Below are 123,279 nucleotides of genomic sequence, written 5' to 3'. Positions count from 1 at the left end.
TCCACTGTCTTCATGAAATGATACAAAAAAGGCTGCAAGGGTCACAGCACAGAGAAAGTAAATGCTTCAGCAGCCTCTTAGGGCATCTGCCTGAAACAGCAGAGACTTCTGGATTCCAGTCTTTGCTCCTTGTAGTGGGTTTTGTCACATGGTTTCCAAGTGTAAGGACATTTTTTGTAAAGCTGAGGTAACTAACTTCAGACTCAGTATTTTATTGCAGAGATTAGAATACCTGAAATTTTATTTTTACAGGGTCATACTCTTTTGAATCTAGGTTATAGCTTCTGGATCAGGGTTAAAAAAAAACACAAGTAATAAATTGCTTTTTCTGTGAATATTTGTATATACAAAATCATGTATTTTAAGAAAAAAATTTCAAGTGGGTACTAGTATTTTTATAGAATGCTACTAGCTAATTATAATGTTCATCTGTGGGAGGAATTGGTAAGTCAAACTAGTGGAGAAAATTAACATTACCCATTCAAGATTAAAGCACACCCTCGTATTAAATTGTATGTGTAAGAAAAAAAATGCAGTATATCCAAGGGCACTATCTTTTGACAGGTTCAGGGTGCCAAATGCTTTCATGGATTCTCAGATATAAGGAAGAATACTGTGCTTTCAGACCTCACACATATTAGAAAATATTCATATAAGTTTTGGCTTGATTTTAAGGGGAATTCAAACTTGGTATTCCTAAAAATTAGTTCCAGATCCATTTTTGAATAGTGAAATTTTGGTCTGATTCTTTTCCTTCTGCAAGTATTAATCTTGAGTTGTCTTCCTAGAATCTGTCTTGACTATATCCTCAGAGGGACAAGAGGGCAAGACACATCATTAGGTAATGGCCATGATATAACTCAGTGTTGCATGGTAGTAAAAAATTTCCGTATCATTTTTTCCCCCTTTACTTCAATGCATTTGTATGCTGACAGGAGAAGAAGAGATCAAATAACTACAGAAACCAGGCAGTGTGACTAAAATGCTGAAAGTCACTGTTCAGTAGTTTGGGTTTTTTTCCTTTCAGGCTGATAATGTTCTATGCCATACAAAGCAAGAATCTGCAGTGGACTGTATCCTCTTACTTACTGCTAAAATGTGCAAGGAGGGAAACTGCCACTGGGATCTTAAACACCAGCAGATTATCAGGGAGCAGCCTGCACTACAGGATATTCTGCCAGGAGCTAGGAGTTCATCACAGCTCAGGCAAAAGTTGATAGTATCACAAGGCTACCCAAAGCTGAGGTTTGCTAGTTCTCATTTTATCCCAGCTGGTCTGGGCATCTGTGGGCAGTTCCTAAGTATCCTCTGAATATTTACTTGCATTATTACAGTTTTCTCAACTTACAGAGGAGAACTAGAGCTGCTCTTAAACAAAGCCTTAATTTACACAACTTTTCACATAATTTAGTTGCAGCATATACATCTTCTGTGCTGCCAGGAATTTTGCAGATTTTTAATATGGTTTTATTAAGCCCAGTGACTGCTGCTTATCCAAGGGGTGCCTCTACAGCAGATGGCATGTGCCATTACCGTGCCATGCTTTCACCTGTGCTTGCATTTTCAGGTCTTTTATGCAGAATTCTGTGGCTGAAAAGTGAAGCTATATAAAGAGACGACTAAAGAAGAAAACAAGACTATTTTTTTGTCATGGCAAGATGCTCAAATTCAAAGCACTTACATATTTATGTTACAAAAAAAAAAAGATTATTATGACAAAATAGTTTGAATTACATCCACTGCAAAGAAAATTAGTTTCAAGTGCATTTATTTTGAAATAAACAGGAATATTATATGTATATATTCATATTTATATTAAATAATATTAATAAACATGAAGAAAAAATAGTCTTAAAAACTAATCTGACACTTTCACATTTTATTTTATAGTAAGTAACTATAGATAGGAAATATATAGAAAAATGTTAAAATTGCTTCAAGCCAGCCATAAAAGCAAAATGCACTATTGCCTAGGGCAGTGGAGCAGCAAAATGATGACGATACAGCTGCTTCCTTCAAGGGGAGGTCACTGTGAGTGGGCAGTCATGAATGAAAAGGAAGGATGGGAACCCCTTCAGTGACTCCCAGTGTTTTCTTTTTTCTTTGTCCTTCACCACTGAAGTAGCAAACTGGGTTTTGCATGTGCTGACAAGAAGCAGTGAGACAGTTTTGCATACTGAGACGATACATTGAATACAGCTGATTCCCTAAATGATCACAGAGGGACTGCAGCTTATCTGAGTTCTGCTGTGTCAATTCAAGAACCTTTATCTCAATTTATTTAATTTATTTCTTGCTGTCAATAGTTTAAGGACACCAAGGTGGAAATTTTGAATTTATTTATCATGAAATATTAACTGAAGTATCATCCTTTGATAGTTTTCTGAACTGGCCTGGGTTTTGGTATTTTTTTTTTTTTCAGAAAAAAGCCATACTTAGGACATATTTTTTTCTACAATTCACAGTGTGGAATTTCTTTAAAAAAGCTTCCTTTTAATTTTGTTTTGATTTTTCTACCAGAGATATGTCTTACTAGAAATTAAGCATTTCAAAACTTAGGTGCTCTGTTACACAGACACCATACATCTACTCACATGACATATAAGATGGTAATTGAGCAACATGTGCACTGAACAAAATTTTAAAAAGTTTTATTTCATCATTTGGAGTAGTGAGATGTTTAAAAGCATTATTTTAGTTCTGTTTTGATTGTCTGACTACCAAATATTTCTGCTTCTGATGACAATTTATTGACATTAGTTCAAGTGTGTGCCTATTCAGGTAGAATTATTTAATGGCACAGTCTTTTCCTAAACAGATACAGATTTATTCAATATCCAGTAAATCTTTTCAAGATTTAAGGGCGTAAAAAATATGTGTTCTTGTTAGTGTGGATTTAATTCCTGCTGCCTAACAATAATGTTAATAGGGAGTAAGGAAAAATGCTGCTGCTGGATAGCAAACAAGTAATATTAAAATAATATTACATAGTGTTGTTCTGTACTGTGCATGCATTCATGTTTTGTTTTGTTTTTTGTTTGACACAAACACAAGCTATTTATCTAGTTTTCAGATATGGCATTCCAGAGTAGCAAATTAGACAACTATAATTTCTACTCAGTGCCACTTCATATAAAAGTGCACTATTCACAAGAAACACATGAATTTGTACTCTACCAGAAACATACCAGTGTATGGCAATAAAATTTATAATAAATATTACAAAGTGTGTGCTACATGAATTTGAACATTTTGACTTTTCTTTGACACACTGCTTGTAAGACATCTTAAAATCTGTACTATTTTTAAAGGATAAATTCATAAACATTATAATAAGACTTGGAGAATCTGAACATTATAGTTCATACAGTACTTTTCCTAGGTAAATACCTATCGTTCACATTTTAATCGTAACAGCTTTACTCTTTGTAAAACAACAGCCTCTAAGAGTTTAATTTGTCCATTCAACTCATATGTAATTGTTATGCTACTTAATGTAGTCTCATTTTCAGTTTAGCACCAACTTTTAATAGTGCTCACCTGAAAGTGAATTCACAGTCTAAGCTGATGCAGGCAGTTTCTCTTCAATGCCAAACGTCTTCTTGACCAGGTGTAAGACTTATTTTTGTTTCCCTTTAAATGACAATTTATCTCAAAATAATAAAAATAATATTCAAAAGATGTTCTTACAAAAGAAGGCTTCTCCCACTCACATGGCATAGTTAGTTCATCAGTTAAATAAAATACATAATGAAAAGCAGTTGATGATCACTACACTAAGTGGAAAAGAAGTCCTGTGTTTTCTACTGCAGCTGGAAGATTCACCATTCACCTGGGTTAGTTTGTTCTTCATTAAGAATTCATGGGAATAAATAATTCTAGCCAGTGCAGATAATCCTGCTTTCTTCCTTTATCTCAGCATATCTTGTCTCCGAAATTGCTTCCATAGATCTCTGAGATGCTCACTGGTTACAGTCATCACACAAGAGTAATATTCCTTCCAACCATACTTCGGAGTCTCCTGTGAAAAGTGAAAAACATACAATTGGAAAAAAGATACCATTCACTAAATTCATTAATTCTACCTTAAATTTTATTCAGACTCATACATACTAGATAGATGTTTTAATATTAAAATAATGAGAGATTACATTTACTTCTATAAAATGAAAGTTATAAATCCATACATAGGTTAAGTATTCAAAAGGCATCCTCACCTCACAGCACACAATTAGCATTCAACAAATAGCCTATTTATATTAAAAGATGCAAGAAAATATTTCCTCTTTATTCAGGTATGTCCAGCTCCCTCTCTAGTTTTGTTCCTTGCTTCTTTGTATTGACACTGTACTAAAAACTTCACCTGTGACACCAAACAAAAAGCACAGAAAATTACTGATGTTCATTAAACTGAGGCACTAGCAAAAGCCAAACACCATATGGGCAGATGACATAAAAGCTTTTATATTTTAGATTAACTTAATCCTGAATTGTAGTTCTGCAACAAGAATAGTTATCCATTGAATGGAGAGAAAAACTGGCCAAGGGCTGGCCTGAGAGATTCACTGCTCTGTGCTCTATGCTCTCTGTAGTTATCACTGGATCTCATTATTTCTTCCACTGTTCCTAACTCCACAAGTCTATTTGCATAGTAAGTGTAAAAAATAAATGGAGAGATACTAAGAATTAGAACAACTGAGGAAACAAGCCACTTTCCTCCTAGTTTATATGCTGAGCATATGCCACATGGTGTGGAATATCCCTTGGGCCAGCTGGGGTCAGTTGTCCTGGCTGTGTCCCCTCCCAACTCCTTGTGCACACCCAGCCTCCTCACAGGTGGGGTGGGGTGAAGAGCTGAGAAGTCCTTGACTCTGTGTAAGCACTGCTCATAGGAACCAGGACATCAGTGTGTCATCAATAGTATTCTCATCCTATATTTAAAACACAGCACCATAGCAGATACTCGGAAGAAAATTAACTCACTCTTAGCTAAAACCAGGACACATGGTGAGACTGTCCAATACCTTGTTTTGGTTGAACTGAGTCAAGATGTTAAAGAAATTGCCACACTGCAGTACATTAAAATCCACCATTAGACACTGAAGCCTACATCTATTTATTCTTATCCCTCATCTTGTTTAATTAAAAAGCACAGAAGTTTATAAAGAAGTTGTAGATATTCAGAACACAATTTAATCCACAGTATTATACTATAAATGAAATATTGGACACCATACTTACATGAATGCAAAATTTAGCTGATATTTATAGTCAATCTCATGAAAAAATGTGTAACTTGCAAATTGCAGTGCATTGTTTAACAAAAGCATATTCAGTTTATTAACCTGTGCTTTAAGATATGAATTTATTTTTTTTATGAAACAAGTTCAGAGAAATATTCATGAAAGTGATTAAAAGAAATGCTGAAATACACTGACTGTTCATTTACTTATTTCTAATGTATGCACTGTTGTTGTATCTACTCTCAGTGTACCAAATCCACAGAAGGAACAGCTTGTCCACACGTTCTGCAATGCTTTAGGTTGCAACATTCTCCTCCCACAGTATCCATGTACGTTTTTAAGCTTCTTGTCAGGTTTAGGATCAAAAGCCCAAGTTCTGCAATTTCCAATTACTTTTGTAAGATGAGTCAGGAAGGTGTGCCTAATCACACACTTTTCACCTCTCTGCTTTAGAGAAGAGGTGACCAAAAGTCTCTTCAAACAGTAAGCAACAGCCTCTAGTTTGTTTTTTTTTTTAAGTTGTCTTTTACACTAGATTTATTCAATTGCTGTGTACTAGGAAAGTTTAGAAATAAAAAGCTTTAAAAATATTAGCTACATGGAAAATTTAATCTCACTTGACAGAATGAAGTGTTTACAGAAGACAGCAATTTATAGTTAAAATGGCTAGAAATGAGGTTCTGAATCTATGCTTCAGTTTTCCATGTCTTTTTCAAAATAAATTTCTTTCCTCACTCAGTCTCAAGGTACTATTTTCAGCTATTAACCATTACCTCCTAAAAGCTTTTAATCAGAAATTTTGAAAACCCACTATATTCAGAACATCTAGAAATCAATTATTTTAATTTAAAAAATCTTAAGACTCTCAGAAAATTACTAGTACATAGAAATTAATTTCTAGATTTACATTTGTGATGTAATAATTACTTTCATTATTTCAGTAGTCAATAAAATCACAGTTATGGTCTAAGTATCTATTACAGTTACTGAGCACATGAATAGTTTAGCAAACAGTACTTTAGATGGACTTGAATCCCTTCTTAAGTTGGTCTCTAGCATCCCTTTTTGGAAATTAACTTTGAAAGGGCTTTGTTAGAAATTTCCTAGATAATCCTTCCACAAGACATTGAAAACAGAGCTCTCCTCTGTGCTCTGTCAGGCAGTTCTCTACAAACATGTTTTTCAGTTCTCCCTGCAGTGTATGCAAAGGAGTACCTGCCAATGCCGAGTCAGGCTGTGTGCCCTGCAGGGACCACACACAGCTTGTACAGTTGCTGCCCAAGGAGAAATTTGCATTATTTATTATAAGGGTACAACATTCTTTACACTGTGGAGTAATGGCATTAGTGCATTTTAGAGATATGTGATGTAGAGCACAATGTGCTGTTTATTGCTTGTCAGAGTGCAGATTCACAGTAGGGTATCATCTATGGCAAGCATGCCAAGTACCTTAATCTCCTTCACCAGAGTTCTACATTTACCAGAGAAAAGCACAGTTTTTCAAAGCACAATGAACTGTACATTTATATTTGGAAAAAAAGTAAAATTAATAGTAGTTGTACTGCACCTAACTGTGGGATGTAGTTGCAGCTGATTTTTGTATGTTATGTATTTATGTGCTTCTTTGAACATCAGACTGAAATTTAATTACCTATTGAAATTGTTCAATTTCAAATCACCAATGATTCAATTTTTATTATCTTTTCAATTTATAAACTAAATGGAAAATAATGGTTTTTAGAATTATGCAAAATCGACTTTCACTCCACAATGTATGGCAAAGACAGAACTATTTCTATTCTACTCCACAGTACTTTTGCCAAATCCCTTCACATGCCTTGGCTAAAGTTTCCATTTCCATTAGTAGAAGTTTACAGCAAATCTGAAGAAATATTATGAGTTATGCAATGCTTTGTACAAAAAGGAACTTAATAGCTAACAGCTGGTAACATCACTGTAACACCTGGGCTTGATCTCAGAGGTCTTTTCAGACCTTAACAATTCTGTGATTCTGACTTGTGGTAAGAGACAAGAAGCAGTTGCTCAACTGGAGAGCAATAGCAAACTAACGTGTCAGCAGGGAAGAGAGAATTTTATATATACAAGGCTTACACTGTAGTCTTCAGTGCACAGGCAACAGATATTTTATACAGACCTACTACTGAAGCAGACTTGATTATAGTACATAAAAAATTTTTGTTACATCCAGGAGCTCCAGGTGGGAAGAAGGGCAGAGTAAATACCTAGCAGCCTCTACATTAACTCAGTGACGCTTGCCTGTAGCCAAGTCCATGCCCTGAAAACTAACCTGGTTTCTTCTGTCTCCAAATGGGTAGTGTAGATGTACTATAATTTTTTTGAGAATGACTTTATACAGAATGAATAACATCTCTGGAGATTTATAAAACCCTTACAAATCTCCATGGTACATTTTTTCCAGTTTACATCATCTCAGCATAAGAATTAATTTATTTAGTGCTTGAATTTAGATCTGACAAGATGTTGATATATGTATACTTGATACTTTTACCACAGTCTCACTTGCTGTCACCAAAATAATTTTATTAGGTTTGTTAATTAGATACTGGATTCCTTTGTGTCGCTGCATTTTCTTCCACTTGGTCACATATCCTTCACTGAAATTATTAGGGAAGCATCATGACTGTGGAACATTTTGGCAGTTTCCTGTAAGAGCTGTTCCACATCTTGAAAAGTTTACAGTTTAAATAATACTTAACATGAAACTACAATATGGGTTTTGACAGAAAGACAAAGTACTCCTAATAAGTATCTTTAAAAATACATGAGAAAAGAAGAAAGGAATCTTTGATCAAAAAGTCAAACGTTTCAAATGTACAAAGTTACATAAAATTAAACTAAAGCCATGACTTCCTCTCATGTGACTAGTGACTTGGATTACTGAAATATTAAAATTTAAAAAGTATAAACTACTTTATTAGTCATTTACACTTCCCATTAGTAATGTGGAGAAACCAGACGCTCTGTTAAGATCAAATTTCCTCTTCTGTCCCTCATATATTAGTACAATGCTTCAGTATTAGGGTATAGTATTGAACAAAAAGTCTCAGCTTAATATTGTGCCTCAGAATTAAAACCAGCAGGGGAATGACAGTCAAACCCTCCTGGCACAGGAGCACAAGATGTGCTGGACTCCTCACAGGGTCACTCAGAGCAGACCACTGGCCATGGGGCCTTGCTTGTCATGGTGTGCTCTTTGCTCCTCCCCTCTGTAAAAATAACATCTGGAAGCCAACAGCCTTCAGAGCAACTCCTGCAAAGTCTTTACACAGAAACAGGAAAAACCCTTAAATTGCAAAGGAACAAACTCTTCCTTTATGTAAGAGGAGAAATGTCTACTAACGCAGTTTGTCCCCTGTGTGACAAACAGTTTCACAACACAGCTACAGAATAGGCACACCTCAGTTTTACACTGAAATCCCCAGTACAATTGAACTGTACAAATGGATGTTCATGTAGTGGATATGTGTAAAGGGCCATGATGATTACGTGTGAACACAGTGCTGATTTTTCAAAATTGCTGGTACAGCATTAATTGAGGCAAAAATACATGATTGCTTTCAAGAATGTAGCAATATAAAGCAAAGTAGAAAGAAGTCACTAAAAGTCAGAAAAATCTGCCTCTACAATCTTCCTTGGTAAATACTTATTAGCTATAGGTACCTGAGAAATTACTTAAAAAGAGATAATGGGACAGACAGAGAACAGCAACAGAAACTATGAAAAAATACTTTTTCTAATTTCAAACACAATACAAAATCACAGCTGGCTCACAGAACAATGACAATGTGAGTCAGTCATTATCAACTACAGGATAAAATACTATTGCTTCAGTCAAAAACACAACGTGATGCCTTGAGCTACTACATTGCTTGCGGCCATATAACCTATTCCTGAGTTTTGGAACAGGAAACAAAGCAGTGACAGTTCAACATTCAGCCATTCCTGCAGGCATGCCAGCACACTCAGACTGGTGGCTAACACATACCGTCATTTATCTGCTATAGAGCTCCTTCCTCACGCAGGATTTGAAAGTAGTGTACCTCTGTATAGGTTTGTAGCCCTGTGGAGCAGAAGATGGAGAAGTGTGCAGATGCAGACAACGCATGAAGGCAGCCAGGGGTAAGCATAAGACAACGGTATCATGAAAATACAAAAAAATGGCTTTAATTGACAAATAGCTAGGAGATACAGTACAGTATGTGTTACGCAAAATGTTTAGCATTTAGTCATTAATCTCCAAATCTTCTGGTTTACAAATTAGAATTTGTAAAGGAAAGGGAATCTTCTTATATATTTTTAAATTTGAAAAAGAAAGGAAAATAATGATTTTAAGTAAACAGTAAACAAAAAAAAGCTTTTCATTTTTGACCATTTTTAATAAGTTTTTAGCAATACTCTGACTGACCACTTGATGGCAGCTTAACATATGAGTTGGCTTCAAACTACTAAAACAAAAACAAGGTTTCAGGTTGTGCTACAAAATTGCAGAAAAAGAGAAATTTCATTTGGTGAAGTCTTTAAGACATTTACTTTTACAAAATTGTACCTAAAATTTGTATTAAAATGAACATTTGTTGTGTTCCTATAAGAGGTAGTACCTGACTCTCCTGAAGTTTTTAAGTTCAAGGCTAAGCTTTTGAAGAGGACAAACCTTCTACATACTGACTGATGTTTCAGAACTGCATTTTCATTGGACTTGTGTGACTCTTTGCTCTTAAATAGGTTCACTTTAGTCTGATTATATAACCACAAAATGCCCTTTCCCAAAATACATGGTCCCAGTACCAAATCCTGTAATGGCCTCAAGATTCTGGGCAAACACAATTAGTGAAACAACTTTTAAAAAGGTAGAATTGCTAAGTACAGGACGTTAATTGTAAAATTGTACTTCAAATCACAGGCCTAACTGTTATTTTGGGATTTTTTTAGTGAGATAATCAGATACTACATTAATTGGAAGACATTAATTGTGGAATACTTGAAATTAAAATCAGGCATTTATAATTCATAAAGTGGTTCAGACTTCTCATGGCCAAGATTTCTATGTTGCTACAAAATACTGACTAAGCTGAAGCTGTTACGATCTTTTATCTGTATAATGATACTGACTGAATTTTCACATGGATTCAAAACACAGTTATTGATAAAGAAAAGGTTAGTCATTTGTTAGTTTTGATTTAGCATAAGATGACATTTAAGTCCTCCACATTGTAGGAGCAAGAGGGCAAAGTTTTACTTGTTTTGGACACATTAAATACTGTGCAACTTTTAACATACAAACAATAGGAAGAAATTAATAACACTTTCCACCAATTTATTCTGGGAAAAAGGTTCTAAAGCATTATCTACTTTTCATTCTAAACCAAGACTGCCGTGGGTGGGGGGTGTTTATTAAGGCAAAATTTTTGCAGTATTTTTTTATGAAGGCAAATTTTTGCAGAATTTTTACTGCTATCAACTCTTGGAAAAAATGGTTTGTTTGACACTTATGAAAACTTACTGGAAATTGTAATTTCTCAGTTTACTACTGTAATGTCTTGGAATACTACTGATTAGTGAAGAGAATGCATTTAACTGAATTACAGGGCCAAATCACAATTGTCTCCTAATTCAGGAGATCTCTAGTATTTAACTTAAATTAGAATTGTAATTTAGGAAAGACTGTGTCATTCTTCTGAATATTGACTATTCTTTATAGTTCTTTTACAGTCCACTGGAATATTTTATAGTGGTCAAGGGAAAAGCAAGATATATATGTAAGACTGAATAGCTGGATGATATAGATTCTTAAAATTATATGTGATTTCTGTCATGCATTTTGTGAAATAGGAACATGTAATAAATACAAGAATTACTTAGTAAGCAGACTTTTTGCTGGTTAAATTAACATACACTGCACATTTACAATTAGTAAACAATTAAAACATACAGCTGAACAGCTTGAAACGATTGTGAAGCAATCATCATTACCACACCATAATATAAGGAATTGAGGACCAACAAGGAAATTAAGTTTGTGACAAATACAGGGGTTGTTATCCACATTTTATGTTTGATCATAATATTACAGAAATAACAAGTAAACTATTAGACTCAACACCACAGAAAGTTCTAAAGTTACATTTAGAAAGCTAACTACAATTAACTAAAATTACAGAAATAACATATTGAAATGTGACTTTAGGAATCATAATACAGTTTATCTCTAAGCAATAAAGTAATAAGATTGTTAGTTAGAACACCATTTTACATTTAGTTAAAAACGTTAACACCTGTCATATGAAGAAAAAAAAAAGACTGCAAGTAATTTCCTGCCCTCTAGCTTATTATAATTGAGTATTAGATTAAGGGTTTAATTATTAAAATCAGCCGTGAACTAGAACACAGAATTGTTCAGCACCACTTCACTAATTTTTATTTGAAAATTAAAACTACCTTCTGCTGCAACTCTTTTGAACTGTCATTATGAGCACTTGGTATTATATATGATGTTTTAGAAGAGTTGACCTTTAACTTAACTTCTTGAGCTTGAAAAAGACAAATTCTCTTTTCTCTGCAAGCAATACAGAAATAATTGCTGCCGTTGTTAAAATTCTTAATGCTAACCTATTAATCACGCAATACAGAAGAAATGACAGTATACAGGGGATGTCTCATCTCCTATTTGGTTTGCACATTATAAAGGTACATCACGTCCTCTAAGTATTGCTTTCTAACAAAAAAAAAATGAAGAAGAATTTAACAAGGATTTTATCTTACAAATTGCTTCAGTATTTCTATAAATGTATGTCTTAAAGTGTAAGTCATAAACTGTATGTCTTTAAACATATGCACTGCTGGTTTGAAATCTACAGGTGCTACAGATGCTAAAGTAGTGGTAAGTAGCAAAGTCCACTAAGATAACTATAAAAATTAGAATCCTTACCCTAAACCCTCGATTGAGTCTGTCTTTCATAATGCCGATAAATTCTTTATAACTCAACTGGTCATCTCTGTCAACATCAAAAATCTTGAACACTGTGTTCACCAAATGTGGTGAGAGCTTCACACCTGTGGCTACATACACAGCACGCTTGAATTCATCTGCATAAGGAGAACACCAGGAAAAAATTTTAAAATGTGAATTTAAGGGTACTTTGTGAACAGCATATTATGAAATATAAGTAAACTTTTAATTCGAATTTTCACATTTACATACTCAAAAATATGACAAAGTGAAAATTAGGACTGCATTTCACAGTTCTAAACCAAGTAGGTCTTAACTGATATAAAATGACATATAATGAAATTCACAAAATTAATAAAATTATATATAATGGTGCCAATTATTTTACAAAAAAGGTAATAGTCCATATACTGTACTGTGTGCAGTAACAAAATTAGAAAATCATATAATTAAACCTGTTACATATATGGCATTTACTTATTTGACTCAAAACAGAACCCATGAAATAGAGCACAGAGAAAATGATACAATCCCTAGGTAAGGCCGCATGAGGCAGGACCATGCTGGTGTTACAGGGTCAGACCCAAGTAGAAGCTATTTGAGGAGAGCACACAAGTCTGACCACTTTGCATGTTGCTCACCTTGTGTTCCCCAGGCATCACAACTGTTCTATTAAGGATTTTAGTAGGTACATACTTGCCTGGTTCTTTAAGTACTCACTTACTGATTTGTTAAAAATCTGTCTGATCTCTCTTTGGACCTTCTGACATTGTTTTCTTCTACAGCCTTTGTAGAAGGCCAAGTTTCAGATGCTCACTATGTAAAGAAATGCTTTTGTTTACCTTAATCTGATCTCTCATTGGTGTCAAGTGCCTCTTAACTCTTGTATTGTAGGATTTGATGGACAACTATTCTGCATTCAGCTTGTTCACCACTTACATGACTTTGCATGATATCTCTTATGATATGACCAAGCCTTTTCCTCTCAAAGCTGGAGTCCTAGCATTTTTAGCCTTTTACTGGAAGCATTAAAACTACAAACTAGGAAATTAAAAAAAAAAAAAAAAAAAGTGAAAAAGTGCATTTCTGTCAACAGTTCTATATGGCTATCAATAGGTTTAAAAAAAATATAGATACTTACCTTGACCTATCGAACGACTTGCAAAATTATACATTTGCATTGCAATTGTAAAGTCTTCTAGATTGTTCAAGAATTGAAAAAATGATCTAAATTCTTCAAATGTGATACCCTAAAAACCAAGAGAACAATATGCACTGTAAGAATTTTCTGTAGTAATAACAACTGAATAAACAAACCTTGCAATTATATATGTGAATTTCATTAAAAAAAAAAAAAAGTATTTGTAGTAAAAGTCAATGAAGTAGAGAACGGGAGTTTCTTGAGGAATGCAGTATGTCTTTACTCTCTGCAACTGCAACACAACAGCAACTCTCACCAGAGCAGTTGAAAATACTGTTCCATTGCTGAGGGCAATTTTTAAGATTTCCAGGATTATTACAACAGGATAGTCAATACTGAGAATAAAAAGTTTAGGTTTGGATTATCATTGGAGTATGTTTACTACTGGAAACCTGAAAACCACTATTATATATATATGTGAATGTGCTCATATAAGTACATTGAATGGATTCATAAATAAATGTTATGATCTACCTTAAGCCTGTATTTGAGGATGAAAATTTTATATATCCAGATTTAGACACCTAAGTCTTTTCAGCTGAGGGTTTTCAAGTACTGCAGGGTTTGTCCAGCTTTATAAAAAACCAATTGCATTTTGACCAGACTTTAGACTATTTTCTGTGAAAGTTCCACTGAAAGTGTTCTTGTTAAAAGAGTTTATCTTCATTCCTTGTAATATTTGTTCTGCAGTTTTTTCATCTTAGTTAGAGATCCAAACATCTGATCAACTATCTCTAAATCAATTCTGAAAGCCTCTGAAAATGAGACTTTGAACTAAGCCAGGACCATTGCCTATATAAAATTCCCCCTGGTCTCAGCCATTCTGAATATGGAATGGCATTCTGCGTCAAACCTTGATCTCCCTGGACTCCTTTAACTATAATTCTTGGCTATTTTTTCATTTGCTTTTATTCTTTTATCCTATTTAAGTACTTGTCTCTGAAAATATACTTGAAGGCAATTAGTAAGACCTGTGAGCCTTTATGTTCAAACTAAAACATTGATCTATGTCTCTGCTCAAACATATACATAGTCTTTATAGTATGGTGGAAGACAGGAAACATGTAAATGTAGGTTTGTGCCAGAAGATGGCAGAAGTTGGATGCTAACCCATATGAAACAGCAAGGACTGTGGAAATATGGAGAGCAGCATAATATTGTTATAATAGAAGAATTTAATAGGTCTCCACACACTTGAGATGTAAACCCCTGCTCAAGTGATCCAACCTAACTACTAGCCAAGATTTATAAACTCTTTGGAGAGCTTAGCCCATCTCCATCAAGAATTGCTTTTCTCAACAAGCAGATCCTTCACAACTGGGAGGAAACCTTCATATACACAAGTAGAACTACCACCTTATTTAAATTTTATCTTAAAAACAGAATTTAACATTATCAATACTGTCTTTTTGTTTCATTGCATTTGAGACTATTTGCGTGTCCAAGTTCTAGTTCTCACACTGTGTTTAGACTGAAAACTCTATGGGACTGGAGTAACTCTGCCATGCATTTGTGAAATTCCTAGATCAGTGAAACTTCATTGCTTAGCCAGGAGCCTCAGGTACTATGGCAAAACAGCAATTGTAGAGAATATCCACCCAAGTCTTGAGTTGACATTTTTAGGTTCACAAATCCTTGATGTGCACTAATTTATCTGTAAAAATTCTGCATGCAAAAAATAAGTGTAAGAGGTCAGGCTACTCCAAAAATCTTGTTTGTGTGCGTGACTTTCGCTTTTTCTAATAAACTGCTCTTTCTCATACCTCAGGTTTTCTGGCTTTTACCCTTCCAATTCTCTCCCTCATCCTGCTGGTGGGGGAGTGAGCAAATGGCTGTGTGGGGCTTGGTCACTGGCTGGGATTAAACCATGACAAAAAAAAGGAAGCTAACTGTTTAACTTATATGGACAGATTATATTCTACTACAGCAAAGAAAACTCAGATTAATGTACCAATGCTGCTAAAAATGCACAGACTTTCTTCAGGAGCTGATATCTGTAGTAATTCATGATGCCAGCTTACATGAATCACTGCTTGGCATCTAGTTAGTAAAAGGAGGAAGACATCCTGTGAGCAGGCAGCACGCCAGCTGAACATTTTGACACGATTAAAATATGATAAAAGATTATCATACTGCTTTAGGGGCTTCTTCGTACAGAAGGATAACATTGCCAACTGTGAGAGAATGGGCATATTACTTTACAGACTCAACTAATTTTTCTTCTGAATGGAATCCTCTGGTTAGTATTAGTATTGCAGCACATCACTGTCATGAAATAAAGAGCAAATTTTATAATTTTCAAATTATAGTGTTATGACAAGAGCCAAAAAAGTGCTAACATTTGAACAACATATGAACAACACCTCCATGGCAGTAAGAGGCAAAGTCCTGTTTTTAAAAGCCTGTGGCCAGCATAAGAGATGTAGTGACAGAACATTTACCAAGCTAATGATACAAAGTTATGAAAAACAGCCATGTCTTGCTTCACTTAATGGAGATATAGCATATGACATACCTCAAATACCAAAATATTTGGCACCTGTCCAGTGCCAGGACATGGCCAGATCACAGCATAAAGGCAAATTTGTAACTGAGTGACAAAGCTTTCTACATAGAGGTTTTCCTTAACTGCTGGTCCCACCAGAGACCAAAAAGAGGAAACTACAGTGGAATACTTGCTTTGACATTGTAAGACTTAGATATGAACTTCAAAAACTACTACCTGTGTTCAAAAGAAAGTATCTGTGTATTTACTTAATTTCACCTTTGACATTCAAAGTATTTCTCTGTAACTACAACTGTCATTATTTTTCAGTTTCCCAAGTGATACTTAAGTTATTGATTCTACACAAGACCCAAAATGTCTGGTTTTTGGGTTTTCTTTTTAGATTTCCATCTGGAACCATGCAGTTATAGCAATTCTATTGCACTGTCTTGGCTCTGAATATTGAAAGCTGCAGCTACCTTTTACAGCAGTTTGATCTGAGTACCTCAGTGTCTAGACCAGGAACTTGGAAAGGGTGACTGAGCAGGAACTCTGACCCCAATCTTACCATGTCATCTGACAGCTAATCTGGTCAAAAGAGACAGCCCTGCTTTCCCAGCTATATTTAACACTCAGTGGCCCTAACTGTTGTACAACCACAGGAAGAATCAGATAATCCACGTATCTGAACAGAAAACTGCTGATTTTTGGGATGTGCTTCTATCAGGTCAGTTGACTGATCTTACTGTGAAGACTGAAATTAAAATGTCATTCCTCAAATAAAAACAAAACCTAAACAAACTGTTCAAACTGATTTATTACTTTTCTTTGTAAGCTCTGCTGTCAATGCTATTAAAAGATAAAGCTATTGAAAGAGTTAGATTTCTAGGACAGATTAATCTGATCTTCTGTAAACACAAACAGAAGAAGTATATCCAAAACATCTCTTGTTTGAAGGGCTACTTTTAACAGATAATCACTGATGCATAGTTGCTACTACATTTGTCTCAGATACACTTCTGACAAGGTATTTGTTGTTAAACAAATTAAGGACTATCTACCTCCTGACCTTTACTGTTTATATTATAATTTCTGTCTCTTCAGTCATTAAAAAACCCACATACCCAACAATAATTACAAGCAATCCACTAATAAGACTATAAAACAATGAGATAAAATGTAATGTTATTTCTGAGGAGATGCTACTCCAGTGGCAGTGGAAGGAAGGAAGAAGAGAAGGAGAGAAAGAAAGAGAGAAAGAGAGAGCGAGGGTTTTTTGATAATTCATTGCTAGAAAATTTTTAATGTCTTATGGTTTTTGCAATTTAACCTGTTCTATGTATCTGTTATGTTCTATCTAAACTTCAACAATTCTACTAGCCAAATCCTACAGAATATAATTCTAAGCTATTTACTCTTCTACATTTTATTCAGCAAGTAATCTGAAAAACCAGGCATGCAGTTTATGATCAAAATAAAATCCTGGTGCTAAGTAATTCAGTCCAACAAAGCTATGTTTTCATGTTAATGACACTGGGACTGCACACTGTGGTCCACTGCTAAGCAATTACCTTTTCTTCAGGAATACTGCCACGCAAGTTTTCCAGGTAACTTGATGTATTTTCCACATTTGTATACCTCAAGAGAATATGGGCAAAGTCTTCCTCACTGATGGTGTTCATCCCATTAGAGTAGGAAAGGAATTCTATCTCTAGAACCTCAGTTTGCAGGTTATCCATAAATCTAAAGCACAAAAAAATGTGAAGAAATTGTCATACTTTGTATTTCTACTGTTTGTGTCCTTAAATAAGGACAGGACTGGGGTATAACCTTTCCACTCCAAACTAACTAAAATTTGCAGCAACACTGGAAGAGGACTTTTTATTATTGGGCAACTTATTGTTTTATTTTGCTCTTTGTATATATAACACAGAAAGGGAACATAAACCATATAAACATACCTGCATAAGCTATGTGTATAGTAATGCAGTACACATTAATTAGAACAAGTATACAAATATTTTTTACAAGGAATTAATGAAGTTGAGACTCACCTATAAAAATCTTCAAAGTTCAGTTCAGCTTTTCCTTTCTTGCCAAAGAAGTGTACAAGCAGTGTAGTGTCTGATAGTGAACTTGTAATATCATCAGCACGCTTCAATATTAGAATAAAAAAAATTAAAGGCCATGATTGGATCAGATACAGAAGTATAATCTGAGAATGCCTATCATCATAATAGACTTTTCTATTAAAAGAGTTTGTATTTAATGTTTATAGTCTTTAAAAAGATTTTAATATTGCAATCCATTACATTAATTTTGCCATGCAATTTTCAAACAAAATAGCAGTAGCTGTTAATTGCATTTAGTAGAAAGTAGTTAAACTAACAGAATGATGTAATGGAAGCTGCAATGAAGGGGGAAAAGGTATGAAAAATAAAACCAGAAACTTGTGAGGAAAAAAAAATCTTGTCGGTTAAGGTAAAACATAAAATATAACTCCCTTTGTACACAATCTCGCTTCCCTTCTACTATGAAATGACAAAGAAATTAAAGTACATTAGTTCATATACTCTTATTCCATATTTCAAAAGTAAGTATGGGATTGTGTTCCAAAATCACATCAGTTAGATGCACTTTACATGATTCTTTTCTGTAAGTTGTAGACAGCTACATCTTAAATGTTATTGCCCAAATACATTTAAAACACCAGAATTATGAAATATTTTTAAATAATGAAGCAATATTTGGATTACTTCTCTTAAGACTGTTCCTGATGTACCGAGTTGTGGTCTCTGCGCAGGACTGGGATCTCTGAATATGTATTAATATCTTTTCCTTAATAAATAACAAAGGTTTTGAGGGCCAGAATTAGAAGAGAAAGCCAACTAATTTTGACCATTTGTAATAGCACAAGTTGTAAACAGGAATACAAACAGAAGCAACTATCATCTGTGTACAGTGATTGCATAATATTCCACTTTTTTTACTACATATTCATTGCCCTTAACTATTGTATATATGCATTGATTTTACTTCTTTGAAAAAGAAGCCCTTGATACACTGAAGAGCTAAAGAATAATTCAGTAATATAAGGTTCTTGAATAAGCCACAGTAGCCCAACATGGCACTGTCCTCCTGGAATTAACATGCTTTTGCCAAAATTAGAAATTTAAAAAGTAATGTATTTAGTCTCCTTACTGCACCTGCTTAGAATTACCTCCCGTCCAAGCTCTCATTTTTCTTATAAAGACAAGACTTTATGAAAAGCAAAGAGTAGGAGAGCAGTCTCTGCTCTTCCTAGGCAAGCTTTTAGGAAGTTTGTCTGATTCTAGTGTTACAGTACAAAACAAGGCATAGTACAGAAACCCAGCAAATATTTGGGAGATGTAACAGTATTAATTTAGCACTATAATGATACATTATGAACCTATGGAATCTACCATAGAAACAGAAAACTGTTTTTATAGCTCTATAAAGATCTACATGCATAAACCTGCAAGCCACACTCAAGAGTCCTTTAAGACTACTTCTTCATTGAACAGGCTATAAATTTATAATAGACAAAGAAACTCTAGGTGAAGAAACCAGGAAAAAATTTTGAACAATATGCAATAGTTCAACATCACGATAAACCATGTACCATATGAAAAAGCATTTCACATCTACATTCTCTAAAATACACTATATTATTTTCAAATTTACATACTGATTTGTAAAAAATCTAAAGTGTAATATTCATTAAGAGTATTTATGTATCAACAACAAGGAAAAATACAAGGCAGTTAACAACACAAATCCCTTCCTTTCAGCATCCAATCTAAAGAAATGAGAGAGACTTTTCTGTTCTTTAGTATAATCAGTTTAGGATTCTCAAGATTGCATTTCATGTACTCTAGCTTCCTCTTTATTCTCATATTCTTCTCCAGGGAGAAATAAGATGACATAGTATATACAGAGGTAGAGATATTTCATGCACTTCAATTAAGATAGCTCTGCTCTTCAAGTGAGCAAACTAATTCAGAAAAGTAATCACTATTTGTCTTTTAATATTGTTATCCTCCACTACAGGACACAATATACTGAAATGCAGATACCCTGATTTCTTATGTCTTTTAAGCAATTAAATCCCTAAGCACATTCAAACAATTTCCCTCAAGTACACCGAAAAGATATCAAATGTTAAATTACAGCCTTTCATCTTGAAAAAACATTTCAAAACCTTAGTCTTAGGTTGCATTCGCCCATATCTAAAGAACTATTTAAAAAAAAAAAAAACCTACAATCTGTAAGTCTTTTCACAATTCCCACTTGGTTGGCCTCACTATGAAAAAACCCCAAACAAAAACCTCACTGAAGAAACTCAACCTAATATGGTTCTCTGAAGAACTGCAGGCAACTGAAAACTATTCCTGTACTCCTTCTGCACTGATAGCATTAAATAAATTCTCTTTTATATGGCAAATGATAAAACCAGAAGCTTTAATCATTTAAATCTATTATTTATTTTTCATGATAAAATTTATTTTATTTTCAGTGCAAATTAAATTGCCTCACCTGTTTCCATGTATACAAATATGAGCCTCAATTTTGATAAAATATATTTTGTAGTCATTTAAATGAGAATAAAATCATTGTCATTTTTCTTTACCTTTACACTAACTGGTACACAAATGCAGGTAAAGAGACAGTCTGAAGACAAGTGTTTCAATCACTTGATTGACTTGCTGCATAATGGCAATATCTTCTTTTCTATTTTCTAACCTGAACCGCATAAAGTCTATTTATTTCATGTTCTGCAAAATTAGTTTCAAGTTCTTGATTAACAAGGGTTGACTAAAAGTAGGTAATGCTTATGAGCATTGATTCCACTTTTACCAACATATCCCAGTAATTAAGTATGTATATTATGATTTGATTTAATAAGAGCTTTCTTACCACAAGCTCTTGATTTTTCCAACAGTGATAAATAACCTACTGATTTCCAGTTTCACTTAGTAACTTAAGAATAAACCCCAAAACTGAATTTAGTGGCAACTGCCATATTCCAATAGGACAGTGAAATTGCTAAATTAGTAAGAACAGAAACAGTATTATACACTGTCCTAGAGAAAACTAGTTGTGATAAATAACTTTACCCTCCCTAAGAGACCTTTTGATTCCCATAGCAACAAACCTTATTTACTCTCCTTTTCAACTTACATACAGACTTCTCAAAAGCCTATGAAACAACACAGACCCCAGTGTCACCTTGCTTTATAATCACTTTCTTACTACAAATAGCTATAATATTATTCAGATGCAAGAGTACCTGGGAGAGATAAGAATATGGATGAAAGCCAGCTGGCCCAAACCAAGCAAGATAAAGATAATTACAGTGAGAAGTGGGAAATTGTCAGTGGAGAAAATGCAGAACATGAATTTTCTTCATAAAATGATTACAAGTGAGCAGACAGGCTTTTTACACACTTTACAGAGAATTTAAATCACTACTAAGTATAGTTGCTATTAAGCTTCAGTTTCAGTATAGTTACAGATACTACTCTGAGGCATCAGATACTCTCTCTCCAAATTAAACGTGTGTAGACATTACCAAATTTAAGTCCATCTATACTGGGAATTGAATTAATGCCCAATAATGGTACACTAGGATGACATTTCATTCAGAAAGCTCAATGCCCCAAGCGTCTTGAATAATCAGTGAAATTAGAAGCCTTCTCTCCCCTCTATGTCGCCTTATCTGTCTAGACAAGAGCACTGATATTCTGGATTTTAAAATTTGGTGGAATAAATTAGGATTAATAACTGAATTAACAATTCAGAAGCTCATCAATGTAGAAGCAAGGGAAGATAGGCTGGGTCTACTCCTTTATTGCAAGATTACTATGTACATGTTATTATTATGGATATTACTATAAATATTGTTGTAAAACTCTATTCTGTAACACCATATTTTGTTTTGTTGAAGGGCAAATGAACACAAGCCGAGAGAAATACAGAAAAGGCTTATTTGATACCTAGGAAATGTAGGTTCTACCTTAAAAGAAAAATCAAATACTTATTTTGTTTGTCCCATAATTAAAATCCAATTAAATTTAAACAGAGGGCTATGATTGCATTTATAAACACAACCATGAGTATGAAGATTAACACTAATGGAGAAAAAGCCCTATGAAAATTAATGAACAGCAGAGTGATATAAAGGGACTATGGGTAAATTTAGCCTGGAAATTAGAAATAAATCCATCAAAGTCCTCAGGTTATTCAATAGCTTCTGCAGAGGAACAGCAGGGACAAAACACTAATTACTTTTAATGTGAAGCACACATTGCTTCCAAACCAAGGAAAAAGACTGTTTTACTCTGGAGGTCAGTTTCAGTTTCTTCTTTTCTCATTATGATCCACTTAGGAAATATGGAACTCTGAGACCAGAGTCAGTGGGGAGTTGCTGTATGTTCTTAATGCCACTACCGGCAGAGCTATCACTCTCATTGTGTGGGGCACAGAAAAGCATAAATTATCTGGTTTTCTGACCCTCTGACATGATAAATATAAAGAAATATCTAACTCATTATCTAGAAGCAGATCATGAAACAAGAATTATTAGAATTTAAAGCATTATGGAAATTAATTTGACAGCTCAGAAGTATTTCTAGACCTCCACAATGATCGTGTAATATAAAAAAGATGGACCAATGTTTTGATTACCTTAAAACATTCCTGTTTTTCTCCAATAATTAAATAAATCTTTGCATTATACTTTTTGTGAAGATTGGCTCTGATAAAATACATAAAAAGCACATTAAGGATGTAATGATTAAAAGCTTAAAGGGCGACAACTTTCAATAAAGTTGTCATTTTATTAGACTACGTCTAAATGACAAAGGTTTCCTGAATTACTTCTCTAGTTGTGAACTGCCATGACTATTAGTGTTAGAAAATGCTTCTTATAGTGAGGACTGAAGAAGACTTCATCTTCCAACTCTTTCAAAAGGTAACTTTGCTTTTTCTTGGAAATGACAACCTTCAATTATCACATTGTATAGAACCAAACGCATTTGATCTGAGAACTTTGAGGTTTAAAACAAAAATGTAATTTAAAAAAAAGGAAAAGAAGAAACAAGGTGCATAATATAAGAAAGCAATCAGAACAGAATAAATAAAATAGCAGTCTGTTTATGGAGCAGAGACCAGAGAGGTTTTTTTATACCTCCGCAAGGTCTGAAAAGAGTGCTTGGCTTGTGCTACGTCTCAAAGTATCCCAATAGCTTCTGGGGACAAGGTCCTCTCCTTCTGTTTTAAGAACCTGCAGTTTCAAGAAGCACAATTGTTTGAAAAACAAAAAACAACAGAACAACCATTTATAAACTTTAAAATATTTTCTAACTGATCTTCAAAAGCAGAGCTTGGTTCTCTTGCTTCTAAACAGTGACATTTTAACCAGTTACATGACACTTTGTAAATGAAAAGAAAACCAGTCTATTACAGCTATTTGCTTAATGCTCTTGGCTGCACCAAAAGTATCACTGGACTCCATCTTCCCAAACGAAATAAATTCAGTGAAGCAGAAGTGAAAATATTTACTAAAACTACATATCAAAACAGCCATTTAAACTCAGCATTTTGTTAGTGTTTTTTTCTATCAATTCTGTTTCCCCAGAAAATATTAATTTACATACCTATGAAATTAATTTTTTCATTGGTAAAATAAAAAATATCACCATATAGCTAGTTATATAAAATAATGTAATCTAATATTTATGATGACATCATTGCATCAACAAAGAAAGGCAAAAAACAAACCTAGTAAGTTCAACTTCAATTGTAACATACTTATCAGGAAAACATCATCCACATCTGATGATCAAACTTACCTTGTCATGAGAATGAACACCACATTCTTTTATGCATACAATTCTATAATTATCTATTTTAAGTATTCACTGAATTTTTTCTCTTACTGGAGTTACTTTAGTACTTCTGGCTGTGCACATTTCATTTCCATTACATGCATCACATCACAGTTATCATGTTCTGGTTGGCATTTGGCCAGTGAAAGCACTCATGCAGTACATGCCAAAGCAGTCTTAGACACAAATGCAGTATGCACCAGAACATGACTTGAAAGAATTAACCTACACAAATTAAAATACTAAAATATTTAACGCATTTAAAACATCACCATGTGCTTTTTATGGCCTATGGACCTCAACGCATTCAAAAAAATTTGAATTGATTTGTCAGATGAAGTGAGGAGAAGGGCCTCAGGCATGAGACAGCGTGTTGGACTATCCCAGACATTTTAGGTTGTATCTCCTTGGAACCTGGGTATCTTCAACTCCTCGGGACATCAAGGGAAACAAAAGACTGCTACACTTCTTGTTTCAGTAGGAGAAATAGAAGCCCAAAATATTTGTTTTGGAGATGAGGGATTTACTGAGTTCCTATACACCTGGGTTTCCTTTGCATGGAGATCTCCATTCAGATAGTAGGAAGGCAAAAAATATGGCACACACCTGGGCATTATCTTGATAAAGTGCTTGGGCATGGCTGCGGTCCAGAAGGAGATGCTTTTACTGAAGCTGAAAATTACATAAGTAGAATACCTAACTAGCTCGGTTTCAGTTTGAAACAGGAGGAAGCATGGGAATATGCCAATCACTGTCCAGCAAGTTTTGCTACAGTAAAGCCTCATGTGAAATCTATTGAATCATAAGGCCTTGCATATTCTACTTCATTTTTCTCACATCACTGCAGTATGCACATCATGTCAACTGCACATTTTAATTCAACAGACTTCCTTCCTGCATATTGCTCCAATTGTAGGTGCCAACTTCACAAGAAATAAATCTGTGCGTGTGAATAATTATATAACAAAACAAATTTTTAAATTAGAATTTCACTAGTCATCTAATTCTCCTGGATCCAATCCTGTCACTTGGAATATCACAATAATGCCACAACAAGATGAATTCTTCTATTTAAACATAAAATCCATCTGTTTTTTAAAAACTGTTCTACTTCTGCCATTATTCAGAAATTAATCAGGTCATGATGAAAACATTAAAAACCTCAGATCTCTCTCTGCTTCTCTTTTTCAGCCCTCAAAAATTATTATAAAGAAGTTTACTGTCAAGTAAGTGATACAGGGAATAGTTTCTGTAAAACCCTTTCCTATTTCAGCAGTGAAAGTTCTTATATATTTATTCTGTAGGTGAAGCATAAAAATAGGAAAGCTCTCTTCAGATTTCTTTTTGGGGAGCAACAAAGAGGTGAAGGATTCAATTGACTAATTATTCACACTATACACAAGGAAAGAAAGAGATGGATCAAATGACTCATCATGCAGGATGACTTAATTTCATTCATTAATTAAAAATATGTCTACAGTTTATTGAAATGTATTTTGTACTTTCCCTTAAAAATACTGTTTCCTCCATGTCATATAAATAGAGAGCAACCTTTCCTCCTGAGAGGCTTGCATGTTCAGCATGCATGCAACAATCTTTTATGTAAGTCAAGATTCCTCACATTTTTACTGATTAGCAGAAATAATTTACTTGATGAAAAAGATAAATACAATAGATTTTCTCATAGCACATTATTTCATCTCACTGGTGAAGACTGCATCAATTGAAAATAGAGTACATACACTGTTAGTAGGAGTGTGATATCCATAAAGTTGAAGACGCTGACATACAGCGAAAATGGGCCAAGCCAAGTATCACATGTCAGAATGAAGACAAAAGAAGGGGGGAAAAAAGACAACAGAATAGGTTAAGACAAGCAAACCTTTATATATGTTATTATTTTTGTTTATTTGTTTTCAAAATGACAGTGAAGAAAAACATGGTTTATTTTCAGTCTTACTTTTCAAATTTTCAAAAGAGAAGTACAGATTTTTAGAGATTACCCTCAGGACTTACGTGCCATTTTGCAATCTTTATGTTCTCCAAAAGCACTTCCTTTATATATAAGTTTTCTTTGTTCAAAATAAACTGTCTCTGAGAGATTCAACAACTGACCTACAGTTTTGAAAAGCTGAGCAGGTTGGTCTATCTGGGTGGGAAGAAAAAGAATCCCTCTTTTTTTTTCTCAGGGAAAGATTAAAAAGTAGTAATTCTTGAAAATCATATTTCCTGTGGTTTCAGGGACAAGGAACTGAGACTGAGCATTGATGTTGGCAAAAGTATAATGGACACTAAGAAGCTCTGCTGATATGTCAAAATGTTTCTTATAATAAGGAATTTTTTCCATAAATATGCATATTGCAAATGAACGTAATTTTTTTTCTGCTCTCTGACTGGCAGAGATTTGTCCCTGATATTTACTTTTCCAACAGTAAAAAGAAGTACCTGTTACTGCTGCCATCCCTCAGACAAACTACCACAGACTCATTTATTTATGACTTACCTTTTCATTTATTTGCATGAAATGCAAATTTAACATTATGTGAGTACCCACAAAAATATTCCACAAAAATCTATTCAAATTAATATATTTTGCATTGGTTGTAAGCATTATTTAGTAAGAATTTAATTTTTAATATAAAATCTAAGTTCAGTTCTAACATTTCATAATCTATTTTAAAACTACTATGTGGATAACAAGCACCAGGATCAGTGGGTCTACAAGAACAGCTTCAGTTAGTTCTGAAAGCAAGTGTGTAACTTGGTCTTCCCACTGAGATCTCTCACTGTTATAGACAGTAACACTGGCTCATTACTATTCACTTTTCCCTAGATTTCTAAACTCCAAATGGAATCAATTCTACTGTCGTAACATCTACTACAGTATTTAAACACTACTTTTTCCTTCATATAAACCACTTACTCTTTTTTCCCAGTAACTGCAGTTTAGGCTAAATATTACTTTTTTTCTACATGTAAAGTTATGCCTATTCTTTTAACAATAAGAATTTAGCGTTTTAAAAAAAAGTGATCAGTGAAATATATACACACATAATTTTGTACTACATCAAAAAAAAAAAAACCCAAACAAACTACCAGATGCAACTTTTCTGATTTTACTTACCAGCATTGCACGTTTTTCTTCATCTCCTCTTTTTTCTCTCTTCTCATTTTTTTTCCTGAAGATCTCTTGGAGCTAAAAACCAAACCAATTTGTTCATATTTAGTGTTCATCCTGTTTTCACGTGCATAACAATATCCTTCATCATAAAGAACATTACAAACAGTATTAAAATGCAGTTTTTTACTGAAATATCAGAGTTTCAATGATGCTCTATTGCTCATACTCATGCATTCATATTCCTTCTATGACTTAAACCATCACACAGAAAAGGAAAAAGGAAATATTTTTTTCCACAAAGCAAGGGTAACAATTCTACTTGGGAGCACAATACTAAGAATGTCCTATTTAGCCAATCTGGCCAATATAAAAAGGGGAAGTTCCACCATTTTTCACCACCTCCAGGCACATCCTTTCGTGTCAGGTTCTAATTAGTATCTCTGTGGTTATGTAGTCAGCTGGATCAATCTTTTTTTCACATTAGTTTCCAACCTGATCAGTTCTTACTCCTGCTGGCACAAGGGAGGGGTAGAAACACCTGGTGGGAGTGAAACATTCCCCTTCAGCAGCAACAAACTACTACTCAAGAGTAATTTATCAAGTACCCTTTCTTTTTAAGTCTGTTCAAAGAATACCTTCAGGTCTTGTAAAATACCCCTTTCACAACTATCTCAACATGAAGAACTTTAAACATGACTTCTGAGAAAACCTCAAATACAAGATTTCAAACATACAGATTCTTAAGCATATTTATTTTTGTAAAGTCTTCAGAGCAAGACCTGGATTGTATTTATCTTTCTCTGCAAGTATCTGTTTATTTAGGTATCTTTATTTATAGTAATACCAATTAATGTTCCCAAACCATTAGAAAAAGGTCTCAGAGCGTTTAGCAATAGAAGAAAGTATTAACTATGATACCATCTAGGTCTCTACTGGACCTTCAACTTTAAAAAAAACTGCATGTGAAAATATTGTACTGTCTCATGTAGCATTTGTTATCCTCTAAGTGGGCTGGAAAAGGAATAAACCCTGATCTGAGAAACTTGTCCAACCTAGAATATGGTATTTTCAGAACCAAACACCCTGGCATACAGACACAATTGTGGCAGTCCTTTTAAAGCAGCAATTTTACCTACCAGAAGTCTGGTAAAACCTGATAATGTAATGGCATGTACACAGAGCTCCACAGGGATTGGAATGTGAAACATAAAGTGTGTGTGATACATTTTGCCAGGAAATTTTCCAAACTAAATTTCAGAATATCTTTACTTCAGAGAAGGGACATGACTAAGACAAAAGGAATCAGCAAGCTTTACTGCAGGGGTATGACAACACTTAAATGAAAGAATTCAATGCTTAGTAATTAAGTAGCAAACACTACATTTATAAACAAAACTAACTTATAAACAACATTTTATGAATTTCCAAAGTTGACTACTGAGTTCTGGAATTTCCTATAAGGCAAATACAGATCAGAATATTTTGTGTATCACAATACCTATTTTTGAGTATGGGATAAATTTACAGAGCTTGGTAAATTTTTTCAAATTTTTTTGCAAACCTACAGGCACAAGTTACTGTAACTTATGCCAACAAGGAAAGAGTCATGATAGGATAGAGCAATACACAGTTCACAACCCACAACAATGCAAAGAACAAAGTTAAATGAACAGAGAGAAATAGAAAGAAAATCCCTTGTGAAAAGTGAAGTGACAAGCCATCAAGCAGGAGAGAAGAGTGGCAGTAATTGAAAAACCAAAAAAGATCAGTAAAAAGCAAGGCATCCTTGGATGTATTTCCTCTGCCACAGAGGCAAAAGAAGTAGGATTCTGTTGCATGCATTATTAAAGCCCTTGCTAAACTTCTGGAAATGGATCTTTTGTTCAGAAAGAGTGCTATAGGATACCAGTGACTGAAAAAAAGTGAATGCAAAAAGGGTCTAGGAGTACTTTCATAGGAACATTGTTTGAAACAGGATAATGAGATTGACTGCTGAAGGCAGCAAAACCAAGATCTCCAATAACAAGGCAACACAATCCTTCTGTTCCCTGACCTCACCCCTATGACATAAGCAAAGAGGAAAGCAGAAACACCATAAAATTAGTTTACAAAAACAATACAGCTGTTAAATTAAGTATCTTTCAGCTCTTCACTACACAGTTTCCTCAAGAATCACATAACACGGGATCCCTAAAAAAAGCTCTTCAAAGTCTCTTTAATTGTAAAACTGAATAGCATTTACTACCAATTTTGCAATAGCTGCCTATAATTGATGGATAAATATTTTGCAAATGTTGGGGTAGTTCAAATGGCAACTTTTGAACAGTCTCATTCTTACAGGCATACAGGATATAATACATCATATTCAAGCAAGGTAAGTAAAGATGCCAAATATATGATCTGGGGCCAGTTCTATCATAGCTGCAGTATCACTGAATCAACTTCTATTTCATATATACTTTTATTACACAAAAATCTATCTACCTATCTATTTTAGTCTTTTTCACTTCAGATCTCACATTCTGACTTAAGGGTTCCAATTTAATTTTTGAAGGCTCACTGACACCTAATGAAGCAGAGTTGCACTTAAGTTTAATCTATATAAATTTGTTAAATACAACCATATGTAGGGGATAGTATATCTAATGTTTAAAAATTCTACTTTCTTTCTTTTATACACCAAGTCTGCTAACAGAAATAAAGAGAAACTTTAGTCAAGGATCATGATAGAGAACAAATACATAGCAGGATGTGAAGAGGACTATAAAAGCATAGTTAAAAAGAAAGATGTAATATCTATAGTTAAATATTGTCCTTGTTTCCCACTTTACATGCTTATTTTATTTCATTTTTAGCATCATTTTCTGAAAGACAAAGCCTCTTGCTTCAATTTCCTCCCTTTTAGCTGTTGTAACGGAAGCTCTTTCTTTTAGAACAAATTTGTCAGTCTATTCCACCACATTCAGTTTCGTTAAACCACGAAAGATGCTTGCTTTTTTTTTTCTTCCTCTATTTTTTCCTTTTGTTAATTAATCTAATGTTTGCTGGGTTGTTCCTCTAACTGGAAAAGATGCTTATTAAGAATTAGCATATATGAGGATGTGTAAATTTAATAACAGAATAAAAAAAAATGACCAGCATGCCACAATTTGCAAGTAGTGTCACCTTCCAAAATGAATTGGAATTCAAGAAGACACCTGTTCTGCTTAAGCCATGTCACCATAACAAGCCCCAGATCTCAGATCTCACCTCCCTGAAAAGGAGAATTGAGGGAAGTTCAGCACGTTAAGGAGAGTTTCTTCCATATTTCTATTTTCTTAAGGTTAGCATAGTTTATTTGAATCAATTAAGAAACCACACACACAGAAAACTAGGGTGTCTTTACATAAATTGGGCTCTGACACTTAAATACATTCCATGTGTCTCTTTCATTCTTTGTATTTTGCTCCATCTTTTTCAATAAGGCACTGGGCTTTTTCTCATGTGTACTCACTGTATTTCTTTTAAGCTCAACTACACAAAAATCTATGGAGAGAAAATTTAAGTCTTTTACACAAATATATTTTTCCAACATCTGATTCAAAGTATTGCATTAATCATCTGTACTTGTTCAGTAGAAAATTAAGGCTTTGTGTAGTCTTCAGAAAGTTTGTCTACACCACTAACCACAGAATTTTAAATGTTAATTTCTAAAGAAATGTCATAACCTATGTTCACCATAACTGAGTGCTTCAGTGTAATCCCAGACAGCTGCTGCCTATGGACACTAACAATTCAGAGATCTCTGGTTTATCATGCACTTTTTTTAGCATAAAGCCACACAGTTGTTGTAAACTCAGAAGCCCTAAATTTGAGTGGTCAACTTTTTGCATTTCCTTTTTTTTTTTAATAATAAATCCCTGGCATTTATTTAGAATGGCATTAATTCTTCCTCCCATTTCTTATGAAATCAGAAAATAAATTAAATGAACATAAATCAAAAATAAACCTCTTGTTAGTGCAAGATCATTCTCCTAAACTTGGTGCATCCTACTACCTGAAAACTTATGAAGTATTCAAATTTTAATTTATTATTGAATTGAATGTAGAAGATTTATCACTATAAAATGAATATATAGTGGATGATTTAGGATTTTCAAATATTTTCCCTCAAGCACCAAATTATTCTTCATTTTCAAATCTCCCCAACATGTGAATTTTTCTTTCAAAGTCTGAGCTTTCTAAAATTATTTAGATTTCTAACCTGAAAAAAAAATAAACTCTGCTTATATAATTAATAAGACGAATTTACAGAACTGCTTTTTCCAGTCATAAACAGAGTAAAGCTCTAATGTGAAAAATTCTGTCATTCAAATTAGTAATGCAACAAAACCTTGTTTTGCCAAGTTCTAGGTAGCCTGCCATCTGTCCCAAAGCACATGGAAATCATTCAGGTCAGAGTCAGTTTCACTTGTAGGAAAATTCTCCTTAAAAAGAACTCACAGAACCCCAGCTTAGCAAATTGATTCAGCCTATGGATTTATGGGGTAAACTCAATATATGTACAGTATATTTTATTTCATTACAAATCTTATCCAAAACAGATTATGTGACAGTGTCACATTATGTCAGTCAAAATTTTTGGGTCACTTGTGATTATCAGCAGAATGAATGGCAAAGTGAGGTGGTCTTCCAGCAAAAGATTCTTTTACAAGTCTTTTCATCATTAGAGCAATTAAGTAACTCTGCTAACCATTAAAATATTTCTATTACTTTAATAGCCTATCTGTAACTACACTAGCAATTAGAACATGCAGAATAAAAACTAGAGTTAAGGTTCAAAAATAATTACATACAAGACTCCTGTGCACTCTAAGAAGGAGCTTCTATTTTCAGTTTACATTATAATAACTCTTTATACTAAATCAGGGAAATAAACAACAGAATTCAGTGAAGAATAGCTAGCAATGTAGGTAATATTCTCATGACTGCTGACATCATCACATTAGTTTCAAGATTATATCAAAAACTGCAAATACACATACCACTAAGAATTCCTTTTTGTCCACCATTTCATTGCCATCAGTATCGAACATGTTGAAAGCAATTCGAAAACCTGCATGTGGCTCTGCCAAAAAAATACCAAACATTCAATTATTTATTTCCTTGGAAAGAAAGCAAGTATAAAAATCTAGGAAATTTATTTGGTGTCCCTTCATAAAAGCCAGAACTTCAACTGATTTAAATCAGGATGTTTGTGTACATACTAAATGCAACTCTGTAAAACAGAACATCTGTAATGTAACATCTATATACAATGTATACTGTTATAAAACAGTATAACCCATGTTATTCAAACGGAAGGCATGCTCACAAAAGTAGAAATAGAACATGAAATATTCAAAAAATAATATCTCATAAAAGATTGTTAGTTCATGGGTAGAGTCCATTTTATATTACAAACACAGATATGTAGAAAATAAATTTCCTATGAAAACACAGTGTTCTAAAAGACACTTTAAAAGATTTTGAAAAAAAGGTACTGGATGCAACTTCTGGTCAAAGTAAATGTTATGCTGAAAGTCACTCAACATTTTCTTGCTTACATGCTTAATGCTATTGAAATTTGAGATCACGCTAGAACTTTATTTCTGAAACATGGCAACTTTTAACGTAACTAAGTAAAGCCTTTAGGCAGCATTTTGGGGATACCCGCTTATTTGCAATATGAATGCAATTATAGTCAAAAGTTAATTCAGATAACAAATGATGGAAGAATCATTGATCCCATAGTGGAAGATACTAAGGGTTCAGGGTCAAGTTCCAGCTCTGATTCAAAAAAACCCTACTAATGAATCCAATAGAAATTATTTAATTACATGTATGTGAAAGACAAGTAAAATTCTTTGCTTCTTCCCAGAAAACACCTCTTAAAATATTAATAAAAGTCCGTATCAGGCTTAGTTTACTGTAAGTTTTACTCAAAGTATTTTACTTCAATTTTATGGGACATAAAAGAATGATTTTTCAATTTTGTTAGTGTTTCTGACATAAATACTTTATATTTTACCACTGACTCTTTGATTTTAACCATTATGCACTAATCCATGAAACAAACAGCAATAATGTGTATCTTTCTGTTCTCCCTGTATTTCTTCAGTGTCCCTTATGAACTTCAGCAAATTTAGCTACAATTTTTGTAGGAATTTCAAACAAGAAAATAAATTTAAGCTCTGAACTGGGGTTTAGCTGGAGCATATGGCACAGCTTTGTGAACAGCCACTAACAGGTGTTCTAGATAATAATGCATTTAATAAAAGCATAACACAAGATTCCAGAAGGGCAAAAGAGATTCAGAGGGACATAGAGATGTATGGTGTAGTTTCTCTACATGCAGGGATAGGAAGTGTAATTTAACACACAACAACACATTCAGAGCTTTGAAATTGTAAGGAATCTTTAAGACCTTTTTCTTCAAAAATACTTACTTGTTAAAATACATAAGAGGAATAAATATTCTGTGTAAGATATCACACCTGAAGACAAAAAAAAAATTATGCCATGTTAGTTTCTCCTTGTCTTCACATCCTAAACTTGAAAACACAAAATCTATATACAAGGAGAATTTTTGTACATATGCATATTCATACTTGTATGCACATAACTATTCGATCTGGTCAATAAGTTATTGGTCTACAATATTCATCTGTGGCTTGGGGCTTTTTGTTTGGGTTTGTTCTTTAGGGGAGGAGTGCATTAAACATGGCAAGTAAATCAACATTCAGTGGAGCACGGCTTATTGAACAGAATCTGGGTAGACTCTTAAAAACTAGTATAAATGATTTATTCAATTTTCTTTCCAAACACCCCACCATGATAGTACTCTTTAACAGTATGAAAACATTTACTTTGAGAGCATTAATAGTGCTTCCTCCCAGTACAGACCATTTGAATACAGTTCTTGACTTCATTAAGTGTTTTTTAAGTGCATGTGCTATATTAACTGAAAACTTATCTCATGGGTTTTTTTTTTTTTTTTTGCAAGATTACAAAAGGGAACCACACTGTGGAATGGCACTTCCTCTTCTCTTCAGAAATGATTAAGGCAAAATTTAAATTAGAGCTGAAGTCAATACCCAAATAGTATGTCTGGTAAGTTGTAAGTTCTAAGTTGTACTTGTGCCTTTCTAGGTCTGGAGTAAGGGGTAAAGAGACAACCTTGCAGAATGTCCAGAGCAGCAATGAAGAGAAGCATCTCATAGTTCAGTAAGAATGAAAAACAATGGCTTGCAGCTCTCCCAAAAGGCCTGAGAGCTCCAATGACCTTCGAGGCTGAACTAGGCAAACTTGTTCCCTATTTCTAGCAAATTGGTTTTGTCTGTCCTCCAAAATCAGACGTGTTAAGTCAGTCCACAATCATAGATTATTTCAAAAGAGTGAAAAAAGAAGTATTTAGATGCCTGAGAGTAAAGATGTCTATCAGCTAGGATTTTCAAAAGTTGCTGGCTGTCTCCTTGATTTCAATCCAAGGCAGGTGCAAAAGTTTTTCCAAAAACAGCCACATCTTTGGGTGTTTAAATATCTTTTAAAATCTGACCTAACTGAAAATGTGACAAACAAGGTAAGCAGTCATCTGAGTTTTTTTGCACTGAAAAACCTGTACAGTTAAAACTAAAAACAATGTATCATGAGGATTTTACTTCCATTATACTTCACATCCCATCTTTTGATCCAAGAGCAAAGTTAAGTCTTCAGAACCAGTATTTTATTTCTGCTAGTAGATCTAGTTAGGAAAGCTACTATGATTTTTTTAATACCTCTTACTCTTTTCCTCAATTTACACATTATTGAAGATTAGCAATGATTAAATACAGGCATTTAAGTAACACATGCTCTATGCTTTATCTTCTTGATTTTATACAGCAGCTTGCAGAAATTAAGTTTTCAAAGGCCTGCTTGAATCTGTTTGGACAAGCACCTATCAAGAAATCAGACACCTCAAAGGTTCTCATTCACTGATGGAAAACATTCTTTAATAGCCAGTCAATAAATGTAAAAATATTTTTTTGGTTTTTTGATGGCACCTTCTTTGTTGTAAAACAGGAAGAAAGTGCAATTGTCAAGTAGTCCATCACAGGTATGAAGAAAGCAATTGAAACGGCCTTGAAAGCCTTCTCTCCTTTTGTTTGTACTGGTATATTGTAGCTGCAGACAGATAGTTCTGGTTGATTGCTCTGAGTGTTACGGGAGAGAGGCTCTGAAGTGATGATTGAAAGGAAAGAAAAACTTACACTAGGATCAGAAAGAAAAGAAAAAGGGTACTCAAGGGTAAAACATAATAAAACCTTCAGGTCAGTGGGCATAAATCGGAATGCCTCAGCTGAATTACATAAATCCATGGCAAAATAAATGGACATGGGCTTTTGCTAATTGCTTTGTATATGCATGTTTAAGAAAAAAAAGACTAAGAAACAAAAAAATAAAGACTACATTATAATTAAGACCTGAATTCTCTTTCCATTTCTTTCACCAATTTACGCTGTCATAAGTCCCATAATATTTTCTTATATTTTTTTATAAAACTGGGCAATAGAAGGCACTTTTTCATAAAACATGCTGAAAAGATATCCAACTACTAAAGTCTAATACTAATTTTACTATCTTATTTTGACAGTTTGAGTCTTACCAATTCCATTAACTTCTATAGAACTCCACTGGCGGAAAACTGGAGTAAGATACTGTCGAATCAAGACTGTGCAAGTTGCAGACATTTTATTACAGACTTCATAAGCAACATCTAGATATATTTTTTAACTGATAATGTATTGATTTAATAGATTCTGAGACTGAATTTTTATGCAATTAATATTTCAAAAGTCAGCTGTATACTGCAATTAATATATTTATGCAATTAATATTTCAAAAGTCAACTATATAGAAAGCAGCCTAGAGCAAAGAAGGACACTGAAATACAATGCAAAGATGTACCAATTTCTGCCTCTCTGGAGTGTTGGCTGCAGACTCAGGAAAAAAAGTGTCTCCATGAACTAGAGAGCTTCCTTTGAGAGTATGTACACTACTTACTCCTTGAATAACTTTGAGCTGCATTTGAGTTATATTAATCAATTACATGCATTTGTTTGATTGGAATTCTGTTGCTGTCATGCTTATTTTAAACACGCATAAAGTGTCTTTCTTTTATAACAAGCACTTGTGTCTGCTTTTGAAAATATTTCAAACACACCACCACACCTTTGCCACTCTGAATATAAGCAAAGAAATATGTGGATTATTCATCATAAATAGCTTTTAAATGTCTGTAAAGCCATCATTGTTTTATTTCTCTATGTTTTTTTGTTGTGAAGTTATAGAGATTATTAAGAAAGGAAAAAATATAACAGAGGAAACCGGGAGTGACTCTTGGCTCTTCACTTACCAATAGCGTGAGTTTTAAAAGCTATCAAAGGCCTCATCTGCAGAGTTTAAAGAAATATATAACATTTCTGAAACTGTCTGTTTGTGTTGTGTACAAAATGCTTATTCAGCGATATAAGATACCACTACTGTCTTTAGAAATAATCACATTACTGAACCTATTGAAAAGAAGTAAAGAAATACTGTTTCTTTACTGGAATATTCTGTCTATAGTCCAGAGATCATTCATGGCAACAAACTGAACCTGAAATATTCAAACATCAGCTTAACCAACTCTGAGTCCCCAATCACTTAAAGAGTAGTTGGAAGATGGCATCATTAAAACACTGCAGAGATTACATGGAACTTTTCCATGCTGTAAAATGTAGAAAGCAACAGCAAGCACTTTTTTTATTTTTCAAAATGTGACTCAGATTTAAGTACATCATCACAAAAAAGTTAATAGAATGATAATTTGGTTCAGGAAAATAAATTCTCCTCAATTACCTTTCTCATTAAGATTACGGAAAAGTTTGGATGATCCTTTCCAAACTGGTGGTGTCTCCATAAGGATCTGATTCAGCTCCTAAAAAATAAGGTTTAAAAAAATTTAAAAGCATATATTTCAGTATTTAATGAAGTAGTCAATAGATAATGATTAAATTCTAGGATATCAATATAAAAGACAAGGAACCGCATGCATATCTACCAGTTAATTGAACTTCAGTTACCACAATGATTTTGGAAGTACTCAAGCACTCCATAAATTTTTGCACACGATTGTTGCAAGAATTACTCATCTGCATGAATACTAAGTGTTTGCTGAGCTGGAGAGAGACATGCAATGTATTTGTGGCTTAATAACTTACCGCTGCTCATATTGACTGAAGCCAAGGATAAGTCCCCCTGGATTTCAGTAAGGTTTTCATACAAAATCCGAGCAACTGTTATTTTAAAACATTCAACCTGAACTAAGGCAAACTTCACCCATGAATATGAATGTACTTTACTTAAAATACAGGGAAACAGACAGGGCCTTTTGCACTTATACCAATGAAAAAAGAAAAAAAAATAAGAGGCACTTAAACACCAGAAAAGGGAGAGAGTAGCATAAATATTTCAGGCACTTTTGCATACACCTATTACACTTAGACACTAAGAGCAGTCAGATATAGACTGAGGGAGAAACTGATAGATGCTTGAGAAAGTCAGTAAATTCAACAGAACAGGCACCACAGCTAAAGTATCTGAAATTCTGGATTCAGCTGAGTCTGAAGTGACAAAATTGAAGAAATTAAACTCTCCTGTGCTTCTACATTTACATCACAAATGAAATCAACTACCAAAATGTTTGGTTATAAGACCACACAGAAATTATTGCTCACCTGCTTTGAAAGGGATCGCCACTTTTTAGCATCTGCAAAAAAAGATGTTATGAATGCACAGAATTGTGCCAATGTGGTATCATAAAAATTGGATTACATCTATAATGTGTTTTCTAGACAAAGAATTATTTGCCTTACTTTATGAGTGTAATTGTTATGTTATTAAAAAACCCTTTAACTTAATACATACCTGAAGTCCTAACTTTAAAGATGTAGTTTTTAATCCAACTCTTCTTCAATGATGGAAAAGACCTTCAACCTCCAAAATACATCCTTAAAACATGTAACAGGAAGTAGAGGGTATTCATACTAACCCCTGGTATCAATATTCTGAAATGATTATTTAGTAGCAGTAGTATTAAAATGCAAATTGTAAGGAGACCTGGATTTCAACCAGGTCGGCCAGTCCTCATGGACTACTCATACTTTTTAAAGCAAATACAGAAAAAAAGCCCTTGAAACTACACTGAGTGCTAAGACACCCTTCATCCCTTCCTACTAACTCAGATTCCTTTTCTAGCCTCTGTCAGGCTCCAATCTTTGGTAGTTATAATTGGACAAGGGTTGTCCACAACCATTCAAGAATTCAAAACTTGAGGCTCATCACCACCTTCTCAACACAAATATCTGTACAGATTCAATATTACGATAAGGCATTGTGAATATTAGAATTCACAAAGGTCCAGAAAGTACCATTTTATCTCGTCAAATCCATAACAAATTTTTGGTGGGTAAAGGCTTCTTTTTATAGAGCAAAAGACGCGGTGTTATTAGAAATCCTTTTCTCATAATGAACTCCATGCTCCATTAAATAATTAAAACAATACACAAGCTACCCACTATGGTCTTCCATCAATTCATGGTTAGAAACTGACTGAAATTTTAATTTTACATCTTGGTAAAGGTTTACAACAAGACTGTTGACAAATCCCATTCTTAACTATGGTGAAGTTATATCATACAACATCATAACATGAGCTAACGTATTTTCATAAGCTTTTCAGTTTAATTTTTTTTTAAAAAGTCCCCTAAAACAATCTCATTTGCCATATAAATTGATGTATGTTTATGCCTACCATAAGCAATGTGGAGAATAAATGTATCTAATTTTCCAATCAGGTAGTTTCCCAGTCTCATATGTTATATACATATTTTTTTTCTAGACAAGTCAGTGAAGATTTATGTGTATATACATACACTTACAGCTTAGCATTAAGCTAAAATTACTACAGTTAGCACTAAGGGGAAAAAATATATTTCATTTTCTCTTAATTTGCTTTCTCAATATATAAACACATATTCAGATTAAAAAATGTATCAATAATGACTCTTTAAAATAATGTATGTTCCGAAATGAAAACCTGCACCATAAAGGCAGAAACAAGTTAAAGACAGCATACATTTTATATTTTTTGTAATAAATGCCTGGAGTAAAAATTTACATTTTATAAAAGAAAATACACTCTTACTATATTAGTTAGTGTTTAATCAAAAAAAGGAAGTGAACTCCCTCTTGACTTTTGTAGAGTTTACATGATTTCCAAAGTAAATCAATCACAATAGACACATTCACTCTATCACAAATATCATTCAGGCGGCCTAGTATTATTAGCTTTTCTATAAAGCAGACATAAAGAACTTCTATTATTATACTTCAAAGAGCATTTTTCCTTTTGGACAAAACTCAAGACCTTCCTAGTCTTTATTCATAAAAACCCCAGGTATATGTTCTTTTTTTATTGTGCAAAATATATGGTCTAGTATGTCAGCCTGAATGGACCCAATTATATACAACTTGCAAGTTATTTATAAAATTACCCCCCCCAAAAAAAAAAGTTTAGAATGCATTATTAGAAAAATTCCTTCCTTAAATGTACTACTTTCAACAGAGCAAGACAGAAAATTGACTTGCCCAAGAAAACAGTACAAAGGTTAAAATTACCATCGTCAGAGATGAGAAACTGGATGTGGTAGTCTGTGGGTTACCTATTTCAGCTATTACTTCCTATTTCTCAGCCTTCTGTCTCAATTTTCCAGACAATATGACCTGCACTAGAATGAGGTGATCCACTTCTACTTAGTTATAATCCTTTAAAATAGTTATGTCAGCCATGTAATCTGTGATACCAGGAAACCTAAAAGACACACAGGTTCATTTTGCTTTTGGTCTCAGAGGTAAACTGGATGAACAGAAAGGATTTGGTTAGAAACAAGGTTTGCTACACTGAATTCAGAAGGGTGCCTGACTGTTCAACTCCAGATCTCTTCCCCTTTTCCATGAGATAAACAGAATGTCCTTATGAGCTTCATGATTTTTGGTTTGGTTTTGTTTTTAAAATCTGAATAGTTGCTTTGTGAGAGGAGGAAGCAGAAAATTCATCAGCATGGAAAAGTTTTAATAGTAAACCATACATATAGCATGGTCTAGCCAATCAAACTGTCATAAAACAGAGTTAAACCAAAATGTTTTAATGATGTCCAGCACATACAGCACAAATGCTTCATGACCATATACAGTGAAATCCAACTCCATACTAACAAAAAAGGGAAGAATTGAAGGTCTGAGCAGAGGAAATAGATAAAAAGTGCTGATGTGTATTTGTATTAACTTGTATGATAAGCAATCTGCTTCCTCTCTTTTAACTGCAAAGCAAAAAAAATTGCTTTCTGGTAAGAGTTTCAAAGTTTTGCAAGTTTTCACCATCTAAGCTCTATCTTCTGTCTTCACTGTTACAATGAGATTATATCTTTATTCAAAAGTTATAGAAGTTTTGATCACTGATGTGCCATGACTGAATTCTTTCCTCTTGTTTCATTACTGTTAAGAGAACAAAGGGGAAAAAAATCCAACATGTGCACAGAATTTTAAGCTTCCTCTGACTGTTTTAGCAGTGCTTTTGACTGTTCTCTATACTAGCTTTGTGGTGTGAATAAAGGAAAACTTAAGCTGGGTGATTATACATGTCACACCTGAGCAAAGATATTCCCATTCTCCTGAAGCTCTCTGCTGCTACCAATGCACTGCAAGCCTGAGGGCCAGGAAATCAAACTAGAGCAGAAAGGGATCACCTTACTATTTAGTCACTCTTTGATACTTAAAACAAAGATTTTACAATAAATGACCTAAAGTTGATCATTAATTTTTCATTAATTAACAAATAGTACTAACATTGTCAATGTTTAAGTGTAGAAAGTTGATCCCCTGGGGGACTAAACATGTGTCTGACTCAAAGCATGTTATTTAGAAAGCCATGATATAGTTATATGTTATACCTTATCTTTAGTCTTTTAGAGAATGTGTATGTTGCCTGCTTACAGAGAAACTATACAAAAGAGGAAGCAAGAGTTGTACAGCAATACAGGCCCACTCGGAAAGAAACTGTGTCAATGCAAATGGCACAAATTAACTGGCCATCTTTCATGACTATTGAGCTGTTTGCAACCTTTAAGACAAGAATGTTTAACTAGCATACAGATGTTTACAATCTAGTAACAATCGGGATACTGTTTATATGTTTTTGGACACAATTAAAATTCTGAAGATTCAGTACCTTTTTACTACAATCAGAAACAGAAGTAGGAATCAAAAGCAAATGGGAAAATAACATGTTCCACGGATATTTCCCCTGCAGTTTTCGCATTACAAATCTCCTGCTTACGTTTGGGTTCATCACTTGTAACAGCCTGGATGAAGTCGTGTGGAGTCATGTATAGCTGTCCTTCAAATTCTAGACTGGCAAACATACGAAACCGTTGCTCCCGTGGAGTTGCATAAAGGTGCAAATCTTCGAGGTCTGATCTGTTTTCTGTAACCTTCAAAGACAGAAGGACACAGTTTCAATCTATGAACAAGGTTCTGATTTACAATTGCCACATTCACCATAAAGGAACTGTGACTATAAAAGTGGTAATTCATAAAGTCAAACACATCCAAGTATTTTTCTATAGTAAGAGCAGAAACTACAACTGGGATTTCACTGCTATAATTTTCAGTCTTCTACAACTTTAGCAAAAATCTTAAGTGTATTGAAATTGGTGATACTACCCAACCTCAGAAGAAAAAAATAAAATAAAGGGAATTTCAACTCCTGAATCATAGAAGAAGTGGAACTTTAACTCAAGGAAGTCATTGTAACTTCAGCAGTCAGACTTCAAACAACTCTGCCAAAACGATTTCAGTTTTCTGATCATTCCGGAAGAGAACAGAGTAATACGTTTCCTATATTGCTTCTTAATACAGAGTGCAGCTCTTGATAGTAATAGGTCTCCATAATATACTCCAGTGTAAAGCTACCGTATCTGGGGGAACTGAAGAAGACAAGAGCATAATTATAATTCCAGAGTTACAAAAGTATAATATAGCATTAAGTTCAAATATCAAGAGAGTTTATGTCAGGAGTTTCTGGTATATTTCCCATCCAGCTGATTTAAATGTAAAGTTGGTAGTACAAAACTGTAAATGTCCTAAATTCTCACTTCTTTCTGTGGCACTGCCAAACCTTTAACAGAAAATATGCCAATGTTATCTGAAAACTCTTTTTAGACCATAACGAGGCAAGCTCCTCTGTGGAATCATTATCTTGAAGAAAATGTAAGTATCAACATTTTTTTCAGAGATGAAGAAACTAAACCCAAACTGAGTCCTAGAAGGAAAAGTAATCATACAGGTAACTTAGCCCATTAAGTCAAAATAGGAATGCAGCATCTTATCAGTGAAATCTTACAACTTGCTCATTATTCCTGTCATTTAATACAGTATTCCTAAAATTCTCCATCTGTCTAACTAAGGAACACACAACTAATATTATGTTTTCTTTTAACAACTAAGAAAATAGACAAATGCATTTTATTTTTCAGAGAAGCATCTAAACCCAAACATAAGTTGTAAGATGTCTGCAGTGGCTGTCCACTAAGAGATAACGGTCCTCAAATCCAAACACAAATTGGTTTTCCAAAACGCTCCTAAGAATAGATTACAGATTTCAGCAATTAGAAGCAATGACACATTATACTGAGTAGTCAAAGATCTGGGCTCACTTTTGTTCAGTTTTTCAAACAACATCCTTAAAAAACAAAACACTGATGAGACTACTGCAGTCAAAATTTTGTGGCCTCAGTTGTAATTAGGAGATTAAATTAGATTTGTAGAAGAGAAACATCAAAAATTAATGCATCTAGAATAGGTCAAACACTTTCTATTTGGGAAAAAAAAGAAGATGTTTTATCGGGGAGTCTTTCTACTTAATATCTTATCTAGGACATTTTAGCCAGCCTTCTATAAGGACAAAAGACTATTGACTATGTATTTCTCTTTCTGGACTGTCTCTAGTTCTTTTGAAGTGTATTTCCATGTATTTCCATGTTTGTATGTGTGAAAATGTTTTGTTTCAACAGACAAACCTGTCATAGAAAGTAAGATTAAGAGAAAGGTCAAAACAATAATTTAATTTTTAGTAGACTGCTCTACAAATATTCTGCACTCCTGCCAGAGAAGCAACTCTAAACCAGGGCTTCATGTTTTTTATAATTTTCAAATGGTAACCAAATTAAATATAGGGAGGAAAAAAATAGTCAAATAGCCAGACCTACAAAGTAATCTTAAAATGGCAGAAAGAAGCTGAATTCTTTTCTAACATACCCATATGCAAGACAAAATATTTCTGTCCTATATCACTGTTTGAGTATTTTGGTCTTACTGATCCTTCAGCAGTCCAGTGGCATTCAACCTATGCCTTCATGTGGGAAGTACACAAGTCAGTTGCTTTGACAGAACTTGTAGTGACAGAACTGATTGTCCCTGTATTTGAAGTTTAATAATCTATCTTTTCTTTTGAAACGTATGTTATTTTATCACTATTAGAAACATGCTCATGAATACAGTCAGGTTGTAAACACAAGTAACAAAGCAATATTTCTGCAAAGTCAATTTTCAGAAAAGAAACAGCTTCAAGGCCATATTACACACACTGTATGTATAATAAATTGTATTCAGTCATAATCAATCATACACAATCATGGAAATCTCTAGATAATGTAACTCTCCAATATCATTTTAGTTTTGATCACTGTCAGTATTTAGAGAGCATGTTGAGATTATTTGCTCTCAAGAAATTCTCACTGTCTCAGGTACTACTGCTTAGTATTTTCCTTGAGACGCTCAGAAAAATATTTGCTAAATTCTCAGACACATATTTCAATATTATCTTAAGGACTCTATGCTACTACAAGTATAAAATAACATGCTGCAAACATGGAAATTTTAGAGACATGTTTAAAATTTATGCATGTCAGTACTCAGGTTTGCAAAGCTTTAATTTCTGCCTCATTTTTCAATCTAGTTTCCCTCTGACTATATAGCAATGCCAATATTCCATGGTAACCTGATATGAATACAGCCTCCTCCATAAAGAGGAGTACCTCCCTAAAGGCCCAATACCTTCATGACCTTGCTCTGGTGCTTTATGTTCACTTTTCAAAACATCATATTGGATAAGGGAACTGCTCTGACTGAGAACTTTTCTTTCAGTGGTGTTATTTTTAAGCCAGATAGATGCCTGGGTCTACCCCACAAAAACAGTTATTTGTTTCAAAACCTAGGCCACAGGAGCTTACAGGTTATGAAAAAAGAAAATACCACCTGTTCTAGCAACAAGCTCCACCTACTTCAAGTGAGTATTATTTTATTCCAAGGAGTAAAAACACCACTTTATTTTGAACTTGGTGGTTTGATCTGAAAGAATCAAAACAACTTCTTTAGGCTACTGATGCAACATGAATTTAAATAAACATAAATAAGGCTTAATACATATTGGATCACCGGTCCATACACTAAATGCCCAAATAAAAGCAAAGTCTGGCTACAGAGGACTCCAGGCACACAATCAGCAAACTGACAAATAGAAGTTTCTTTGGAAATAATATTATTTTTTATCCAATTTATTTTCAGAGCTTTATTGCTTCTATTATGCTTAATAATTTATGTATCATACAGAACATTTTCTCTTGTATAAAAGCCATAATTACTGGGAAGTGACAAATATTCTAATTAAAAACTAGGATGTTCTAAACCTCAATTTGCACTTCTTCAGGCATTCATTTAAGAAATTGATCTCAACACATAACAATGAAGCATCTTCTGTTTTCCCCAACATTTGCAAATGATAATGCAGTGAGCCAAGTATGAAAATCTTAGTGACACTACCAATTGCTCTTGATTCATTTATTTCACATTTATGCCCATCTTGGGCAATCTTACTGTACCAATGGACACAACAGGCCCATCTCCAGTGAAGAAAGGCTCAGAGAGCTGGAACTGTTCAGCCTGAAGGATTCTAGGGAGACTTTAGATCATCCTACCAGGACCTACAGGGGGTCTGCAAGAGAGTTGAAGAGGGACATCTTACATGGGCACGTGAAGATGGGACAAGAGAGAATGGCTTTAAACTGTCAGAGGGTAGAATAAGAGAAGATGCTAGGAAGGTATTCTTTACTGAGAAGAAAAGAACGGTGGTCAGACTCTGGCACAGGTTGCCCAGAGAAGCTGTGGATGCTCTGGAAGTGTTCCAGGCCAGGTTGAACAGGGCTCTGAGCAACCTGGTCAAGTGGAAGCCAGACAGTGGAAACTGTCCCTGACTCTGGCAGGGGGATTGGGAACTATATGATCTTTAAGGTCCCTTCCAAAACATTCTATGATTCTGTGAACAGGACACAAAAAGTAGATGTTGAATACCTCAGGGAATGTACAGTTGGTGAAGGAGTGAACAAGATTCTCTAGGTTTCCAATTTCTATTTGAAGTTTCAAGAGCTTATCCAGACTAAATCTCTCTGTGATTAGCAAGTATTTTCAAAAACTTTCATGAAAGCACATCTCTGACAAACAAGTGAAGGTAGATTTTTTTATGCTACATGTTTACTAATCCTCTTGGCAATCATGCCTACTAATTGCTATGATCTTGTATCATGTTACAATTCTCTGTATTTTAAAAAACAGACACGCCCAATTCCATCACACGGAAAGTCACAAATCTCCTAATAGCAGTTTTACCTTAATTTTAGCCATAGCTGCTTATCTCTGGTTTACATGCACATGTACACTGACCTGCTTTCTTATTAGAAATATAGGGGGGGAAAGTCCACAGCTAAAACCAATAATCTAGCTGGTAGACAAACCTTCCATCCTTTTAACTTCACAAATCAAGAAGGAAACAAAAAGAGGCAAGACTGAAGTTTATAAGAACTCACAAATGATATATTATCTTTTCCCTATTCTCAAAAAAATTTAAGTGTTAAGTTTAACTTATGGTTATCATCCTTCTGTCCTTCCTTCCTCAATCTCTGGTACCTTGTTGCTCCACACTTCATCCCATCCTCCTATGCCATACTCTTGCAGAAAGACTGCAGACAGAACACGGCACTTGTTTTGGGTGTTTAAATCAGCTGAAGAGAAAAAATTATTTTGGTCTATATTCCTGCTGATCCACAACATAGAATTGTGTATACACACCCCTAATTCTCCCATGGAGGATATTTCAAAGCCCTTTCTAAAATGGATTAAATAGATTCAACAATTATATACAAACCACACTTGGGCAAAGGAAACAGAGGGAAACATTTTTTTATTGAAACAAGGTAAGTAAAAATTAAATCGGAGACCAAATAGTAATTTGGCAGGGTACTTCTCTGAAGGGAGAGTATCATTCTTTGATTCAGTGTGCTGTCAATCTATGCTATAAACATATTACAAATAGCCCCAAATATCTGGGAAAGGCCTCAAAAGTTTCAAATTTATTATGCAAATGAAAATATGATGATAATGTTTTCTCACTAACATGTTTAAATTACTTAATATAATTACTAAAAACTCTTTTCTGCAAGTATTGTATTTGAAGAGGGCCACCTAATATTCTACTTGTAATAATATCACCACGTGTGTCACAAAGCAGCAGTCCTTTAGATGAAGATTTTTGACATTTTTAAGTCAATCAACTTTGAAAGCATTCCTTACAGAACCTCTTTGGAGTGACACTCCACAGTATTTTCTCCCTCTATTCACAGCAAAAACTTGTGTGAAGAAAATCTAGACTTCTTATCAAGCAAATTCAGCATTCAAAACCCATTTCCATTTTGGGTTCATCTTTCATGTGCTGTGTCTATCAATAGAGACAAGTCAAAATGCCCTGAAAATCTGGTGTTCTCACCAAAGGTCTCCATGCACTCCTTGAAGTTCCTTGAAGCACAGGCTAATCTCTATTTCTGGTCCCAGGTCCCATGTTCATTTTACTGGCTGTCTTACCTCAGAAACATTTATTTTCAGAATTTGGTACAACATGAATTAACCTGTATGGCCTTCCAGTGAAACCCATGCAATAACTTTACATTGTCATAACACAATGCAAGGCCTAACACAGGGCACAAGACCACAGTGACACTGAAATAGCTAAGATTTTGCAGTAGTTATGACACTGAACTATCTGAAAATATAAAAAAAATTGCAATAATATGGTTCAAATTCACTGGGAGTAAAGTGCAGAAGATAAAGCAGTACCTCATTACTCTTTTTATTAAAAAACACAAAAGAAATGTTCTTTGTCAAGTGTGAGTCCTATGTAACATTAGGTCAGTAATAAGTAAGTTTTATTCTGTGACAAAATATCTAGTTTCCTCATAGAGGTAAGCTTAAATGCCAGATACAGGATTTTTGGAAATTAAAAATCTGATGCCTACAAGCTCTGCAGAAGTAATCTACAAGAATCCATTTTTGAAACCCAGACTAATCCTCCAATTACCAGATTCTGAGAATATTCACAAAAAAAGAAAAATGTTTTACAGAGCAAATAGTTAAAAATATACATTCTGTGTGTGCATGTGAGGCAAAAAGCTCCAAAAGTATCACATAAAATCTCACAACTTTATTCCAAGTCAAATCAGTGTTCTCTTGCTTTTTCCAACTGACATAAAGGAGAGTCTATTTTAGCTAAAGAAGCCAATGTTTACTACTAAAGATACATTTTGCTTGCAGTCAAAAATATGTTTGCAACAGTAGTTTAATTTATTTCAAGTGAGTAGCTTTCTTTGAATTTTTGTTTGCAAAGTAATCTGTCTTCCATCAATGAGAATCTGTGCAAATTATTAAAATAAAAAGGTTTTCAAAGCAACGCTGTTCCTAACTTCCTTCATTTATATTTGACTTCAGGCTTGTTTAATATGCTCCCATGTAGATAAAAGTAGCACAATTCTGTTTTCATGCTGGGTGGCCAAAAGGTTAACTGTCAGGTTCCCAGTGTGGGAAAATCCCAACGCAGACAAAATTGTTTTGATGCTTACTGAAGTTGTATTTCTAGCAGACTACTTAGATGTAGTACAGCCAACAATTCTGTTAGTTGATCCCACTTCACTCAGATAAGGACATTATTATATTAAAGTATTTACAAGCATAGGAAGCTGGAATGTGTTTAAAATGCTGTAAAAAAGGGCCACATTCAGATATAACTCTATCACAGGAAATCCTTGGGACTGATATATCAATCCTGCTTGCATTAGTTTCACAGGGGATCCACTTCACCTACAGCAGTTCTTCAAGAAGCCTTAGTCAGTTTATGTATATTCAGCCCCATATGTTCATATGCTTCACTGCAGGCCACACCAAAACACATTAGTAGCTGGATCTGTCCATCCCAAACATGTACCATCCTTTTTCAACATCATGAGGAACACAGAAATAATGACAAAAGGTAAACCTTCCTTGTCCTTCAGCATGGCTCTCACTACAGCTGGCAAGCAGTATCCTTCTCAGGATTATGCTGGTAAGAAACTTCAGATGTGATCAGCCAAAGAGCAAACCATCTTCATAAGTTTGGCAATTGCCCTATGGCATGAAATGCACAATACTTATGAAGTAGCATTTGCTGCAAGTGGCTTTTAGAAAAGTGATGCTTACTCATCTTTTGGAACAGCATCCTCTGAGCAGGCAGGAGACCGTCCTCCCTAGGGGAGCTTCCCTTACTTTTTGGAGGTAAAGTCTTCTTCTTCATTTCACAGAGATGGAAATACATGATGTAATGACTTAGAAATGTGCTGCTATGAAAACATTTGGCCTTTGATTATTTTCACAAAGTGGGAGTTTGACAGTACTGCTGAGATACTAGGGAGAAACCCTTTGGAAACACCCAAGGTATATAGCTTTCTTCTTCTGGAAATCAATATGCATTCAAGAAATGTGAAGTACGCAGTCTGTGTACATCTCTCCCTGCCTCTCTTCAGATTCCTAAATAATCTCTGAAGGAAGTGATTCACAGACAATATCCCCAAAAACTAAATAGAAGCCTGGATTCACTACTTTTACATAATGACAACATGATTACATAGAAGTCTCTTAGGAGAACAAAGATGCATCATTGGTATTTCCAAGACAACTTTAGTAAGTTTTGTTAATGACACTGAACTTATGGAAGTAAGGAATTAGAAGACAAATATTAATTCCTCTGAGGAACTCTGTCACTCTGTCAAAGTAACAGTTCTTTCAAACAGATTCTTGCTCTACATAATCATGGCCTAAACTTTAAAGGACCTGTCTGCTAGCAGAGCTCTCCCAGTCTTCACCAAAACCTTCAGACACAAAACTAGCAGCTCTGAGTGCAGAATTTTACTTTGGTTCTGAAATGTTCTGTGGCAACACTCCTGGAATTAAAACTGCCAGTTTATTATAGTGTCCAAGATTTCACTCCAAGTAATCATATATAAAGCCCTCAGGTCCAGAGTTATTCTCAGAAAGCATCTGGGAAAAGGTAATCCTGTAGGGAGCTTAGCTTCATGCTGCTTCTGCAACAAATCTTACTTTCCACCAGAACACCTCAAGTGTTATGCTTGGTCAAGAAAATATACTTCTGCACTGATCCTATGATCTTTATCTGATCATATAGTTTGCCACAGCATAGACCCCATGCTGGTGACACGTTTAGAGCTTACTTGACTTTTGGCAAACAACATTTTCTTACTTATCTGTACATAAACTCACAAATCTGTTGCTCATCAGGTTTCATACTTCAACAATTTCACAGAGCGTGGAGACAGATATGTAGACCACTTTGACACATTTGACATTGCTTCTCTGTAAGTCTCAAGTACAATTTTTTTCCAGTTAGTCTCAAATGATGTGCCTCATTTCTGAACTGGTTAAAAACATCAACATCTGTGTAATCATCACTATTAGTCCTGGAATCTAAAACCCCTTTTAAAATTTCCTGGCTCTTAAATCCTGGAAGACAGTAGTAGAACAAAGCAACCAACTATCAAAATATATAACTTCATACACTTAAATATTCTGTCACTACTCACAAGCATTATTTCAACTCAGTGACAGAATCTGAAGTAAAGTCAGCTATAGGGATAGTAATTGGGACTAGCACAACTCTCAAAATACTTTCAGGGGTCATATGAACATTATGTGGAAGCAGGTGGCCTGCCAGAAAAGAAAGTTGTTCTTTGGGAGTCAAAACATAGACTAGGTTAATGTAGGGGTTTAGTGCACCACAACAGGTTAACCCCCTGTTGTTTAGTGTTTGGGAGTATCAGAAAACTATTCTGCTGTCCGGTGGAGCTGCCTGGATGAAACCACTTCACTTATTACACTTCAACAAAAACTCCTCTGAAGAAGTAAAAATGACATATGGGAGCTCAATACCAGGCATTGTACTGATTTTGCTAGGGATAGCTAAATAATAATTGGTTCCTTTACAGCAGTCAGTATGGTGCTATGTTTTGGATTTGTGACCAAAAGTGTTGATAACACAGAGATGTTTCAGCTGCTGCTGAGCAGTGCTGGCACAGTGTCATAGCTCATCCTGCTTCTCACACTGTCCCACCACTGAGCCCTCTGGAGGTGCACAAGAAGCTGGGAGGGGACACAGCTGGGACAGCTGACCCCAACTTGCCAAAGGGAGATTGCATAGCATAGAATAGTTGTGCTTGCTAATAAAAGCTTTGGGGAAGACAGAGGAAATGGACATGCACATTCAGTGTATTTGTCTTCCCAGGTCTCTGTTACATCTAATGGAACCCTGTTTGCCTGGGGATGGCTGAACACCTGCCTGCTCACAGGAAGCAGTGAATCAATTCCTTGTTTTGCTTTATTTGCATGGCTTGTTTTCCTTTGCTTCTGTGGCCTTTACTCTGCTTGTTAACCTATCTCTATCTCAACCCACAAGTCTTCTCACTTTTACACTTCCAAGTCTCTTTCCCATCCCACCGCTAAAAGATGAGGGAGTGGCTGTGTGCTACCGTGTGGTGCCTGCTGGCCAAGGTTAACCACAGTGCTAGAGGAGAGACGGCCCTAAATACCCTGGGTATCTGAATACTTCACACTGTGATAGTGTCTTCAGTTTATAACTATGTGTTAGCCTTTAAAAATGAAATTATCCATCACCAATTAATGTTTCAGAATGGAGTTTTTAAAAAAATTATCAGAAAATCTATGGGACGAGATAGATTTCCCCCCTAGAACATTTACAAAAATTTTAAGACTCTCTGTCTAGTCTATTTATACAAATCCATATATTACAGCTGTCTTAAAGGAAAGGATTTCAGGTCTTTTTTAGTGGTTATTCTGTCTCCCAGGGGTGATGCAAGAAACATACGGCGTAATTGCTTCTACCAGCTGCTGTAGTTCTCTATACCAAGACACTGACAGCAGAGACCCCACTTCCTGCTTACAGTCATCTAAGTAAATAGCATTTGGGAAAAGCATGCTGCTAGAGGAATGATTAAGGAAGAAATGTGCAAATGAAAATATTAAGATGAATTAGAAGAGTGTGGCTTGGATGGAGGGAAGAAAAAGAAAAGCTGATGCATGATTTGCTTTGGTGGAATGAAAGGCAGCCTAAGATTGGAAATTAAATGGGGAACTGGGGCAATTTTAAGAAACTAGAAAACCCCAGAAAGCAGTGCCAGACTTTATGCATCAGGAATAAAGAAACAACCAAAAGCAGCTGGAGAGGATTCCAAGATACTTGAGCCTCATCATTCTTTGTTGGTCAGTACCTGACAAAACTGTAAAAATATCCTAGCAAAACATGTATCACAGTTCCACCAAACTCATCTATATAGAAGCTGCAGGTTATCATTCTCCAATGATTACTCTAAACACACTCTGCAGTAGATCCAAGAGTTCCAATCCTAGAGCTTAATCCTAGTAAGACTGCCACCTTTATGACTTTTCATGACAGAATTTTCTACTTTCAAAGCTATCAGACTTTTAAAACTCTTACACACTATTAAAGTTGAAAACTCAGCACTCAAAATCAGGAATTTAAAAAGTTACTGCCCCTCAGGCAACACCAATTCAGCCTTCTAACAAAGGATGTTACAATACAATACCATTGCAGAATACCATGAATACCGTTCAATGCAATTTGAACACAATATTTGCATCCATTTTTCCATCTCTGGAGATGTTTCAGAAATCTGTCGTGAAAGAGTTAGTGCTCATCACAGATCTAGAGGGCAATTATAAATGAATAACAGATGGAGCTCATGGTCAAACTACTTGTGGTAGTTCCCTGTCTAGATTCACTTTCAAACTATGGTCTCTCCCCACAAGCCATTCTACAGAACAAGATTCAGTACTAAAAAAAGCACAGGAACCCACTACTTCAGCCCAGAAATTCCACAGCTATTTGATCCTCATTTTTAGGGGGCTTTAACTGAAAGGATATTTTTTCAGGAATCCTAAGTACATAGGCATGCAATTGGAAAACAATTAGATCAATTATTCAAAAATAAAAATCTGCAACATAAAAGTAATATTCTCAGATGTCAGTCTGAATTTAGACCACAAAATCTGAGTGGACATATTTCAAGTTAATCTTTCAAATTTTCTGCTATGCAAATAGAAAACCAAATTAATTAGAGCACTTTTCCATATAGGAGCAAGGTGCTTCAAGACAGTGTTTTGTCTTTAAAAAATAGGTATACATAGGTATTAAATTTTCTATTTTTTTTTAGTTTTACATTAATTAAAATATAAACATAGTTCTTAATTTTCAGCTTTAATGCTTTTCTAGTGATGTGTGTGAAAATTCATAATCATACATTCAAGTAAATCACTGACTTTCAAAGGTACAGCAGCAATATTTCCCTTTAACGAAAACTGACCATTAAGACTGGCTAAGTAAAAACAATGTAAAGTTCTTTCAAAACAAAACACTATGAAAAACTGAAACAGTTTGTCTTCAGTCCTCTGTGCCACAGTAACACATTCCAGACACAAGACCACGAATAATCAAAAATATCCAGATTCAACTTCCCTTCATAAGGGATGCCACCAACAGAATCTGCCTTTGAGCTAACAATGCAGGGCAAAAGGGTGAACAACACTTATACCTAGGCACAAGGCCTCCACTACCAAAATGTAGATCCTCTTCTCAAAGACAGTGTAAAATAAACTCGCTATTGAGAAAGCAGGCCATTTGCACCACTGACTTCCAGTCTTAGCAGATGCCACTGTGCCAAACCGCCTAAACACAGCTCTTGACATTTTCAAATGAAAAAACCAACCCTATGATTACCATACATTACATATGGTGCAGGAGTTCATCCTTATCACTCCTGCAGTGCAGGAGTTCATCCTTATCACAGGAAACTTCATTTTCCAGGTGAATGCCAACTGTTTCTTGTTACCCCTAGTTACTCAAGCGGTGTTTTCGCTGAATGAGTCGAACTGAACCGTTATTTGTCACAAGGCTGTCACTTCTTACGAAGTTCAGTGTAAACCTTTCACTCTACAGGAAATTTTATATCAGAAAAGTAACTGTCCTAAGTACAAATCGAAACTCAGGGTTTGCGCTGCCCGGAGCTGTTCCATTTGCAAAGCAGCGTTTTCTATTAAAAAAAGATTCGACTAGGACAGCACCACAGGCGAAACGCAGGGCTCACGCAGCGAGGCGCAGCCAAGGCGCGCCAGTGCCCGCGGCCGCGCTGCGGTGACAGCCCGTCTCTCCCGATGGATGACAGCTCCTGCTGGGGCCCTGCCTCGCCTCCCGGCCCGGGGCTGGCTCCACGCAGGGTCACCTCTGCGCCACAGCCCGATGAGCGCCCTCCCGGAGAGCCGCCCCCGGCAGAGCCGGCTCCCTGCGAAGGGGCGCGCACACACCTACCGTCACCGTCTCCTTGGCAGCGGCCGCCACGGGGATGGGGAGCAGCGCCCGGGCCCCGCCCGGCTCGGCGGCTGCCGGCTCCCGGGAGGGCTCCCGCCGCCGCTCGGACAGCCGGTACCCCGCGAACCCCGCGAGAGCCGCCCCCGCCGCCGCCCAGCCCAGCTCCCGCCGCCACCGCCGCGGCCCCGCCGCCCCGGCCCCGCCGCCGCCGCCCCACAGCCGCCGGGCTAGCGGAGCGCCGGGCGCGGGCCCCAGGCGGCGGCGCCAGCGCAGCAGGGAGCGCAGGGCGGCCATGGCCCCGCTCCGCCCCAGCGCCCGGCGCACCGAGCCCCCGGTGCCGGCAGAAGCCTCGCGAGAAGCGGGGAAGGGGGTGGGGAACCGAGCGGGCCCTGCAGTCCCCGCCCCGCCCCGCGCCGCCGCCGGGCCGCCCGCGGGCTCTGCTGCCCGCTCCCGGGTCCCGGCTCCCGGGACGGGCGGCGGCAGGCAGCGGGACGTGCCGTGACAGCGGCGGGGCGCGGCCAAGTTAGCGGAGATACGAGGTGGCCGGAGCAAACACGCGGATCCGGCACGGAGCTGGATCCGCGCAGTGCAAGCCAAAGTGGCGGGGCAGGGTGATGCGTGCGAACTGCGGGGAGCGGGGCAGAGCTGTGCGTGCGCGTTCTGCGCGCACAGTGGGTGCCGCGTGTGCTCAGCATCGTGCCCCAGAGCCTCACCGCGGTACTCCTCGGCCTTGCTCCCGGGGCAGTGTTCCGCGCGATGCCGCGATGTGTCCTTGCCATATCAACAGTCTCTCCTCTGATAAATATTCTTGGCGACAGGTAGCTTCCTTAGCATAACCAAGAACTAGTTAAAGACCAGTTGTGAAAGTTGAGCATGGTCTTTTGTCCCTGCTTGATATTGATAGGCAATAAATCTTGTCAGGCATTTCATGTTATGTTAGGGCATTCTTCCCTGGTACAGCCTGTATCACAACCTACATTAATTTGAAACTTTATGAACTGCACACAAACATTTCAAGACACAGCACACCTTTCGGCTTTTTTTTTTTTTTTTTCAATGGTACTGTCTCAGTATTTTTCTTCTTTACACAAGGACATTTTCCCCAAGTTTCAGCCACTTATCCTTTCCCCTCCCCCCTCCCCCCCCAAACATCTAATGACTTTTTATATTACTATGAACAAGATTTCACTAAATATACAAATGATAACTTGATACCTTTTAAGACACTCATGCATTTTCACTTACATTCAGTGGTTATGATATGTGTCAAGGAGTAAGTGTGGCCATGTTTGTCAACTGACAGTCTGTCAGATTATGCACCTGCAAGCATGGCCAAGGTTGAGTTACCTCAGAGCTAAGGCTAGAAAGGCAGGTATCTGGGCTGAATTATAGATTTACTGCATTTCTTTAAAAATTTTAGAATATGGTAAGCCAATTCATTCATCAAGTAATTCCCTTGACTTCATTATTTCATTATTCCCAACTGTCAAAAACTATTTTTGTTTTTTGTTTGTTTGTTTGTTTTTAATCTATTGCTTTTTTTTTATAAATACTTTATGTGTATGATTCCTAGGCAAAATCCTTGTCTGCAAGTCTGAGTTACATATCTGTACTAAATGACCAAAGGCCAATATGGAGACCAGCATCTAGGAGTCAAGGCAATAATAATTTCTGATGCTTAGCATGACTGAAACATGAGTACTTTTCTTGCAAGTACATGACTAAGCATCCAGTCTGGAAAATTTTGTAGAATGTGGCTCTTGGATCTTATCAGTTCTAGCTGCCTCATTAGGAGACATCATTCACCAATACAATTACCTTTTTCAAATAGTCCATCTTTTTGGTTTGACTGGAAACGAAGGTACTTTTGGTCATTGAGGTGTCCCAAAGTAAACCTGTCAAGAGCTCATCAGTCACCTGAGCTGTAGTCATGAACCATGAGTTATCTCCCTGTTCACACTGTTTCCCTGAAATTAGTTAGCCACATTTTACTGACTTTTCAATAACACCTTTAGGCTAAAATTTCTTTCACTTCAAAAATCCAATTAACATCTGCAACTACTTACACTCAGGTAATTTTAGGCAGAACTTCCCTGGTGAAGTGTTTGCTTAGGAACAAGAGCAAAATTTATTTGTGCAGCAAGTCTAAAAACACACACTATCTGAACAGCTTTTATGCAGAGATTCAGAAAGCATGTAATTTAAATAAATTAAGGTTGTTTTAATCCAATTATTCTCTTACAGGACTAATAAAAAAGCTGTCAAATGAGGCATTTAAATATTGATATATGGAAACAGTCTATTCTCACTGGATGTAGCCATGTAAATGTGTGCTCATTGCAATAACTTCTCTGTTCCATTCTGCATATATAGGGGTTATTCACGTGTGCCCACAAAAACATGGACAGTAAGATCATGAATCTTAAAAAGCTCTATGAATTTTTGTCTTCAATTAAAAAAGTAAAACAAAGCATGAAGGTGTAAGAACTTCCTTCTCATAGGGGAAAAAAAAAATCATTGTTGCTTTTTCCTCATCTGAGTTTTTAAATAGTTGAATATAAATATACATGTATGTATACGTGTATACATACCTGCAACTGTATCTGTTCAGAAGAGAAAGCTTTCAATGTTTTTAAAATCTGCATGTATTGCATTTTAAAGGTTTTACATCATCAGATTATGGCCTAATTTGCACATGGAGCCTTGGAAAGGTTCTGTTCTTTTCTTCCTAGTGAATTCTGCACAGGAATACACCTTTTTCACTCAGACTTGCAGTGCTTAGAAAGGCACTCCTTGTAACTTGTGCATGTTCTGCAAGTCTCTTCCTGAAAGCAGAGAACCATATTTTTGTGTCCAAATCTGGGAAGAATCTGAAACTGGTCATGATACATAGGTATCTCCAGCTGGACATATCCCTTCGTGTTCTACTCCAGGGTTTTTGTTCCACCAAATGTTTACTTTCTTATGTATTCATGAACCCTCCCTTTCCAATATTTTATTATATCATTAAAAATTTATAGCTGGCACAGAACTGTTGTGAGGGAGTTATAAAATTAACAAAGGTGCAATAAATTGTAGGACCTAAAGTTTTATAGCTAACAGGAGTTTTATAGATATGTAGATAGATCTGTCTCTCCATATATGTACAGACCATCTATGAAAAATTTCAGTCCATTACATTCTCCACTCCTTTGGTAGCCACTAGGTTTTGCTTATGACAACATGCTATTCTTAGGAAATATACAGAAATTGTATTGTCTGTAGAAGTTGTAACCACTTGCTATGGAAATAAAAACTTGACCACATATATATTTGTTCAATGACACTGAGAGTGTCGTCTCTAGGAAGTATACGTAGAGTCGATTAGATTGTACTGTATACTTTAAGTTGAATTATGTACTCTTGTAAAAAAACTCTTCAAAATTATTTAACTTCCCATGGTATAGTTTCAGAAGGTGCAAAAAAAAAAAATCTTTAGTGTTATCTTTTCCTGTCACATGGCTAGTGCAAACACACGCAAAAAAAATCTTATCTTTTTGTTTCTTTTCTGGTACTTTATAAAACAGCATAACCGGTTTAGTTCCCAGACATTAAAGACTCCACTCAGAAAAGATCGGTGTTATGTATTCCACTCTACTTTAAATGTTTCCATGATACAACAGGAAAGATTTAGCCATAAGGGTCTTTCAGTGTGTGATTGCTGAAGACTTTTTTTTTGTTCAAAATAAGCCCAACCCTTCTCTACTGGAGACAGTGATATTATCTGAACCGTGGATGCCTCTATTGTTTGTAGGACTCAAGGGTACTGCTTGGACCCAAGAACAGTATCTGTATGGGAGCATCTTTAGGCTTAGAATGATATACCTGTTCCATTTAACTGTACCATCCTGGTGCATGTCCTGCAACTTAACAGCTGTGATGAGCAGTTTGATCCTGACCTGCCAGTCATGTCAATAAAAATACTTGATGTTTGTTTCAAACGTTTTTGGTGTATTTGAGTAATCAGTGAACAGGCTATTTGAGAAATAGGTGCCATATAGATTATTCAACTTTGATCTATTTCTTTGATTTAGCACTACAATTAAGTAGATTTGCTTCAAAGAGAAAGCTTATTGGTTGATGTTTTACACTGATGTGATAATGTTTACACAGATGTGCTTTGAAATCTTGATTATGGTGGATTTTTGGGTCCCACCACATGACAGGCTCCTGTTATCTGAAACGTAAAATAATATAACATCTATCTGTGACTGCCTTCAGAACAGGTCTGCCTGTGCTCTCCTCTGAGGTGATTTATCTGATCATTGTATTTAGCATTAATTTTTTCAGTTTTAAATCCCTCCACAGTAAATCACTTGCTTTAAAGCAGCCTTTTTATAATTCAGGTGCACACAGGGGCAGTACTTAGGACTGCAGTGATGAAAAGGTGTCACATTACCTGCTTTAAAGCACCTGCCAATTAATTAGCCCTATACTCTCCATAGCAAATAAAGGTAAGCAGTCAAATCCATTTGATCTCTCAGAATTAGACTGTGACTGAAAAGACCATGAAGCAAGACGGGAGAACTAATCTCTCATGATTCTCTGCAACTTTTTTGTTTAAACGAAACCTTAAACCACCAAGTGATTCTCTTGAACTTTTGAAAGAATTAAGTATGAAAGATCTTTACATTTTATACTCTAATACCATGTTTTAACATTGGCAAAGAACTGCATATCTTAGATGCTGAGATAGGTCATGTCATTTAAGCCCTAAAATTCATTAGACTTTAGAGAAAAGGCAGGAAAGATGGCAAAAGTCAAACTCTTATATTTAATGTAGCGTTGTTTTACCATTGGTGAATAAGTTTTCCACCAAAATATTTTTTTTCCTTTGTGAACCATTCTACTCTGGGGATGAAAAAAAGTGTATATGCTCATCTGGAACAGGACAACCAAGTCCCAAACTGATTCAAAACATTGTAGAACTACAATAGGGATCTTTCAGTAGATAATATTGCTAATTTATGATGCTCACAGATCTTGGCTACAGGCCCAATGAAAAACCCCAAAGAAGATGGATTAGATGAGCCACTTCTCAATTTTTCTTCTTCTCTGCGAGTTTTTAAAATATTTATCCCAAACGATGGAGCTGCCCATTTATGTTTTGAAGACCTCCTGTCAATACCCAAATACTATAAATCAGTTTAGTGTCACATTAATGATAAATGAGAGGGAGAATTTGCAGAGGGGAAAGCACCTCCCTGACTATGCCAATTTCTTTAGAAATTCCCCTCCTTGTAGTTGAAGCGATAAAAGGGAAGCGTAATGCATGTACATTTTATTAGCGTTTTAGAAACAGGGAGTAAAACTGTCAGATCTCCGGATTTTTTTTCTTTCATGTGTGTCTGGGCAGGTCTAACCCTCAGGTAACGCCCTTTCTCCTTCTTCCCTCCTGCCTCTCCTTGCACCTGTCCACGTAATGCTCCGGCAGCTCCCACCCGTCCCCCGCTGCCCGCTCTGCTCCGCTCCCCTCCGCGCAGGGGCCGCGCCCGCGCCCCCGCCCCCGCCGCGCGTGTGCGCGCCCGGCTGCGCGCGGGGGGCGCGCCCGGAGCCCCCCCCCCGCCGTCACCGCAGATCAGAGGAAGGTGCGAGCAGAGGGGGAGCCGGTTTACAATTTCAAACGCGGCCTCCCCGCAGCGGCTTCATTAGCATATGTCAGGGGACCGCCGTATATATATACACACGCGCGGGGCTGATGAGCAGCACCCCGCCGCCTGGCTCACACCGGCTCGGATCAGCACGGCTCGCCTCCGTTCCGCTCCGCTCGGCCCTGCCGGCTCCCCATGCTTGGGGCTCCGCCGCGCACCCCCACATGCCCACCGGGAGAGGCCGGCAGCCGCTCTCCGCCGCCGCCGCGCCCTAGTCCGCTCGCCCCGCGCCCGCATGGCTCCGCTGGCCGAGGTGGGCGGCTTCCTGGGCGGCCTGGACGGCCTGGGGCAGCCGGTGGGTGCCCACTTCTTGCTGCCGCCCGCCGGGGAGCGCCCGGCGCTGCTCGGGGACCGCCGCGCCCCGGCCGAGCGGGGGGACCGCCGCGCCCCGGCTGCGGCAGCGGCGGCGGACCTGGCGCACTTGCAGGGCATCCTGCGGCGGCGGCAGCTGTACTGCCGCACCGGCTTCCACCTGCAGATCCTGCCCGACGGCAGCGTGCGTGGCACCCGTCAGGACCACAGCCTCTTCGGTAGGCGGCTGCGGCACGGCCCCGCGTGTGCGTGTGTGGGTGTGTGTGTAAGCGCCTCTGTGTGTACCTGGGCGGGAGCAGTCGCGCTCTTGGGAGGGAGATGTGATGCTGGTGATGCCGAGGCAGGTGGACGAGTCCTCACAACAGAAAGGCTTCACCCTCCGGCGTTTGGCCATGGGGTCTGCACCAGGGCAGGGTAGTGAGGGAGGGCTGTGCATCCTAGGTGAGTCAGGAGACAGGCATTGCTCAGCCTATGCTGGGGGTCTGTAAGCACAGGCACACGCCGGTAGGTTTAGTGGGAATGCTCAGGAGTCAGACTCATCCTTTTTGTATTCACTATTGGCATTGGAGCTTCTTGGGCCTCTGTAAAACAGTATAGGTCACAGACTTGGGCATGCTGATCTCTGGCTGTATTAGACTGCTTTGCTTCACAGAAGGACATAAAGTTGAAGCAGAAGAGCCTAAAATGCTTCTCTGATTAAGTGCTTAAAATGCTTCCTAGCCAGCTTTCTCTGTCAATAAACCCAAAGGAGGTGAAGACAACCTGTGATATGAGAGTAAATCCTAAATAGTAGTTGTAGAGGCTGGACATCTGAACAAGCCTGCTGTTGTCAACTACATGTGAGTTTTGGTGTGTATTGGTTTAGCAGTCGTAAAAAGGTGATTAAAGAGCTTCCTATCATCCTCCCCATAGTCAAAACAATCTGCTGGAATGGCTCTTAATTGCTTTTATAACACATGGATGTTTTAAGAAGTAGAAGAGCAGTAGTCAGGCAGTTCTTCTCAGAAGGAAGATTTCTTACAGCGTGTAAACATGAAATAAATGTTTGCTTTAAAGGGAAAACTCAAGTTAGCCATAGATCTAACATTTACTTGGCTTTTTAGAATTGTACTACCTTTATTATACCACTGCTCTTGGCAGGCTTTTCTGATGTGGTTTCTTTGTGGGTTGTATCACCTGCTTATTATGCTTTCGGAAAAGGGTGGCTTTGAAAATGATATCAGAAAGACAAAATGCCTCCAAACCTTTTATGGGACTCTGTACTTTTTGAACTGGAAAACTATGATGATTTATGTGTGATACAATTTTTAATGCTTACTCTTTGTAAAGGATTTATTTTCTTTGCTCTCTGTTAACTACGAAACTTAGATGTTCTTTGCATCTAAGAAACCTGACAAAGCTCAATTAAAATTGAAAACATTTAAAATCATTGGATAGTCCAGATAGTCCATCTGTCTGAGATTGAAAATTGTCCTGAAATCATAAATAATAAACAGACAAAAAGTCATAATCAGCTGCACTATTGAAAACTACTTAGCTTAGATTCAGGGACTTCTTAAACGTTTTGTGGTTTTGCTGCTGAACAGCAATATCTTAGATATGATTCTGGCACTTCTTTTTGAGACTTTGTTTACGTTGTTAACAACTTCCAAAAAGTCAGTTCACACATTCCCTTTCTTTCATGTTTTGGATGTGCTGTAATCTGTGCATATCAATTGGTTAAATATGTTGGCTTACCTTTGCCAAATTCAGGCTTCAAATAATACCTCATGTTTCAAATACTTTATTAATATATATTACATTTTTGGGCAAATGTAATATAAATAATGTTATAATCCAAACAGTAGCAAGAAAGCAGCATATTTTATGTACTTTAAAAGCCTGCACTAAAGACAGCAAATTGTGTCAAGAGGTGTGGGCCCATATGCTAGATAAGATGTCTGGCAAATACTTTTCTTTTTCTGTGGGTAGATTCTGTTATATAAAATTCCCATCTGTACTTTGATTTCCATTCAAATGACCTAATAATGGATGTGTTTTTTTAAGATAACTCTGTAGAAGTAGTAAAGTATATTTTCAGGTAATTCAAACCAATCTTCCAATATTTGAGTAGGCAGTTTAGCAAATAGTGTACAGTCATTAAAGACTCCAACAGCATGATAGTAATGGCTTTAGTCTCAGTGCTCAATAAAATCCTTTCATATTCAACATTTTGAAGAAGTTTCTTAAAAAATGGTGTAGGATTCATGTTCCTAGATGAGGTTTCTCAGACTGCTTTCCTGTGAATATTGTGTATATTTTCACATAGTATTTCAAATTTCAGAGAAACTAGGCCACATTTACTATAATAAGTGCATTTTCTACTTTTTTTCAACTGAGTTTTTGGATGCTATGTGTTTTATGGTTACAAAATTAATTAAAGCATTTTTTTTTCCAGGTATCCTTGAATTCATCAGTGTGGCAGTGGGACTGGTCAGTATTAGAGGTGTGGACAGTGGCCTTTACCTTGGAATGAATGAGAAGGGAGAACTCTATGGCTCTGTAAGTACCACTTTCATATCAGCTCATACATCTTTCGGTTTTTTGTTTGCTTCCTAACACAATGTAACCCCCTCAAGAAGTTAATCTCAGCTTTCAAAACACTAACATCTTTCCCTGTTGAAATGTGTAATGTGTTTTTGAAGTACACAGTGTAGCCTTAGATACTTCAACAAAATAGAATTGATTCTTACAAAGTTATGAGGGTACTAGCAATCCTACTCTTCTTTCACGTTTTCAAACATCCTCAGATAAAATATTCTGTTTCTCCACTTCTTTTGGTTGTGGTCAGTCCAGTTTAAAATGTGAGAAGTGATGCACACCACAAAGAAATATGTAAATACTTCCTGCTCTGTTGTGTTGCATCTGAGTCCCTCTACCAAATCTCATTTCTAGAACAGTAGATAGCCCAAGACAGAACTCTACATAATACAATTCCTGTCAGATGAATTTTAAATAAATCATAAATAATATTTTCTTACAGTAAATGTTAACTAATTAATTTTTTAATCCAAAATTGTAGGTGTACAGGTCCAAGTTTCCAAACTCATTGTCAGGTCTACATACTCTTCTTGGGTTTGGTTTGTTGACATTTAAATGAACAGTAAGGCTACACAAAGCCTAAAGCATTTTGTTTATTTTTATATCTTTTTTCATGTCTTCAAATATCTAGTAGCAGCTTAACTTATTTTTCTTTTCTCTTTCTTTCTGTAGGAGAAACTAACTTCTGAGTGCATCTTCAGGGAACAATTTGAGGAAAACTGGTACAACACTTACTCATCCAATATCTACAAACATGGGGATTCAGGGCGGAGGTACTTTGTAGCGCTTAATAAAGACGGTACTCCCAGAGATGGGGCAAGGTCCAAAAGACATCAGAAATTCACACATTTCTTGCCCCGGCCTGTGGATCCTGAAAGAGTTCCAGAACTGTACAAAGATGTGTTAGGATACAGCTGAGGAAAGAGGCAGCTTTGGCAAATGTGCAAACTGGAGCTGTTGCCCATGCTTTCATGGCAATGCCAGCATGAGGAACCTGCAGCGGTCTAGGATGGTGGATGTGAAGAACCCACTTGGTGAAAGGCAAGCCTCTGTTTTCTAACCACTGGATTTAGGAGACAAAGCCTTGAAGATGAGTGTGGACCAGCCTCCTCAAGACTTTCTGAAGGGTTTGGTAGCCAGTCACCAGGGGGAAGTGGGACTTCTTAAAACATTAACCAACTCCTGGCAATTCTGTCTGGATTACCTGTGGCCTGTAGATTAGCAAGGAAACATCTACATTATATGGATGAGATAATGCTGGAAGAAATAGAAAGAAATGGACTATAAAATTATAATAAATCCTGAGAACTGTGTGTGAAGTTTTACAGGCTCCACTTTAGTGATGGACGTTAGATGTCAATACATAGTAGTCAAAACTGGAACTTTTCTTCAGGATGGACCTATTTATACATCTCCAGATAGCATATATTTATTTTATATATTTATTTATTAAAGAGTTTATTTTTTACTGGGATATGAAGAGAATACAAGTTCCTAACCCCAATGAGAAATCATTTACAGTGCCAATATTTACTCTGAGTAGTGTCATGATACAGAAATGACATTACCTTGCAATGCATCCAAAACCTGAACATTCATGTTTCATTGTTTATCAGTTACAGATAAGTTTATATATTTTGTGCATACCATTGCCTTGTAACTGTCCTCATTTGGAAAAGAGTGTTTAATTTTTTTTACTTATGAGAGTGCCTTACAGATTGTATTAAATTCAAATGCACATTTAAAAAGGGAATTAAAAGTTACTTCACTTTCTTTGGTTTACTGTTATTTTTAAACTGCAAGTCTCTTAATACACCGTATACAACATTTCGCACCTGCAACAATTGTGAAGTGTGTATTGCAGTTACCTTGAAAGAAAAACTAATATTAAGTCTTGAAATCTTGGTTCAAATCACAACATGCTTGATGGCTTTTGCCCAAAGGATTCCTACTATCTTTACTAACACACAAGTAGCTATTCTCTGTAAAATGTTCATATAGTATTCTCATGTTTTTATTGTTTCTATCAATATGGTTAAGGGGAAACAAGTTCAGAGTGCTAATTTTCAGATACTGCTGTATGAAAAGCTTCTGAGTGAGGGTTGTTTCTCTACTGAGAACAGAGAAGCCTAAGAAGACAACTTTCTTACCTTAATTCCTCATCTAGGCAATATTTTCAGCTAAGATGTTCTGTGAAAGCTGTCAGAACAAAGATGAGCTGTGTCTCTGTGCTAGTTACAGCTATAAAACAGGCAGATCATACTAATGTAATTCAGAACTGTCAGTTACGAAGTACGAACTCATCTGAATATTAACTGATGGGGAAGTCTGCTCTGCAAGAATACAAAGGGTTAATGACAGATTTATGATTTAGACCTAAACCTGCTGAAGCTTGCTGTCACATGATTGCCACCTGCATGGACAAGGCTAGCCCAGGAAAACTGCAGTTCAGGAGAGGGCACCAGAGGTGGTCTCATGTTTCAGATGCCAATGCTCCCAGTGGGCTCCTGCTCAAGGTAACTCATTTGCATTCCATTTTATGCAATCATATATGGTTCAAGTACTGCACATGCATAATTTATATAAAATGAAGGTGTCAATAAAAAGCATTTTCCGGTATATAGCAGACTTGCTAGAACCTTCACTGTGCCAGAATTTCTTCCACTCTATAGTGAGAAGTGGATGAGCATAGGTTACTGATGGATTGTTGACAAGATCATTTTACTTTCTGCCAAATAGAAATGAAATGCAGATACACAAAAGCATGTTTCAGCACTTCGTGGCTAGCAGTGTGTAACTTACTGAGATAAAAGGTTTAATTTAAATTTTCTGAAAAATGGGAAGCAGAAATCTACAGTACACTGAAGACATCTTAGTAAAATAACATTGTAATGCGCTCCAGTTTACCATAAAATAATGATTTTGTGGGTGACATTGAGTCCCATTAGTAATAGATCAATAGCTGAAGACAAAAGTATATGCTTTAAATAGAAAAATTCTTCCTCTGCATCTTAAAAAGTAGTTTATTCCATATAAATTGTGTCAAAAAGAAGTAGCTGCTGCTTAGGATTTAATTCCCATGCATTTCTGGCAAACGCACTCAGTGTTTAAACCATAGCAGGAAGAATTCTCTCTCTTTGGATTACCAGTTCACTGTTCATCTTCCAAAGTATATTGAAGATGTCAAGGGCTGTAATCAACCTTGTTGTTATCACTGTGCATCTTTATTTCAAAGTTATGATACAGTCTGTAACAGTAATTGAGGATACCTCTAAATGGTAAATAATCATCTGAAACTTCTGGATCCAAACACGTACCCAACATCTAAGTGAAGAAAAAGAGTGAAATATGCTTGCCCCATTTCCATTTTAGATATATGCAAATAAACCTTGAACAAAATATAATGGAGCAGGTACAGTGGTGATGAATGACTGTACAAAACCTCCAGAGCACTGAAAAGCTGTCACAGCCTCTTTTTTAGTTCTGATGTATTGCCATTGAAGAAATACATCGAGGTTCCTTATTTCACTTTGCTTGCAGCATTTATTTGCTCTCTGTTACATCCTGTCCATTGTGATCTTCAGGTGCAGTTAATGTTTTCCTGGTTTGAGAATGGTGGATACAAAAGTAACACCTCAAAAGGGCAATTTTTTAATGTTTTGAAACTAATAGCTTTAATTGTCAGAGGTTGGGGTTTTTTTGTGTGTGATTTTCACTCCCACTTCAAAAAGCCCAGCAGCACACAGTTTGTTCTGTTTAACCAGTAGAATAAATGATCTAGTTTAACTCTCATTATATTTTAATAACTATATAAAACTGAAAGATGTGGGTTGCTCTGATACTATGAAGGGAGTACTCTGAAGGAGGTGACAATGTTCAAGGTTCAGAGGAAATTCTCTGAAGGCAGCGAAAATGCCACATCTTGAAATAAATTCCTGTGTAATTGACTGCCCTATTTTTGCCTTTCCTCATTTATTATTTTTTTTTCCCAGGGAAGAAGAATCATTCAAGACAGTTAATTCAGTTTGTGCAGCAGTTGCAGCTCCACTTTCTGCTTCCCTTGGATTCTCCTAAAATCTGTAAAATTTGACCTTTTGATATCAGAGCTGGCTTGAAATGGAGCGTTCCATGCCAGTTCTGTATTTTTTCATATATTTTGGGTTTTGCTGCTCTGTTTCCCAAGTTGTGTCAGAAATAACATACTGGTCATACAAAATATTTTCTGAAAGCCAGGAGGAACCTTGACTTCTGAGCGTATTTGAAGTGAAATTGTTACTTCTATTAATCTTTGTACACTTAATCAGAATTCAGAAAATAGAATTCCTAAGTCTTCTGGGGAAGTTTTACAGCCATAATATTTACCAGGTATAGGAGAATTCAAATTCCTCTGGAAATGGGTATTTTTTTAATAGACAAGCTGATATAACCAGAAAAGGGGACAGGTAGTCTATAAGGTACACAGTCCTTTCATTGGTCTGAGCCATTAGTGTTTGTGGGGAGCAGTTTGATCCTGTCCATATCTTCAAGTTGCTATCAAAAGCTTATTGATGTTATCTTTCATACTCAGGTGTGACAGCCAGCTTCACTGCTTCTATCTGTGAATTGAAATCCCTGGTATGGCTATGTATTGTAAATTACTCCAGTTCAGAAGGCTGAATGATTTCTTTATTATAACTATACTATAATACATTAATATACTGAAACTACATACCTACTTGTTCTAACTACCATATCTAACTCCCTCACAACTCGTGACCCTCTCGGGAGAGTCCATACACAGGTGGATCTGATTGGCTACCAGACTCAAACAATCCTCACCAGAATCCAATCAAGCAATCACCCCAGGTAAACAATTCTCCAAGCACATTCCACATGAGAAAAGCAAGGAACAGAAATAGAAATTGTTTTCTCTTTCTTTCCTTCCTCTGTGCTCTTCTATGAAAAATCCTGAAAGAGAGAAGAATGTGCCTGCCACAGCTATGCACACTGGTAGCACTTCAGGGTTTGGCAGAATTTACTTTCTGGCATGTGAGAGTCATTTAACAAGTACACTTTCATCATAGCTTTCATTTCCAGCTACCCTCATTTCTTGATGTGCTTTGTTTACTCTTTTTTCATAGGCATCTAATCTAGCTTCAGTAACCTTGTAAAGTTTATGTAAACATAGGCCTTTACCAGTACCTGTTAGAGCAGTGGGTGTAATTTAGTTATTTTCTGCTGCTATGTAATCTTAATAGTACCACTGTGCTACAGCTCTAGTTATACCATTTCAAATCAGGTTTACCATACTACTTTGTCTATACAGCAAAGAACTAAAGAGAGGTAATGCAATTTTATACACCATAAATGCATCTTTACTATTGCCTTAATGTACTGGAGCAAGTCTGTGTCAGATACTGAGAACATGGTGATAGGATGCTTAAGTTTTGCTCCTATTGCTCCATACTGCATGGGGATGCTATTGATAAGGAGACTTTTTGGAGATTTTTACTGCATTTTCTCCTTTCACTTTTAATGTGAAAAAACTTCACCACTGTTCCAATCTCTGCATTACTTGGTAGTATTTTTTAATAGTAGATCCATTTGAAGACTCAAATGTTATATGAAAATAACAACAGCTGCATGAGATAAGACACTACCACCTTGGGAGAGAATACTTCACTAGAAGGAGAGTAAGACAGGCATCCATTCTAGGAATTCTCCTCTATCAGTTCTTCTCTGGGCTATTTCCTTTTATGAGGAAGAAAAGAGAAACAAACATTTCACAATGTTGAAAAATATGGTGGTAGAATTCTTCACTTCCTGGACGATTGCATAAATGTACACTTTATCAGACATTTCTCTTAAAACACACTTTTCAGTAGTGTGTTCAGCAGCTGTGGTGGAATTGTCGCTGTTACTGTACCTAGTGTCAGTGCTTGTCTCAGTGCATGGCAATAAATATATTGCTAGAGAGGGAAAGAGAACATTCTGAAGTTGTCATATGCCATTAAATGATAATCTGGGAAGTTTGGTTTATGACATTAGTTTTAACTCAGTTTTTGATACAAAGCCTTGGATAAGTTTTGACAATCCTTTATGATTTCTTAACATTCAGAGATTCATGGGCAGAAAACCAGAAAGTTGTAAAAGTTCCTCAGGTTGGGCATACTTAACCATGACATCTTTATCAATAAGTTGTGCACAAATAGGAAGAAAAAAATATCCAAACAGGGAAGAGGTCAAACAGTTACTTCTATTGCCAGTTGGAGAGAGATTAAGTTTCAAACAGAAATTGTTTGGCAGCTTGCCAAAATAGCTGTTTAATCTGCAACCTGATCAGTCACTAGAATCATTCTGGAAGTGCAGGAAAAAGAGAAAACACTGAATTAAAACACTGGTGACAGTAGCTCTCTGTATTTTGAGCGTATCCAAAAATGCGGTTCTCTTAGTATAGCAAGTCTCTTGTAAAGGCAGTTTTTGGGGAAAGGAGTAAAAGTGTTAGAAAGGCAGTCTTTTGACAATGAGCTAAGTAAAACTCTTCCTGTGGTAAGGTCCTGGTTTATATATTTTGTCTAATTACAGAAGAATTGAATCATGTTTTATTTCACTTAAAAAAATCACAAACCATATATTACTTTCATGGGTATCTTCAAGTCAGGAGTGGTATCTGATTTACAAATAGAACCCATTTAAATCACTTTAGTTTAAAGTCACATTTGATGCCCAAATGAAAACTTTTAAATATCTATATCTATCTACTCTAGCTTATAGTTATGAACTTTTCAAATTAGTTTCAAGTGTTTCTGTTGTTCCTGACAGTGACAATCTCAGTGGCTGATAGAGTGGGTGACATGTTGTTTTCTTTATTGTTCCTGTAAGATCATCCATCCACCTCTAATTCCAGTGACTATAAAGTGCAATAGATATGAACATTGGTCTCAAGACAAGTAGGTTTGCCTTAGGGTGATTTCATCTGTAGGTGGCTGAGATATCAGAAGGTGGTGATAGGCAGCTATGCTTACATTGAGGAGTTTTTCACAGTTGACAACTATTGTGTTGAAGCTTCTGGATAAAAACATTAAGTGATATTAGCTACAAGTCATCAATGTTCTGCTAATGCTGGTTTTATGTTTTCTAGTTTGCTGAAGCCAGAAAATATAATTTCCTTTTCTAGTAGAGATATGGATGGAAGCTTAAATATGATGAAGGTGAAATGACGGGAGAATATTCTCAAGACTTTTTGCAAATTCTGAGATGAACTTCACAATTAGTAAGTCTCCCTTACTTCTCTGATCAGATGGATTGTCAAGTTTTGAATTCCAACAAAAACCTCTTTTTAGCTGGATAAAGACTATGTCTTCATCTTTTAGATTTGGCACTACTTAGGCCATCTATTCAAATTTGGGCCTACCTATTTAAGTATTTATATTTTAATTTCACACCTATCAAGTGACAGGATGTGAAAAAACTGTCAGTGACAAAATTGTATACTTTATCAAGAATTTTAACCTGTTCCGGAATGGGCCTATTAAAATGATCTATACCTTTGGTAACTTTTAACACAAAGATGAGTGCATGATTGTAACCTACTGTGTTCCAGCTTTTATTTGGAGCAGATTTTGATTTTTAAAATGTTAGATGGTAGCTTTCCTGTTCAGGAAAATCCTTATGGTTATACAAAGCTATGCTGTCCTTCTGGCCCTCCAGTCAAACTTTCACAACCGTAGTTCTTACCCACTGTGATTTAGTGTAGTGATCTGGATATCTGGGTTTTTGGTTATTGATCTCTTTACAGTTAATGCAAAGCAATACCTACTCTTGCTAGAATCTTATACCTCTTTGTACAAACTGTAGATTTTTGCTGTGAGAAGTTTGCTTTGTCTAAACTTTCCTCAGTGATCTAGAATCCAGTACTTAACAGTCACCAAATGATCAGCAAATGCTCTTAATTCTATACTATTATCTTTATGTATAAAGTAGAAACTGTGAGCACTGAGTTCTGTGTTCACTAGTCACTCACAATTTTTCTTTTAGGACACGGTGCCATGGATATCTTTTCCAAAATCATAAAGTCTCCTGAGGTGAGTGTTGAGCTTGTGAATGCTGAACACTGAAAGGTGCAGTATGAAGTTGTCTCATATGCTATGAAGTTCTCATCTGATAGACATTTCTCATGGCTGTATTCAAGTACCATTGCAAGCACCACATTACATTTGATTTATTATGGAAAATTGTTCTCAAGATACATTTGCATAGTGGTTGTGGTTTTGTGGCTTATAACCTCAGTTAACTTCTCCAGTTGACTGGAATGAGGAGGTCAATTCTTTTATCTAGGAATGTGTCTGCTAATCTTAACTATGTAAAGTGTTCTCCATTGTGTGATGGTGCTGGGCAAATAGCTACAATAAGGAATATGTAGATGTTAATGTAGTTTTTCTTCATGGCATATACACCTAGAAAACTCAAGTTATTTAATTCTAGGTTATTAGCAGTGTTTGCCTTAACCTGTTCTATTTGCTCTCACCTTTTTTAGGTCACTCTTTAGGATGCATTTCCTATCCCTGAGCATCTCTGAGAAAGATCTCTTTCAGCTCAGCAATGCATTTTCAAAGACTGTCTCAAGTGTGCAAAAATAAAGTGCATCTCACATCCCTGTATTTTGTATGTATTTTTGGTATTTTTTTCTTGCTACCTTGGGCTATTAGTGCATTCAGGATCAAACCCCAAACCTCTCTTGGCTGTGAAGGTAGTATCCCTTGCTATTTTTGCATATTTAGGCAGCCCCTTGACAGTGTTTCAAATGAAAAGTTGACAGATGATGAATGACACACAGCACTCTCATATGTTTTCATATTAAAAAAAAAGGTACTATTGTTTCAAAACAGCAAAATGCTTTTATCTCATGAAGAAACATCAATAGCTCTATGAAAGTTTCGGTTGCTTAAAAAGTTGGTGAGTGTGTCCAATGTTTTTGTATGATTCTTTTATGAAGCTGGCCAGTGATGATGAAATTAGCATGTTTTGATCTATATACAAGTTGTTCATAAAGAACTTGAAAGGAGTAGTTAGGAAAATCCAAGTGCTGAAACATTTAAGATATACTTTCTGGTCTCACTTTTGTGTGATTGTCAGCCAGGGACTATCATGATTAAGGTAGCTTGCCAATTGCCTGCCACAGATACAATATTTATTGCTGTAGTGGGGATTTCCTATCAGAGATCTGAAGACAGACTTTTATACATTGTTTCTCCTAGGTAACTTATTCAAATCAGCAGTAGAAATATGATAGTAAGATAAAAATAACCAAGAAAAATATAATTTTGGTCATTGGGCCCATTTGAACTTCATTTTTTTGGTCCAGGTTTTCCTTCATGTGACTGGAAAAAGGTGAAGGAAAAGATTTTTTTTTCATGCTATTAGAAAGTAGATATATACAGTTTTGTAGGAAATTGATCTCTTTTAAGTCTCTTGGAAATATATGGGAATACTCATCTAATCAAATCATAGTAGGCTAACATTTCTGCTTCTCTTTTCCTAAGACAGAAATAGTGTTTTAAAGCACTAAGAATTACAAGGTGAGGTTAACATATTGTGAACTATTTCCAGCCCCATGGCCCTGCTATTCACAGAAACTATGCTCTCCAAGCATTTGAATCCCTCCAAAAGTTAATCAGTTAGTCGTCAATTTTTATTCTGTATACATAACTGCCTGTTTGCCTTCATAGGCACATTCACCTCCATGAGCAAATCAGGTCTTCCTAATTATGCATCTTTACACTTTTTTAGAAACTATAGCCTTAATTCCTTGTTCAACCAGGACCTCCTGTTTCATGGGAGAGACCTGGACTCATCTGATGAAGGTTATGCTCCTGTTGCTTGTGTTGTTTAGTGTTTACTGTCAGAGGCAGCTCTGGATTTTGAATGGCTGTGCTCCTGCTTTTACATCTTCCTACTCCAAAGGAAGGCATCACCTTGCCTCCCAAGGCATGCCAAATCCCTCACCCAGGGTGGCTACCTTCACCTGCAGCACTAACACTGCTCCTGTGCAAAGAGGTGCAGCTGAGGCAGGTGCAGGAGCAGGGCAGGGACACGAAGAGTGCCTGAGCACAAGCTGTGTGCTGAGGGGTGAGGGCAGCAAAGCCATGCGTGCAGGGAGGGAGGCAAAGGCGGCCAGAGGGAAAACTGCTCTGCTAGTCTTTAGCCCTTGGTTATATAGCTGGGAAGCAGGATCAGAAACTGTCTGGTTTTAGACATCTGACACAGATCTCATTGGCTGTCTATCCTTAAAAGGCAGATGATTTTTTTCCTTTGAAGAGCATCCAGTAGTCTGTTCACTTTCCATATTCTCTGAGCTACAGCACCTGAGGCCTCTTTGTGGTGCAGGTTTCCATAGCGCTGTTTTTATTTGCCAGCTAAATAGTGAAAAAGGTGATTGGCAAACATAATAGTGTTTTCCTCACACTCTACAAACTATATGGGGAACAAGTATATTTGACAGGGAATGCTGATCAAACTATAATTTTATAGTAATGGGGTTCTTTTATCATCAATGTCTGATTATACAAAAACCTAAAGACTTTGGACTATATATTCACTTCTGGTCTGGCACATTCCCTCATAGATAAAACAAACCATCTATACTTTTTCATGTCTAAAGTTTACACTTAAATTTTCCTAAATCCCTTTGATGGTTCTGTAGCACATTAAAGTTTTTCTAATATGAAAAACAAAAGTTTCAATAAATTATTATTTTGAATAATTTTCAATAAATTTATTATTTTGAAGCATGAATTAGTAAACACAAATGAGAGAATATTGTGTTTCAAATCTGAGTTATTATCTGATTATGTCCAATGAGAAGACAAATTTTGCCAGAAGGTATTTTACTAGGAAGGCATGAAAGGACACACTGCAGAGCCATTAGCAAGAGTTACAGCTTCACTGGGAACTTTAGCTACCTCTGATGCATCATTGTAGACTCTCAAAACATGACCTGCAATGTCTTTTTCCTTTAATCATCATCATCCTGGCTTTCAGCTTTTTAAAGACCTCAGTTTAAAAGTATATTTCTGCTAGCCAGATTAAAGATATCATGGTAGAAAAAGTAGAGTTCCTAGCCATGTAGATCAGAAATACCAGGAAAAGAATGGAAAAAAATACTTTTTTCATATACTATAATTACTAAGATGACTATTTTCTTCCTTTACCTGTGTACTTTCTTTCTATTTTAGTGCACTTACATCATCTCATGACATTATGTATAGTATTACTGCTCTCAAAGGGCCAAAAACAGTGTCAATTTGCTGCTTTCTAATTTCCTGGAATTGAGTATCTTGCCAATAAAGTGAAGCAGAAAATCAAATTAAGAGAATCCTATATTTTAATGATGTTTGAAAAGAAAAATAGTGGGCAAAAAATCATGCCATTTTAAATAGAGAAAAGACCGAGAGGGCACAAAAAAGATACTTTGTGTCTCACAAAGGAAACACAAACTTGTGGCTAAATCTGTGATATCCTTATACTGGTGCACAACACTAGTAATTAAAAAAAAAAAGAAAACATGCTAATTTCACACAGGTGGGAAAAACCAATCAGCTCAGATAGGGTGCAAAAATAACAAGTAGCCTGAGGTAGGGCTTTGTAGCACATCTGCTGTAACTCTGTACTACTCAGAACTCCACCTTTCACAGAAATGCTTTCCCAGCCTTCAGGGTAAATGCCAGTAAAGGACATGGCATTTTGATAACCTGCCTTTCCAGAGGAATAAATGAAATTCTAAAGAACCAGAGATTCTTAAAATGCTTGTCTCATCAGCCATTATTTGAAAAATAGAAATCCCTTAAGGAATATTGTGAGACAAAAGCAGTCCACTTTAGCACACTGCCTGAGTGTTCTGTATGTGGAAAGACAGCACAACATTAAGGAGGGTGCTGTCCCTTATCAGGCACCTGCAGTGTTAGTCTTGTAACCTTGGAAAGTACAATCCTAAGGAATAGAATTCTCATCAGTAACCATGTTGGCATCATGTGTACTGCAAAGAGAGAAAGAGAGAGAGAAATAAACCACATTTTTAAACAGGGAATTATTTTTTCCCAGTTTAAGTGCTGCTACTATCAGAATAACTGATGATAAAGGAATGCTCAAGAAGAACTAGTGTAGTTCTTTACTATCATTTTCCTCCAGCAAGACTAAAAGCCTATTGACAGAAAGTGTAAAAGTATGGATCAGCATGGATGGAATGACTAAAATGCAGAACAGACTTTGTAGGTAGAAATTGAGTTAGTATAATTTGGTGGTGGAATTTATTCCCGGACATAACAAGACATACATAACAAAACAAAACAAAAAAACCTCAAAACACCAAACAATAAACACAAACAAACAAACAAACCCCAACCCAACAAACCCCCCCCCTTCCCCTGCCAAAGGCAGCATCTGGGGCACTTGAGAACAATCTGTATCCTGAAGAGAAGCCTATATATAACATGAATAATTTTTGGTTAGTAGTTTGAACAGTGCTACCAGGTTGAATGAGAGGGTCTGTCCATCAATCTCAATATCCTGCATAGTGTCCAGTGCCAAATGTGAAGGACAGAAGATGTGACTAGGACAAGCATATAATGATGTTTTTCATTACAATACTGTAGTGAAAAATATAATGATATTTTTCAGTACAATTCTTTCATCCTCCAACTTCTTGCTTTACTTCACCATCACTCATAACAAGTATTTTGTTGTTATCTTAGATTTAGTGTCCCTTACAACAAAAGTCCTTCTTTTTTTTTTCTATTTTAAAACTCCTTCTTCCTCCTTGATAGATATATCAAGGGAGGAAAGGAGTATAAAGAAATTAGGAAAGAAGAGAAAATCTCAGATATACTTTCAGTTCTAGAAAAATAAATTTTCTCAAAAGCAAGGTAGCAAGTCTTTGCTCTATGGATTCAGATTTTAGTGTAGCAGAGAGGCAGCATAAATATCCATGATACAAGAGAAATAACTTACCATTTTTGGCATTGTAAAAGCTCTTCACAGTAATTTATTAAAGCAGTTTCAAACTTTTGTTTGGAGCTAACTTGATTCTTAGCTGTCCTAAGGATCAAGAAAACATAAAGATTTTTTAAAATCATAATTCCTCTGATTACACTGATTTCTGGAATACAGGTTTCTTGAATAGATCCTAGGAGTTAAAGATGATGGTAGTTAATTTTTTTATTTTTTAAAGGTATAACTTTTTAACAAGTAGAATAATATCTTGATTCAGTTAGCAACACTTAGCATTTCATTTTAAGATACAATTCCAGATGTAAGACTTGAACATTCCAATGTGTATATACACATGTATAATTTATCATGTAAAGTAAGATCAACTGCTTTTCTTGGTGAATATAAAAAACATACGTACAAAAGAATAAAACTCTTGTTTTTGAATGTAACACTGCCATCTAATGAAATAACTGTAAATTACATGAAAGCATTTCATAGTTTTGTCACCTGTTTTTGGAGATATAATACAGGATATAACTTCATTTTTAATACCATTTTAATAAGAAGAAAATAGTACCTTTATCAATTAGTTATTTATTAATATAAAACCCAATAATGGTTATTCATGTTAATAATTAATAATATAATAATTATATTTTAAAATTAGAACAAACTTATTATATTTCAAGCAGCTGGACAAAACCCTCATCATACAGATGATATTTAAATAAAACTTTGAACTAAATAAAGGCAATGAATCAGGTTTTCCCTGAAGATCGGATGTAAAAACCTCAAATTAAGTGAAACTTCCTTTCACATGTCATAATAGTTTTATTTTCTGGGGGATATATAATTCTAAACACAGTATTTACAGTGCCAGAAGTTGTTTTTGCCAACTAGTTCACATAAGGTCCTAAATGAATTTTGGGGATGAAGATACGTGGAGTAGAGACTCCTGGGCTCTGTTTGCAGATGTGCAGTGTAGTCCTTGAATGAACTTGAACAGTCACTGAGGGAAAATCCTGCCCCACATCTGTCTTCATAAAATTACTCAAGCACAGCAGCACTGCTATGTGGATGCTGAAGCAGGACAGGGGGATCCCCCTGAGGGTTCACAGTGCTTCATTTTCTGGGACTGTTGGAGGCCAGCTGGGATCCAGCCCTGTTTGGATTTCCCCTGTGGTGGTGATTTTGGGGGTCTTAGAAAGCTTCTAAGCAGCTTGGTGGCAGCTCTGGGTGTAGGGCTGAGCGTCTCAGCATGGTAAGACTGCATGAGTCTGCTCTGCACTGTGCTGTGGGCTTACAGCAAGTGGGCTTTCAGCCTCACTTTAATTTCTAATTATGAACTCAGTTAAAAATAATCCTTTTCTGGCTCCAATCCCAACTATGGCAATGTTAATTGGAAGCAACCTTGTTAGGTGCCTTGTTTGTTTAACAAACCCCACTGAAGAATACCTGGAGATGTCAAAACTCTTCATTATAGACAAATAAATAACATTTCTGAAGTGTCTGTTAATTCACTATGGTGTGTTTTACTGCAGAGTGTAACCATTAATATTTATTTTACTGTCTCAGTTGATACTATGGTAACATGGCCAGGTCATATGGCGTGATATTTTATTCTAACATAACTATGTCATAATAGTAAAGGCACTTGATATTTCAACAGTGTTTGTGAGGTTGTCCTGCAATTTGAAATTTGACATAGACAAAGGGGAAAAGGCACAGACACTAGCAATGTCTATAGTCTCACCAATCACCACGTCTGAGATCTGGCTTTTCAGTGAATGAGAGCATCTTGTTGATTTTATGGAACACGAGGATCTTCACACAAGGAAGATCAAAAGGCTGCATTACGTTTCAGTACATAAGTTTATGGGACAGATGGAATCCACTCAGAGAGACCCATGACACTCAGGGCCAGATTATCAAAAGTTTCAGACACTAAAACCTATTAGTGTGTTCAAACCTTTATTCCAACACTGTCAGCACTTTTAAGCTCTTTTTAAAGCATCAGTCTACAATTTAACTACTGCCAAAGTTCAAATGGAGGTTAAAAGGATGGGCTAAAGGAGGTGGCAAGTCAAAAGAAATTTTAGGTTGCCTTTTCTTTGCTTCCACACACATATTGTCAAACTTTTGGATATAATTTTGTTTGGCAAGGGAGAAAGGAATATTCTTGCGAAGCATACCAAAATATCTTTGGTGAGGTAATAAATATTAAAATGCTGCAGGGCCTTGCCTCTGTGGTGTTGGAGCATGAAAAACACTTTTGCTATATCAGTGTTGAAAACATTTCATGAGTTTCTATCAAATAAATACAAAATACACTCAGGAAGAAAAGAGGGGTGAACTCTCCATCTTAATAGCAGTCTGTCAGATTCCTTAAACTCCATATTTGGCCTTGTTTTGCTTGATAATGGATTCTAGTGCTCTGGTAAACTCATCTCTTTTGAGGAAAACTCTAGTTAGGATTCCTGCTTTGTGTCTTGAAGTGTTAGAGTCCATGCTCTGGAATTACCTTTCAGTGGGTTTTAACTCTGAACACTTAGCTCCTCAATGGCCAATATTGTGCAGACTGTGATTTTATGGAGAAAAGACACGAAGCTGAAGTTGGCTGTTTCACAGTATCTAGCACAAGAATACACAAACCCAGATCATGTAGTAACAACTACATGGGTGTTCAGCCTCAGATTCCTCATCACTTTTGAACACTCCTAAAGTCCTATTTAGAGACTGTTGTCCTCTACTCTCTATTCTTTTATGGAACAGTCAGCCTTTCTCAAATTGCTATTGAGAAACCCTCTGTATGAGGACTTTCTGTGAATTGCTTCCTGACCCAAATGAAGTGATGAAAATTCATCCTCAGGGTATTAATTTCTTAATTTATGTCCTTCTGGGGTTCTCACTTGAAAATTATGTTACCTTAAAGGATAGCCAGCTCTACATCTAATTGAAGTGTCATTTGAGTCAAGAAGAGTTGAAGAGCTCTTGCTGGGTAGTTCTGTAGATTAATTTTTTTAACATGGAGGCAAAGATGAAAAAAATACAAGTAAGTTTCACATTCAAACCCAGTAGAGTTCCTGGTATTACATGGGATCACCTATTTTTAAACATGAAAGATTTCTACCAATGCTTCCAACAAAATCACAGGTCCTGCTGTGATCACACCTTCTTTGATCATTCTTTAGTATAATTTAGGTGTGGGAAAAATGCATAGTTTGCACAGCTATAGTTGTACTTAATTGAGTCCACCCTTTCCACCTCAACCCTTCTTACTGCTGTAAGAAGTAGAATTATCTCCCATATGCAATATCCAATGTTATTCCAGTGTAGAGTGATAGGTTTTGAATTAATTTGGAACTTTCCAAGCAGAAATGGAAGACACTAGATGTTTTTTTACATGGAATAGTGAAGGAAGCAGAAAGTGACATCTATTTAAAATGACATATTAGCTGCACTTGCAGCACAAGTTTTCAGTTAGGCAAACTGCTTTTATTGACAATGGCAATTACCCTGTGTGTATTATTGTAAAGGTGACTGAGGACCTAATAATATGAACCTCATCTTTAGTATTAATTACAACAGAAGAAAAACTGTCAAATATTCTTCTTTTTGAAGGACTGGGGAATATTGAAATGTAAGAATTTCTGCAACATGGACCCTTGTTCATTCATTTGTGAATTTCATTCATTTGTTCATTCATTTGTGACATTAAGCATAAGCCCTCTGCACATCGGCATGTGCACTGCGTGATTATGGACTGCCAAAGCAGACCCAGTAGATACCTGGACTCAGCTTTGGCTGGATGGTCTTTAATTATATCATTGCAGCCTCTGAAAAGGAGGGAGAATGATTAGACCACTCCTGGCTTTTTGCAACATATGCCTGGTCAGATATAACCATGTGATAATAGAAACATGCTAGACACAGAAAACAGATCCACACAGCCTATATGATTTTTTTACCATAAGTCTGTAGCCATAAATAATCCTTCCCAGTGTTATTAAAAACCTGTCAGGCTAGATAGCCCTTCAATATAAATAAAATAGTATTTGATACATTTTGACAAGAAGGTAGAATGTAGTTTCTGTTTTAAAACTGTGTTTTAAAATCTCTTTGGTTGCATCATTCTGTTACAATCCTCTGCTATTATAAACAAGGCATTTGCGAATGAAGATGAAAGGGTTAAAAACTATCAAGCAGGTGTGTTGGTTAGCAAAGGCTTTAGCTTACTTCTTGGCCCTCACACAGTGCAGGTGTTAAACATCAGCATTTTCAACCTGTTTGATATCTAGGCTTTTGTGTTTGTCATCTGGGGACTTTTACATTAAATCTGTAGGAAAACCCCCCATTGCTTTGTTGTTTTGGCTGAATAGGGTAAAACATAATATTTTTCTCACTGGTCTTAATTTAAAAAGACTAGCACAGCTATGTCTGTCAATCTAAGAAGTGGAGGGTTTTTTTAACTTGTTAGTTTATGTTATTGAATATCATCCCCTATACAACAACAACCTCTAAGAGGTAAAGAACAGTAAGCTGACAATTAATGAAATCTGTAATTACTGATAAGTAAGCAGAAAAATGTGTCTAAGAAATGCATTAATTTAATGCCTGCTTTGTGTATCTTAGCTTCTAAATCTGATAGATGTGCTGGCAAAATGAAAAACATTTTGTCTTTATGATAAAAAATTCATTTCTAATTGAATTCTGTGTGTGATGTTAAAGAATAAATAATGAAATATATAAGAAGCTCATGTAACTTTAAAAGTTATGCAAAAGACTTTTTATATGTCTTCATATGCAGATTTAAGTGCCTTCAATGTCAATAGAATCTGCACAGTAATTTCTTTTCCCATCCAAGCAATTCTTAAGACATACAAAACCTACCACTGCTCCCACTGCTCTAACTTCTGTAAAGTGATGAACAAAGTATTATAAGGCCTTCTGAATAATTATAAAACTTAATCAGTGACTGGTTTAGTCCCTTCATCTTAAGAGTGTGAAACTAATTTTGAATAGCTGATTTCTCATACAGTTGTTGTTCACTACTGACTTTGTTTTGCATGGACACCATTGAGAATAGAAACCTAGAGTAAGTTTAAGACATGTTTACTTTCCCTCAGGGATTTCCCTGAAATTGCTTGAACTAGTCTGATAATTAAAATTGTTAGAAAGAAAGTACAACCCTCCACTTGTTCCCAAACTGAGTTCTACAAAAACTTTCCAATTTGTACTACAGTCACTGTCTTGGTGTGGAAATGCTTTTCAGGACAACATCCTTGTATTCCTGGATGATATAGCAATATGAAAAGTAGGGAACTTGTTCACTTTTTCTCAGACACTAGGACTAAAGATGTCAATCTGCCTCTGTGAAAATTATGGAGTCCTCTTTTTCTGAGTAATTTCCAGATAGCTGATTAATTTTGACCTCAGATATCCATCAAAACCTTTCAAAATGTTAAGCAGTAATTACACCTATCTATATATGATTTATATGTGTATATATATATATAAAATTGTATTGCATAAACAACTATATATTTTAGCAGCAAGAAGAAAATAGTGATCCTGTGCTGCCATTTATTCTATTTGTAAACACCCAGATACATTTCCCTTCTTAAATCCCAAATAAAGCTTGTAGTAATACAAAACAAAATTTTGGGAAATAGCTCATACAACTGGCTTTGTCCTTTTTTTTTACTCATCAAATGCTGTTTCAAATGTATGAAAGATAATGTGCTGATGCATTTAACAATAACAGACAAGAAATTAATGGTGTCAGTGTGTTTCTACACTGTTAGTGCAAAATTATAGAATGTGACCTCACATAAGAATATTTTCTTATTCTTATAAAATATTCTTATGTGAGGAAAATATTCTTATGTGAGGTCACATTCTATAATTTCTATCACTGAACAAAATTGAAAACTGTGTCATGTATCTTACTGGCAATCTATAAAGCAATGCATTTAGTCCTTGAAAATCAATTATATAGTCTTGACAAATCATCACACCAGAAGTTACTTTGTATGTGGAAGATTTTATCAGCTGTGTCATAAGCTCAAAGTACTTAAAGGGGTTGCCTTGCCTTTCTGTCCTTTTATTGGGATGTTTACTGCATTATCTCATCATGCCAATACTTGGTTTGGACATGGAGAGAGGAAATTTTATTTATGATTCAGTTCCGTTAAATCTTTTTAGCAGTTACTGTAATTCTGTGTTTCCATAACACACTTCACAGCTTCAATGAAGATGCATTTTATCATATCAGTGACACTGAAAGAATCAGTCTTTAAAACAAAGAAACTCTCTTGATACATCAGTGCCTGCCTAGAACTCATCCAGATGTCAGTGCTACTTCATTATTCATTTTGGTAATGATAACCAGCTGCCAGTTTAATGTCTGATATAGGAGTCCATTTGGGAATCATCCCTCTGCTCAGATAATCAGGCAAGCTGAGCAATTGTTCTATATTAGCAAACTCGTTTATTGCCCTGTGAAACCTAAACTGAAAGTTGCAAATGCTGTGTTTTGAATCACTTTCATGTCTGAACATGACTGAAGACAGAATGACTTCATTAACTTTCAGTAAAGTGCATTAGAAAAAAAATTTAAGACGGAGTTCAGGTGCCAAAAGGGGTGTACTCTTTATTGTTAGAATAGACCTGGCTTTTGTGTTGACAGACATAAATATTTCTATTTTATTAGACTTGTTAATTTTGTAAAAAAAACCTTCCAAAAATATGTTGATTATTTTTGATCTTGAACATTTAGTAATACTTTCTGAATTGCTGAAGTTGAAAAACAGCTAAGAAGAAAGAGACAGTGGATTCAAAGACTGGAGAAAATTCAGTATTTGAAAATAATAGGAAATCCAGGATTGAAAAATAGCAGAAAGTAAAACTTGTGTGGTTTTAAAGTGGTCTGATAATTACTAATTCAATCTTTGCTTATCCACATAGGAAGAAAAATATTAAGGTACAACAATAATAATTTTTAAACATTTTTTCTTAAAAAGCAAATATCAAAGAATGAGAAACTTTTCACTTAGGAAGGCTTTAAGAAATATTCAAATGAATGGTTATCATACCCTAATCCTCAGAATCTATCTTCTTCCTTCCCACTTCTCCCAGCAATATCCTAAAATCAGTCAAAAACTCTAAAACAACTTTATTCACAAGTCATATATTCATATCACAAGTGCTGAAGAAAAAATATTAAAGAGAAGCAGATTAATGCTTTTAGTTACTGTGCCTCAAAGAGAAGGTGGCTGCTGCAATTTATTCTCAGGCTGCCTGTAAAATATATATGTTTTTAAAAAACAGAGAATATAATACTCTTTCTACAAGTACACAAGATGATGCATAAACCAGCTGTGAATAACTACAAATAAGACCTTCTTATCTTCTACCCTTCCCTCCTGTTCTTTGAAGATCCATATTGTGCATTCCCACATCTTCAATATGTTGTGTGATCTGGTAGATTGTAATCTAGCTTCAGGTTTTTGATATGCAGTCAGAGGTGGTTAATCTGGTTTTGGTGAGTGTTGTATTGAACATAAGCTAATAAAGGGACACTTGACATGGCCAAATGTTTTTCCACATTATAGATTGCCTAGAAGAAAGATAATGAATTGAACCGAAAGCAGTTTCTGTTTAACAGATCTAATAGTGAGAACATACTGTAAAAAAAAATTGCCTTTTTGTGTGTGTATTAGATGAGAAACCTGTTTTCTTACTTTACAAAATATGGTCAATATTTTTTTTTGGCAGCCGCCATGGTGCTATGAAAGTCACTGGGTTTGCATGGCCAAGTTTTGGTTGTGGGTGTGCTACAGGGGTGGCTTTTGTGAGAAGCTGGTGGCAGCTTCCTTCATGTCCAGCAGAGCCAATCCCGGGTACTGGTCAAGGCTGGGCCAGTTAGAAACAGTGGTAATGCCTCTGTGAGAACATATTTAAGAAGAAAAACCAGTATTGCACAGATGTAATTGCAGCCAGCGAAGAGCGAGGTGAGAATAAGTGAGAGGAACAGCTCTGCAGACACCGAGGTCAGTGGAGAAGGAGGGGCAGGAGGTGCTCCTGGTGCCAGAGCTGAGATTCCCCTGCAGCCCCTGGAGCAGACCAGGTGAGGCAGCTGTCCCCTGCAGCCCCTGGAGGTCCATGGGGATGCAGAGATCCTTGCCAGAGTGGGTGAATGCCTGAGAGGAGGCTGTGACCCTGTGGAACACCTGGGAAGAGAGGACCCCACACTGGATCAGCCTGTCTGTGAAGGACTGCACTCCATGGAAAGGTGATCCATGCTGCAGCAGTTTGGGGAGAACTATTGCCCATGGGATGGACTCACACTGGAGAAGTTAATGGATGGACCCCATGCTGGAGCAGAGGAAGGACTCCTTTCCCTTAGCAACAGGAGAAACAATGTGTGAGGAACTGACCATAACCCTCATTCCTTGTCTCCTTGCACTGCTAGGGGAGGAGGTGGAGCTGGGAAGGAGGATGGGTAGGGGTAAGGTGTTTTGAAGGTTCTATTTTAATTCTCATTATCCTCCTCTGATTTTGTTAGTATTAAATTCAATTAATATCTCTAATTCTAGCCCTTTTTGCCCATGGTGGTATTTGGTGAGTGATTTTTCCTGTTCCTTATCTCAGCTCATGAAACCTTCATTATATTTTCTCTCCTCATTCAGCTGAGGAAGTGAGTGATTGGCTTTGGTGGGTCCCTGGCATCCAGCCAGCATCAATTCACTACAGGTGAGGTATTATTTATGGCTACCAATCATACAAGAGGTGTTAATTTATTAAAAGAAGGAAAGAAATTGAGGTAGAGGAAAGCTATACAGTAACTAAAGGTTTAATGAAGAGAAAACAGTGAATAGGATTTGTTTTAAAATTCCCCCAAACAAGTTATTTTGATCCAGCTTGCTAAAAGAAGAATGTACCTGGTTTTCCCAATGCCAAGGATGAGAATGAATTTTCTGCCTTCCTGAGAAGGTACTGGTTTTGTGTTCATTGAAATCAAATCTGTAACCTATTAGATCATCTGCTTAAGCCAATTTTTACTTGGTTCAGGTATAGAAATATTATTCCATTTTGTCAAATTGGCCACAGCATAGGCTTTATATATTTGACATTGATGCAATGTAACAAATATCCAACTTGACTTACAGGTAGAAGCACACAGGCGCATGATGCCAAAATAACATCTCCTAGGAGAAATACTCCCATTCACACTTCCTATGGAATCAGTCTGAGAGAAGGAAATGAAATGCTTCAACCTTGTGTGTCACAGGGTAGGGACATTTCTGGTTCAGTTGATGGTATCCTAAACCTGGGCTCACATTTGCACTGCACTCCAATATTAAAACAGCTGTTGGGTTGTCTGAATCAATAGATGCCTCAGAAAAAAGGAGAATAACTGCTTAGGCAAAAATTCTTCACTGTGAGCCTGGTGAGGCATTGGACCAGGTTGCCCAGAGAAGTTGTGAGTGTCCCATTCCTGGATGTGTTCAAGACAACGTCAGATGGAGCTTTGAACAACCTTGTCCAGGGGAAAATGTCCCTGCCCATGGCAATGGGTTGGAAATAGATGAGCTTCAAGGTCCTTCTAACCTGGGCCATTCTATAATCTGGTGATTTTTTTGAGATGAAGAATTCATAAGTAGTAGTCCATTGCTCATGTTATTGACACAAGAAAGCTAGCTCTCATTAGGGAATAGATATTCTGTTTTTTCTTATTTTCAACATGAATGAAGCTTAATTTTATATTCAGAGGGAATCCAATTTTGATTAATTTTGAAGAATGTAGTGAAATAATTAAGTTTTTGCAGAGCAAGGTGTTGTCTTCACCTCTTTCAAATTACTGTGCTTGGATTTTCAGTATGTGATTTGTATTGTATTTGCCTTGGTCCAAGAGCTACTTAATGCCAGTAATCAAGGAGCACAGATGGACTGGAAAAGTTTTCTGCAGATTTTCCTGTGCGTATTCTGATGTTCATTACAAAGATGACAGTGGCAAAGTATTTGAAAGCCAAGAAAATTCTCAGAAAGTTTATCTGGATTCCATTGGACTGAGAAGATTAAAGAGCAAATGGTAAGAAAACACAGAGGGTAAAGAGGATTTGATAGCATTTCAGCTATCTTAGAATACTGGTGAGCAGCAGGTTTCTCAGTGACTTATGGTCTGATGTGTTTTGCAATTCCTTCATAAAATATAATGGAGAAGAGAAACACGTGCAACATGTAATTTCAATATGATATTGAAGCAGTAGCAGGCAACTTCAGCTATAGATGACTGTTCTGAACCAGTTTTTTTTTTTTTTTGTGGACTAATATTATTTTGTCTTTTAAAATGCATAACTAAGCAGTTCTTGCTTACAATGCTAATACTAATTTCAATACTTAGAAAAAATTCCCTTTGCTAGCCTTATAAAAAATTTGCAAATGCTTCTTTATTCTAACATAGCATTTGAAATAGTAGATCTAAAATTTTAAAAGTCAGGAAAGAAGGACAGACAGGAATGAACATTTCTCTCTCAACCTTATTATTTAATCCCCTTGTGCATATGTGTTATGATATAATCTTTAATTACACAGTTGCACACAGCTTTTCTCCCAGGAGACCTCTGTCTTACAGAGTGAGTAATAGTTATCCAACATTTCTTTTTATCTTGTTCACTATGTGGTTTAGCCTCAGGCCTTATTTATGCTACATCATCCAAAATCTTGACTGCAGAATTATTAATTTCTTTTCCTGGGAATTTCTTTGGTTCTCTTATCACATCAGCTAATTGCTTCATGGCTGCTCCTAAACCTATCTTTATTTTCCCTTTGAAAATGTTTTATCAGTTTTTGCAGCTATGGAACTGAAGCACAAAGAGATTAAAACCAAATTTACCATGTGCATTTTTGTGTGCCAAAAATGAGAAATGAAGAATGATTCTTCTAAGAATATCTGAGTTTTTAAAAGCAATATGTACCTAACTGCGGTGCTCACTTACTTTATTTGCAACCTATCACAAATATTAGATGACTCATTGGGATTTTTCATTGGGTATCTAACTGCATCATCTAAAACCTGAGTGGATTCAACTTAATGAGTGCTCTTCATTTTCCTGAAATCTCTCCTCTTTTAATTCATATTTTCTGATGAAAGAAATTAGGTTTTCCTCATGTTCTTCCTTTGTATGTGTCTTTCCCAGCATCCTGGCTTTCTGGCATCTTTCTGAACTCCGGATATTTGTGTTTTCTGGAGCCTCATTTATTGCTCCCAGATTTTCCTAACTCTGCAGCTCCTCCTCACTTTTCTGCTGACTTGCAAGCTGCATCTTCACACTTGCCACTCTTCTGCTTTCAAGATAGGCAGTGTCCTCTTCTCCTGCATCGCGTGGGAGCCAGCTGAAAGGTACTTGAGGATGGGAGAAATGGACATTTTGCTTTCAGCTCCAGGGTCACATGTCACAGAATTTAGCTATTAGCTGGAGCAATCACAAAGAGGTCCTGTTGCAGCCTTGCATGTCTTGGCACCAGCGTGCTCAGGGCAGGAGGAATCATGGATAGCTTGACTGACCAGATAGAAACGGCAGTCTTTGAAAGGCTTATAATTCAACCACAATAAAGGGAATTTTTAGAGACAGAAAATGGTGCTTGTCACATCATGGACACTGCTGAGACAACTTCTGGATTTCTTCTCTTGATGATAAAAGCTTGGAGATTTTCAATGGAAGATTTTTTTAACAGCCAAAATATTGTTCTCAGAAAAGGCTGTGCTGTTGCAGCTGAAAGCTTCCCCTAACAGTTCATCCTAAGAAAGACAAATGAAAGTCTGACAAGAGATACAAAGTAGCTTCAAATCCAAACCTAAGAGTGAAAAATGACAGTTTTATGAGACTAGTAGACTATTAAAAGAACCCTTTTCCCATTACATGTGATCAGTCTGTAGCAGCCAGTATGTTTTAATGAGTTATGGAACTTCACAGTCAAAGAATTCAAGAAACTTTAGAATAAAGGAAAAAAGTGTATCTAGGGCTATATTTCACTGACATAATGTCTTGGATCCATAGTGCTGTTACATCAAACAAGCAATAATTTCATTATATTATATTACAATTAACTTTTTTTCTCATCCCATTGTTCTGATTATAAATTTTTCTCTTCTGTCAGGCTTTCATGTTCAAGATCCAATTTAGCATCACAAAAGCATCTCCATCTCCTTGCTGTTGCTATTGAATCTGGTGTTCTTGTGTTTTTCTTTCCTTCCCCTTCTGAGTCTTTCTAGAACCTGGAAAGATATCTAGGTTTTGGCAATTTTTGACCCTCGATATACAGTAGTGTTATTATATTCTTACCATCTGGTTATTAGAAATTGCTAAATAATAGTTTGCAAGTGAGGCTTTCTGTTCATGTATTTATTCACATTGATTTGCAGGTGCTAATGCATTGTGTTTTGGAGTGATTGGTGCACACTTACAAGGCCTAAGTCTTCTTGGTTTAATTGTGCAGAAGGAGTTCACATTCAAAATAAGTAAAAATTAACATTTTTGTTGAAAATTTTGAAAAGTTGAAAATAAAGTTCCATAAAGAAATAAACTATCTGAAAATTCAGCAAAAATATAAATATTTATAAAGAAATTGAGAAGAATATGAGAACAAATCTATTGTTTTGAGATAACTGATAACCTTTTTTTTATATTACAGGTTAATGATAAGACTAAATTGGATGCAAAAGATAAACAATGCTCATTAGCAGCCATCATTTAAACCATTTTGATATTATCAGGTGATTTTTTATATAGCTAGGGAAGCATGCCAAGATGAGGGTGCAAGTAACACTTCCAAACAAGTAGAGGCACAAAGGAATTTGAGATTATATCCCTAATGAAACCCAGAGCTGCAGCACTGTGAGAAAATTAAAGCTTGGGCCAAGAATCAAAGAGAAACTCAAAATGCTTCAGAAGGCTTTTTATAGTCTAGGATCAAGGAGATTTCAGCTTTTAGTGTGGAAAGGGCTAATAATGATCTGCTAATCTATGTGCAGCATTTATATTGTTTTCCTTGTAATTTCTAACAGTCTGTCAAAGCCTCCAAGTAAGGGTTTGCATGGTGGGAATCAGATGTGGCTGTAGGTCCAGTGCATATAACAGCACATTGGCTTATGTGGTGTTCAGGAGGATGTGGAATGCTTTTAGGACTGTCTAAAGGTTAAAGACTTTAAATGCTGCTACTCACTTCAGTCACATTCTGGGAACAGAGAGGAGACAGAGAGCGGAACAGAAGCACCTGGAGCATATTTGCCCTAAAATAAGACTTCAGCAAGCAGCTAAATAGACACCAGATCTATAGAATTTGTATTTCACTTTGTCCTAAACTTTTAAATAAACTTCCAAAACGGCCAAGATGATAGAATTCAGAGAACTTTAAAATATATTTTTTTTTAATTTGTGCTTATCAGAATAATAAAAGTTTGTGGTTCTTACACCTTTTAAACTTTTTGGTGTCTTTCAGTCCAAGAGACACTCTTTATATCCTTAAATATGTAAATTCTTCTAAAGTAGGTAAAGTTTTTACCCAAATGAAACGGATGTTTTTCTGTTTCTTTCTGTGCTACAGGATTCTGCCTCTGGTTTCAAGTTTTAATAGTAACGCTCAAAGCTTTTAATTCTCTGAAGAATATCTGCTAGTAGATTATAAACACTCAAACATCTGAAGGAAAATATAGAGGAAAAATCTATGAGAAGTGGGAAACAGACACTCATTTGGGTATCTCATGAATCAGTGAGATACACAGGACCCGATAAGTTTTAATTGCTAGTTTTTTCAGCCCACACCAAATAAGCATCCATAGTTTTATAATGTAAATTCTGAAAGTAGAGGCCTAATGTATTTAACTTTGTGTTGTTTCTACCTAGTGGTTTTTGTGGTTGACAATTTCAAATTATTCACTTCCTACAGAAAAAGAAAATGTAATCTATAATGTTCCTAGTCATTAAGAAAGTCACATTGGAAGGGGAAATGAGGGACAGAGTTGAGGAGGGAGGCAGAAGATTAGGAAGAGAATGAGAAATAAGAGAGGCTCTGAACATCTTGTTTACGTGAGAATTATTAGACACCAAAAATTCCAGTATTTTGACTGAGGACTGGATTCTCTACTGTTTAAAAAGGCATGAATATACTTTTTTCAGACCATGAAGTGGGATATGCTCTCTTCATGTGGCTTGTCTGCTTTCTTAAAATGGTTGAGCTCACATTTATTTTAATTCATTTTAAATGTCTATCAATCATTAAACACAAATTCACTGGAAACATTGAGACTGATATACGAATTTCTAATGCTTTTCACACTTCTCAAGTCATTCCATCTTAACCTGGCTTGTCAATTATTTACTCTCAGATTTTACAGCCATATATAGAGACAGATTGTAGAACTCATCAAGTGAAATGTGGCCTGCTTAGGTCTATTGGAGATTACTGCTGACTTCAAAGCAGGAATTTGCCCATATTGTTCCCATTCACATTCTGGAATGTCATGTTTACTGGATGAAATACCATGTGTACTGGCTTTGATTTTCTATTCAAATCACAAATGGTAGGACATGTTTTGTTAGCAAAAGAATTGTTATCTAAGTAAGGCCAATTAATCTGCTATGGCTGTTGAATTGTTAGAAGAGAGATTAAACACAAAACTTTTATATTAGAAAAAAAATTAAGCCACATGAACTATTGCTTTTTTAAATCAAAACAATAATTTGTTTTACTAGCCAAGCTGCTTTCTAAATTATTTTTTCTGTAGACCACATAGGTAAGAAGATGCCTGAATAATTTCATGTTTTGTGATATATCAGTTGGCATGGTGAAAATCCTCTTTTTAATGAAGTAATTAAACATTACCTATGAATTTTATGAATATTGATGTGATTTGCAGTGAGATACAGGGACTCTCTAGTGCCTTAATAACCTAGGACCAATTTATTGTTGGCTTGATAGAGCAATGTGGCAGTGGTAGAAAAACACTTCCTGCAAAGCAGAACCTAAGCTTAGGTCTACACCCATGTCCCAGCTGAAAACAGGACCAGAAGCACCAAGGAATATATATATATATATATGCACCAAAGGAATAAAATTTCCAAGAAAACTCCCTGGAGACAGAAGGAAACTATGCTGTCACTGCCGAATTCGGAACAAATGAACATAAAATGATACTCCCTAAAGACTATTTGAAATTTCCTGTAGTCTCCCATTTCCTAGGTTCTACGGAAATTTGAGGAAGAAAAGACAGGTTTAAAGATATGATTGTCCTACCATGTGTTTTCTATTAAATTCTTTCCAAAATGTTTTTTTACACATATTGTTTGGGGCACTAAAAAAAAATTGATGCCACATAGTGGCAACTATGGGGAATTTCATCACATAAATAATGAGTCAAGGTAAGGGCGAGAAAGACATGAGTCACAGTCACATTAGTGATGGTCTACTCCATTTGAAGCAATAAAAAAGCACCTTAAATACCTTTGATACTAGAAGAGGAGAAAAAGTGAATCTCAGACTTGATTTATAACTAAAAGTTATACCTGCTGTACTGATGTATAAAACACCTTCTGTACTAGGATAATTAATTATTATGGAGAAATCGAAAGAAAAAAGTGTTATCATGTCAGCTTCTATTAATAAAAGCAAGTATATGTGTTCAGTTTGCTATAGAAAAAGCAAGCCATTCATCTGGCATTATGCTAGTTCTTTATTTCTGTGGTAAGGAAGAGGTCAACTAATTGTCCTTTTTGTCACTCAGCATGTTTTTGTGCAAAAGGCATTATCCTAGAAATAAAGGAATTATCATCAAAAGTACATCTTAAGTAACAGTCTGGCTCACAGGAATACTTAGTAGAAGTGGGAGCTTAATGGAATGAGCAGTCTTTGTCAGATTTTGAAAATGTTTGCTACACGAGTATAGAAATGCCACTGTGCTTAAGAGTAAATGAAGTATTTTGAAGGATGAATATGCAGGACCTTGAAGTTCAAAGAAGCATAAGCAGCTTGGGCTTGGTTCCAAGGGTACTCTAAAATGCAGCTGTTGTGGCACAGGCACAGAACTGGTGCAAGAAAGTGGCAGATATAGAGTCCCTGCCTCGCCTTCCCTCCTCTGCAGCACCCTTATTTCTGCCTCCTGGCACCTCCTCTATGTATACTAAAAAGAGCAGGCAACAAGTAGCACAAACAGCCAAGTGCCTGAGGTTTAGGTTTTATCAGTTATAGTACCAGAACAATTCCATGAAGATCAGAGATAATCTCTGGTATTACTGTCACTATGAATAGGTAGACATTCAGAGCTGCTAAGTAATAGGGTCTATAAACATTATATGCTGGTGATTAAATGTAAAAATGCATTAACCTTGATATAGAGGATATGCCTCACAGCGTAAAAGAAGTTTTATAAGACTATAAAATACATTATTGCATGTAGTTACTTGATGTTTAGGGGAAAAAGTGAAAACAACAGGAAAAATTGCACTCCACTCTGAGTTGGATAAGCACTAATAGATTTCCAGATGTTTTTTCTTATTCCTGTGCAATAAATTCCAATTTGTATTTGGCACCTTCTTCCCATCCCTTCACACAGCAACCTTATCGACAGAGTTCATTTAGAAGAAAGAAATTCTAATCTGAAATGAATATTTTTTGTTTGATTCTCTATGTACCCTGTTTAATGTCTCATTCTTTAAACATATTTATTAGTAAATAAATGGAAATTGTATATAAGCTTCTTCTATAGTGCAGTGTCATAATTCTGAAAAAGGAATTGTGTCAGATACATAAATGCACTTAGGAATATAACTGCCTTTGGAAACAGCAGGGGTAAATGATGTAATAACTTTTTGGTACCTTTATCTGTTAAGGTATATTTATATGTCATATTCACCTTAATAACATTATTGATCTTGGTTGACTGTCAATTTGTTTTGATTAAAAAGACACTACAGCAAATGGGAATGTTCTTGACACAGTAAGGAATCTTCTGCCTTTTGTAAGAAGACATTTGCATGGTCTTTAATATATAATGACAATCAGTACTGCAATCAGCAGTGCAAGTGGCAGGATAGAGGATTTCCTGAGCTGGTCAACTAGTAGGGCTCTGTGGGCAAGTATGGCAAATATTGCAGTTGTTTTCTCTTCTCCTTTTGACAATTGAAAAAATAAATTTTAAAGTTTGAGGTCTTGAATGGTTACATTATTTTTGCAGGGTTTTTTTTGAAGGAAGGATAATCAACCTTGTTTGTAGTGTCATAATGAAAGCTTCAGAGAAAATAAGCATGTAAAAAAGCCAGGAAAGCCTCAGGAATGTTTCCTAAAACTTTTCCACTTAAACAGAAGAATCAGTAACCCCATAAATGAAATAACTTCTTGCCCTCTAGAGAGAGGGTGATTCCTAGAGGTCAAAACAGGGGTTACTGGTAGGTCAGCTGAGATAGCCATTACTGCAGCTATCTGCACAGTGTTTAGGCTTTAAGTAAACCAGAGATGTTATAATGTGGAACTGCTGGTCTTGATTGGCTTTCCTAAGGTCATTAAGAAAAAGACAACTTATTAAGCCTGAAACCATTAAGGAAAAATATTAAACCCTGTCTCTAAACAGAAGTTATATCAGGTTAAGTAAAACTGGTTTTGGTGTTCTAGTTAGAGTATGACAAATCTGTTCAGACATTATTACCATTCAGAGCCATTATTTAGCTACTTTCTTGACATAGTCACTGTTATTATTTATTTCTATCATATTCCACTTGATATTCTCATTATCATAGTATATTCAAGCCAGTGCTGTTTTAAGGTATGAAATTAATTCATTGAAAGCACAAGTATTTGTGTTATGAAAATAAATGGCCACTAAAATCAAAGTGAAATTGGTTCATTAGAACTTCTATATATGTTGTACAATCTAGTGTGAATGCTCCTAAAATAACATAACACTTTACTTTTTTTGCATAAAAAATTAAGATATATTAACTAAATTAACATTTTTGGTACACCCTCCTTCAGTAAAACTATTTGCATATTGTGCTATAAAGGGAATTGAAAACTGGAGAAAATAATGGATTTTTTTTGTTTTGTTTTCAGGCTCAATTCTGAGAAACAGGCAATGAAAGGATTTATTATATGTGACAGCTACAGTTGTGAAGTATCTTCTTCTGGAAAAAAATCTGTTGTAAATTTTGGGAACTCAGTGCACTATTTTTTATGTGAAAGGTATTCATACCTTAACTTCAGATGAGATACACCACACTACCTTCTGAATTTCACGAATGAAACAACAATTATGCTCCTAAAAAGGAGCTGCAGAGTACTCTAAACTGTGCCTGACCTGGACATTTGGAGAAACATAGCTCCAGGAGAAATGAAAGCGTGCCCCAGCATGCAAGTAATATTCAGCCTGGAAGAAGAATGTGGATCTGTGTCCTTGTTCTGAAATTTAGCTTACCTCAGTGTTCAATACATTATCAACCCAGCCAGGTCTATGCTCCAGTTATCATGTGTTTTGGCTTTTTATTTTGATGAGTTATCAGAACTCTGTTTTATATAGCAACTCTCAGCTTCAGTTCTCTTGAGCTGATTACTTGTTTATTATATATCACAGAAACTGCTACCAAGAAAATACGAAATAACAACCACTAAGAATCAGTAATACTATCAGAACCCTTTGAGTCACTGCTATTTTATAGTTAAGCTGCAGAAGTGCCTATATCTTGTTAGGGAATTTGCTGTTCTTTGATGGGGAATGTCTTTCTAACTGCTAACTTGCCCTCTCTTTTCTTAATCAGATAAAATTGTTTAAAATCCACCCCCTTTCTTTTCACAGATGTCTCTGCTTTCTGGTCTCAAGAGTTCTGCACAGCACAGGGCCGTTTTTCAAATTAAAAGAATAGAAATTTTAGCTGACTTGTTTTCTCTTCCAACCACTCACAGAACAGACCCAAAGGGCAAGGAGGTAAAATGTCTACAGAGTTAATGTAAAAATAACAGCAAAAAGTCCTAATTCGAGACTGTGTGGATAAACCTTTATCTCAGAAGTCACAGGAAATGATTCAGGAAAGACACAGTTTTATGTTTAGGGAAAGCTACAGTCATGTGCTCATTTAAAGTTATGTCTCTCTCGTTCCTCTTCTCTTCCCATTCTTGTCAATTACATCCTTGATATTGAAGAAAACTTTCCTCACTCAGAAGAACTAACATTTCTGCTGAAGTACATGAAAACAAACCTCTTAATCACAAGTTCAATAAAAATGTGAATTCTCAGGAAACTATTAGGATGATCTCTTGAGCATTGACATTAATGTCAGCAACTATCACAAATCAGAATATGATATAAATTCTATTCTAGAGAAATACCTCACTCCTGGCTGGGTGGGTTGAATAATAGTATTACAGTTTGAAATTCTACTTGCAATTCTCCCTCATTAATACCATCATAACTTCACTGATAAACACATAACATTTAATTTCTATTTCATGAGGTCATTTTTCCAGATACTGCCTCTTGTAGTCAAATGAGTGTTTTCTGTATATAGAAGACATTAAGACTGCAAATGAGATATAATGAGGAGTTGATATACTAGGTTGAACAAATTTAGAACTCTGGTTTAAAAGAATATCTCAAAAGTTGTAAAAATGCCTATGATGAAGTAACTTAGTTAAGCTTATTAGATTTCAGCCCAATTAAAAAAAAAAAAACAACCCCCCCCCCAAAAAAAAAAAAACAACAAAAAAACCCCAAACTAGACATCCAAAGCATGAAATATTCTGTACATTATGTTTATCCAGAGTAATTCCCAAGTTCTAGCTGGACTCCTCCAGAACAGTGTCTGGATTTGTGCTACCCTATTACAACTGTAACACAATTACAATATTACAATGGAAAAATCATAAAATTACTAACTATAATTTTCAAGCCTATCTATCTTTCTTGTGGATTAGATTACTATTTTCTTTGTTGTGATCTGTCAAAGATGTGTAGAAGGTGAATGCCCACAAACCACTCTCTAGAGCCACATGGGGAAATCCATAGGCAAGTGCTGGTTTGTCTCTTGTTGAATGTAATTTAAAATTAATTTCACCAAGGATATTTCATTTGTTCAGGTATGATCCAGCTTTTTTCCATCTGTATCATGATCATATTAGGATTAGCAGTACGTTGTTATATTCATGAAGAAATAAAAGAATTAGACATGAATTTTCCTGGGATTAAAGACTCATTTTACTCTGCAAACAATGAATTTTGATTCATTGTTCAATTTGATAAAGGATCCAACTCAACAGCAGACTGAGAACTCTGAATGCTAGTATATGAGCAAGAAGTCACCTCACCTGTGAAACTGTATTTTAGCATAAAACATCACAGAAGTATTCTCTCCCTTGAGATACGGTTCATTCAATGCCTGGGCTAAGACTTATGTATTCCCAAGTATTTTTTTTCCCCTAGCATATTAGGGAATTTTAAAACATCTTATTAACTTCACTGATCAAAAATCAAACAAACCAAATAACAACCCCATTGTTCTTAATGTTGCCATCACCAATAACTGAAAAAAACCCTTAAAGCTGTCATTAGTCATCAGAAAGGTACACATACTCCTTGAATTTGTGTTACGATACAGTTTTTAAACTGTTGTTCTGCACCATGAGTATTCATGAAATTAATTAGGTAAAATAAGCTTACATCTGTCAGTTTATATTTTTCCTCTAAGGTTTCAATTGAAAAGAAAGAATGTTACACTTCCACCTTCCTGCTCCCTGCACCCACAAAGTGGAAACAATGCATACTAAAATGTGCGTGTTAGGACTATTAGGTCTGATGTAACAAATTATCCTGTGTATATGTGTCCAATTACTGGAACAGAAGGGTATGCAGCAGTCTCATTTGGATATCCAAACACCCAGTCACATGTACATATGTATTTTCCTCAACCTACCTGATTCATTTCCTCTTCCTTTAAAACTAAGGTATTTCATTCCTCAGACTGACAAGATATTATATGGTGAAAATTGGAAACATTACAAAAAATGTTGAGGATCTCAGATAAGCTATGCTACACATTTGCAAACTGGCATTAAATACATTATTAGTGAAGGTACTATAGTATTACTTTCAAAAATTAAGAACCAGCAATATACTCACTGGAGAAGTATAAATTCCATGAATGTTCTTTGATGGTGTTGCTTTGATAGATCATTTTCCTGAAGTTGTAAAAAGACCCTGGACAGGATTTAGTTAAACTCATCTCTAGTAAAATGTCCTGAAATTAGTAGTTTTTTTATAGATATAAGGCCAGATTCCATCCTGATACAAACCCTATACAAATATTTAGAAGTCATTGAGACTGTTTGGATGCAAGTTAAAACTATATGTTGTTTTTTGCATAGTGTTATCAGTGGTAAGAGCTAGGTACTGTTCATGAACTGTGGAAATGCTATACCTGGAGGACATAAAGAAAATTGCAATGCTTTTTAATGAAGTAAAAGACACCTTGTGGAAAATATTTCAGTAAATTCTAGAATTTCTCTTGAATATTGATATCTTTCTATTGATTAAACTCTCTATATATTTATTTAATAAAAAATACTAATTGCAGCCACAAAACTCTTCTCCAAAAGAAAAAAAGAGCTTTTGAGGATTCTGCTCAGCCTCTGGTGAAAGGAAACTGGGTGAAACTTATGAGATAGACACAGTATAAGTGATGCTTGATTGAAGAGAAAAAATATATAGGTCTATTTTATTGTTCTGATAAAAGCAATATTTTCCAGGTTTAAACATTTTCCATTTTTAAAACTGAATGGCATGTCCCTGATTTAATGCTACTTGCTGACCTTCAACAACTATTGAATAAAATTATGTATCTGAGATCTCTTCAATGTAAGTATTCCCAAACTAAGTAACAGGCATGGAAAAATGTGATGAGATCATATCACAGTCCAAAATTCAAAAAAATAATAATGATTAACAGAGTAATAAATCCATGTTAATTGAAAAACGTTATTACACTGTAAAAATTGACTTCACTAGGCAGCTGGATGGTACACAGGTGCAATACTGACTCGCCCATGGTTTGGCTATAGAGGCAATCCCCATACTGAGGACCTAGAAGCAATGTGTGTATCCATGGCCTGGGCTATCCTGCTTCTCTTCTGGGGATTTCATCCTGTGATTTGCAGAAAATTTCCTCTGGCACTTAGATTCAGTGAAGAAACACATCAGCCTCTGTGCTTTGCCAGCGCACTGTCTCCAACACTCAGAGCCCTGCCCTGCCCAGCCATGGCTCCTGATGGGTGGACCCCAGCTGTGGTCCAACATCCCAGCATGGCCTGCCTGGGATAGGCCTGGCTGGCCACTGGAGATGACCAATGCCCGTGCCTGGGGCACCTCCAGCTGCCCTGCTTCTGTCTGGGTGTCTGGCCAGGCACTGCTCAGCCAGCCAGGTGCCATGGTGGGTCCCAGCTCCCTGTCCTGGAGGCAGCAGTCACTGGCACTGTGCCCTGGAGCTGGCTCCAGCTCTCCTGGAGCCATGGGAAGGGGAGCTGGAGGCAGGGATGGAGCTTGCTCACCTTTCTCCTGGGTTCCTGGCATGATGTTGGCCTCAAGCTCTCTGACTGGCCTCCTCTGCAGCTGGGCAGGTGCAGAGAGCTCCTTTCCTTAGTTTGAGAACAGTTTCTAATCTGCAGTGATTAGAAAGATGATGGTCATTTAAGGGTGTGAAAATGGTATGTGAATACCAGTAGAATAATAGAGTAGCATGAATCATTTTACTAACAAAGAAAATGAATGTAAAGCTTTTGACTTGGTTTATGGTGTACAAATGACATCCCTTTTGAAACAGAATAACAGTTCTTACCTGGCTTTTGTTGTATAAGCCCTAGTCATTTCCTGGTGAAATGAAAAAGCTGCCCAGGAAATGGAATCATACCAATTAACCTTCACTTTCTTTTACTGCCAAAGCTCCCATGGATTGTAGTAAGAGAAATAGACAGGCAGGGGTTTAAAAAAATTATATGTACAAATTAGCAAGCCAAAGGAAATGGAAGGGAAGTTAGATACTACACATACAAACCAGTGTTTTGAACAGAACTAGGCAGAGAACCTTAGTAAGAGTTACTATAACATTTAGGAACAGGGAAAATGCAGAATTAATTTGTTTGAAGGAGATTTAGATTTCATCTATGATTATAGACAATTAACTTTGGAGCTTGTGGGTATGTTTATGTTAATGAATGTTTCTCTGGGCTAGGAAAACAAAGTTGTAGTGTAAAATCCATGGAAATACCATTAGCTGCTAAAAGAAAAGACAGCTTTTATTTTTATTGCAGCATAAATGTTTCAATTTTTAATACTTTTGACCATATGCCAATATTCTTTGCCAGTGCATTAAGGCTCAGGCTCACAAGGTGAGCAGCATTCCCTTCCACCACCTTTTCTGCAGCATCTAAATCAGAAGTCAGAACCAGTCATTTGGACTGTGCTCAATGATGAACATTGCTTGGGTAAAAGTATATTTGTAACTACTCCCATGATGATGTCTCCATTGTAAATTCTGTTTTATAAACCTCAGCCTACAAACTATAACTGATAGAGATCAGAATGATTAGGGAATATCCTGTGCAGTAGGCAATAATCAGTACAAACACAGCACCATATGGACTACTGTGAAGAAAATTAAAATCCTAGCCAGAACCATAACACTCCTCAGCGAAGTCTCATGGAAAATTCAACCACAGAACGGCTCAATTTTCTACATTAATATTATCTTGCCTAGTTAAAGAGCTGCTAAAGAACCTCTAATTCTTCTCATAGGCATATTCTTTTGAAAGAGAGGAAAAATACTTGTATTGTTCATTTATCTCTGGAGAATTATTTTGATTCCATGGCTGCATTTGTATTTGTGGAGTGGAAATTGAGAATGAAAGGTAGAATTTGAAGTAACAGGTGATTTTGGCTTAATTAAAAACTCTTGTATCTTGACAGATCACAAATTATGTGTCAGTAATTTTATTTTATATTTGAGTTTAGCAACAGAACCATTGTTTTGAATAAAGGCAAATCTCTGAGTTTCTGGAAAAAGGTTTGTTTGTTACTGTAAATTTGAAGTATTCTGTAATTGGTTATCCAGAAATTTCTCCAGGTGGATTTTAATACTTTTAATGTGGAGATTTTCTCTGCTCAAGTTATTCTATAAGTATCCACACCTTTATGTTCTTGTTAAGAAGCTGTTAGTGGGCAGTTTTAGAAAGGAAAGCAAACTAGATAGTTCCCCTGGTTTGATTACTGTGGCCATATCTTTTAAAGGCAGAAATGTGGAAAAGCATCAACACATGAATTGGAGATAACACTACTATCTCTTTTCTGTCCTGTATGAATCTGTTATTCTTTATTGTTGTTCAATGACTTGTGAAAACTTGGAGAAGGATAATGGAAAAGTGAGAAAACATAAGAGCACATTGACACTACAAGATGAAAGCAGATAAGCAGAAATATACTGCTGAAACCTGGCTAGAAGTATTTAACCATGTGATAGTAGTGTGTGTAAAAAGTACCTCCAGAAAACAGAGACAATGAGAAAATCTCCTACAACTTGAGGGAAAAATTAGTTTCCAATGGCAATAATACAGTAGAAATACAGTAGATTGTAAGCTGTAATCCTAGAATCAGTACATAAACTCTTTAATGCTGTCTTGCGTTTCCAAAATTATTGCACGAGAAAGAGTAAGAGATCCTAACCCGAAAAGGTAGGATCTGGTAATCTCTGGTAGTCTTTCTAAGGAGCTTAGAAAAATAAATAAAGCTAGACTTCTTTCTTTTTGTTATTGCTACAATAAAAAAGTGATGCTATTTGCTTGAGTGTTTGTGAGAGAAGATAATTTTTATATTTTTGCAAGAAGAAGTAATATTTTCTTTATGGCAAGTGTTATATTACATAGGAGAGGTAAGCTAGAGGTTTTTAAACTTTTAACTTTAACTCAGCAAGTATTTCTGTGAAAAAAAGGGATGCATGTGTACATTTACTGGTGAAGTTTCTGTAAAGCCAAACAGAGCCCAAATATGCTTGAGGATTTAAGAAAACTTCCACCTGACAGGCCCTCACAGAGATCAAAGAAGGATGGTTAACCACTTAGACAGTACAGGAGCTTAAGCTAAAGTCCTGGCAGTGCAAAACTGTTGAGATGCACAAAATTTACCTGCCAACATTTGAGATGGAGGCGAATTGCAAGTTGATAGGGTTACAAAAAGACTTATTAAACTCAAAACTCTTTCACTGACAACTCTAAGTCTTCAGTAGATTTACATATATTTCTCTTCAAAGGAAGGGGGTGTAAAACATTAGAGCTTAGCCGAATGATCAGCATTGCAGTAGTATTTCCTTTCTTGTAAGCCACTTCTCATAGAAACATGATTGTTCATAAAAGTTGAAGAAGCAAATAAGGTGAAAGTTTAGTCCAGGAGATTGTATGCGAATTAAAAGCCCAGTTTGATAATAAAATGAATGAAAGAAAAGAAGTGGTCAGCAATGTTGCTTCTTCTCTGTATTGAGCACGTGAATGTAGCTTTTCTTACAAAGGCTTTCTCCTACAGGTCAAGGTAAAGATATTGATGCACACACTTCTGGATATTTTTGAGCCTTTTAGCCTAGAAGAACAAAGTGTGTCACCTGAAGGCTGCAAACTGCAGAATGATGTTCATGTGGCTGTGCAAGAGATGAAAGAAATGTGCTTTTACCTATGGATCTAAATCAGAAATATTTTCAAATCACATAATTTCTATGAGGGCAGATGTTCTATAAATTAGTATTTATGGTTTTTAATTAAAAAAAGTGTTTAAAAATATTTTTTTCTCAGTAGAAAGAAGCAATAGCTGGAAAAAGCAATAGTTTGATTTAAAAAATGTGCATACTTTCTAGTGGAAATTAATATTCTGAAGTACTCAGTCTTGATCTTTAAATATTCAATTACCATCTTGTCATATGTTGTTCAATGCCATGTTAGGCTATAGGGATGAATCATGACAGACTGTTACTAGGACATGTGCTTTTAAAGCACAGAAGTTGTGAGTTAAAAATTATGGTGAATAGAGGTAACAGTAACGCTATTAAAATTTTGTCTGTCTAAATTCTTTGTTGAAAAGGCTGATAATATAAGCACACTTTCAGAGTACTTAAAATATCCATCACATCAAATTGAGTTTCAGTGTGAAGTGTGAAACAATAATCCCAGGCCATAATGGAAATATGTTTAGGTGGTATGTGTAATGGAGCAAATTGTATGGCTGACTTGCTTCCTGATTCATGGCATGTTGTCTGTTGTAAAGAGAATCCATTCAATCTGTTTGCATTTCTTGCTATTTATTTGCTTTTTAAAAGAAATACAAACCTGTGTCATGCAGACACATAGATTATTACAGAAGTAACTGTTTCAGCGTATTTGACTAGTGCAGAGAAAAAGCTAAAAAGCTGAATGTTTGCAGAGACATCTCTGTCCTTTAATTGCCACAATGGAGGGATAAATGCCAGAATTGGGATGACTTGCAGCAGCTAGTGGAAAAAATAAATTTATGTGGGAAATCAATAAGCTTAAAAAATATGCTGCAAAAATGTGAAAATTAGTGTAGTACATACTCCAGTTCTGGTCCTTTTGCCAAAGAGTACTCTTGAAGAGTAATAATTGTCCTTGGAAGACTGTGTTTCATCAATATTTTAGTGGCAAATATGGACAGATGCTTGCAAAGGAACTAATTCAACTGGGGATTTGGTCTAAGTTATGGATATCTCATCTCATCTCATCTCATCTCATCTCATCTCATCTCATCTCATCTCATCTCATTCATGTTGTATTGATTTTATATTGAAAGCTGATATTTGTATCTGTTTGGACAAAATTCATCACTTCTTGATAATTCAAGACTTTAAAGAACAAGTGCCAATATATTTTGCAGCTGTTCATGCAAACAGTATTTTCTCTGATTACAAACTAAATTTAAAGCAATGTCCCAATCCTCGCTCCAAAATATTAAAGAAATAAGTAATATACAGTGCAGAAAAAGAATGTCAACAAATCAAGAGATAAAAAGTAAGCTGATAATTTCTTTGGAAATTTGTTTTACAAGTGCAAAGTATTGCATCTCTTTTGGAAAATTTAAATGTTGAAAGAGGAGATGCAAAATATTAATGAAAAATAAAGATATGCCTATCATCAGTCTCTGTAAAAATAAATTGTGGTAATTTCCTGAGCTTTATAGCAGCTAATTTTCTGTGTATATTTAGTACTTATTAAATTTCTTGAAATAATTAATGGTTAGATGAATCGAGCTTTCTTTCAAACATCGACAGGGCTGTACTTATTCAAAGATGCCACAAGCACCCTAGGAAATTACAAAAGTAGCACTTGTCGCCATCACCACTTTAAGTACCAACAATTTTAAAAACATTTTTTCATATTACCTTGCATTTTTTTCTGCCATTCATTATCTAGGCACAAACAGAAAGATAATAAATGTTTTATTTGCATTTCCTTGCAAACTGAGAATGTAAGTTCATTGTACTGGTAACTTCTCTAAAATCACCCTGAAGTGTCTTCAAATGTCAATTAAGTATCTGTTATTCTTCCAAACAGGTGTCTTTTTCTTATTGCTAGCTACATGTTCACACCTCACTCTCTACAGCAGTTTCAGTAGGACATGTCTTTGATGTTTGCTGTCTGTATCAATATGAATCAATTTATTGGAGTAATGTTCAAAGGATGAATTAGTTAACTTGCTGACAGAAAGCAAATTTTTTCAGTGGTTTGTTCCAGTTGTTGATTTATCAATTAATGAAATTTGTCAGTTGATTTCTATCAAATCAGTCAGTTGAGCTGACATCCTTAAGCCACACAGTCATTAATGCAAAGGAATGGGCTGGAGCACAATAGTGGAGACAGAAATGAAGAGCAGAAAGCCCCTTTTGGTGGACATGAGATTGGATTTAACGTAGTTTGCCCTCTCTGACAACCAAAACTGCAAGAAAGATTGCTTCTCTCACACCTCACATCACAGACTTGCTGCTCCTAATCAGCAGAAAACAAATTCATTTCTCTACATTTCATTCACTAGAGTGAAAATAGGGTGTGCCAGAGGTGACAGTCTAAGTCTGTTTTTCGCCCTGTAGATATATAACAGTCAATTGTCAAGAGGAAAGGCCCCATTAGAAGCTGTTTCATCCATTCAGATGGTGAATTACAAAAAATACATTATCAGGCACGATTACTAAAAGTCTGTATTTACTGGAAGTTTTGTCCTAAATTCTGTTAGCAGATGATTATCTTTTTGTAGAGCTGAAGGAGAATTTTTCTTCCACCTACCATTCCCATGTATGGTTGTGGCTGATCTTGCCAGATTTCTGTTTCCAATATATTATGAACTTTACAAAATTCATGATCTGAAATATGTAATGTGGTGATTAATAAGAAGAGTTAGTTAGTGTTAGCATTAAATGAGTTAAAAGATAAATCCGCTAATTGCTATAGAAAACCTTCTGAGCACCTGGAGACCAGATAACAAAAGTAAGCAAATCCAGCAATAAGAAGTTTGCAAGCTGGTAGAAAACAACAGCAGCCAAGGAGGAAAAATATGTTGCAGTTTGCACGGATAATAAGTTTTTTTTTTAAAACAACAGGAAGAGGATGGAAAATAAATACCCTGCAAGCAAAACCATTGTAGTTCTAACTACATGATCACTGTAGGATAACAGAGGAAGGTTTTTCACTGAGACTGTTTGTTATTGAAATGTTCCACAGAGGACTCCATAGCAGAGATTGAGTAACTACAGCTATCTAAGGACTTTAATTAATGCAACAGATGCAGAAGACATTTATTGCTTCACAGAACTGTGAAAGTTTTATAAATTGTATCTATATTTGCTGGAAAATAAAGCTAATTATCATAAGTTCAGAAAGCATCTTTCAAAAGTGCTTTCATGTTAACCACATTTTATAGCATCTCTAGATTGTCAGGATAAACATAATCAGATACTAAATATTGCTATCAGTAAGTGCTAGCCTTAACTACCTGATGGCCTGTATCAACCTTCTGTTTCTTATGTGACTGAGGTCAAGATGAGTACACTGCTGTTCTGAGCTGATAGCATTACAGACCATGCATTGTACCATCCTCTGCTACAAAAGAGGAAAAGCAGTGATGAGCAGGCACTTCTACTTAGCCTGCAGCTAAGACATGCATGTAATATCCTTTAAGAACACCTCACCACATTCTCCTGACACAGAGGTTAATATTATGTTCAGATTATATTGCATTAAATGTGATTTATTTAATTCTATTTAGTATTTAGGAACCCAATTGATAGTTTGTACACAAGGGCTTTTGCATGCTGTGTCCTTTAATTCAGAGCATACACACCTGCATGGGTGGAGCTCAGAAGGGTGTAAATTAGATAAAGAGCTTAATACTGTATGCATCACTCATATGCTTTGTGTTCCTTCTGATTTTTTTCTGCAATGTGGGAGGTGTCCCCACACTTTTGGGAGTTGTGTTTCAGGTTGATACAGTAAGCCCATGGTAGTGCTCGTCCAAGGAGTTCTGTGGTCAGGTAAAACTTTGAGATGGGTAGGCACAGATCTTTGCTTCATAGTGAGTTCCTGATTTTAAAAGCCTCTAAGTGTTTTCACAAGGGTCAGTTTTATTTAAAATGACAAGAAGAGCAACTGAGTCTTTCAGTAACAGGGGACACCCAGACAGACTGGCGATAAAGGTGATTTATCCTTAACTCTCTTCCTGATAACTGTATTTTTGATAGGTTATAGGTTTCTGCTGCAGTAGTTGTGTGACATTTACAGTTTCATCAAATGATGGGCAACACTTTTTGCTGCAAGTACACTTGGTCTAGTAAAGCCTATTTTTGAGAGCCTGGTTCTCTCACACTATGTCTGGACTAATAAGCAGCAAAGCAGAAACAGTGCCAGAAAGAAAACCAATTGTTTCTGAGCACCCACAACCCATGTTTTGTGTGTTTTGGACGTTTTTTTCAGGCTAGGTCTAGTCTGGTCCCCATGTCTCTCTGCCAATTAGTGGCTGGAGCACTCTGACCCAAGTTTATGTTGGCATTATCAAGGTGCACATATCCTAGGTTCACCTAAAGCGATCCATTTTATGTGGTCTGAGACCACTCTGGTGCAAATAAAAGCATATTAACTGAGGAAAATGAAGAGATTTACATTGAAAGGGCATTTATAGTGAAAGCCAATATGCAAATATGCCAATGCAGACTTCTGACTGTGAGTTACAGATTCTCATCTCCTTGAGTGCTCATTTATTCATTTATTATACCTATGGCTGGATGATTTCCTTCCCTTGAGAATGAAGACAGTTGCTCCTCAGAGTAGAGAAATGTTTGTCTCTTTCTAGAGGGTTCTGCCTGCCTTGTACAGAAATTAATAACAGAATGTGTTTCACAGGGAATTTCTTCCACGGCCCATAAGAATTAGAGATGATGAGGTGGCCCCATCTTGTAAGGAGATCGAAAAAGTATATGAAATAGGCAGAAGTAATTATGAAAGCCTTTTCTGCAGCAGTTAGAGGGGATCAAGCCAAGGGAATTGGGCAGTGTTGGGGTTTCTCATTAGGTACTAGAATAAAGAAAAGCAGATGAATAGTGTTTTGGAAATGTATGGAAGTTACCTGGATATTTTTGTGGAAATGCAGAAAGCAAAATAAAACCATTCAATCTACTGTTATGTTTGCAATGGAACTAAGTATGGCTTACACACTTAATGCTATTTAAAAATATTTTGAGATCTATATTGTTTATTTCAAGACCTTAAATATAAAGTTGCAATTTTTCTTCACCTGAGCAAGGAAAGTTTCATTCAGTGGAAAATCTTCCACAAGGGAATGGAAAAAACCCAACCTCAAGCCAGTCTGGAGAGAAGCTTGTTGTATTGCCTTATGCGTTTTATTCTGGGCACCTGAGCAGGGAACAATGCACCACTTTTCAGTAGAACAAAAGATTCCTTCATTACCCAAATGCTGGGAAAGATGACAGCTGCAAAATTGGAGCCTCAGAGGACAGGTAGCTTGCATGAATCCTAATAGGAAATGGACTATTCATGCAGACTTTAATGTCTAACCCTATCTACTTCAAACTGAAGTAAGATTAGCCTCCTTTTAAAAACATGTACATGTTTAATGGTAATCTTAGATGGTTTTAGTTGTGGGAAATCTGATACAAACATAGAGAAAACAATGTGTCATACATTGGTGTATATGAGAAATTTTCAAGTTCTAATATCCTAAAAAGATAATTTGTAATTCCCTTTATATGTGAATTTGTGCTTTTTCAACTCAGACTATCTCAAGGAAGTTCTATGAAACAAAAAATGTTAACATATCAGTACAACTTAATTGTGTAGTTGTAGACCTCATATAATTTAAAAATAACACTCAGGATAAATGTTACTTATTTACTCTTATATTAAATAGAAGACAGTAATTTTTAAAAATCTGAAATGTATAATGAAACTGTAGCTCTATTTCAGACCTTCTCACTGTTGTAGTGGAACAAGAGCACATAAAAGGATAGTGAATGCCAATGAGACACTAAATTGCAAATACTGAGAGTGTTCAAAGGGGAGGGTCTGACATTTGTACTTGCCATTGACCACAGATATAGTCAGGTTTAACGTTTTTACTCCTCCCATGTCCATGAGACATGCAAACATGGTAACACTAATGGTTGTGAGAAAAATAACAAGGGCTATTCCTGCTCAGTTTTATAATTTTTTTTCCAATAGCTTACTTTTTGTAATTTGAAGCTGAAGTTTGAATCTGTTGGAAGGTTTTCAGGAAAATGCATGGCAATTTGATATGCCAGATTCTGTAAATTCTGAATAATTTCAGGTAAGGTAGTGATTTTATGTTAGATTTACAGAAATTTGACTACAAATAGGTTGTGCTTTGTCATAGAAAGCTCATTTCTTTACTGGTAATCTCTTTACTAAAGAGCTTTAGAAATTGGGTCCACAAATTTCCATTTCTCTTTTACATGTTTTGTAATGTGTACATGTGGAGATTTTTGTGGTAGGTGAGTATGCTGTTCACAATATTCCTGCAAAACATTTTAAAAAAGCTGAGATGAACTTTTTTATTCACCTTCTTGGCTTCTGCCTGTTGGTGTCGGCACATTTTTATATAAACCATTTCACTTTAGACTGCAATTACTGCAAAGGGGGTGGTACTCATGTGTATAAAACAGGTGGAAAATGAGAGCTATCAGTTTTGGAGCTGAGCTTCCTATATGTGATCAGTGTCCCAGCATCTTGTGAAAGGGGATTAAACCACAGGTGAAAGAGGGAATCAACAGACGACAAGAAATATTTCAATGGTCCCAGAGGCAGGCAAAAGTAAATCTGTACAATATATATAAATTGCAGCAGTGTTTTTCAAATGCAAAACATCTAAACACACTGTGTTTCTACTTCCTCCCACTGTCCTATAATTTCTGATGGAACAAAGATGTAGACTGATCTAGAAAGGGTAATAATGGGTGAACAGATGGAGCAGTATGATGGTTGGAAACATTAGCCTGAAGGTTTTTTTGTGGGGAATAACAGTTGTAATGAAAAAAAAATGAACATGAGATGGAGGTAAACAGAGCAGAGCAAGCAAGGATGAAAAACTGTGAAGTTGAAATAAAGGGGGAAATGCCAAACACTTTGGGTCAAAATGCAGGTATTACTCTGACTGTCATGTATTCTCAGCTAAGCTGTTCCTGTTCATGCTGTTACTCTATTAAACAGACTGAGTCTTAATGGTCTGATACGATTTTTGTTTTTACTGTATGCTGTTTTCTCAGTTATGAGGGACAGAGGAGTTTAATCTGCAGACACTTCAGCTTAAAAGGGACAAGGTGTTGACAGGCTGCTCTTTGTGTGCGGTCCCTTTGCTCTGGCGTTCAGTTGCCTATTTGATCTGACAAGGCATGATGCAAGAGTTGTCTGTTTTCTGGGTTGTGAAGGTGTTGGTAGACCTATGCCCTAAAAGACATTACTATCAAAGTCAGTGTTCTGTTAGGGGAAGTGTAGGGATTTCATAATAATGGCCAGATGGCTTTCCATGGTCACTGAATTAAAGATTTTACAATGTACTTGAAAATTGTGTCTGTGGTTGCTATAAAAATAGGGGAAGGAGTGAAAGCTGACAGACTTTCTTCACAAAGTCTAATGTAGTTTTTACCAAAAGTCCATCAATTATTTCTCTTACAAGCTTCTTAAAAAAATAATTCTTTACAGTAGCCCTTTCAAAAAAGGGATGAACAGTCTATTAAGAAAACACGACTGTGGTAACTTTTCTAAGAGGAGGAATGAACATTCTTCTTTCAGTCATAGATTCTACTGTATTTTAATAATGTGTACTTATTTTATTGATGAAATGTGAGGAACACATCCTGCATGATGTTCAATTTCCCACTTAAGTATGTGATCATCATCACATAGAGCTTTTCTCTTGAGGCTTATACAATCAGGAATGTAAGGATTACACAGAGTGTATCATGTACATTGTACTACTTCCTGACAGTCTAAAATATCACAGAGCACAATAGTAGTGCCTCTCTTGGAATGACTGCTGACTTTCTTTTGTCAGACCCACGAAGATAAATCACATAAGCTTCTTAAAGTTGGAATAATAATCTTTGGTGATTAAAACAGCTGATGAAAGCTTTAGAAGTTGGCTTGTTGCCACATGCCGATTTCCTGTCATGCCAGGTGATGTTGTTTGACCAGTTACTAGCAAAGTTTTCTTCTCAGGACTTTGCTTTTTTGATTTTTTTTCGAAATAACAAGCCTCGAAGCTCCAAATTTAATGAACCTATTAGCTATATTCATTCTCTTCTTAGCTCTTAATGCTTCCCTGCCATGGTAAATTTAATTTTAAATTGAATAAAATCCCAATTTGTTGCAATGTTCTTAAAGACAAAGTAATTGTCTCAAAGATTTAAAGCCAGCGCTTTACAGTAAACCTGCATTTTTGCAATATTGTTCATTGTCTATGATAAAGCAGTACACAGTTATCAGTATCATTCTTATTTTTACAGCATTATTACACCTTGTAAGTCAAAGAATAGAAATTATTATTGATGTCAGTGCTGTATAGTTAATGTTGGTGAGTGCTAAAAAGGCATGTGTGTTCCCTGTGTTTGGATTCAGTATCATAGTTAAGGTCATGGATTTAACTATAAATATATATTATAAAAATCTGGAATGTTACATCCATTTCAGGAAAAATAGAGGAAAACAGAGGTTTTGAAATGAAACATGGAATAAAACATTTTTGGAGTGGCCCTTAGATTACTTAGTTTCATGTCTATTTTACCTTATAAACCTCCGTCCTTCAAGATCTTTCAAGTATTAAAATAGTTTTAGTTGACAAAAGAAGTCAAGTTAAGGCTTCAAAAGTCTGGAGTGGGGGCAAAAATATTCACCCATGGACATTGCAGAAGGCACTCTGCTCCCTATGGTCACAGATGGAGACAAGGCTGCCAAAGCTGAATGGGAAGTAACAGCAAAAGTATTTGCATGATTTGCTTGATAACTGCACTGAGCTATTTGAAGTAAATTCTTATTCAGTAAACATCAGGTTTCAAAAACAGGATATCCATTAAAATAAGGTGATTTCAAAGCCTATGTTTTAAGCATGTAGGGTCAATTTAACGGGAACTTACAGCTGGCGCTCTCTAAGTTCAGGATAGAGCTTGAAGGAGAAATGCTTATCAAATTAGAACTACTAACTGAGCAAATCCTTGAATATTTAAATTTACATTCAGAGCTTTGGACATAAATGCAGTTTTACTTTCAAGGGCATGAAAATATAACAGCAGATCTGGCATTTAGCTGCAAATACTAATGGCAGTGCTAACAATACTAATTTCAGTCTGAAAAGGTTTAACAGGGCCCTGGCTAATTGAATTGACTGTTTGAGTTGCCGCTGTTTGAGTGATTTACCATATGCTTCACTGTCACTAATTGTAACCCATCTGTTTTATGGCACATGCTATAAAATATATAATTTACCAAGTGTAAATCTGTTTTATAAACATAATCTTTCAAATATTTAGTAAAAGATTATATAAGCAGCAATTCAGTTTTATCATATTACCAACTTCAGCATTTTGGCTTTAACAGTCTGGCAGACTAGACAAACAAAAGTGGTTATGGCATGACCAGAAAAAAGAGAATGCATAGAGAATTTGGAAAAAAACCCTGAACTCTTCCCTCTGGTCACAACAAATTATCTGCTTAATTTTTTTTTGTCTGTGTTAGCAGTTATGATTAGCCATTTTGGCCATCTTTAGCACTTGATGAATATTTGACAGTCTGTAGCGTGGAAAGTATGAAAAAGATGAGCCTTAACTGATAAAATGCAAATCTGATTTGTATAGTACAACTTCCATAAGAAATGCTAAGGGCTGCTTAAGAGTGAATGAAGATCTACCTGTATTTTCTATATTCCTCTACAGCAAGCCATCAGTAAACATATTGATAATATGAAAAATTGAAAGGTCATTAACATCAGGTCAGGAATATAGCATTTCTCAATCTGTTTTAGCTAAATATTTTGTTACTAGATGTATCACAATAAGCAACACTTAATGTTAGGAATAACCTGGTATGGTAAAAAATAAATTTAGAAAGTGGAATCAAGTTATCAAAAGCAGGCTGCTAGGATAATTGAATGCTGGATGGCATGAGGACTTGTGCACAATAATGAAGCAAGGAAAGAAAAGCAAAGAGGTTTAGTTTATTGCCAGAAAAGTTTGGACAGAAAGGGAAAGAAGCTACAGGGTTGTCAGTGATTACTCTCTGGTGAAAGAAATGTTGATGTTAAAACCAGAAGAAATATAAATTTGCTGAAGATGACTCTTAACAGCTATTTTCAGTGTTACCTTTAAAAATAGGTAATCTCTAAATGAAATATTTTATTTCACACAAAATGTCTCCAGACTAAGAGCAGTTACAACTGTCTAGAATAGATCCACAATTCATTCAATCACTTATAGCATTCTTTATTAATTTTTATATTCCAGATATGATCTCTTAAAAATTGCATTTGAACTTAAAATATGCTGAGTTTAAAATAACAGATTTATGACCATCCAATATGGAGAAATGTTTTGGAGCTGGCTTTGCTCTGTTTTTGTATAAACTGTATGATAAGGCTGTACTTTTCTTTTTCCTGATATCTAAGCACATTAAATAAGTGGCTTGATGGGAATTAGTGAACCTATTGTGCTGCCAATTCGGTAAGTCAAAATTCAGCTAGAATTTATGGCAAATTAACTGCTTTTTTTCATTGATGAAAAGGAACTGCTATGAAAATGTTTAGCTTCCCTTTTAGGTTTCTCATGAAAGTCCTAGCTGCATGTAGATTTTTTTCTTCTCTTTCTGCCTTTGTGCCTGGCTTATATTCTCCCTGTAACTTTCTTCTGGGTCTAGCCATTGTCCAAGAGGAGATATGGTAAAGACAGGAGGAATCACTTGCTCCTGGTGGTTTCTGCCTCTGGCAGATGTCTTTGGATTTGAAGGAAGACACAGAACCACTGGAGGAGGTGAAGGAAAGAGTGAATTCTGTTTTTATGCCCTTTTAAGTGGTTTCTTTTCTCTCCATCCTGAGCAGTAAAAAAATCTCTCATTTAGGAATCACTATCCATTCTGTTCTGCTCTTTGAAATACCCCTTTGAGTAATTTGGGTCACCTGTCCTGGTTATGCTACTTCATGGCTTCTTGGGCACCTCCTCAGAGCATGAGGCACCTAAAAGTCCTTGACTTGTATAAGCACTACTTGGAAACAACTGAAACATCAATGTGTTATCAATATTTTTTTCATCCTAAACACAAAACATAGCCCTTTGCCAGATACTGGAAAGAAAATTTACTCAATCCTGGCCAAAACCGGGACATGATGAAGCAATGTTCTTGAGTTAAAAAAGCAGACTTAGCCAAATCTTCATCTGAATCTCTAGCTACCTTTATAAAATCCAAAATATTTCTGTTTCCCACAAAATGTTATCAGTAAGTCTTCATCCTTTAATTTCCTTCCTTTTCTTTTTTTCTCTGCCCTCTGTGGCTTCTCATAAGGAAAAAAAATCTACTTACCTGATTTTGAGGGGTAACTTATTTTTGAAAACTGGACCCCAGTTGCTGAGACACACTACATCTCTAGAAAGGGCTTTTGTGTGATTCTTTTTCCATGCAATATTTGAAAGTCCATTTTGCTCCAGGGAATTTGATCCAACACATATCTACTCCCTTTCTTTCATGATTGGACTTTAACATGAATAGGAGTTGCAATGTCTGGTAAATTAAGACATCCACAATTCTCTAGAAGATATGACACAATTTGCTATAGGAAATATGAAAAATTATAGCCTAAAGGCCTTTTCTTGTCACACAAGTACATAAGTAACTAAACTGTGTTATCTAGCCATGGTTCTTCATGAGTAGGATGGAAAAAAGAGCATCTAATATTGTCAGCTGAACAATGATCTCTGTCAAAATTCCAAACAGATGCTACATTATTTTGCTTATTAATTGTCCCAAATCCTGCTTGTTCAGAATTACCTATTTTTGAACTGTGATCCCAGGATCAAAAATTAGGAAATTTATGTTCTAATTTCCACTGTATAGCACTCAGAAAATTAGTGTTGCAAGAAGCTCTGTGGAGATGCACTTGGGGTACTGGTGGATGAAAACAAGGACATATGGAGAGCTTTACATTTGTAGCTTATGAAGCTATAAATACAAATGTTATAAAAATTAATAACAAAACAACCTGCTTTAATACTTTGCAGTGGCAAACTCCTTTAGAAGCAACAGAGTATGAAGAGATTATCATGTAGCTAATATTACAATTAACACTAGTAAAATAAAATTCAAGTTGGATATCACAGGGAATCTGGCACAAGCAGTACATGACCACTTCTGCTTTTATATCTCTTATTCTGCTTCTTCAAGTGATAAAGTTCCTTCGTTTCCTGGGGCAGTGTAGTCCTCTAATTTGGTATTTTACCCATTTGCTGGCCCTACATTTGTATAGAGACTGTATATTCCTTGGAGCAGAGCTTTCTTCTATATTTTTTTAATAAATGTAGCCTTGTTGTATATTATTACTAGTATACAGGTGTCTAAGAACTCACAGAGGTGATGATATTTCAAAAGGAATAAGAACACTATGCACATAGGTTCTTCCCACAAGAAGTCAGTTGTTTTGTCAATAGAATGTAAGTATTAAATAGTTGACATAGATTTTCAAAAAAACCAAAAAGCCACACCTTTTCTGAGGTAAGATTAATGTGCTGCAAGAATAAAAGAACTGATCACAATCTCTGAAAGCCTACCATGTCAGGTGTTAGCATCACAGTGAAATGAAGGAATTTGGATTGCATTCTTTATCAGAGTTTGAGTCTCACTCTTAGATGCCAACTGTGCAAGAGGCCACTGTGTGTAGTTATGATTTTTATCCTGTTTCCTTTTAAGTTTCTGTCTATCACTGCCATCTGTATAATATCTGTTCTTATGCTCTGGATGTTTTTTGCTAGTAAACTGAGGCTGAATATAATGCCCCTGCCTTTTCGGTTTCAGAAGCCACAGTAAAAATGGGAAGCAGGAGAGAAAGGTGTCACAGGTTTTTTTTTTTTTGACAATTCTTATTATCCAGTATTACTTGAATACGAAAAGGAGGAAAAGGAAGAGATGATTTTGCTGGTATTTTTTGTTTTTAAAAAATACTTAACATCTCTGTCTTATTTTCACCTGTGAAATATTTTGGCCTTTTATGGTTATTAAGTATTTGTGCAAACAGTGCTCTAATTAATAATCATTGATGTTCTAGGGAGATAGACCCCAAAAACTGCACTGCCCAGCCCCTACCAGAACCCATGGACTATTATGGGCTTGGGCTTCAGCCCTTACCTGAGCCAAGGGCAGATTTGTGTTGTGTCTTCTCTTGCCTCTGCTGATCCTGAATAGTTTTTCTGGTCTGATCTCAGGCCTTGCCTTTATTTGATAGTCACAACCCATGCCCTCCTCAGGTCCTGGAACTGTGTCCTGACAGTGAGGGCACTGCCCTGCTTTCTTCAGTGGCCTTGTCTTGTAAAGCAGCTTCATTCTTGCTTCCTCTAGAATGGTATACAAAAATGTATCTAATAATTGTATCTTATTATTCCAGAAGGATGTGTAATTACTAAGTAAGAGTGTTGAAAAAACACTCCCCTGTCCATCAAGTGTTACATATTTGCTCACATTTTATAGGTGGTATTAAAAGCTCTAAACTGTAGTGCTTTAAATATGAGTCAAAGTTTTCTAAAAAAAATTGATAAATTTTCATTGTATTTCCCTATTTTGCCTGTGCCAGCAGGAGTGTGGATAGGCTTTTTCTTGCTTCAACCTGTAAGTGGTGCCATGGGGAAAAATAAATTGATTTCTTAGACCAGTTACCTTACTCTACGTATTTTAAAGGTGCTGAGGCAGAAAATATGAGTCCGGTCTTGGTTCTATCCTTTTGTATTGTGATGGAGTCCTTATTCTTATGCCATAAGACATATGGTTGGTGGTAATTGAAGCAAAAAACTGACTGGTAAATAGTTTAATAGGGGCAACTATTGTTTGGATAGTGAGAAACAGAATTCATTAAAAACTGTTTTATAGAGCATGATACATCGAATAAGTAATTGCTTTGACTTCTAAGCCAGATTTCATTGCAAATTTCATTATCCTAGACTTAGTGCATAATTTTTAAAATATAACCATCTTCCCATGTTGTGTGAATGGGTCAAAGTAGAGATTGCTGAGCAACTTTTTACTGGGACTTATGGCAGTAAGGGGATTTGAGAATTTTTCATGTTGGCACAGCAAATTCGGCACATTACTTGCAATTGGGTTTGAAATTACAGCCTTTTCACTTAGAGAGGAAATCTTTTAGCATACAGAACCTGCTGAAGTTGTGGATGTGAAATGAATCCTTCCTGTTGCACAATTCCTTCAGAAAGAAATAGTTAAAGGTTTCTGCTGCACAGGCACTGAGGCTCCTGAAAGAGGGCATCTCACACTGTTTCTATCTGTATCCAACATAGGGAATAGAGGCCAGCTGTCCAATCTTTCCATCATCACTGCCATCACTCACATTCTGAGATGAAACAAAACTAGAACAACGAAGAACAAGTATAAAAGGCTTGAACTGCATTTGAGGCTTATGTCAAAAATGTTTCAGTCCTCAGGTAATTTGCTCAGTTCTGGCTCTTTTCGTATTTACTTCAAAGCTCCAGTGAAAATGAAAGGATAGAAAATGGCATTTAGGTTTGCAGATAGCTATAGTCACATTCTTGTGACTCGATCTGGCCTTGTTGAAGGGTGCCTTCCCCTTAAAAGTCTGGAGCTGTCTACACATCATGAGGAAATGTCTTGCATCAGGGCAAGTCGAGGATACAACAGACCTACTATGCCATGGGTTTATATCTGTTTTCCTATGCTCCACCTCACTGCAGATTAACATAAATCAGTGAATTAAATTGGTTTACCTAAATGTAGCATGCAGTCTTATCAGAATATATTTTAATTGATCAAATAAAAAGTCATGCACAAACTTAAAATCAACCAAAAAATAATATAACTTGCAGGATGTATTAAATAAAGTTTCATGTTTTCTATGTTTTGTCAGTTAGTTTGTACATGCAATCTTTTTCTAACATAGTGCAGCCCTGTCTAAGCATGTAATTGGTTTTTAAGAGTGTTTGAATTGCAATATTTTGACATGAGCTCACAAATGTGAAATGCAGAAAAAGACAACCCAAAATTTACATTTCCTAATGGCAATGTGGGGTAACTTGTATCAGGACTTTCACCTTGTTCAGTACAGAGTAGAAATCTGTTTCACTTCCTTGGTCTCATTTTTCATTTGTATCTATTTCATAGTCAGCAAGAATGGGATACTTACCTGATTCAATGCTACTTTGTTGTATATAAGCTGGCTTATTTAGCTCTCTTGGATAGCTTTCTGGTACTACCTGTAGCAGCTAAATGCTACCAAGTGTGTGTTGTGGATGATCCAAATGATTTTTCTGGTCTTTTAAGTGGGCAAAATGTGGGGGAATTTTCATCGAGATGACTAGAGAGGTTTGTATGGCATAAGGGGTGCTTCCATGCAAGTTGCAGTATTTGTGATAAAGTCCATAGATGACAGAGTATCTGAAAAAAGTGTTATCTGTGTGAGAAACGTAAAGATTTAATTATGAGAAAGATATGTAATTGACTCTAAATATGTATGTGTGGAGAGAGGGAGGAGGAGAACAGCATTATGTTATCATGATTGGTTGGCTTTAACAGATACAGTTGAGGTTTTACAAAAGTAAACAACCTGGGCAGGGGTCATTTTCTCAATTTTTTTAAGGAAAGTAAAATGGCAAATGTTATTTAATCTTCATTACATGTCACTGTTTGCCATGAACTGCTTGGGGAATGTCTGAGGCATCAAATGGTGGCCAAACATTGAGTTGTATAAGAAAATGCTTTTATTTTTTAAACCCCATTTTGGTTTAAAAGCTCATTTTATGCTCAAGAATAGCTGCTCTCACTCTGGAAGTTAAGTTAAAAGGACCATTGATAAAAGTTGGAAGTATTGTATAAAGGTTCAGCAATACTTCACCTGATTTATCAGTCCAATAAATGGTCAGTTATCTCACTTCAGTCAGTAGCTTGAGATGTTAGGTAAGCAGGGATTTTCTTTAGTATACAAAGTGCATTGTATTTCATACTGGGATTTCTGAGTTTTGTTATTTAACCACTATTATTAACTAAAAACTTGTTTACTGTTTGATTAGTAGGGCTAACCATCAAAAGCTCAGAATGGCTAGAAAGACCTTGCCCAAGGAGTGCAGGTGAAGTTGACTCTAAAAGCCAGAACATGCTGGATTCTCTTTCCTTTATTCAAGTCTCCTGTCTCTTGAATTCTGCCTGGCTTGCTCATTCACAGTCAAAATGTTATATTCCTTTCCAAAATGTTATATTTCTATTCCAGTTAATTAATAATGATGTTCATGGCTTTTGCTGGAAGTAACAGCAGAGATGAAAGTTTCTGTTGCTGTCACCTTCCATGTATTTGTGAAGAGACTTTTACACTTTCTCTTTAGCCCTGGCAATACTTGATTCAGGGATTTATGGTCTCACAGCCTGTGAGATTATTCCTTCTTGACTCTTCCTGTAGTGTTAAATTAAAATACTTCTCAGAAAACTAATTGTTTTATTATATGCTTGTATCAGGTGGCAGATTTTGTACATGCTTTGTGATTAATATAACTTCCATGCTTCAGAGCAGCACACAAGTCAGTTACTCTGTGCCATCTCCAAATTCCAGCATTTAGTTGAAAGACAGAATATTCTGAAAGAAAAAAAACCTGGGCTCCCATTTTTGGGCAGAGTTTGAAGAAGTAGAAGGTTGAGTGGCATGGGACATCACACCTTTATTGAATCTATTTAAGCTTTTGGGCAAAATACCTGCTGATAATGGAGAAAGTCATTATATTTTGTGTGATGATATCTCCAAAGTTTCCCACCCTAGGCAGGACACATCTGTAGTTTCAGTGTCTCCTTGTATTAGAAGTAGTTAAATGGTTCCTTTTTGCTGTTGACATAGACAAAATCTGAGTACTGACTTTACTCTCTCCACAACTGCTGCTAATGGAGTCTTTTGTTGTATTTTACTTTCTGTATCCTGTGGCTCTTAGCATGTATTCATTCTATATTAGTTTAGGCACCTGACTGAGTCCTAGAAGTCTGTCTGTCCTGGGTTCCCTTTTGCTATTCTATAACTAGCAAAGGTGTTAAGCTCCCCTCCTGCCTCAAATGTCTGTAAATCCTGTTTTAATCAAGTGGAAATAGGCTTTCATGACAACAGCATCACGACCTCTGCATACCTAGTTGACTAATTTTAAGAAAGCAGGGATTGCAAGCATGTTTTATATTTCACAGTGAAAAATCAAGTTCAGACTTAATTTGTGCAAACATCTATCTAGCTTTTCCTAAATATGAGACTACACATGTGCATGTAAATGGAGATTTTTCTCTTACAGAATGTAACTGTTCTTGCTAACTCTGCCACAATAACATTTTATTTGTAAACAACCGAAATATCTCTTGTTATCAAGCTAAATATTAAATAATTGAGTGATGTGGGCCACAGGGGCTGCTTGTCACGGGAACCACTTGATTAACATTTGTACGACAACCTGAACCCTTTGTATCCATCACTTTGAACTGAAGGCAAAATGAAACTGTCTCACCCTTGGACTGAGGTAGACAGTTTTTTCTTTTTCACCATCCCTAAGACAAATTAGGAATGTAGAAAAGCTTTCACTCAGAACAAAACGATGATTATAGCAGGTAACAGGACCTCACATTAATCAGTGTTTTCAAAGAAAAGGCCTCGACCTGTGCCCTTTGTCTAGCCTAGTGGTAGGTATGGTTTTTTCCCCGGGTTCCTTTCAGTGTCAGGGCATTCTCTTTCTGTGTAATACACTCTCTTGGAGAGTGTTTCTCTTTTCAGGCAGTCCTTCTGCATTGATCAAAACCCATCCAGAAAGCGACTGTAGAAATCTGAACTTATAATGACGTTCTTTTATATTTTCTTACAATGAACAATGGCTCTCTCAATACTAATGGCAACAGTACATAGATGGAGGCAACAGTGCAAAGAGTTTGGGGTAAATAGCCATTATTTGCAAGACTTGCTGTTTCATGTCCTGGAAAGAAAAAAAGAAATCCTGTCTTCTGCAGCCAAATCTTTACTACCTCTTGTTGAAAACATTCAAGGCCTTTGCAAACCAATGCTGAGATGAGGAAAGATAAGCATGGATTAACATTTTTCTTCTTTTTGGAAGAAAACATTAGTGACAATTAGATGGCAAAAGATCTTAGTTTTCTATCCCTCCTGAATAAGAAGAAAGAGCAAACGTTGTGCTGCATTCTGCTGGCCTTGACCTTTAAATCAATTATCCCCCAAATACCAGGCTTGAGAGTAAATGATGGGATCTGAATATGACTCCATTGAATAAAAGACTCCCTCTGCTGCCTGAAATACACATCACCAGATGAAACAGAAAGCTTGTTTCCAAAAGGGGCACAAAACATGAAAAAAATGTCACTGCTTTGACAGTCTCATCAGTTTTTTCCCAGTCAAAGTCTGTTGGTGGTGTTTGTTTTTTTGGGTTGTGGGTTGTTTGGGGTTTTTTTGGTTTTGTTTTTTTGTTTGTTTGGCTGGGGTTTTTTTTTGGTCGTTTGATTTGGAGTTTTTGTGTCTCAGAATTCCTTCCTCTTACATGGAGCAGCTCCTTCCAAGAGCATGTCTCCAGGTGCATCCCTCAAAATGTCTCCCACCTGTCTCTCTTGCTTATCTTCCTCTGTTTTCACCCTCACACTTCTCTAAGGCCTTTGCCTCATTTATTTTCTTATGCATGTCCTCTCCTTCTACTCTTGCACATCTCTGCCCCTGTGGATGTCACTTTTAATGTGTTTGAACAAAGGCTCCATGAGCTCCTCAGCTGGTGTAAGTTTTGGTGAACAATGAGTGGTTTCCACCTGCTTCAGAACTGTCTGGAGAATGTGAGACCAGCGCTGGTCCTGTCATGGCCTTTTCCCATACAGGGCACCCTGCAGCAGCACCCTGCTGTCTAAACACTCCTAGATATGTCCAGCAGACTCCTTGCTCAGGATTTCCCATACAGACACTTTATTTTCAGAGTAGAAAAGAAGGAATAAGGTTTCATATACTACTAATAACCCATCCCATCACAGTATTTTTTTGTGTTTATATAGAAGTAACTTCTCAGATGTGTTATAGTGTTGTCTGATATATAAAAACATCTTGAGAAATTGCCTCGCATAACAATTCAGTTATTACTAAATATATTAATTATAGGAAGCAAGCAAATTTTGATTATTTTGATCTTGTACAATTTGCACATTTGCATTCCATTTTCCTACATGCAAAAGAAATACAGACTTACTAGAAATCTAAGATTCACATGTGATTCTGGAAATATTATAAAATAACCCTAATTATGAAAACAGTATTATGGTGATAGCCAAAATAATTTGAAACAGCTCTCGTCTTCTCACTGACTCATTTCCAGACAAAACAGTTCTATACTAATCTGAATTTGACTCTTCACCTTCCATCCTTCCTTCATCCCTACAAGGAACTGTGGAAAATGACTTTGTGGTTATTTGAGGTTAAACCTCAAACAGACATTCTGTCCTCAATTTTCCTCAGATATACTCCTAAGTGACCTCTTAGGAGCCTTTTCTGCACACTCACCCTTCTCTGAGAAATTAAAATCCCTTCTCATCCCATTTTCTTCTCCTTATCTGTTGCTTTTGTTGCTGTTGTTCTTTCTGCACATCTTGCTGTCCATGCCCCTGCTCTTTCTGCTTGCTTCCCATTTCTTTTGTGTTCATATTCAGGAGAATTAAAATGACTGCATTTATATGCAGCATGTGATCTTGTATATAGTCATAGGTGTGAAATTTATAAATGTTTCAGTCCACCAGAAATTTGAATGCCTTCAGCAGTTTGTTTTAGCTTCTATATTTGTATTTTTACAAAATATTTTTTGGGTAAAAACCCCTCAAAATAAGAAAGCACTTCAAACTTGCACTATGTTCCGGTAGCTGCCTATTCAGATTCTTTATATCTGCAAAGTTCTGCATTTGTATGGGAAAAGACCTGAAAGCAGGAAGAGGTTATGGACCAAGGCAAAGGGAAGGGGACTCTAGCTGAGATGAATTGCCAGCCTTGCACAGATATATTTAGCATTTCCAATGGCAAGACCGATACTAGCTGAATTGCTAAATCAACTGTTTGATTACTGCCTTACGGTTATATGGATTTAGCATAAGCATATTTAGCAAATTGCTGATTTAACATTTAGCAGGCCATAAGGTAAATAATGTGACAAACATTGCAGCTAAGACAGCTGCAGAGCAAGTACAAAGTGAGCAGTTATCCCTGGGTCGGTTTTGGAACTGAGTCACCAGGAACAATGAACAGTCAGCCTGGACAGAGTGAGAAAGTACAAAAGGCCACAGATCATGGTGATTTGAAAGGATTAAAAGGCACCTCAAAGACTAAGAAGTGAGATCAGCAGAAGGGGAACAACACTGGAGACCTCATTGATAACTGAATCTGAGCATCAAACTGCTATTGGGACACATCATCTCCCTGGCTGTCCCGCCACACCAGGAGGAATGTTTCTGCAATCTTGTGCTGTGACCATGAACTCCAAAAGCCAAAGGAGGGATCTCACCTCTTTTGTTTTGCCTCAAATTAAATTATTCCATTTCAGGCAAATTAGTTCCCTAGAACAAAGTTATGCAGGATGTAGTAATGAAAACCAATATTCCCTTAAGCCTTGAAATCATCCAATTGAATAATAATCCATAGCATCATGCTGCATGATGAATTTGTGTCTACAGAGAAAGCTGACTTTCCAATATTCTAATCTTTCAACCTTTTTTTTTAATCTGCAGAATAACAAAGCTTAATGAGAATGCAAATGTGAATACTATGATCTTCTCCTCTACATTTATTAACCATTTTTTTTTTGATGTCAGGGCAAAACAACATAGCATAATAATTGCTTTGATTTTTCTTCTGGTTTTTCCTGTATGTCTTTAATGCTGTTTTTTTATTTTCATAGATATTTACTATCATTTCTCCTTTATGCCTCTGAAAAGTTAGGGTTTTTTTCAGAAAAATCTTTAACTGTCAATCAATGCAAGAATCACAAGCTAGCAAAGATAAAAATAAATTCTCTTCTTCCACCTTTCCGGATATTGAAAAATTTCATGGACTACAGGAATTTTTTTCTGATCATGTTGTAGATTTCACAACATACAGCTTTGCAGAGTCTTACTTTCTGCAGTGAGAGAAAAGAGCAGAGGATGACGTTCCTTCTGTTAAAAAAAAAGTGATGAAAATAGGATCATAACTGGGCTCATGCCGTGAATCAGAATCCAAATGTAAACATTCATTACATTACATGTGTTTGACTTAAATATTTTAAAATCAGTCTATCAGTCTATATGGTAGACTTCTCTTTTCCCTGGAGCTGTATTTATACACTTCCACATACCTGTCTGCAAGCACTGTTTGAATTTCACACGTGAAATATAAATCTGTGGAATCCATCAGATCATCCTGTTAGCTGTGATTTTTCTGAGTGGAGGATGTGTTGTGCTTTGCATGTTACATCAATCCCTGTAACTGATCTGGGAAGAAGCAAACTCAAAATGTAATTTTATTCAAAAGCAGTTAATAAAGAACTGTTAGGGGGTCCAGTAGATGCTGTTGCCAGTCAGGTTTGGTATCAAGGACAAGTTCTTGGGGAATAAAGCTAGTAAATTTGTGCCTCCAAAAACAGCATCTCTGACAAAACAGGTCCTTCTAAAGTTATGCAGACTGAAGAAATACCCTAGTTTACATGCACTGCTTTGAAATGTCTTTAGCAATATGGGAAAGACACAGCTTGAGTAGCTTTTTCCTGCAAATTATGTGATAACCTTGGAAAATTTTGCTTACATTTATTTTATATTTTAAAATAGAAAGAATGACCAGGGAGAAAATGGCACATCCATAAGTCATCATCTTTTCAGAAGTGAGCCTGTTATTTTCACTGCTATTGGATATTAAAGCTATAGATTTTAAGTTTAGATTACTAAAGCTTAACTTTTTTAAACTGCTTTTGCATGCTTTGGAAGAATATGTGAATCTTACAAGGTGTCATATGGCCATTATATCAAC

The 123,279-nt window shown here is 36.1% G+C and overlaps 2 protein-coding genes across 6 annotated transcripts; one reads left to right on the top strand and one right to left on the bottom strand.

The window, feature by feature from the left end:
• Nucleotides 1-1,750: 1,750 nt before the first annotated feature.
• On the bottom strand, nucleotides 1,751-54,168 carry MICU3 (mitochondrial calcium uptake family member 3). 5 transcript variants are annotated; one of them, XM_053941240.1, is made up of 15 exons: nucleotides 53,875-54,168; nucleotides 41,386-41,539; nucleotides 37,727-37,758; nucleotides 36,849-36,927; nucleotides 33,416-33,463; nucleotides 31,973-32,055; nucleotides 26,952-27,023; nucleotides 25,570-25,608; nucleotides 23,128-23,223; nucleotides 17,972-18,072; nucleotides 17,489-17,660; nucleotides 13,373-13,481; nucleotides 12,211-12,368; nucleotides 9,271-9,345; nucleotides 3,933-4,021 (listed from the first exon to the last, which is right to left on the bottom strand). In XM_053941240.1, the coding sequence occupies exons 1-14, from the start codon at nucleotides 54,166-54,168 to the stop codon at nucleotides 9,277-9,279; spliced, it is 1,506 nt and encodes a 501-aa protein (XP_053797215.1). In that variant the 3' UTR covers nucleotides 3,933-4,021; nucleotides 9,271-9,276. The 5 variants fall into 5 exon arrangements, with proteins under 5 accessions (XP_053797213.1, XP_053797214.1, XP_053797215.1 ...); XM_053941238.1 differs by lacking the exon at nucleotides 9,271-9,345 and having other exon boundaries at nucleotides 1,751-4,021; XM_053941241.1 differs by lacking the exon at nucleotides 25,570-25,608.
• A 5,400-nt stretch (nucleotides 54,169-59,568) lies between these two features.
• On the top strand, nucleotides 59,569-64,228 carry FGF20 (fibroblast growth factor 20). Its single transcript, XM_053941021.1, has 3 exons — nucleotides 59,569-60,094; nucleotides 62,314-62,417; nucleotides 63,129-64,228. Exons 1-3 carry the CDS (start codon nucleotides 59,569-59,571, stop codon nucleotides 63,372-63,374), a joined length of 876 nt encoding a protein of 291 aa, XP_053796996.1. The 3' UTR covers nucleotides 63,375-64,228.
• Nucleotides 64,229-123,279: the final 59,051 nt, after the last annotated feature.

Source organism: Vidua chalybeata, chromosome 4 (genome assembly GCF_026979565.1).
Source record: "Vidua chalybeata isolate OUT-0048 chromosome 4, bVidCha1 merged haplotype, whole genome shotgun sequence".
NCBI lineage: Eukaryota > Metazoa > Chordata > Aves > Passeriformes > Viduidae > Vidua > Vidua chalybeata.
This window is presented reverse-complemented; position numbering and strand designations above follow the sequence as displayed.

What these genes read in the sequence shown, in the direction of transcription:
- FGF20 (XM_053941021.1), top strand. Translation starts at nt 59,569, where the DNA reads ATGTCAGGGGACCGCCGTATATATATACACACGCGCGGGGCTGATGAG. An exon ending in TCAGGACCACAGCCTCTTCG is followed by an intron (nt 60,095 to 62,313) that starts GTAGGCGGCTGC and finishes TTTTTTTTCCAG; the next exon opens with GTATCCTTGAATTCATCAGT. An exon ending in AGGGAGAACTCTATGGCTCT is followed by an intron (nt 62,418 to 63,128) that starts GTAAGTACCACT and finishes TTCTTTCTGTAG; the next exon opens with GAGAAACTAACTTCTGAGTG.
- MICU3 (XM_053941238.1), bottom strand. Translation starts at nt 54,168, where the DNA reads ATGGCCGCCCTGCGCTCCCTGCTGCGCTGGCGCCGCCGCCTGGGGCCC. An exon ending in TACAAGTGATGAACCCAAAC is followed by an intron (nt 37,759 to 41,385) that starts GTAAGCAGGAGA and finishes CTTTTTTTGCAG; the next exon opens with ATGCTAAAAAGTGGCGATCC. An exon ending in GACTCAATCGAGGGTTTAGG is followed by an intron (nt 4,022 to 12,210) that starts GTAAGGATTCTA and finishes CACTTTTCACAG; the next exon opens with GAGACTCCGAAGTATGGTTG.